This window comes from Pipistrellus kuhlii, unplaced genomic scaffold, assembly GCF_014108245.1.
Source record: "Pipistrellus kuhlii isolate mPipKuh1 unplaced genomic scaffold, mPipKuh1.p scaffold_m20_p_13, whole genome shotgun sequence".
Lineage (NCBI taxonomy): Eukaryota > Metazoa > Chordata > Mammalia > Chiroptera > Vespertilionidae > Pipistrellus > Pipistrellus kuhlii.
In genome coordinates this window covers 38,935,783-39,065,490 of record NW_023425438.1, presented here as the reverse complement: position 1 = coordinate 39,065,490, position 129,708 = coordinate 38,935,783, and the positions used below count along the sequence as shown (strand labels likewise).

The 129,708-nt window shown below is 53.0% G+C and overlaps 16 protein-coding genes and 2 pseudogenes across 46 annotated transcripts in view; 11 read left to right on the top strand and 7 right to left on the bottom strand.

The window, feature by feature from the left end:
* Window positions 1-16,340, top strand: part of LOXL3 (lysyl oxidase like 3) — a 19,319-nt gene extending 2,979 nt beyond the window's left edge. Inside the window, exons 3-16 of one of the 2 annotated variants that reach the window (XM_036435793.2) lie at window positions 750-913; window positions 1,503-1,717; window positions 9,548-9,604; window positions 10,211-10,270; window positions 12,971-13,190; window positions 13,396-13,576; window positions 13,709-13,863; window positions 14,092-14,259; window positions 14,392-14,554; window positions 14,745-14,988; window positions 15,084-15,199; window positions 15,284-15,420; window positions 15,509-15,620; window positions 15,802-16,340. In XM_036435793.2, the coding sequence (XP_036291686.1) occupies window positions 750-913; window positions 1,503-1,717; window positions 9,548-9,604; window positions 10,211-10,270; window positions 12,971-13,190; window positions 13,396-13,576; window positions 13,709-13,863; window positions 14,092-14,259; window positions 14,392-14,554; window positions 14,745-14,988; window positions 15,084-15,199; window positions 15,284-15,420; window positions 15,509-15,620; window positions 15,802-15,875 (2,066 nt within the window). In that variant the 3' untranslated portion in view covers window positions 15,876-16,340. The remainder of the gene's footprint in view (window positions 1-749; window positions 914-1,502; window positions 1,718-9,547; window positions 9,605-10,210; window positions 10,271-12,970; window positions 13,191-13,395; window positions 13,577-13,708; window positions 13,864-14,091; window positions 14,260-14,391; window positions 14,555-14,744; window positions 14,989-15,083; window positions 15,200-15,283; window positions 15,421-15,508; window positions 15,621-15,801) is intronic. The other variant, XM_036435795.2, reaches the window with a different exon arrangement.
* Window positions 16,288-19,661, bottom strand: HTRA2 (HtrA serine peptidase 2). Of its 3 annotated transcripts, XM_036435801.2 has the most exons (8): window positions 18,955-19,604; window positions 18,643-18,847; window positions 18,353-18,547; window positions 18,012-18,044; window positions 17,682-17,787; window positions 17,463-17,529; window positions 16,738-16,833; window positions 16,288-16,645 (listed from the first exon to the last, which is right to left on the bottom strand). In XM_036435801.2, exons 1-8 carry the CDS (start codon window positions 19,455-19,457, stop codon window positions 16,480-16,482), a joined length of 1,371 nt encoding a protein of 456 aa, XP_036291694.1. In that variant the 5' UTR covers window positions 19,458-19,604; the 3' UTR covers window positions 16,288-16,479. The 3 variants fall into 3 exon arrangements, 2 of the variants coding, with proteins under 2 accessions (XP_036291694.1, XP_036291695.1); XM_036435802.2 differs by lacking the exon at window positions 18,012-18,044 and having other exon boundaries at window positions 18,955-19,611; XR_006741454.1 differs by lacking the exon at window positions 17,682-17,787 and having other exon boundaries at window positions 16,605-16,645; window positions 18,955-19,661.
* A 71-nt stretch (window positions 19,662-19,732) lies between these two features.
* AUP1 (AUP1 lipid droplet regulating VLDL assembly factor) lies at window positions 19,733-22,739 on the top strand. Of its 7 annotated transcripts, XM_036435805.2 has the most exons (12): window positions 19,733-19,866; window positions 19,947-20,084; window positions 20,164-20,314; window positions 20,500-20,684; window positions 20,956-21,028; window positions 21,122-21,195; window positions 21,421-21,487; window positions 21,589-21,691; window positions 21,822-21,941; window positions 22,036-22,151; window positions 22,338-22,456; window positions 22,566-22,739. In XM_036435805.2, exons 1-12 carry the CDS (start codon window positions 19,817-19,819, stop codon window positions 22,600-22,602), a joined length of 1,233 nt encoding a protein of 410 aa, XP_036291698.1. In that variant the 5' UTR covers window positions 19,733-19,816; the 3' UTR covers window positions 22,603-22,739. The 7 variants fall into 7 exon arrangements, with proteins under 7 accessions (XP_036291698.1, XP_036291700.1, XP_045436893.1 ...); XM_036435807.2 differs by lacking the exon at window positions 21,822-21,941; XM_045580937.1 differs by lacking the exon at window positions 22,566-22,739 and having other exon boundaries at window positions 22,276-22,417.
* A 147-nt stretch (window positions 22,740-22,886) lies between these two features.
* DQX1 (DEAQ-box RNA dependent ATPase 1) lies at window positions 22,887-30,565 on the top strand. 4 transcript variants are annotated; one of them, XM_036435796.2, is made up of 12 exons: window positions 22,887-23,253; window positions 24,006-24,258; window positions 24,492-24,685; window positions 25,491-25,875; window positions 26,223-26,456; window positions 26,545-26,644; window positions 26,747-26,905; window positions 26,986-27,177; window positions 28,931-29,050; window positions 29,215-29,405; window positions 29,702-29,892; window positions 30,112-30,563. In XM_036435796.2, the coding sequence occupies exons 2-12, from the start codon at window positions 24,025-24,027 to the stop codon at window positions 30,266-30,268; spliced, it is 2,157 nt and encodes a 718-aa protein (XP_036291689.1). In that variant the 5' UTR covers window positions 22,887-23,253; window positions 24,006-24,024; the 3' UTR covers window positions 30,269-30,563. The 4 variants fall into 4 exon arrangements, with proteins under 4 accessions (XP_036291689.1, XP_036291691.1, XP_036291690.1 ...); XM_036435798.2 differs by lacking the exon at window positions 24,006-24,258 and having other exon boundaries at window positions 30,112-30,562; XM_036435797.2 differs by lacking the exon at window positions 29,215-29,405 and having other exon boundaries at window positions 30,112-30,284.
* A 2,033-nt stretch (window positions 30,566-32,598) lies between these two features.
* Window positions 32,599-35,225, bottom strand: TLX2 (T cell leukemia homeobox 2). The gene is made up of 3 exons (XM_036435788.2): window positions 34,456-35,225; window positions 33,538-33,775; window positions 32,599-33,424 (listed from the first exon to the last, which is right to left on the bottom strand). Exons 1-3 carry the CDS (start codon window positions 34,874-34,876, stop codon window positions 33,208-33,210), a joined length of 876 nt encoding a protein of 291 aa, XP_036291681.1. The 5' UTR covers window positions 34,877-35,225; the 3' UTR covers window positions 32,599-33,207.
* A 5,876-nt stretch (window positions 35,226-41,101) lies between these two features.
* Window positions 41,102-44,893, top strand: PCGF1 (polycomb group ring finger 1). Of its 4 annotated transcripts, none has more exons than XM_045580936.1 (9): window positions 41,102-41,322; window positions 43,054-43,159; window positions 43,286-43,438; window positions 43,593-43,664; window positions 43,791-43,896; window positions 44,050-44,083; window positions 44,177-44,263; window positions 44,397-44,477; window positions 44,784-44,891. In XM_045580936.1, exons 1-9 carry the CDS (start codon window positions 41,299-41,301, stop codon window positions 44,874-44,876), a joined length of 756 nt encoding a protein of 251 aa, XP_045436892.1. In that variant the 5' UTR covers window positions 41,102-41,298; the 3' UTR covers window positions 44,877-44,891. The 4 variants fall into 4 exon arrangements, with proteins under 4 accessions (XP_045436892.1, XP_036291676.2, XP_036291677.2 ...); XM_036435784.2 differs by lacking the exon at window positions 41,102-41,322 and adding an exon at window positions 42,403-42,624; XM_036435787.2 differs by lacking the exons at window positions 41,102-41,322; window positions 44,784-44,891 and adding exons at window positions 42,413-42,624; window positions 44,579-44,725.
* A 5,365-nt stretch (window positions 44,894-50,258) lies between these two features.
* On the top strand, window positions 50,259-52,014 carry LBX2 (ladybird homeobox 2). The gene is made up of 2 exons (XM_036435791.2): window positions 50,259-50,497; window positions 51,485-52,014. The coding sequence occupies exons 1-2, from the start codon at window positions 50,290-50,292 to the stop codon at window positions 51,850-51,852; spliced, it is 576 nt and encodes a 191-aa protein (XP_036291684.1). The 5' UTR covers window positions 50,259-50,289; the 3' UTR covers window positions 51,853-52,014.
* A 3,757-nt stretch (window positions 52,015-55,771) lies between these two features.
* On the bottom strand, window positions 55,772-63,010 carry TTC31 (tetratricopeptide repeat domain 31). 4 transcript variants are annotated; one of them, XM_045580934.1, is made up of 13 exons: window positions 62,872-63,010; window positions 62,632-62,720; window positions 59,123-59,225; window positions 58,776-59,005; window positions 58,531-58,614; window positions 58,037-58,096; window positions 57,865-57,942; window positions 57,558-57,752; window positions 57,197-57,248; window positions 57,014-57,104; window positions 56,785-56,926; window positions 56,462-56,563; window positions 55,772-56,291 (listed from the first exon to the last, which is right to left on the bottom strand). In XM_045580934.1, exons 1-13 carry the CDS (start codon window positions 63,008-63,010, stop codon window positions 55,995-55,997), a joined length of 1,662 nt encoding a protein of 553 aa, XP_045436890.1. In that variant the 3' UTR covers window positions 55,772-55,994. The 4 variants fall into 4 exon arrangements, with proteins under 4 accessions (XP_045436890.1, XP_036291670.1, XP_036291671.1 ...); XM_036435777.2 differs by having other exon boundaries at window positions 57,865-57,945; window positions 58,040-58,096; XM_036435778.2 differs by having other exon boundaries at window positions 55,772-56,288; window positions 57,865-57,945; window positions 58,040-58,096.
* A 173-nt stretch (window positions 63,011-63,183) lies between these two features.
* Window positions 63,184-70,863, top strand: CCDC142 (coiled-coil domain containing 142). 3 transcript variants are annotated; one of them, XM_036435776.2, is made up of 9 exons: window positions 63,184-64,229; window positions 64,767-64,876; window positions 64,956-65,102; window positions 65,239-65,369; window positions 65,441-65,554; window positions 69,373-69,487; window positions 69,657-69,834; window positions 69,973-70,172; window positions 70,300-70,863. In XM_036435776.2, exons 1-9 carry the CDS (start codon window positions 63,184-63,186, stop codon window positions 70,557-70,559), a joined length of 2,301 nt encoding a protein of 766 aa, XP_036291669.1. In that variant the 3' UTR covers window positions 70,560-70,863. The 3 variants fall into 3 exon arrangements, with proteins under 3 accessions (XP_036291669.1, XP_036291666.1, XP_036291668.1); XM_036435773.2 differs by having other exon boundaries at window positions 63,184-64,240; window positions 64,790-64,876; XM_036435775.2 differs by lacking the exon at window positions 69,657-69,834 and having other exon boundaries at window positions 63,184-64,240; window positions 64,790-64,876; window positions 70,300-70,554.
* A 548-nt stretch (window positions 70,864-71,411) lies between these two features.
* Window positions 71,412-72,456, top strand: MRPL53 (mitochondrial ribosomal protein L53). Its single transcript, XM_036435792.2, has 3 exons — window positions 71,412-71,618; window positions 71,719-71,831; window positions 71,933-72,456. Exons 1-3 carry the CDS (start codon window positions 71,524-71,526, stop codon window positions 72,064-72,066), a joined length of 342 nt encoding a protein of 113 aa, XP_036291685.1. The 5' UTR covers window positions 71,412-71,523; the 3' UTR covers window positions 72,067-72,456.
* Window positions 72,457-77,049: 4,593 nt separating this feature from the next.
* Window positions 77,050-77,237, top strand: LOC118717878 (annotated as a pseudogene).
* A 758-nt stretch (window positions 77,238-77,995) lies between these two features.
* MOGS (mannosyl-oligosaccharide glucosidase) lies at window positions 77,996-82,630 on the top strand. 2 transcript variants are annotated; one of them, XM_045580933.1, is made up of 4 exons: window positions 77,996-78,493; window positions 78,647-78,865; window positions 80,262-80,448; window positions 80,689-82,630. In XM_045580933.1, exons 1-4 carry the CDS (start codon window positions 78,142-78,144, stop codon window positions 82,430-82,432), a joined length of 2,502 nt encoding a protein of 833 aa, XP_045436889.1. In that variant the 5' UTR covers window positions 77,996-78,141; the 3' UTR covers window positions 82,433-82,630. The 2 variants fall into 2 exon arrangements, with proteins under 2 accessions (XP_045436889.1, XP_036291664.1); XM_036435771.2 differs by having other exon boundaries at window positions 77,997-78,493; window positions 78,647-78,864; window positions 80,252-80,448.
* Window positions 82,631-82,801: 171 nt separating this feature from the next.
* WBP1 (WW domain binding protein 1) lies at window positions 82,802-85,299 on the bottom strand. Its single transcript, XM_036435789.2, has 4 exons — window positions 84,942-85,299; window positions 83,919-84,021; window positions 83,615-83,791; window positions 82,802-83,464 (listed from the first exon to the last, which is right to left on the bottom strand). The coding sequence occupies exons 1-4, from the start codon at window positions 85,008-85,010 to the stop codon at window positions 83,004-83,006; spliced, it is 810 nt and encodes a 269-aa protein (XP_036291682.1). The 5' UTR covers window positions 85,011-85,299; the 3' UTR covers window positions 82,802-83,003.
* Window positions 85,300-85,668: 369 nt separating this feature from the next.
* Window positions 85,669-88,236, bottom strand: INO80B (INO80 complex subunit B). 2 transcript variants are annotated; one of them, XM_036435782.2, is made up of 5 exons: window positions 88,104-88,236; window positions 87,678-87,870; window positions 87,353-87,471; window positions 87,026-87,195; window positions 85,669-86,278 (listed from the first exon to the last, which is right to left on the bottom strand). In XM_036435782.2, exons 1-5 carry the CDS (start codon window positions 88,159-88,161, stop codon window positions 85,748-85,750), a joined length of 1,071 nt encoding a protein of 356 aa, XP_036291675.1. In that variant the 5' UTR covers window positions 88,162-88,236; the 3' UTR covers window positions 85,669-85,747. The 2 variants fall into 2 exon arrangements, with proteins under 2 accessions (XP_036291675.1, XP_036291673.1); XM_036435780.2 differs by having other exon boundaries at window positions 88,029-88,176.
* Window positions 88,237-98,700: 10,464 nt separating this feature from the next.
* RTKN (rhotekin) lies at window positions 98,701-116,614 on the top strand. Of its 8 annotated transcripts, XM_045580929.1 has the most exons (14): window positions 98,706-99,142; window positions 101,345-101,635; window positions 109,499-109,695; window positions 110,230-110,232; window positions 111,833-111,897; window positions 111,993-112,046; window positions 112,147-112,264; window positions 112,480-112,689; window positions 113,426-113,520; window positions 113,624-113,730; window positions 113,941-114,069; window positions 114,933-115,101; window positions 115,266-115,370; window positions 115,936-116,614. In XM_045580929.1, exons 1-14 carry the CDS (start codon window positions 99,032-99,034, stop codon window positions 116,262-116,264), a joined length of 1,983 nt encoding a protein of 660 aa, XP_045436885.1. In that variant the 5' UTR covers window positions 98,706-99,031; the 3' UTR covers window positions 116,265-116,614. The 8 variants fall into 8 exon arrangements, 4 of the variants coding, with proteins under 4 accessions (XP_036291656.1, XP_045436885.1, XP_045436886.1 ...); XR_006741447.1 differs by lacking the exon at window positions 110,230-110,232 and having other exon boundaries at window positions 98,701-99,142; window positions 109,499-109,696; window positions 111,831-111,897; window positions 115,178-115,370; window positions 115,936-116,074; XR_004987529.2 differs by lacking the exons at window positions 110,230-110,232; window positions 115,936-116,614 and adding an exon at window positions 115,756-115,889 and having other exon boundaries at window positions 98,701-99,142; window positions 109,499-109,696; window positions 111,831-111,897; window positions 115,178-115,370.
* Window positions 116,615-116,749: 135 nt separating this feature from the next.
* WDR54 (WD repeat domain 54) lies at window positions 116,750-121,148 on the bottom strand. 2 transcript variants are annotated; one of them, XM_045580932.1, is made up of 10 exons: window positions 121,052-121,148; window positions 120,416-120,638; window positions 120,190-120,252; window positions 119,236-119,302; window positions 119,095-119,154; window positions 118,371-118,498; window positions 117,470-117,570; window positions 117,209-117,371; window positions 117,002-117,076; window positions 116,750-116,935 (listed from the first exon to the last, which is right to left on the bottom strand). In XM_045580932.1, the coding sequence occupies exons 1-10, from the start codon at window positions 121,093-121,095 to the stop codon at window positions 116,804-116,806; spliced, it is 1,056 nt and encodes a 351-aa protein (XP_045436888.1). In that variant the 5' UTR covers window positions 121,096-121,148; the 3' UTR covers window positions 116,750-116,803. The 2 variants fall into 2 exon arrangements, with proteins under 2 accessions (XP_045436888.1, XP_036291661.1); XM_036435768.2 differs by having other exon boundaries at window positions 119,095-119,148.
* CUNH2orf81 (chromosome unknown C2orf81 homolog) lies at window positions 120,644-126,282 on the top strand. The gene is made up of 4 exons (XM_036435765.2): window positions 120,644-121,300; window positions 124,229-124,450; window positions 124,536-124,757; window positions 124,913-126,282. Exons 1-4 carry the CDS (start codon window positions 121,283-121,285, stop codon window positions 126,173-126,175), a joined length of 1,725 nt encoding a protein of 574 aa, XP_036291658.2. The 5' UTR covers window positions 120,644-121,282; the 3' UTR covers window positions 126,176-126,282.
* Window positions 126,283-127,182: 900 nt separating this feature from the next.
* On the bottom strand, window positions 127,183-128,466 carry LOC118717562 (annotated as a pseudogene).
* Window positions 128,467-129,708: the final 1,242 nt, after the last annotated feature.

Sequence of the window (129,708 nt, the reverse complement as noted above, 5' to 3'; positions counted from 1 at the left end):
GAACAGGGGCAATGTGTCACCACAGGCAGGGTGGGCACATGGGAAGCTCAGGTGAAAGATCTTAGAGGTTCAAGTCTCAGAAATGGCTCCAACTCCTTAGCCTCCGTTGGCTATGTGGTCTCAGGCAAGTTCCTTCACTTTTCTGAACCTCCGTTGATGTTTAATATAAAGTGGTGATAATACTTCTGGCAGGTCTGTTCTAAGAATGATCATGTATGGGCACACCATGGCAGCGTGCCTAACACAATAGGTACTTGGTTAACTGTATCTGTCATTGAGTGGATAAGAACTAAGCAGAATTTCAAGGTGGACTCTTGTTATTTTTATTCACCGCACCAAATTCCTGAGTAGCCCAAGACCACCAACAACAGCCTTCCATCAATCCTATACCTTTTTTTTTTATTCCCTCCAGGGTCCCTTCCCCACCCATTATCTTTTTTTAATATTTTTATTGACTTTTTACAGAGAGGAAAGGAAAGGGATAGAGTTATAAACACCAGTCAACTGCCTCCTGCACACCCCCTACTAGGGATGTGCCCACAACCAAGGTGCATGCCCTTGACCAGAATCGAACTTGGGACCCTTCAGTCTGCAGGCCAACGCTCTATCCACGGAGCAACACCGGTTAGGGCCCCACCCATTATCTTACCAGAAAAATGGAATCATTAGAGCCACGTGTGGGGCCTCTATGTTCGCTCCCCCTCCCCGGCCTCCCCACACTTCTCTGTCCCCTGTCTCTCCCTCCACAGGCCGCATCTGGCTGGACAACCTGAGCTGTACTGGGACTGAGAGGAGTGTGACTGAATGCACCTCCAGGGGCTGGGGGAACAGTGACTGCACCCACGATGAGGATGCCGGGGTCATCTGCAAGGACCAGCGCCTCCCTGGCTTCTCTGACTCCAACGTCATCGAGGTGTGCAGTGTGTATACACACACACACACACACACACACGCACACACCAGCCAGGCTGGCCTGACAAGGAGGCTGTGGGGTGTTGTATGTGGTTAGAGGAGCTACTAGAAGGTAGGGGATTCCATATGCCACATGGGGTCATTTGGGCCGTTAGGAAGCTGGGGGCTGGTGTGGGTGGGGCAAGTGGTAGAGCTCCTGGATGTAAGGTCCAGATTGGTTCCAGCATTAAACCTGGCAGGAACCTCTCCAGCCTCCTCCCTGGTCCCCAGGGAAACCTGCGCTCTCCTAGAACATGTCACTCCTTACTTCCCCCCTCCTTCAATGCCACTTCCTCATGAAGTGCTCCCTCTTGCTCCCGCAGGTGCCCCTTCCTCAGCTTCCTTGATCATTTCTGGGGGCACATCACAGCATGTCCCTCCAGCCCCCCCACACCCCTCAATACCCCACTGGGGGAGGCATAGCATCTCCCTCGGCTCCTGCTCCCCATCGGGTTGGCGGGAAGCACCCTCAGTCGGGGTTCCTTCGAGGTGGCAGGACCTGTGAAAGGTGCTACCGGAGCGCCTTCCCCTGCTTGTGGTCCCCTCCTCAGGTGGAGCATCACCAGCAAGTGGAGGAGGTGCGGCTCCAGCCAGCAGTGGGGCGGGGCCGGCGGCCGCTGCCGGTGACGGAGGGGCTGGTGGAGGTGCGGCTGCCGGGCGGCTGGTCCAAGGTGTGTGACCGAGGCTGGAGCGCCCACAACAGCCACGTGGTCTGCGGGATGCTGGGCTTCCCCGGCGAGAAGAGGGTCAACGCGGCTTTCTACAGGTGAGGGGCGGTGGGCGCCGGGGGTGGGGGGGGGGCGGACTTGGGTGGAGGGGTGCTCCTTCAAGAAAGAGGGGTGGGTCGAAATCGGTTTGGCCCAGTGGATAGAGTGACGGTCTGCGGACTGAAAGGTCCCTGGTTCGATTCCAGTCAAGGGCATGTACCTTGGTTGCGGGCACATTCGGGGAAGGGGGGGGGGGGGGGGTGCAGAAGGCTGCTGATGGATGTTTCTCCCTCATCAATGTTTCTAACTCTCTATCCCTCTCTCTTCCTCTCCGTAAAAAAAAAATCAATAAAATATATTTTTTAAAAGGGGGGGGCGGTGGGAGGCGGGGTCCTGGGGCACAGACGGGGGCGGGCGGGGGTGGAAGAGAGGCCGCCGGGAGGCTGGAGAGGTGCGGGCTCCCCCGGCTGGCGGGTCTGCCGTCGGAAGCGGGGCGGGGCGAGGGGTGGTGGCGGGCAGAGTCCCCGCCCCCGGAGCCCAGGCCACGCCCCCAGCGGCGGACCGGGCGGCACAGCCTCCGCGCCTGCGCGGACGGACTCCCGGCTCCGAGCTCCGAGAGGCGAGGGCGCGCCCTGCCGCGGTGGCGCCGGGCGGGTGCGGCGCGGGGCGGGCGCGGGAGCCGGAGGACTGGGGCTGCCGGCGCCGCCTCTGATCCACGTCTGTGTTGAGTTTACTCTGTCCGTTTGTCCCATCACTTTAAACTAAGGTGACCAGACGTCCCGCCCGATTTTTAACAATTTGTCACAGGACTCTGCGGGACAAATTGTTAAAAATCGGGACGTCTGGTCACCTTACTTTAAACCCTTGTCCCCGCCTGGGGCCGTGCCCGAGGCCGCGGGGCGTGTCTGTGAGCCGGGAGCCCGGGGCCTCCGAGGGAAGTTTGCCGGGAGGCCTTGCAGCGGAGGTGCCGCCGGCCGCTCCACCTGCTCCACCTGCCGGAGAGTCCGCTTCCAGGAAAAACTGGTGACCGACTCGGTGATCACAGCGTCTCAGTTCCCTGGACCAGCTCACTTGGTCATTTTGAGAAATTTGGAAATCTTTGCGCTCGCTTGGGCAGCACATATACTAAATTTGGGACTCTTTAGTCTCTCTATAATCTCCTCTTGCAGGCTGAAAATGCTTACGTTTTTTTCAGCCTTTCCTTAGGTCAGTGTTGCAGAAAGAACTCTTGACATCTATAGGTGACCTTCCGCTGGGCCCACTACTTCCGACATGGCCTGGTGGTCGGACATGGCCTGGTCAGAGCAGGGGAAGGGAGAAATGCTCGACTTGGACTCAAGCCTGCCTAGATTTTGCATTGCCTTTCTGTTGAGGCAGCAACCCTCTGCTCAGCCTGAACTTGTAACCACCTGAAACCAATTCAGATCTTCCCTATCTTTGCTCCTGTTTGAACCTACATCTATGTTGAGTTTACCCTTTATAAGTTTGTCACATCACTTTAAAACCATTTTAGCCCTAACCTGTTTGGCTCGGTGGATAGAGCATTGGCCTGCGGACTGAAGGGTCCCAGGTTTGATTCTGATCAAGGGCACATCCCCAGTAGGGGGTGTGCAGGAGGCAGCTGATAGATGTTGCTCTCCCATCAATGTTTCTGACTCCCAATCCCTCTCCCTTCCTCTCTGTAAAAGATAAATAAAATATATGTATATATTTTTTTTAAGTTTAAAAGTCATGATGACTGTTGAGATTATCTTGAATCTTGACATTATATTCCGTGTCATAGCTCCCAGCTTCCTCTGATAGACAAACATGATTAGCTATGCCTCTGGCTTCCTCAGAGTGACTGTGACAATTGTGGAAATGTCTAAAGCCAACTCCTGATTCTTCTTATGTAAGTTTCCTCCAGATTTACATCAACCCTTTAATCATTAGTTGTGAAATGTTTTTTCAAACGATTTGGAACAAACTGAGCACTACAATGATGTAACATTTCACCATCTTATCTATAATGAAATTGTGGGAAATTTTGTTCGTTTCTGCTAAAAAACAGACACCTTATGTTCACCATTCTCCAGCCTTCTGATTTAGTGATTGTTCAAAAAAAGAAAATCATGGTGGTTTGACTAAGCTGATGTTTCCTGAAGGCCCTTTAGGTCTCTAAGGATTGTCATAATTGTTCCTCGGTGTTCACAAACTTTCTATTTCATAACTTACTCTAGAATATTATTTATCTGTAGGTTGAGGAATCCTTTTCCTTTTGAAAGTCAATCAATGCATTATCCAGCCTCCACTCCTCTCCATCCTTTCTCAGATTTTCCTTGTCTTGGCTCTGAGACACATCTGAAAGTTCTTTCATTCCCAAGAAATATACTTTATCTGCTCTAGTGACACAGCTGTTGTAAACCATCTGTGTGCTGTGCTCCTCTACTATTATATTATGTCTATCTTTAGGCTATGCTTCTTTTTCTGTGTTTGTTCTTAGTCTTTCCTAATTCAAAGCCAGGCTCTGAAGGATGAGTCTGAGTTAAATAGCAGGCATTTCAAGTGAAAAGGATAGCATGAACACAAGTGTAGAGATTATCCATTCAGTATTTATTATTTATTTGTTGAGTGCCTACTGTGTGCCACAGGTTGTTGGGATTCAACAGTGAACAAAACAGACAGAAATCCCTGATCTCACAGACTACAGAAGATTTGGAAAATACGTAACATTACAAAATGTTAGAGTGGCAAGCAAAAGGCGTGATCATCAAAAACAAAGAGGGAAAGGGGTTATAAGGAGATAGTGGGACAGCACTTTTAAATAGAGTGGTCAATACAGGCCTCTTTGAAAAAGGCATCATTTGAGAAAAGATCTAAAGAGGTAAGAGCATAGCTATGCAGATATCCAGACCAGCATTTTCAGGAATCAGGGTCGTAAATGAAATAATCCTGGGAATGTGTATGGGGGAGGGGAGCATTCTTGGCATGCTCTAGGAGGCCCCCAGGGCTGGAGCGGAGTGAACCTGGAAGAAATTATAGGTGTGAGGTAGAGGAAGGTGGGGAAGGAATTTAGGAGGCTTTCATTTTTAATCCTTGTGAGATAAGGCTTTGCACAGAAGTGTAACATCTGACTTCCATGTTTTAAAAATATTTTTTATTGCCAAAACCGGTTTGGCTCAGTGGATAGAGCGCCCATCTGCAGACCGTGGGGTCCCGGGTTCGATTCCGGTCAAGGGCATGTACATTGGTTGCGGGTGCATGTACACCGGTTTCGACTTGACTTCCATTTTTAAAGATTATTTTCTGCTTAATTAAGAATAGATTGTAGCATACTGCAAGAATCACTGCTGAAAAACTGCGCCAGTTGGAATGGGAAGTTCTCCCTCAACCTGCATATTCTCCTGATATTGCCCCTTCCGATTACCATTTGTTTCGTTCTTTGCAAAACTTTCTTCTTGGAAAAAAATTTAATAATGAAGAATGCCTCAAAAATGCATTGACCGAATTTTTTGCATCAAAATCACAAGAATTTTACAACAGAGGGATTAAAATGCTTCCTGAGCGTTGGGCACAAGTAGTAGAAAACAACGGCAACTATATTGTTGATTAAATTTTGTTGTATTGTTTAAATAAATTCGATTTAAAAAAAGTAAAAAAAAAAAAAAAAAAAAAAAAAAAAAGAATAGATTGTAGCCCTAACCAGTTTGGCTCAGTGGATAGAGCGTTGGCCTGCGGACTGAAGGTGTCCCAGGTTCGATTCCGGTCAAGGGCATGTACCTTGGTTGGGGACACATCCCCAGTAGGGTGTGTGCAGGAGGCAGCTGACCGATGCTTCTCTCTCGTGGATGTTTCTAACACTCTCCCTCTCCTTTCCTCTCTTTAAAAAATCAATAAAATATATATATTTTTTTAAAGAATAGATTGTAGCCGAAACTGGTTTGGCTCAATGGATAGAGTGTCGGCCTGTGGACTGAAGGGTCCCTCGTTCGTTTCTGGTCAAGGGCATGTACCTTGGTTGCGGGCACATCCCCAGTGGGGGATGTGCAAGAGGCAGCTAATCAATGATTCTCTCTCATCGATGTTTCTAACTTTCTATTCCTCTCTCTTCCTCTCTGTAAATCAATAAAATATATATTTTTTTAATAAAAAGAATAGATTGTAAAAAAAAAAAAATAGATTGTGATGGATACAATAGAATAAAGAAGGCAGAGAGACTAGTTAGAAGGTTATGGTCTCCTCAAAGTGAAGTAAAGAATGTGAACCAGTGAACGTGATGAGAAAATGATCAGATTCTGTCTATAGTTGAAGGTAAAGCCAATACGATTTGATGAACTCAGTGTAATGTGAGAAAGAAAGTGGAATTAAGGATCATTCCTAGGTTTTTGGCGTAAGCTAAGTATGCAGTTGGCCTCACTTGATAGGGAAGACAGTGGGTGGAGCATGGGGGAAAGGGTTATATATAACTTCTTATTGGATCTGTTACATGTGAAGTTCCTTAAGGCACTGAAATGGTGAGGCTGCGTAGGCAATTGGGCATGTGACTCTAGAGTTCAGTTGAAAGTATTTTAAATCCTGAAACTGGCCAACATCACCAAGGGAGTGATTGTTTTTTTAAAAAAAGAGGTTCGAGGACTGAATCTTGGGAACTTATCAGGAAGATAAGGTGAAATGCAAGCAGTGAGGTGGAGAGAAAGAAAACCGGAGAAGCCCAGTGCTTCGAGGAAGGGAGAGTCAGTGCTGCAGATGGTTCTAAAAACATGAGGACTGAGAAGCAAACACTGGGCTTAGCATTGGGAAAGCCATTGTTAATCCCTCAATTGCTACAGTATCACAGTGCTTGTGTTCAATTCACCCTTTTTTTAATTTAATATTGTCCCCAAAGCCACTCACATAACTGTTATTACAGTATGTTGTTGTAATTGTTCTGTTTTATTATTAATTATTATTGTTAATATTTTACTGTATCTTATTTATAAACTAGTAGCCCTGTGCACAAATCCGTGCACCAGTAGCTCACCAGTAGCTTGCTGCTGCCCTCCAGTAGCTCTCTGCCCACTGCCCCGCCCTCCTGTAGCTCCCCTCGCCCCTCCTTCCCCCTCATAGCTTGCTACCCTACTTCCTTCTGTAGCTCTCCACCACCTGCTTGTAGCCAGTAGCTCACTGCCACCATCCTGTAACTCACTGCCCACCCTCCTGCTGACCCATGATTCACATGGTCAGTCGTTACGCTTCATGGTGTAATGACCATTTGCATATTACATCTTTATTATATAGGATTAAACTTGTTTAATATATATTTTTATTGATTTCAGAGAGGAAGGGAGAGGGAGAGAGAGATAGAAACATCAATGATGAGAGAGAATTATTGATTGGCTGCCTCCTGCATGTCCCCTCTTGGGAATCGAGCTCACAACCCAGGCAAGTGCCCTTGACTAAAAGCAAACTCAGGACCTCTCAGTACACAGGCCAATGCTCTATTCACTGAGCCAAACCAGCTAGGACTATAAACTAAAACTTTATTGTAGGTATGCATGTATAGGAAACATAGTATATATAGAGTACAGTACTATCCACAGTTTCAGGCATCCATTGGGGATTTTAGAATGTATCCCCTGTGGAGAAGGGGAAACTACTGTATTTCTAAATTTCTAGATAATACTATATCTTTCTGAGTAATACTCTAGAGTTCAAGATGCTCTCTCCGAGTTACTGGCCAAAGGAAGTGCCAAGTATATTTTATTTTAGACATGTTTGAGAGAGAAAAAAGACATTTGGAGAAAATGTTTCACCCTATACTTATGTGATGCAAGGTTCTAAACTCTTAGTAATGTCTCAAGAAAGAAACCTGAGAGCTACTGTACACTCTTGGCTAGCAACGTTGGACATATGAGATGCTTTGGCAAAAACACCAACTAAGTACATCCTCAGGGAGAAGCCATGGCAGGAAGTACCCACCAGCTTCAGCCTAGTTTAGGATATATATATTAAAATCTTAGTGCCTCTGCACGCTATATAGTATATCCAAATATGACTCATCAAGAGACATAGCAAAGCCCTACCTGGTTTGGCGCAATGGATAGAGCGTCAGCCTGCAGATTGAAGGGTCCAGTTTGATACTTGTCAAAGGCACATGCCTGGTTGCAGGCTTGATCTCCAGTGGGGAGTGTGCAGGAGGCAGCCAATTGGTGATTCTCTCTTATCACTGATTTTTAAAAATATATATTTTATTGATTTTTTTACAGAGAGGAAGAGAGAGGGATAAAGAGTTAGAAACATCAATGAGAGAGAATTGTTGATAAGCTGCCTCTAAAACACCCACTACTGGGGATGTGCCCGCAACCAAGGTACATGCCCTTGACAGGAATCAAACCCAGGACCTTTCAGTCCGCAAGCTGAGGCTCTATCCACCGAGCCAAACCGGTTTCAGCTTATCATTGATGTTTTTATCTCTCTCTCCCTCTCCCTTCCTCTCTGAAATCAATAAAAATATTTTTTTTTAAAGAGAGAGAGAGAGAGACAGCAGAGCAGAACATGTTGAAAGAAATTATAACTAATATAATGACAGGGAATGTCATACATTTAAAAGAACAGGACCTGCCTTTATTCATACATACACTGAGTGGCCAGATTATTATGATCTCTGAATGTATAATAATCTGGCCATTCAGTATATATATATATATTAGAGGCCCAGTGCATGAATTCTTGCATGGGTGGGGTCCGGCCAGGGGAAGGGGATATGGACAGTTGGCTGGTCTGCCTGCTGGTTGAACTCCTGGTCCAGGGACAATTTGCATATTAGCCTTTTATTATATAGGATATACACTGAGTGGCCAGATTATTATGCCTTTAGAGATTATAATAATCTGGCCACGCAGTGCAGTTGGACAGGACAAAAGGGGGTGGGGAATGAAAGTCTTTGAAATCAAAGGAAGAATGAGAGGAGAAACAGACCTAGTTTCCTGACATTAGACTTAGGTAACTTTTTGAAGAATAAAATAGGTCAATGTTTAGGCCAATTAAAAAGAAGTGAGGTTTTAGAATTCATTTTCCTGGAAGTAAGTTTGGGAGATGAGCTGAGTTTGTGAATGACTAAAGCTTGTGGGATTTAATGTGGGCAGGAAAGGGGCTGTCATCCTAAGCAGCCTGGCCTCATAGTCCCAGTGATCGGCAAACTGTGGCTCTCAAGCCACATGCAGCTCTTTGGCCCCTTAAGTGTGGCTCTTCCACAAAATACCACAGTCTGGGCTAGTCTATTTTGAAGAAGTGGCATTTGAAGAAGTTTAAAAAACTTGGCACTCAAAAGAAACTTCAGTCGTTGTACTGTTGATATTTGTCTCAGTTGACTAATGAGTTTGTCGACCACTGCCCTAGTCAAACCAACTTAATGTCCTCAGACATTAAGGTCCTTGATCCTGGTTCACTAGCCTCAGGCCTAGAAATGCCAGAAGCCAGAGAACATCCAAGAATAAAAAGACAGTTCCCTCCCTAGACATGACCAGGCCAGTTCTCTTTCCTCACCTGGTCAGTCTGGCAAGCCTAACAGTCCTAACACCTTTCTGCTTACACCTTTTCCCGTAGCCCTTCCTGGGGTTTAGATCAGCCTTACTATCTATCCGAGCGTTCTTATCCCTCATCTACCTTAACCTCATGTCTGCGGGTCCTGGTATAGGGCTCTGTTAGTCCTGAATCCATGCCCTGCACTGCGGCTCACCCAGCTTGTCATGTGTCTGTGCGGTCAAGCAGCTGTGAAGGGTGGAGCCTTGGAAATACCTGATGCTCTAACATCCTGCCACCAGGAACCCTTGATTCTTGGAAAAGAAACCCTGCCGCTGGTCCCAGCTGCACCAGCCTCTCCCACTTGGTTCTAGCCTGACCCTGACTCTGCTGTTGTCTTATCCTCACAGAAAGTTGAGGAAGCGAGCAGCCAAAGCCTCGGCCCGACGCCCCAAGCCCCCTGGCAGGTAATGGGCGAGAGCCCTGGGACCTCCTGCACGCCCCGGTGGCCCAGGAGGTGGATGGATGGAAGGCATCCTATCCATGTCCATCCCCAGACCCAAACGGATGAATTAAGGATATGACTGGGGGTGGGGGTCAGGAGGGAGGCAGACATGGGAACGGCCAAGCCTTGACCTCAGGAAGCACAGGGAGGAATGACGTGGGAATGAATGGCTGAGGGAAAGCCTCCTCATCCTTACATGTCCCCCAGAGAGCTGGGCCACCAGCCGGCTTTCTCACCTTCCCCCAATCTTTCCCTCCCTTAATTCACCCGCATTCCCGTTCTCTCTCCTGCCTTAACTCTCCTCTTCTCTCCTCCCCTCCCCCACCTGGGCTGACATCGTTCCATTTCTCCCCACTGTTGCTGAATCCAGAAAGCAACAAGAGATCCTGACATGCAGTTCCGGGGTCCACAGCAGTCAGTGTTTGTAGCACACCGGGCCACCTTCACGCCAACCCTTCCCACACTGCACAAAGGGTTCTTCCCAGAAACGGGAAAAAAACCACCCTCTGCCTTTCCCTGGCCGTGCACCTAACCTCTCCTTCTACTAACTGATTTCTCCTTTTTTCAGACCAATCACCAAGCGTAAAGTCAAACCCAAACCCCGAGTGGGCAGGGGGCCGGTCAAGAGGTAAATAAAGTTCAGGCTGGTGGACAGGAGAGGGACTGCCTAGGGATGGGCCCTGTGATTGGGCTTTGGTCAGGAAGGGGTCCGAGAGAGCCCCCCACCACGAGGGGGAGGAGCAGCAGCTAAGGCAGACCCCCTTCCAGATGATTCACTGAAACGAAAAGTAAGGCTGGTTCTAACGTTATGCTTGTCACGGGATTTTTGGAAATCTCTGTAGGGGTTCATCACTGACTACCTTGGTCCACACGCTCATTTATCCCCTCAGTGAATTCTAGTAGAAACTCTGGCACTTTAAAAAAAAAAAAAAAAAAAAAAGAAGAAGAAGAAAAAGAAACTCTGGCACTTTAAAAAAAAAAAAAGAAAGAAAAAGAAACTCTGGCACTTTTGTTCTTCAGATGCCAATGCTTGCCTCTCCTCTAAGAAGCTGTCTGAGGGATCAGGTTTCCATCCTACCTTTATTTGATTCATTTTTTTAAAATATATTTTTATTGATTTCAGAGAGGAAGGGAGAGAGAGATGGAAATACCAATGATGAGAGAGAATCATTGACCGGCTGCCTCCTACAACCGTGCACTGGGGATCAAGCCTCCAACCCGGGCACGTGCCCTGACTGGGAATCGAACCCGTGACCCCTTGGTTCATAGGTGGATGCTCAAACACTGAGCCACACTGGCTGGGCTTGGTTCACTTTTTTTCTTTTTTAAAATATATTTTATTGATTTTTTTACAGAGAGGAAGAGAGAGGGATAGAGAGTTAGAAATATCGTTGAGAGAGAATCATCAATCCTACTGGGGATGTGCCCGCAACCAACGTACATGCCCTTGACCAGAATCGAACCTGGGACCTTCCAGTCTGCAGGCCGACGCTCTATCCACTGAGCCAAACCGGTTTCAGCTTGGTTCGCTTTTTAAAATAAGTGCTTCTGGCCTGGACATAAGACTCAGTGTTCCCTCTGGAACCTTTCCCAAGGATGGGCTCCTCTGTGGCTCCCAGCTCCCTAATTTTCCTCCTGGGTTTCTTCAAAGAGAACACGAGGGCGTGGAAAAGTTCCAGGCCGTGATTACATCCCACTAGGCTTCCAAAGGCCATTTGCACACGCAAAGTCTCTCTGACAACTTCTGTGGCCGTGGCTGAGGTACAGAGAATCCATCCCTTCCTGCCGTGCCCTCCTCTCTCCGGTGCATCCTGAGACCACCCACTGGTCTCCCGGTCCCCTCCTTCTCCAGCTCCTTCTCCGGTGGCTTCGGAGGGTGTACTGTAGTGCTTCTTGGCTTTGGGCCCTCTTTGCCGGCATAGCCATACCTCGAGCCTCCCTGACCCCCCAGTGGAGTGCACATCGTCGCTTTTACTTGGTCAGTTGTGGGGGAAGGGGAGGAGGGGGTTCAGAAGAGAGGTGTCTTTCTCCTGTGATGGCCTCTCTGACGTTTATTTTCAGCCAAACAGGAAACTTGGGACAGTACCTGATCTCTTTGAGCTTCAGAATCCACTGATCCTGAGCTTCCAAAGGTATTCTGTCGAGTCTGCAGGCTTCCCTTGCTGTGTTTCTAACCGTTTCCTCCTCTGTGTCTTCCTCGCCAATGTCTTCAAGCCATCATGTTCCTTCCTTCCTCTGGCATCAGGTGATGAGGCCCCTTACCACAATAACTCACTGTCAAACCCGCCTCCCAGGCCCTCTCCACCAATACCAGGCCTCAGCCGGTCCGCTTCCCCTCTGGGCTCGAACCAGCTGTCCTGGGAAGAATGTACTTCTGTTGTCACGTGCCTAGCTGCACTCTCTTATTTCATTAGTGTCCACAAACAAATCCCTTCACTCTCTCAAGCATCTCTCTGCAGTAATTCCAAATGTTAACATCGCTAGTTTAGTCCCATTTTCCTGTCTGGTGGCTGTGGAACATTCTTTCTAACAGGTTTAAATTGCCAAAGCACGGGCTGTCTCATGAGAGACTCAGAGCCAGCTCAGGTCTGGGGGTGAGGATGTCTTTACCGTCGTCGTTCACGTTCACGCTCCCTCTCTGGCCATGTGGTCCCTCTAACTCCTGTTTGTCTTGCCTTTATACGCCATCCCTACCCATGCCAGCTCCAGTCTTTCGTGCGCCCACCAGCTGGTCTGTTTGTCCCATAACTGCCTGTCATACTCTGGCCTACAGAACCTCTGCCTGAAAGTCCCTCTGGCTTCTACGGAGCCATTTAGACCCGACTTAGGCACTTGTTTGCATTCTGACTCTTTTGGTTAGTCCAGTCTCAGCACAATAGAAGGATCTGCTCCCTCTGGCTGTTCAGGCTTCCCCGTTCACACCGACCGCCCCACCTGCCCATCTCTTCCCACTGGGAAGTCCCAGCTTCCCGTTCTCTTTGCACGGCGGCCTCGGCCTCAGCCTCCGTTAGGCTCAGCAGCCTGAAACCATTTGGAACAAGGTCTCTGTCAGGCAAGTCAAGACTAGCCGCCCTCCCATCGGGTTCTTCTGCGGCAGAAGGTCCCCCAAAGACCCTGTGTCTGGCTATCTTGGGCCCTTTCTCAGCCTGGAAATGGCCATTCCCTGTGTCCTTTGGAGGGCAGCATTGCAGAGCGGAGGGGAAGAGCGGAGGGATCGAGTGGTCATGTGAAAATATAGGGGATGGTGGCGACAGGGAACAGGAGGAGGGTTGTGAGCCAAGAGGCAGGAGCGTTGTTTTACCTACTGCTCCCCTCCCTGTCCCCACAGGCTGCTGGCCCAGCGGCAGCAACACTCCTTTGGCCTGCACGGGGTGGCCTGCGTGGGTACGGAGGCCCACCTCTCCCTCTGTTCCTTGGAGTTCTATCGCGCCAATGACACCGCCCGGTGCCCCGGAGGCGCCCCCGTGGTGGTGAGCTGTGTGCCAGGTCCTCTCTATGCAGCATCCAACGGCCAGAAGAAGCAACAGCAGTTGAAACTTCAGGAGGAGGTTTGTGAGACAGGGACAGGACCTTTCCCGCCCCTAGCCTGGCCACCCATGGCTAAGCACAGCCCTGACCCTGAAGGCAGAGAGGAACCTTCCGGCGGTGGGCCACCATCCCCCCTGCCCTCCCACCATTCATCTCCAGCTCGGCTCAGCCCTCTCTGTGCCGATGCTCCCATCACCGCCGCTGGCCTGTCTCTCTCCTCCGTAGGCCCGGGTGCGTCTGAAGGGCGGGGCCCGCCCCGGAGAGGGCCGGGTGGAAGTCCTGAAGGCTGGCACGTGGGGCACAGTCTGTGACCGCAAGTGGGACCTGCAGGCGGCCAGCGTGGTGTGCCGGGAGCTGGGCTTCGGGAGCGCCCGAGAGGCCCTCAGTGGTGCCCGCATGGGGCAGGGTGAGGGGGGTGAAGGTGGGAGGGAAGGGGAAGGGGGAGGTACACACTCTGGGAAGTATAATCCTTGGGAAGGAGACCCCTGGACAACGAAAGCCCAATCACAACCTCTTGGCGTTTGCTCTCTGACCCCAGGCATGGGTGCCATCCACTTGAGTGAAGTTCGATGCTCTGGACAGGAGCCCTCCCTCTGGAGGTGCCCTCACAAGAACATCACAGCCGAGGACTGCTCCCACGGCCAGGATGCTGCAGTCCGATGCAACCTGCCCTACACGGGGGTGGACACCAGGGTCAGTCACCCTCTCCCCCTTGGCTCGGGTGCCTCGTGTCCTATCCAGTTGCTGTCATGCTCTGAAGTGTGACCACTGCCCCAGGCCCCTGCAGTGCTGCAGTTCCCACTGACACCATCGCTGTTCACACTCTACGTGCCCCCGACTCACCCTTCGGCCAGGTGCCCGCTACAGACTCCCACTCCCCACCCCGAAAGCTTCCCCGGCTCTTCTGTTCTGTCTCTACAGATCCGACTCAGTGGGGGCCGCAGCCGATATGAAGGGCGAGTTGAGGTGCAAATAGGGGGGCCTGGGCCCCTCCGCTGGGGCCTCATCTGTGGGGATGACTGGGGAACGCTGGAGGCCATGGTGGTCTGTAGGCAACTCGGACTGGGCTATGCCAACCACGGCCTGCAGGTGAGGAGGACGGAGAGGAACCAAGGCGGTTGCCTCCAAAGCCTGTGTTTGGGGCAGAGGACGTGGAAGTGGGTCCTTTGGCCCAGGGGGCTGGCTGGTGGGGCCTCACAGAAGCCCCTCCTCTGTCCCCAGGAGACCTGGTACTGGGACTCGGGGAATGTGACAGAGGTGGTGATGAGTGGGGTGCGCTGCGCTGGGACTGAGCTGTCCCTGGACCAATGTGCTCATCACGGCGCCCCCGTCACCTGCAAGAGGACAGGAACCCGCTTCACTGCCGGCGTCATCTGCTCAGAGAGTGAGTGAGCCAGCCAGCGAAGGGAGGTTCTGGGCCACCCCTTTTGGAGAAAGAGGGCTTTACTCTGGAGGGATGCTCCTTCCCTGTGGAAAACCAGCCTCACACACATAGGGAGGTGGGGGAGGAAGCACCCCCATCGGGCCTCGCCCTTCAGCAGTGACATCTAACACTCCCTTCCTTCCTGGCGCAGCCGCATCAGACCTGCTGCTGCACTCGGCCCTGGTGCAGGAGACCGCCTACATCGAGGACCGGCCGCTGCACATGCTGTACTGCGCTGCCGAGGAGAACTGTCTGTCCCGCTCCGCCCGCTCGGCCAACTGGCCTTACGGCCACCGCCGGCTACTCCGCTTCTCCTCCCAGATCCACAACCTGGGGAGAGCGGACTTCAGGCCCAAGGCGGGGCGCCACTCCTGGGTGTGGCACGAGTGTCACGGGTGAGCGGGTCACGGAGAAGGGCAAAGCCACTGGGGACAGCGGACCCGCTGGGGCCGGGAAGGAAACGGGGCTCCCTGGTCTCTCCTCCCCACAGGCACTACCACAGCATGGACATCTTCACCCACTACGACATCCTGACCCCCAACGGCACCAAGGTGGCCGAAGGCCACAAAGCCAGCTTCTGTCTCGAAGACACCGAGTGTCAGGAGGGTGAGTTGGTGCCTTGGGTGAGCTACAATATCTCCATCCCATAAGCTTGCCTCACGCTGACATATGCCGTGTCCATCCCTTCAGATGTCTCCAAGAGGTATGAGTGTGCCAACTTTGGAGAGCAGGGCATCACTGTGGGCTGCTGGGATCTCTACCGACATGACATTGACTGTCAGTGGATCGACATCACAGATGTGAAGCCAGGAAACTACATTCTGCAGGTGCCTGGGGTCTGAGATTTCCAGCCGGTGAGGGGGAGCAGTTTATTCAGGACACCTTTGACTTGTGCTGCCTCTCTCCCATGCACAGGTGGTCATCAACCCCAATTACGAAGTAGCAGAGAGTGACTTTACCAACAACGCAATGAAATGTAACTGCAAGTATGACGGACATCGCATCTGGGTGCACAACTGCCACATTGGTATTTGGCGGGAACAGCGGCCCGGGAAGACAGGGGATGGGAGGGAAAGCCCTTCATTCTCTCCTCCCCAAGTTGTTTCTGTATTCCCACCCACCTCTGGGTCTTCCAGCCTCTTCATTTCCCCCCACCCTTTCCCACAAAGGGTCTGTCTTCCTGTCCAAACCACCCATTCACTTTACAGGTGATGCCTTCAGTGAAGAGGCCAATAAGAGGTTCGAGCGCTATCCTGGCCAGACCAGCAACCAAATCCTCTAAGGTGCCAATCCCCACCTCTTCAAACCACCACTGGCCCCTAGCGGCAGGGGTCTGAGGCTGCCATTACCTCAGGAGCTTACCAAGGAACCCCTGATGTCAGCAGGCCCGCTGCAATCATCCAGCGTGTACCAAGGATGTGGAACTGCCAAGCATAAGTTATCAACCTCCTCCAGGGCCAACAGTACGGATCTGTGGCCAAGCCTGGGGAATCCTGGTTCTCAGGCCCAGCAGGGAGCTGCACTCGAGACAAAGAGCAGCACCTGATGAACTGGCCAGAACAGCAGACAGCAGCAGCTCGTTTTCTCGAACAGCGCGGTCAGGATGGTCAGCTCCAGTATATCCTCAGTTCAGGGGAAATACAGCTTTACCTCTTGCCGTTTTATGGGGGGAAAGATCAGCGCCCCCTCCTTCATTTGCTAGGTATAATTTTATTTTATATAAAAAATGTCTTTGTGATTCTTCAGAGCCCAGGAATCGGTGCTGGTGGTTGGAGGGACCTGCCCCCCAAGGGTCCCTTTAATCCTCTGCCCAGGTGCCCTCAGAGCCGAGGCCAGGAAAGCAAGGTGGCAATCACAGCAGGAGCCTCCTTCTCTTGTTGATCCATTCATTCTGTGATTTCAGGGGTCACATATAAAGTCAGTGTTTCTCGTCCCCGCCGGATCCGCACTGCCAGCTGGGACTGGGTTCGAACAGCTTCATAAATATCTTCAGCATTTCGTACCACCTGCTCCCCGATGGCCAAGATCACATCCCCTGGCCGCAGACCAGCCCTAAGGCAGAGAGAAAGTAGGGAGCAGATAGCCCAGTTCAAGGGCACATGCACAGCCCACCCACCCCCACCGCACAGCGCAGTCTCTCTCACCGGTGTGCAGGGGAGTCCAGGATGACTTTATGGATGAGCACGCCATGCTGGACATCAGGAAAGCTTGGTTCTCGAAGCTGTAGTTCAGCAAGGATGCTGAAAGGACACAAACCATGCTGTCAAGCACCCCGAGGTACTCACTCCTCGTTTGAGGTTCACCTTAAATTACTCAATACACTGGCGACTGGGAATGCACTACGCACTCCAGATACAAAGGCCTTCTAGTAGCTAGGAAATGGGACGTGAATAGAAAAAATACCTAATTCCATGTAATACATAATGTTAAGTCAATAGCACTAATCTCATTCTAGAATCCTAAGAGAAGCTTTAAGGGAGAATTTAAGCTGAGCCTAGAGGGATAGATGGACCTGATATTTAAGTATATAAAACAAGAACAACATAAATAAAGACCTGGAGTAGGAAATCAGGTTGACTGGGACAGAATATATTCCTATAGGAATCCAGGTCTGAAAAATGGAAAATGGCCCCATTTACACTAAATTAACAGATTGTAAATCAAAGCAGTAATGAGATGAAATCAATCTGGTGGCAGTTGTGCAAAACAGAGTGGGGTGAAAAAGTCAAGAGGACAGCTCTTCTGATACCTCCAGGTGTGGGGTAATTCACTATGGATGAAGACAGAACTGAGAACAAAGCTCAGCAGAAATGCCATTTGCCCACCAACGCAGGTGGTCCTGCATATCGCACTTCCCTAAAGCGCATACCTGGGAGTCAGGGTCAGCATCATCACCCCAATGTAGCGGCGCTTGGACCCACTGGTTCCAAACCAGTCTGTGATAAAAAGACAAATGAGCCTCAGCTAGCTACATCCTCCCTTCCCTTCTCTCTAATCCCAGTACACCCTTCTCCACCAAGGCCCAATGGATGCCCCACCCACCACTTAAAGGACCCCCCCCCCCAACCCCACTCTAAGTCAGGCTCACTCTTCTTTTCCCCACGATGCAGAAACTCTCGAAGGCGATCAGAAGGGATGGCAAAGGAGATCCCAGCTGTGACCTTCATGGTATTCACGCCGATCACCTCCCCATCCTGCAGGGACAAATCCTCAGCCCAAACAAACAGTGGGAGATGGGGGCCCCTGAACGAGAATAGGGGAGTGTTGGGGGGTTGGGGAGATCTGGTTGGATTCCGGACGACAGCTAACAAGGGACTGTTCAGAAACTTGACCAAACCTCATGGAATGAGGGAAAAACCCACCCCTTCCCACACTGACCTGGGGCTGGGATTCTTGGAAAGAAGGATGTCCCACTCACCAGGTTAACCAGGGGACCTCCAGAATTTCCAAACTGCAGGACAAGGAGAAAATATGGAAGAGATTCCAGGGACTCTAGGCCTGGGGCATCCCAGGAAGTAGCCTTTTCTCCAAATTATCTCCTTTCCCAGCCCTTGAACAGGGGGCCACATTTTTGTAGCCCAACTTCCATATACAGGGAGGAGCAAAAATAGCTTTACATTTGTAATACACAATACTAAGTAATAATACAAGAATAAGCTGTGTTTCGAGTACTCTCAACTATAGATACTTTTGCCCGCCCCTTTATAGGCTCGCCCTTCTCCCAACCCAGACCGCCCTTCCTCCCACATCAGTACGCACATCAATAGCGGCATCGGTCTGGATGTATTCCACGTTGTTCTGGGGGAGGCCTAGCTCTTTGGCTGGACGCTGCACAGAGCTGACGATGCCAGACGTGATGGTGTTCTGGAGGGCAAAGGGACTTCCCATGGCAACAACAAACTCCCCTTGCCTGACATCGGCGGAGCGTCCCAGGGGCAGAGTGGGGAGAGGTTCCTGAAAGAGAACGGGTGAAAGGGGGGGGCCTGTCATCTGGGGACGCCGGCGAGTACACAGCCCCAAGCAGACCCCGGCCTGCCCGGACGCCCCACCTCGGTCTGGATCCTCAGCGTGGCGATGTCTGCCACCGGATCCACGGCCGTGACCGTGGCCTCATAGGTGGCGCCGCTAGGCAGCCTCACACGAACTCGGCGCCGGTCGGCCACCACGTGGGCGTTGGTTACAATGAGCCCGTCCGAGGCCACCACGAATCCCGAGCCATTGGAGATAGGGACCTCACGGCCAGAAAAGGGGTGTCTGGAATGGGAGGGGGGGGGGGGCACGGAGGTGAGGAGGGCGGCCTCCTCCGGCTCGCCCGCCCTCTAGCCCGCGGCCCCGGCGCCTCCGGTCTACCCCACCGTTACCGGCCCAGGATCTCGATATAAACGACCGCAGGTGCGGTCTTCTCCACCACGTCCGCGATGAAGTTGTACTGGCTCCGGGGAGAGGTGGGCGGCGGGCCCAGGCCCGAGGCAAAGACGGCCGGGGGACCCCGCCCCCCGCCCCACAACAGCAGCAGCACAGCCCCCCCAGCGCCCAGGGCCACAGCCAGCCACGCGCGCGGCGGGGGCCCTGGGGCCCCCGAGTCCTCCTCCCGGGTCTGAGGATCCGGGGCGCCCGCAGTCAGCCGCTCTCGGGACTCCGGAGCCCCCCTCGTTAGACACGTTCGTGGTCCAGGGACCCCCACGGAGAACCGGGCCCGGGGACTGGGGGTCCCATAAGTCACTCGGGCCCGAGGAGTTTCTGACGTCAACAGCGCCCGGAGGTCAGGAGTCAACAGGGGCGCCTTCCCCCAGCGAAATCCCCCCAAAGCCCGCCATCCCCGAAGGCTCCAGCATGCACCCCGCCCCGCCCTCAGCGCAGCCATCAGCTCCGCCTCGGCGGCCTCCTCGCCCGCCCTGCACAGAGGCGGCGCCCGGGACGTGAGCAGGTGACCGCGGGACGCGGGGCACGCCGGTACTTGAAGTCCTCGCAGAGGCGCACCCGGACCCGGATTCCGGGAGGCCGGCTTCGCCCCCGCCCGGAGGATGCCGGGAATTGTGGTCCCCGCGGCAAGCGAGCGCCGAGGCATGCTGGGGCGGCTAGCGCTTCCGGGGCGCAGGAGGGTTTCGGGTCCTGGCACCCAGGGCCTACGCCCGGAGACTCCGCCTTCCCAGGAGCCCCTGCGGCGGGTCGCGAAGATGGCGGCAGCGGCGGCGGCGGCCGGACACCCCTAAAGCAACCGCGATGGAGCCTCCCCAGGCGCCGGGGCCGGAGCGACTCTTTGACTCGCACCGGTAAGAACGCATGAGGGGAGACGCCGGCGCCCGCGCTCACCCGGCCCTCGGCGCCTGGTCATCCCGCCTCTCGCCCGCAGGCTCCCGAGTGACGGCTTCCTGCTCCTCGCGCTGCTGCTCTACGCGCCCGTCGGGTTCTGCCTCCTCGTCCTGCGCCTCTTCCTCGGGATCCACGTCTTCCTCGTCAGCTGCGCGCTGCCGGACAGCGTCCTCCGCAGGTTCCGACCCGGGCGCTCGGGGAGGGTCCGGGCCGGGTTCGACCCGAGCGGCGCAGTCACGGAGCGCCTGCGTCCGCAGGTTCGTGGTGCGGACCATGTGTGCGGTGCTGGGGCTCGTGGCCCGGGAGGAGGACTCGGGACTCCGGGATCAACGCGTCCGGGTCCTCATTTCCAACCACGTGACACCCTTCGATCACAACATAGTCAACCTGCTCACCAGCTGTAGCACCGTGAGTGGGGGCAGTTCCCCGGGGCCCGGCTCGTGGCTGCCCTCTGCCCGCCCGGTTTCGCCTTGGAGACCACGAGATACGGAGCCGTACCCCTAACCCCGTTTCTATTCCCCCCCCCCCCTCCCCGTTTGTCCGTTTTATCACTTGACAACATTCCTCTTGCTTTCTCTCTTCCCTGTTCCCAGCCTCTACTCAATAGCCCCCCCAGCTTTGTGTGCTGGTCCCGGGGCTTCATGGAGATGGATGGGCGGGGGGAGTTGGTGGAGTCACTCAAGAGATTCTGTGCTTCCACGAGGCTTCCCCCAACCCCTCTGCTGCTATTCCCGGAGGAAGAGGCCACCAATGGCCGGGAGGGGCTCCTGCGCTTCAGGTGGGTGAGCACAGGCATTGGCCTCCACATGCCCTGGTAGGCAAGCTAGAGGGCCCTTAGGTTTTCACAGCCTTCTTCAGCCCCAACCCCCTCCATTCTCAGTTCCTTTCTGTCCGCTTTTGGCTCTTTTCCCTGAGTCCCCTGTAGTCCCTGTTTATCTGTTTTGGCCGTTTGACAGTTTCCTGTTTTAAGTCAGGTATGAGCTGCTGACTGGACTAACCAGAATCCCCTTCTATTATTGGAATCCCCTTCTATTCTCTCTTCCTTCTAGTTCCTGGCCATTTTCTATCCAGGATGTGATTCAGCCTCTTACTCTCCGAGTCCAGAGACCCCTAGTCTCTGTGGTGAGTGCACGTTGGATAGGGGATCTTTGGGGCTTGGGGAAAGTCTCCCACGCCTGGCCCTGACTTCGATCTTACTTCATGCCTTCCTCTCAGACGGTGTCAGATGCCTCCTGGGTGTCAGAACTGTTGTGGTCACTTTTTGTCCCTTTCACGGTGTATCAAGTAAGGTATTGTCCTCATTTTTTGGTGGCTGGGAAAAGTTCACCTCAAGGTCCAGAGCGTAGTGGCCTCTGCCCTGTCCATTTGCAGATCTTTTAATAGTAAGGTTCCACCACAGAGGCAATACAAAGTATTTACTCTCTCCCCACCCTCACCGCCACTAACCTCCACTATCCCATGAAAGGAGGTATCAGCAGCTGCCCCCCAGCATGGCCCTGGGTTGTTTTTTGCAGGTGGCTCCGTCCTGTTCATCGCCAGCTGGGGGAGGGGAATGAGGAGTTTGCCCTCCGAGTACAACAGGTGGTAGGGTACACAGGCAGGGTGGAGGTGGGGTCTCTCCTTAGGCGGAGAGGGAGAAAGGCTTGAGACCTTGACACTCCCACCCTTCCAATTCTCCCTAGCTGGTGGCCCAAGAGCTGGGCCAGACAGGGACACGACTCACTCCCGCAGACAAAGCAGAGCACATGAAGCGACAGAGACACCGCAGATTGCACCCCCAGTCAGGTGTGTGGTCTCTGTGCACCCAGCTTTTTGTTTTCTCCAGCTTACTGTGATGGCCTCCCTGTTCCTGTGCTAGGCAGTCTTTCCTTCCTCCTCGTCTCCACTCACCATATTTTGGATTTCTTTTTTGCAGCCCAGTCTTCTTTTCCTCCCTCCCCTGGCCCTTCTCCTGACGTGCAGCTGGCAACTCTGGCTCAGAGAGTCAAGGAGGTTTTACCCCATGTGCCGCTGGGCGTCATCCAGAGAGACCTCGGTATGGGAGAGGGTAGCCCCGCACAGGAAGACACAGAGGAAAAGCGGGTGATGAGCAGGGAAACAGGCCCCTTCTCCTCTTCCCTTCTCCCCAGCCAGGACTGGATGTGTAGACTTGACCATCACCAATTTACTTGAGGGAGCTGTAGCTTTCATACCTGAAGACATCACTGAGGGGACCCAGGCCCTTCCCACAGCCTCTGCCTCCAAGGTGAGACGCAGGAAATGGTCAGCTCCAAGACCTGGGGTGGGATGGCGCAGTCTACATACTCCCTTTCCCTGATGTCTCCTTTTTGATCCTGAGACCCTAGCACAGTGCCTCTCTTGCAAAGTAGGCATTCGGTGCAGGTTTAATGATGATGACTTCGCAAGCCCTCTGACATTGTGATCACCTCAGTTCCCCAGCTCTGGCCCGGTGACCCCTCAGCCCACAGCCCTAACATTTGCCAAGTCCTCCTGGGCCCGGCAAGAAAGCCTACAGGAGCGCAAACAAGCACTATATGAATATGCAAGAAGGTGAGGGGCTTAGAGAATAAGGGGCAGGAAGGGGCAGGTTGAAGAAGGGAGCTGACTATGGAGTTACTATGGCAAAGCCCACACGATGTCTCCCCCCTATGTCCCACAGGAGATTCACAGAAAGACAGGCCCAGGAGGCTGACTGAGCACAGATGGCACCCAGAGCCGCAGGACGGAGACTGGGGGCAGCCCTCACCCAGCTCTACAGGCCGGATGGGTGGGTGGTAGGAAGGGAGAGATGGGGCTCCCCCAGTATCACATTAAATTCAGGGTTTTCACTCAAGGTCTCTGTTGCCTCTCTGGGTCAAAAAGCCCCCTGAACAGGTTCTTTTTTCCTCGTTTGGGTGGAAAGGGGATGAGGGCCTCTTTAGGTTTGTGGGGGGTGGTCAGAATGCAACTGTCTGAACTCGCCTCCTGACGCCAAGAAATGAATGATATTAAGGAAGTGTAACTGAAGACCCAACAGCAACTGAACTTAGCTGGGTGTTCAGCTCAGGTTTGTGAAGAAAGAGCTGCAAAACTACAAGTCCCAGGATGCCTTTCACAGAACGTGGTTTTTATAGAGTTCATACAAGCTCAGTGGATGGCTGGAGCCTGTTCTCCATAGGTTCCTGACTAGGTTAAATAAGGCGGAGCAAATGGCTCCACCCCAAAAGTGTCTAGAATTGTATTTGAGCCAAGCCCCAGGGTGGAGCCGGAACTGACCTTTATACTTCGTGCTGGTCAAGGTTGGTGGGAACTGGCTGTGTGGTTCTGGAACTGGCTGCCGTCCTGACACGTCTCAGAGCTGCAAGCAGGTTTGATTCCAGGATCCTTGTGGCCTTACTCCCCTCCTTTTATTCTTTATCCTTTTCCCTCAGGGTCCTTCCCACAGGTCTCATAATTCCTGCTGCCCCTGAGGACTCCTGTGTTGACAGTCACAGGATTTTTACTACCTGCAACAGGATAATCCACTTCTGAAAGTCCTTTATTTAGAGACGTAGTCTTCACTATTTCCTGGCAGCCAAGAAGTGCTGGGAAGGCCCTGGCTGGGAGGTTCAGTTGTTTGGCTTATTTCCCCGTATACCTCCATATTCGGGAAGGTGGAGGGTTCAATTCCTGGTCAGGGTACATATCTAGATTGCAGGTTTAACCTGCCCAGTTGTGGTGCATATGGGAGGCAACTGACGGATCTCCCTTTTCCAACCCCTTTCCCACCCCCAATCAATAAACATCCTCAGGTGAGGATTAAAAAAACAGCCCTGGCAGGTGTCTCATTGGTTAGAGCGAGGGCCCTGGGCACCAAAACCTCCAGTTTCATCCTGATCAAAGGCACCTGGGTTGCAGATTCAACAGCCAATCAATATGGCTCTCACATCAATGTTTCTCAAAAAATCTGGAAAAAATATCCTCAGGTGAGAATTACAAAAAAAAATCTTCAAGTGATTTTTTTTAAAAAGTGCTTGGAAGGATATACCTCAGTGCATTACCACCTGAGAGTAACAGGTTGGGGATCAGGGCTGAGGTGCAAAGGTGGTGTGAGGCTTAATGACTGCCCTGCCTTCTGTAGGTACTGCCGGTGAGCTGTCATGGCCGCTCAGCTTGGCCTGACAGAAGAGTCTGGCCTGAGCCCTGGGGAGCCTGAACTGGCTGTGAACCCCTTTGACGGGCTTCCTCTCTCTTCCCGCTACTATGAACTGCTTGAGCAGCGCCGAGCCTTGCCCATCTGGGCCGCTCGCTTTACTTTCTTGGAGCAATTGGAGAGTAGCCCCAGTGGAGTGGTGATTGTGTCCGGAGAGCCTGGCTCTGGCAAGAGCACCCAGGTGGGGGTAGATTCTGGGAGGGGGGAGGGAGGTAGAGAATTGGCCCTTACTGGGCAGAGGGGGATTGGACTGCCAGGGGTTATGGGGGAGGTAGGTAAACGGAGTGAGGTTAAGCTGGCCCCTGGGTGGTAAAGGACCAGTGTATGCCCCCAAATAAGGCCATAGCTCCCCTAGCCCCTCTCACTGAAGTCCTGTGTCTTGCTGACGGGTTGTCCTTCCCTACCCTGTCCCAGATCCCTCAGTGGTGTGCAGAGTTTGCACTGGCCAGGGGATTCCAGGAAAGCCGGGTAACTGTCACTCAGCCCTACCCGCTGGCAGCCCTGAGCCTGGCCCTGCAGGTTGCTGATGAGATGGACCTGACCCTGGGTCATGAGGTTGGATACAGCATCCCCCAGGAAGACTGCACTGGGCCCCAAACCCTACTCAGGTGAGGCTTCCTGCGGGCCTGATTCAAATCTAATTCCCCTCATAACAGGAACAAGCCCAGCCCTCTGACACCTCACCGTCACCTCTCAGCCCAGCTCACCCTAAAGCATGCATTATAGCCCTGGCTGTTTGGCTCAGCTGGGAGAGTACATGCCTGGGGACTGAAGGTCCCGGTTCAATTCCAGTCAAGAGTGCATGCCCAGGTGTGGGTTTGATCCCCAGTGGGGGGCATCAATCCATGATTCTCTCTCATAGATGTTTCTCTCTCCTCTGAAATCAATAAAAACATTTTTTTAAAGTAAAAAATAGCCGAAACCGGTTTGGCTCAATGGGTAGAGTGTCGGCTTGGGGACTGAAGGGTCCCGGGTTCGATTCTGGTCAAGGGCATGTACCTTGGTTGCTGGCATATCCCCAGTAGGGGGTTTGCAGGAGGCGGCTCATCGATGACTCTCTTTCATCGATGTTTCTGGCTCTCTATCTCTCTCCCTTCTCTGTAAAAAATCAATAAAATATATATTTTTTTAAAAAGTAAAAAATAATGCATGCATTGCTGAATTAGGCTCTTTAATCCTATACTGGACCTCACATTCATCCTCACCCTCATTACAAAAGTCTTACTTTCCCAGCTGGGGTACAGCTTCTGAACAAAGTGTCACCAGTCAGTAAGGTTGTGGGTCACTGTTAAGGAATTCAGTCACAGTCTTTTTCTGACCTTAACTATCAAAACCTAGGCTCCCTGGGTAGAAGCTCCCCTGAGGGGCTGGCCAATGTCCACACTGACTCCTGCCCACTGCCAATGTCAACAGGTTTTGCTGGGACAGGCTGCTGCTTCAGGAGGTGGCCTCGACCCGGGGCACTGGAGCCTGGGATGTGCTGGTCCTGGACGAGGCTCAAGAGCGGTCAGTGGCCTCAGACTTACTCCAGGGGCTGCTGCGAGATGCCAGGCTGGGAAACCTCCCAGAGGACCCCAAAGTGGTTGTGGTCACTGACCCAGGCCTTGAACCTAAGCTCCAAGCCTTCTGGGGCAATCCTCCCGTTGTACGTGTACCCAGCGGGCCTGGCAGGTGTCCCACACCCGTCTACAGGGACGCTGTCCCTACTGATCGAGTGGAAGCTGCCTGCCAAGCTGTGCTGGAGTTGTGTCGAAAGGAGGCTCCAGGAGACGTGCTAGTGTACCTGCCCAGTGAGGAGGTAAAAAAAAAAAATAACGGGCTGCAAAAGGGAGGTGCCCCTGTGCCACCTTCCTGTCGCTGGGAAGGGAGCCCTGCTTGTTGGGAACACTGGAGTTGTAGTATTCACTCTCTGCTGGGGTCCTGGGGAAACACTCAAGGATTTCAGAGTCAAGATGTCTACTGCCCTATTTTTTATTCCATCAGATTCATTGTGGTTCAATGAATTCCTGAAATTATAACACTCCCCAACTTTTATGAGTATGTGCATTTTTTCAGAGTAAAGGGCATAGCTTTCATCAGTTTTTCAAAGAGGTCTGTGACCCAAAAAAGGTGAGTAGTGCCCTAACACCCCAACCCTCTCCTCAGGAAATTTCCCTGTGCTGTGAATCCTTGTCCAGGGAGGTAGGGACCTTGACAATCCAAGGACCTCCACCACGGGTGCTGCCCCTTCACCCAGGCCATAGTCAAGCTGCTCAGGCTGTGTATGAAGACACAGACTCAGGTGCCCGAAAGATTGTGGTCACTCACTGGCTGGCTGACTTCTCCTTCTCCCTCCCTTCCATCCGACATGTCATTGACTCGGGACTGGAGCTTCGAAGTGTGAGTGACAAAGATGAGGGTTGTGGAGGCTAAAGATATAAATGGCCCGCTCTAATCTGTCTTGACCTTGGTTGGCGGGCGGTGACAGGTGTACAATCCTCAGATCCGAGCAGAATCCCAAGTGTTGAGACCCATCAGCAAGTGTCAGGCAGAGGCAAGACGACTACGGGCAAGAGGGGCCCCTCCAGGTAAGAGCCTCTGCCCTCCCTGACGTGGCCCATGAGAGTCACTGACACGCAAGCCCCGAGAAATCTACAGTGGTCTTCTTTCCCAGGTCTTTTTCCCCCCAGGATCCTGCCTCTGCCTGTATCCTAAGTCCTTCCAAGAACTAGAAGCTCCCCCATTGCCCCAACCCAGGGTGTGTGAGGAGAATCTGAGCCCCCTGGTATTACTGCTAAAGAGGAGACAGATTGCAGAGCCAGGGGAGTGTCACTTCCTGGACCGGCCTGGTGAGCACTCCTGCCCAAGTCCTGCTGTCTGACCACAAGGCCGGAGGTCCTCTGCACTCTCAGCCCTGTTTCCTCCCCAGCTCCAGAAGCACTGATGCAGGCCCTGGAAGACTTAGACTACCTGGCAGCCCTGGATGACAATGGACACCTGTCAGACTTAGGTGTCATCCTATCGGAGTTCCCCCTGCCCCCAGAGTTGGCCAAAGCCCTGCTGGCTTCATGCGAGTTTGAATGTGTGGATGAGATGCTCACCCTTGCTGCCATGCTCACTGGTATGATTCACCTCTCTCCCTGGCTCCGTTGGCTACGGCAGGCCTTCCCTGGGTGTTTTGGCGCTCCAAAGGCTAGCCCTTTCCCCCGAGCTCCAGTTTCCACCACATGATGCCTACAGAACCAGGTTTCGTCAGTATCCCTCTTCTGTCTCTTTAGCCTTTTTCTTCGGCTGGTTCTACCTCAACATGCTTAAATCTCTTCTATCTGTTATTACTAAAACTCTTCTCCCCTCTTCTTCAACCCTATACTCCTCTTCAGCTAGATGGTATAATCTCTACCCTATTCCATCTAGGGTAATCCTCCACACTCCAGATTCACCCAGGTCCACCACCACACTAAGACAGCTTTCAGCTCATCAGTGATCTCCTGAAGACCTAACCCAGTGAACACTTTTGAGCTCTCGTTCATGACCTTTTTAAAAAAATATATATATATTTTTTTTATTGATTTCAGAAAGGGAGAGGGAGAGAGAGAGAGAAACCTCAATGATGAGAATGAATCATGGGTTGGCTGCCTCCTTCATGCCCCCTATTGGGGATTGAGCCCACAATCCGGGCATGTGCCCTTGACCAGAATTGTACCTGGGACCCTTCTGTCCCTAGGCCAGACTCTGTCTACTGAGCCAAACCGGCTAGGGCTCATTCCTGACCTTTGACACTTCAGAATGTTGGCCACTCCCACCTTGAAACTGCCCCGCTAAACTTCTGTGACCACTCCTCCTGGTTCTCAGCCTGCTTCCCTGCCGTTCCCTTAATGTCTTACTTGGACGCTTCATCTTCTGCTCTTCCACTCTGAGCTGGACCTCAGGATTTTGTATTCTTTGCCCTTCGTGTCTTCTCATTCCCTGAACTCTAAGCGAGTTCATCCACACCCATACTCTGAAGGGATACCCTCCCTCTTAAAATATACAAACCTGTATCTCCCTGTCAGTGCCATTCTTCTGAATCTTAGATTTATATGTTTAACTCCCGATGGACATTTCTACCAGAACAGCCAGAACTAACCTTGAACACTTTTTTAAACGACCTCACCACCACCACCACAAAACGATACCATCATCTCCGCAGCTCCATTGCCATGATTTTAAACTAATCTTTCTCCGGTTTCTTTCATTTTTATCTCTTAAGTATTATTTTAATTAACCTGCTCTTCTCCATACTCACTGTCAGGTTCTGTCCCTGCTCAGCTAGACTCCTGAGTAGCCTCCTAATAAGTCATGTGAATTTCGAACTTCTTCAAACACAGGGACTCTCTTACTTAAAAACTCTTCAACAGATACTTTTTACCTTTTAGACAGGCTGTAAACTCATTTACCCAGCACATCCAGCCTCTCACAACCTGGCCCATACCTACCTCCCCAGCTTCATCCCCTGTAATTCTGCCGTCACGCCATTCCATCCACCCATACTAGGCGTTTGCCATTCTCCAAACATGCCGTGCTCCTAACTTGCTGTGCCCACAGTCCAGAATCCTCTCCACTCCTTGCCACTGAGCTAATTCCTACTCAAATGTCAAATCTTGGCCCACACAACTATCATGCTCATCAGGTTTGCTCACTTGTTTGTCTCTCCCACCAGACTCCTTGAGGACAGAGACTGTCTTTCATTTACCTTCAATGTCTAATAGCACTTAGAAGTTATCAGTGTCTTTTGAATTAAGTTCCCAAACTGACATTTCTGCCTTTTTACCATCCCACCTGTTCTGCTCTCCTTTCTCCTTCCCCCAAACATCCTTCCTCTCTCCTGCCTGCAGCTGCCCCCGGGTTTACCCGTCCTCCACTCTGTGCGGAGGAAGCTGCTTTACGCCGGGCCCTGGAGCACGCGGACGGTGACCACAGTTCTCTGATCCAGGTGTATGAAGCCTTTCTACAGAGTGAGTGGCCCACTGCACGGTCTTACAGATCCCCAGGTTTTCCATAAACGGCGTGCAGCCAGCTGCCAGATCTCTGTGCCCAGGAAGAGGAGGCCCTTTGGCCAGGGGTTTGGTTCTTTCGGGGTCTTAAGGCTTTAGTGTAGCAGGTCCCTTTCCTCCCCTAGGTGGAGCAGACAAGGCTTGGTGCCAGGCTCGGGGTCTAAACTGGGCAGCACTGTGTCAAGCCCAGAAACTTCGAGGAGAACTCCTAGAACTTATGCAACGAATTGAACTTCCCTTGTCCCAGCCAGCCTTTGGCTCTGAGAAGAATCGCAGAGACCTTCAGAAAGCACTGGTGTCTGGATACTTCCTTAAGGTTAGGGGAAAGAGTTGGGCTCCTAAAAGGATTGGAAGTCAGAGAGACCGAAGATTGGTATGCCATCTCTGAAAACGGGTCCAGATGGCCATTCAGAAGACTCTATAGAACCAGCACTAACTTCCGTTGGGGTACAAGGAGCTTGTGGTGTGGAGGAACTATAACATCTAGAGGAAATGTTTTACTTTTAATACTGTCACCACCCTTACTAATTCCTTCTCATCTCCCCTTACCTTTTTCCACTGTCTGCCTCTTCTCTGTAACTTATTCCTTCAATATCTCTGCCTTTCAATGAGGTGGCCCGAGACACAGATGGGAGTGGAAATTACCTGCTCCTAACCCACAAGCACGTGGCCCAGCTCTCCCCATTCTGCTGCTACCGAAGCCGCCGGGCTCCCGCCAGGCCCCCACCGTGGGTGCTTTACCACAGTTTCTCCGTTTCCAAAGACAACTGCCTTTCCATTGTTTCCGAGATTCAACCACAGATGTGAGTTCCATGACACCCCTCCTACACTGCCCATTCCTCTTCCTGGGGCCAGAAATATGGCTGAGGAATTAGAGAGTCTTAAGAAGAAGAGGGAATCATAGTGGTCTGTAGTAACATGATTTGAGAAGACAGGGTTTGTGGAAGGGATAGTACGAAGTTTAAAAATATGCTTTATGAGAGAGTATATGGAAATCATCTAATTATGACTCTCTGTGTCAGGCTGGTGGAGTTGGCTCCTCCATACTTCCTGAGTAACCTGCCGCCCAGTGAAAGCAGAGACTTCCTAAACCAGCTGAGAGAAGAAATGGCAGATTCTTCAACAGAGAGTGAATCTTCCTCCACCCAAGAGTTTAGAGATGCCTGTGTCCTGCAGTGACCTGCCTGAGGAATGGAGCAGAACTCATCTCATTGTATTGCGTCCTTCCTCACTCTGGCACCATGGCAGCCAGCCAGATTTAAAGGCGAAAGTTGCCCCGGGGGTGTGGCTCAGAGGTTGGGTATAGACCTATGAACCAGGAGGTCTAAGTTCGATTTCCAGTCAGAGTATGTGCCCGATTTCCAGGCACGGTATGTGCCCGGGGTGCAGACTTGGTCCCCAAGAGGGGACATGCAGGAGGGAACCAATCAGTGATTCTCATCATTGACATTCCCTCTCCCTTCCTCTCTGAAATCAATAAAATAAAAAAAATTAAAAATAAAATAAATTAATAAAATTTTTTTAAAAAGCCGAGCCCTGGCTGGTTTTGCTCAGTGGATAGTGCGTCAGCCTGCAAACTGAAAGGTCTTATGTTCAATTTCTGTCAAGGGCATATGCCTGGGTTATGGGCTTGGTCCTCAGTAGGGGGTGTGCAGGAGGCAGACAGTCCATGTTTCTCTATCATCGTTGATGTTTCTGTCTCTCCCTCTCCCTTCCTCTCTGAAATCAATTTAAAAAAAATATCTTTTTTTTTAAGCCAAAAGTTTAGGATCCAATATAAATCTTGGAATCTTGAGTCTCAAGAATTGGTAGGCTGGGTCCCTGGCCACATAGCTCAAGCAGTTAGAGTGGTTAGAGTATCATCCTGATATGCCAAGTTTGTGGTTTGATCCCTGGTCAGGGCACATACAAGAATCAACCAATGAATGCACGCACAAATAAGTGGAACAACAAATTGGTCTCTCTCTCTGTCTGTCTTAAATCAGTAATACATTTTCTAATAAAACATTTTTAAAGAAGTGTTGGGCTGGAGATAAAAGGAATCAGGTAAGCCACAAACTACATAGGGTAGGACCCTTTCCTTAGCCTTTTTCTATTTATTGGAGAGGGACTGATATGCCCCCATATCCTCAACTTAAGCCAAACCTATTCTTGTGCTTCCTTTTGAGCTACAAAAGTCCTTTTTTCTATAGTGCCAAATTTAAGCTTGGTTCTGCAGCAGCATATATAACATGAGGCACCCTGGCTAGTATGGCTAAGCCTTTGAGCATCGAGCCAGGAACGAAAAGGTTGTTGGTTCAATTCCCAATCAGGGTACTTGACCAGGTTGCAGGCTTGATCCTCCCCCAGTAGGGACCATGAAAAAGGCAGTTGATGTTCTTCTGTCAATGATGTTCTTCTGTCATTTATGTTTCTATCCCTCTCCCTTCCTCTCTCTCTAAAAATCCATAAAAACAAAGAGTTAATATCAAAGAATCAGGGCCAACTCCTCAAGCAATTTGCCAGGTTCCCACTTCTGGTCAAGACTGTGTGCTATGGCTGACCTGGCTGTCACTAATGCAGAACATGAGTAGTGTGACTACAGTTGGCCTCACCCTGCCTAAAACTTAGTTCCCTCTATTATCCTGCTCCTACCTCCAGGAAAGAATTGGAGTGCCATAGGAATCAAAGAAAATATTCCCTTTTGGCCTCATACAACTTAAATCCTCTCTCTCTCTCTCTCTATCTCTATCTCTCTCTCTCTCTCTTTCTCTCTATTTTATTTATTTAATTTTTTTATTCTGCTCCTTAAACCTCAAAGCTGTTGCAACTTTACATCTAAAAGCTTCCCAGCAGCCCCTGGCCCGCCTACAAGCTAAAGTCTTTAACAACTTCAGGGACATCATGCTTTCCTTTCTTTCCAGCTGGGTACTCCTTTCCCTTTCCCTCGGACTGCTAACTTTGAAGACCTCCATTACCTTGCACATTGTAAAAGTGTTTGTAGAATTCGGAGGGGAAAAAGAATCCTCAGAACTCTGCCTTCTCTTAATAGTGTCCGCTTTTGGAGTTTCTGTCATCACTCTGTCTCTACGTCTATGTGGATGTCAGCTGACTTCCCCCAAAGGCACTTTGCCAGAATTTATTCTTTCTAAGTCTAGCATTTAGTTTTTCCTGTAGAGTTCATCTTGGTCCTGTCTTCCCAATTTCTCCTTCATCGTCCACACCATTGATATCCTGATCCTCTACATTTCCAACCTTGGAGTTACCTGTGATTCTTCTTAGATCTAGCACTTCCTAATTTTTTTATTTTTATTTATTTTTTTGCCAACTTCTGCTCATCCCAACTCCATTGGGTCCATTAACTTTGTCCCCTTCTTCCTCCTCTATCCTCTCTATCCCAACGGGATTAGTGTTCCTAGATTTTCTCTTTCATCAAGTGGAAGATGAAAGAACTTATCTGTCTCCCCTGACACTCAAGCGTCGTGTGGGGGAATGCAGTCAGCAGTTTGAACGCACACGGACAACATGAGGCTCCACAAGAAGAATCCTTAGCGATTATTTTACAGTAGAAAGATGCGATGCCCAACATGGATAACTCTCTGGTTCCTGTCACAGTCAGACTCCTTCTCCAGCATCTCTTCCATTACAACGCTGTCCTTGGCATCATCCTTCCATCACACCTTTGGTACCCACCCAGCCAGTGCGGGCTGCCCCCATCGTAGCATCACCATTTACCTGCTCTGGCTCCGCAGAACCGCCAGTCCGACCCACCTGCAGAAGACCCCGGGGGGGTCTCTCGGGGAGTCAATTCCAATTGGACAGCCCGCCCCACTCTCCGCACCTCATTGGCTACTGTACTGAAGGTCCCGCCCAGTCCCTCAGGTTCCAGCAGCCGTGGGACCATCCAAGCAGCAGAAAACGGCGGGAAAGGCCGAGTCTCTGCTTGCGGGGCAAGCATGCCACGTTGGCCTGGGAGCCGGCAGTGGCCTAGGAGCCCTCAAGGAGAGCTCCAGGCCGGCTCCTCCTCGCGCGCTGCAAGGCGGGGGCAGCCGCACGACCCTCAGCCCTGGGCCCCACGCTCCACGCGGCGCTTCGGTCCGAAAAAGCTTTGGGCCAGCCAGCCAGGCAGGCGTCGTAGCTCACACCACCGAGGCGAGCCCGGACACGGAAGCCACCTTGTTGTCCTCGGCCCAGGGCTGCAAGTTCTGCAGCGCGAAGAGCGACGAATTGTGCAGGCAGAGCGGGTCCGGGGGCAGCGGCGGCCGCAGCGGCCGTGGCAGCGCGTCCTGCTGCAGGTGCAGGAGCAGCCGGCCCGCGCGGTGCCGCTCAGCCTCGCGCTCCTCCGCCGTCTGGCGCCTGGACGGGCGGGAGGAGATGCAGATGCGGGGTCAGTGAGGCCGGCCCTCGCCCAGCCCGAGCCTCACCGCCAGCGGGTCCGGCCCGCGGCCCCTCCCCGCCCCGCGCCTCACCGCCACTTGGTGCGCCGGTTCTGGAACCACGTCTTGACCTGAGCGTCCGTCATGCGCAGCGCCTTGGCCAGCGCCGCCCTCTCCGCCGACGCCAGGTACTTCTGGCGCAGGAAGCGCCGCTCCAGCTCCAGCACCTGCGAGCGCGAGAAGGACGTGCGCGGCTTCTTCCGCTTTGGCGGGGTCCGGTTCTGGTAAGGATGGCCGATGCGGCGCGTCCCGGAGAAGGGGGAGAGCGCGGCTGCGGGGAGGAAGGGGTAAAGAGCGGGGCAGGGCTTGCGGGGCGGCCCAGGGGGTCCCCGAGACGCAGGCCCAGGAGGTCCCTAAGACGCAGGCCCAGCCCCCCCCCCCCCGGAGACGCAGGCCCAGGAGGTCCCTAAGACGCAGGCCCAGGCCCCCCCCCCCCGGAGACGCAGGCCCAGGGGTCCCCGAGACGCAGGCCCAAGGGGTCCCCGAGACGCAGGCCCAGGAGGTCCCTAAGAGGCAGGCCCATGGGGTCCCTAAGACGCAGGCCCAGGGGGTCCCTGAGAAGAGAGCGCGGCTGTCGGGTCTGCAGAGCTCCACGCGTGCGGTCCTTACTGGAGCCCCCAGTTCGCCCCCACACCCCTGGAGGCCTCTGGACAGGAAAGGACTCGGAAGGAACGGGCCTGGGCGAGGGAGAACGGTCCCCATGACTTCACCCTGCTCTCCCCGCGCTCCGGCGTGGGCAGGGGCCTTCAGAGATGGGCGGGGGCATCGACGGTAGCTCACCTCCCACGCCCTCTCCGCATTGGAACCAAGACACCTACGTGGGGAGGGGGTCCCCTGACACGATCGGAGGGAGGAGTGTGAAAGGCCACCTGGACATGGAGCCTAAGGACCAACGATGAGCAAACCCAGTCACCGTGGGACAAAACGGTGGGAGGAGTTGGGCATCCTCACCCGTCAGCCGGTCCTTGGCAAAGCGGCGGCCGCTGTCCATCCAGGGGAAGGTGAGTCCCGCGAGGCCCCCGGTGCCAGCCAAGCCCGAGGGGCCGGGCACCGGCACGACAGGCGCGCTCCCCGCGGGCGGCGGCGGCGGCGGCACGGGCAGCGGGCGGTGCGCGGGGACTCGGATCACGCCGCCGCCTGGGCCCAGGCCGGAGCCGCCGGGGAGCGGGCCCAGCGAGCCGGAGGGGCCGTAGCTCGAGGCTCCGGGAAAGGCACCTGAGAACGCCGCGCCGTCCCCGTGGCCCTGGCCCCCCGCGCGCCCCGGGCCCAGGCCGCTCCCGGTGGACTCCGGGCAGCTCAGGATCTGGTCGATGCCGAAGCTGATGGGCTCGTGGTGCGGGAGGCTGTGCGAGGCCAGCACCGCCGGCTCCATGGGGGTCCGGGCTGGGGGGGACCGCAGGAGGTCCGGCGTTTTGGAGGGCGCCCCAGGCAGCTCGGGGAGCCCAGCAGCGGCGGAGCGCTCGGGGCGGCGGCCTCAGGGGCCCGCGGAGCCGGCCGCGCCTGGGCGCCGGGGCCCCCGGCACAGCTTCATCCCAGCGCACGGGCAGTAGCCGCGCCCATGCCGGCCTCTGCGGGGCGTCGGTGCGGGACCTCGCATCCCGGGGTCCCAGGAGCGCCCTTCCGTCTCAGGCGCAGATGGGCGCCGGGCTGCCGGGCTTCTGCCCGGGTCCGGGGCGGAGAGGGTGGCGGGCGCGGGCCGGGCAGAGACTGACAGCTCTGCCTCCGGGGGGCAGCGAGGGCTGGGGGTAGGGCAGGGGCGGGGCCCGGCCCGTTAAAGGGGAAGAGGCGCCGCTGTGCGCCCAGCGTGGGGAGACCGGTCGATGGGGATGGGGGGCGGGGTGGGGAGGCGGCCGGGGGTGAGGAGCCCGGCTCCGGCCGGGAGGGGCGGGCGCGGGGCGGCTGCGCGCTGAGTCAGCCGGGATGCGCGCGGCTGCCGCCTCCCCGCCGCCTCCGCCTCGGCGCTTCCTCGTGGGTGTCTCTCCCCATACCCCCCACTCTCCGCCTCCCGATGGGGCCTGCCTGCGGACCCCCGGATTCGTTGTGCCCGCCGCCTACGAGCCCTCGAAGACCAAATCTCGTTGTGGCCTCCAGGATGCGATGGGCAGCCGCGGGGGACCGGCGCGGCCGGGAAGGCCCGGGCGGAACAGGTGTGGGCAGCGGCGGCGGGCGCAGCTGGCGGGCCAGGGCGGGGCGCGGCCACTCTAGGCCAGGGTCCTGGGGCACCCCTTGGCCTCTTCCGTGGGACCCCCAGCTCCTTTCGGGAGCGCCTGCCATTGGCGGTGCCCTTGCGTTCCTTAGAATTTCGATTTTTCTGAAATCGGTGCAAAGCGGGCTCGGCTGAATGAGGACTCAGACCGGTGTGAGTTTGGGGTTGCCTGTTCTGCCCCCGACAGAGGACCACCCAAGAGGGGCTCTGCGCCTGGGAAGTCGATTCTCACACACTTTCCCCTACCCCCCACTTCACCCCACCCCGGGCGGGAGGACGAAATCTCCACCGGAGACACCAAAGCCTTCCGAGTGGGACCGGCTGCCTCGTTTCCTACAGACGCTCCACCCAGTCCCAGCGCAGGGAGCTGTGCCTGGAGCGTGTCAGGGAAGCGGGGTCTTTGGGGAAAGACCGAAGCGGTTTGGTGACCTCGTGACCTCTGGCTAAGGACCCAGGAGCTGGGAGTGTGTGAACCCCGCGTCCTTCCCCAGGATGGGACCCCCGGCCCGGCGGGCCCCTGCGCCTTAGACCCGCCCCTGCCGCCGCCCGGCCCGGTGCAGGCCGCCATAATCGGGTTAGCTGGGTCGGAATTACATTACCTTCCCCGGCCCGACCCGGCCCCGGGGGGGCCCTGGCGCCTCCAAGCCGGTGAGACTGGGCGCGGGGAGGGGGATGTTCTCAGCATCCCGCGGGCGGGTTGGCACCGAGGAGCAGCTCGGCCCGCCTCGGACACGTGGTGGCCAAAGGGCCCCACCCCATGTGCCAGCCCCAGCTCCTCGACCCCAGCCCACTCCGTGCACAGTCCCAGGCTGCCTGGTACCCCGGGGGAGCCAGCATGCCTTCTCCCTCTGAGTCTAGTGGATGGGTCGCCCTCGGAGCGCGGAATCTTCCCGCTGATTCTTCAGAATCTCCTGGGAAAGGCGCTGACCCTTTTCTCCCCAGCAGATGGGCTGGCAGGCTGGCGCCTGGGGCAGGGTGGTGGGTCTCTTCTCTCCAGGGAATGGAGGGATGATATTTGGGCATCTGGGCAGGAAAATAGAGAGGAGGAAAAGGGAGTGGGCTCCCTCCCCATCAAAGCCACCAGCCCCTGGTTTTCAGAAGCCTCAGTCTAAAGGCTGGGGGAGGAAGACAGTGGGCGTCAATCCGTAACATCCTTCCCCAACCTTGTTCACACGCATCATCCAATTCTTCCAGCCCTTACCGCACCTCTTCTCAAAGGAGGCTGGGGGGGGCGGGGTCTGCAAATTTGGCAGGTGTGTTCTTGTCTTGGTGGAAAAGACAGGCATTATCACCTCCCCCAGCCCTTCACAACGGCCCCAGCTCCCTTTCTCAACCATAGAGGGGTGGGGCTACTAGGACACAGAAAGCCGGTATTCAGGCAAAACCTTCTGAAATAGCATGGGTGGGGCCCCCCAGATGTGAACAGAGAGGCTAAGGAGACAGCAAACTAAAGCCTTTGGCTCTGGCTGGGTAGCTCAGTTGGTTATTCTCATTTCCTCCCTCTCTCCCTCCCTCTCTCCCTTTCTCCCTCATCTTCCTCTCTCCTTCCTTCCCACCTTCTCACCCTCTCTTCCTCTAAAATAAACAAATAAAAAAATTAAAGCCGAAACCGGTTTGGCTCAGTGGATAGAGCACGGCTTGCGTACTGAAGGGTCCCAGGTTCAATTCCGGTCAAGGGCATCTACCTTGGTTGGGGGCACATCCCCTGTGGGGGGGGGGGGTGCAGGAGGTGGCTGATGGGTGTTTCTCTCTCATCGATGTTTCTAGCTCTCTATGCCTCTCCCTTCCTCTCAAAAAAAATCAATAAAATATTTTTTTAAAGTTAAAAATACATAAATAAAGCCTCTGAAGTGACTGACCTGCAGGTCAGGAGTTTTTCAGTCCCTTTCCCACTCTAGGGGGTGGGCCTCTGAGAAGAGTGTGGCACTAGTGTACCTCCAAACGAGCTGAATAAATCCTGGAATGCATCAATGAGTGAATCAGTGAGGAAGAAAAGGTCAGCATAGTATAGACCTGTATACCTGCTTCCTCTGCCTCCTGCCTTTTAAGGTCAGCACAGATGGCTCTGCCACCCAGAGATTGCCTAACTGATCCTTTGAGCAGAATGGCCGCAAACGAGTACTACATACTCATCTTCTACCGAGTTAAAACTTTTTTTTTCAGTGCCCCATTTTAAGAACAAGAACTTTCAGTCTGTCAGCCACAGTCCTAGGAATTCCTCTGCTTGCCTTCACTTTGCTGATTCCTTGATTCTCTGGGTAGGGTGGTTCCTGCTAGTTTATGTTGAAGATGGAGACCCCACCTCCCCTACACACTGCTTTGGGTTCATCTCTCCATATTCTATATGCATGTGGCCCCCAACTCTCCAAGTTTTCAAGCCTGTACCTTCACAAGAAGAGGCCACATACCCAGCCTGAGCTTCTGTGCCTTCCCTTCCTTCCTGCTGTTAGTAGAGTATCCTTCCCTTGAGACGGTCCCCCCACTCCTGTATCATCATTTCTCTCATTAACTTAGTTCTTCCTACCCCGACTGTCTTAGATCACTGTTACCTCAGCAAAGTCTTTGCCCGGCTCTTCAGGAAAGATTGTTTTCTTTTTCCATTTCCTGCCGACACCCACTGCCTCCATTTCCTCATTATTTATTCTTTTAACCCACTGCAAGCTGGCCTCACTATACCAACCTTCTCAGGAAGCGTCAGTATCCAATGTCCATTATCCAGAAATCTCTGACATGTTTTACTTTGTTGATCACCAACTATTTCTTGAAATGTCCCTTTTTTTTTCTTCTTCCTTAAATAATAATATCTTATTCTACATCTTTGGACTTTCATAATGACTGCTTATTTTTTTTTCCTCCACTGACTTTTCTTTTTCTACTATAGACTGTGAGCATTCTTTAGAGTCCAGACTTCAGGTTCCCTCTCTCTCTCTCTCTCTCTCTCTCTCTCTCTCTCTCTCTCTCTCTCTCTCTCTCTCTCTCTCCATCTGCTCAGGTTTCATCCACTTCAATAGCTCCATCTACTACATCCACCCAGAAAACTCTGAGACCTTCTTCCCTGGTCTGACTGTGGTGCTTCAGCCTTCTGGCCAACTCCGCCTGCCCTTGCTGCAGCCACCTTAGTCCACCAAGCTGGGAGGCAGGCTCTCCTCCCAAGCTCCTTACTCCCTCCTATCGTGCTTTCCTTTGAAATACTTCATACACAGCCCTTCCTTCCCATCCCCACTGATAAAAGCCTAATATAGGCCATCATCACTACCACCTACATTCATTCATTGTTCATCCAGGAAAAAAAAATGTTTTTAATTTTCATCGGAGGATAATTTTCAACTGATTCTTAAAGAGTGGAAAAGAGAGGGAAAGTCAGAGAGAAACATTGATTGGTTGCCTCCTACACCAGCCCTAACCAGGACCCAGGCTGGGGAGGAGCCTTGACTGGAATCAAACCCAGGACCCTTTGGTCTACTGGCCAACACTCTATCCACTGAGCAAAACTGGCTAGAGCCATCCAGAAAATTTTGATTGAACATGGCACTCTTAGTCCTCTATACCTGGCAGTGGAGATATAGATGTATAAACACAACGGGAGGGGGGGGGAGAGTCTATGACACTGAGAAGCTTACATTTTAGTGGGGGAGGCAGATGTAAAACAAGAAAAATATACAATACATTAAATAATAATAATTGCTAGAAAGAAGAAATAAAGCAAGGAAGGGGGAGAAGAACTAAAAGGGTAGGGAGCTGTAGTTTACCTAGAATGATTAAAAAAAAAAAAAAAAAGGCTTTGCGGAGTGCCAGGCTGGGTGGCTCAGGGGTTGAGCATCAGCTTATGAACCAGGAGCTCAGGGCACATGCCCAGGATGTATTGGGGATGGGGAGAGGGGCTCTGCTCCCAGTAGGGAACCTGCAGGAGGCAGCTGATTCTCTCTCTCATTGATGTTTCTCTCCTTCTCCCTTCCTCTCTGAAATTAAAAAAAAAAAAAGGCCTTGTGGAGTAAAGACCTGAAGGAAGGTACCATTTGTGCATCTGAACATTTCAAGTTGGTGACACAGTGAGAGTACATTCTGGTGTGTCTGTGGAACAAATGGTGAGGGATCCAGTGTGGCTAGAGAGATTGAGTGACTGAGAGACCATGCAAAGCCTTGAAGACCACTGTAAGGACTTTGCCTTTTATCCGGATTAAAAAGGGAAGCTGACTCCAGCTGGTTTGGCTCAGTGGATAGAGTGTTGGCCTGCGGACTGAAAGGTCCCTGATTGGATTCTAGTCAAGGGCACATGCCCAGTTGAGGGCTCATCCCAAGTAGGGGCGTGCAAGAGGCAGCTGACCAATGATTCTCTCTCATCATTGATGTTTCTATCTCTCTATCTCTCCCTTTCTCTCTGAAATCAATAAAAATGTTTTTTAAAAAGAGGAGCTATTGGAAGATTATAAAAAAGTAAGGCGCCCATTTTTATTTTATTTTTTCCCCAGCAAGTTGGTTTAATTACAGGTGTTGCACAGAGGATCTTGAAGAACACGCTTTGACAGGATTCTGAGCTGGGTTTACTCTGACCACACAACTAAGGTTGAAATGGCAGAATGAGAAGAACTGAAGAGATAAGCTGATGCATGATTATCATCATCATTAATTTTTTTTTTTTTTTTACAAAAGTTTATTCTTACATATGCTACAGCCTCCAAGACAATACTTCATTTTAACTCTAGGTGGCAAGACATGTGACACCAGGGGATCCTGACGTTAGAACAGAAATGGAATTGAGGATCACCATTGCCCCAGGCACAAGGAACAGATCACTATTTGCCAGATTTCTTAATTCCACCCGTGGCCTTCCCCTTGGCCTTCTGCTCCTCCTTCTGCTGTTGCTTGAACGCCTTGTTTTCCTCCTCCGTCTGTCTGTCCCCTCAGCCTGCTTCTTGGGCTGCTTCAGGGACTTCCTTTTGCCACCTTCTCGGCCGGAGATGGTGCCTGCCGCCCCAGGCCCCCAGGCCCCCATTTTTAAATTTTATTTTTAACAACTTTCTTAAGGTAAACCTGACACAATAAACTGCACATATTTAAAGAGTACAATGGTTTTGGCTCAGTGGATAGAGCATTGGCCTGAGGGCTGAAGGGTCCCGGGTTTGATTCCGGTCAAGGGCATGTGCATTGGTTGCGGGCACATCCCCAGTAGGGGGTGTGCAGGAGGCAGCTGATCAATGTTTCTCTCTCATTGATGTTTCTGGCTCTCTATCCCTTGTCCTTCCTCTCTGTAAATATATATATATATATATATATATATATATATATATATATATATATATATGTGTGTGTGTGTGTGTGTGTGTGTGTGTGTGTGTGTAACTTAAAAGGTACAATGTGAAAAAAATAGAGTACAATGTGATAAGTTTTGACATATGCATACACCCATGAAACCACCAACACAAACAAGATAATAAACATATCCATCAACTCCAAATTTTTTCCTTATATTCTTTTTTATTCATATTTTACCAGAATTACTCTGAGCTGCTGTATAGGGAATAGCTTAAGGAGGGACAACGTGGAAACAAGAAAAGCAGGCAAAAACCCGCTACTCATCCAGAGGACAGATGATGGCATCTTGGACCAAAGAGGTAAGCAATGGCTATATAGTAAGTAGGTGATGAAAACATCACCGATCCAAAAACTTCTTGTCGCATGTCCACTTCAGTTCACTTTGAACATAAATGAACAAAAATGTTTCTCTCATAGGGTCATTCCCCTCTTCAAGAGTCAGCTAGCTCTCTGCGGCCCACGGGCTAAAGGTCCCAACTCCCTACAGTCCTGCTTCTTCCACCACTGCCCTCAGGTGCACCCCTGGGCCTCCATCCTGTCCCTCTCCAGCCCCTCCCCTCCGCCCAGCCTTCCTTTTCTGTGTCCGTCTTCCCCACCCCAGCTCTAAATTGTGCCCACAGAGTCCCCCTTCCTTCCGAAAGCCTTTCGAGGTCTCCATGGGGATCCCTGCCTTCTTTCCTCTCTGCCTGCACTTGGTGCTGGGACCTCGCAGTAAACTTGCACTTGGTGTTAGGGCTGCTGTGAGCGCCGGGGACCCCTGCGCCTCCCCGGGCACCGGGCTGAGCTCGTGCAGCCGCGGGGACTCGCCGCCCGCGCGCGCCGGTGTGTGGCCGCGTCCCAGCCGTCCTCCCCCCCCTCCTCCTGCGGCATCTGCTCTGCATTAGTCTGTCCCAGGCCTCCGCAGGCGCCGGTGATTGAATCATCATCATTAGCGAGGGCCTGCCCCCCGCATCCCGGCTGCGGGGGGAGGACAGGGCGGGGGGTGTAAGATCACTACCAAGTCTCTAGGGTCTCCTCCTCCTCGTCGCCCTCCCGAGCCTCCTCCGCAAAGCAAACCCCGAGAAACTCTCGCTCTGGAGCCGGGAAGAGGCCCGCGATCGGGATGTAGCTTCGCATTGTCTAGCGTCGGAGACATAACCGAGGGAGCACGGGAGGGGCTTTAGCGTGGCTGTCACCGGAGCGGAGACGCCCGGCCTTCGGGGGCAGGAGGAAGCGGTCTTCTGCAGGCTCCCAAAGTTCGTCCCGACGTCCCGCAGGGCCGGTTACGGCGATTACCACGGGAGGTCAGAGAGATAGGACCCCTCCCCACCCACACCCCCTACTCCATAATCGCGAACCGAGGAGGGGAGGGGCCACCGGGGCTCAGGTGAGCGCACGGGGGAGAGAGGACTTGGGCGGGGCCTCGCGGACAGTCAGCGAATCCGAAGAGAGCTAAGCCCTCGTTGCTCGGCGACAAGTCCCGCCCCGCAGGCGGCACCGGAAGTGGCAGGCCGGGATCAGCCTTTAAGATGGCGTCTCCTCAGGGGGGCCAGATTGCGATCGCGATGAGGCTTCGGAACCAGCTCCAGTCAGTGTACAAGATGGACCCGCTACGGAACGAGGTGCAGGGGCGGCAGGGTTACCGCTGTGGTCGGCCAGCGGGGCCGACTGGGGCCGACCAGAGGACAGGCCGGGACCGGCCAGGCGCCCAGTGCGCCTGCGCAGAGGCAGGGGGCACAGTGCGCCTGCGCGATCGCGGTCGAGTTGCCAAACTCTCGGCCGAGACGCCTGCGTGTCGTGCCTCCGTCGCCGTCTGGTCTCCCCTGGGGAAGGAAGGTCGGGCCCGTCCACGTGAAGGGAGCCCCCCGCTGTGCGCGGAGACCTCTGCTGGGCGAAGGGGTAGTGTCAGCCCCCGGGGAGCTAAGCCCTTGCTGACTTTGCAAGGTGCGGGGCCCGGCTGTGAGATGTGATGAAAGAGGGAACTCCCAGGCTGGGAAGGCACCAGGGTTGGGACTGGGAAGGGTGATCAGTGACCGAGGGTGTGTCCGCAGGAGGAGGTCCGAGTGAAAATCAAAGACTTGAATGAACACATCGTCTGCTGCCTCTGCGCTGGCTACTTCGTGGATGCCACCACCATCACAGAGTGTCTCCATACTTGTGAGTTCCCTGCACCCTGGCTGGTTCTTCCAGGCCCTAGTCCCCACCCAGCTGGCTGTTAGCCTCTGCACCCCATCTAGCCCTGATTCCCAGAGGGCCGGAGAGTCTGTTTTTCTTTTCCTGCAGTCTGCAAGAGTTGTATTGTGAAGTACCTCCAAACTAGCAAGTACTGCCCCATGTGCAACATCAAGATCCACGAGACACAGCCACTGCTCAACCTCAAACTGGACCGGGTCATGCAGGACATCGTGTACAAGCTGGTGCCTGGCTTGCAAGACAGTGAGTGACCAACCGGGCCCTAAGGGGATTCTAGAGGACTGATGCTGGGTAGCAGCTTGTGGTGACAAGGGCTTCGGTGGGCATCATGTAGGTAGAGAGGTTAACAGCCAGAGGGACAGTTAATACTTTACTCCCATACTCCACTCCCTTCTAGGTGAAGAGAAACGGATTAGAGAATTCTACCAGTCCCGAGGCTTGGACCGAGTTACCCAGCCCGGTGGGGAAGGTATGTCCCTTGGCAGCAGGAGGGTAAGGTAAAGCCCCCAGAGCATTCCTCCTGCCCAGTTTTGCTCTCTGGGGCAAGAGGGGTATGGAATCTGTGCTACTCGCCTCACTACCCTGTCTTGCTCAGAGCCAGCCCTGAGCAACCTCGGCCTGCCCTTCAGCAGCTTTGACCATTCGAAAGCCCACTACTATCGCTACGATGAGCAGCTGAGCCTGTGCCTGGAGCGGCTGAGGTGAGAGTGTCGGTGACCCAGAGCCAGGGAGGGGCTCAGGGAGAGGGCTCGCAGTAAGGGAGTGTCTGTTCCCTTGAAGAGATTGTATCACGGCTTTGGATGGGGTGGGAGAGGAATGATAGTACTCCCTAACCTGTGTCTGTTTCCCCCCAGTTCTGGCAAAGACAAGAATAAAACCGTCTTGCAGGTGAGAGGGGCTATGGGAGGGCCTCTCAGGAGACTCCCCTCCTGGGGCCCCTGCTCTCACACACCTCGCCTTCCTTTCCCTCCCCTCCCTCAGAACAAATACGTCCGATGCTCTGTTAGAGCTGAGGTCCGTCATCTCCGGAGGGTCCTCTGTCATCGCCTGATGCTAAATCCCCAGCATGTGAGTTTCCCACAGCGGGCTTCTCTGGGAGGAGAAGGGGCTGCAAAGGGAGGGAGAGTGTAGAGTAGACCCGGTGAGCTCTTGAGGGTGCGAAAGGAGAGTTCCTAAAACTGTGCTCCTGTCTCCCGGCTAGGTGCAGCTCCTTTTTGACAATGAAGTGCTCCCTGATCACATGACCATGAAGCAGATATGGCTTTCCCGATGGTTCGGCAAGGTGAGCCAGGTCCAAGGCAGTCCCCGGGCACCGGTGGGCTGAGGGGCCCTTTTTCGAGGAACTCTCCCACTGACTACTTCTTCCCCTTGCGCTCCCCTCAGCCCGCCCCTTTGCTTTTACAGTACAGTGTGAAAGAGAAGAGGAGGTAGGGGCCGAGCCCGGCCCCATCCTGCTCCCTGCCCCTCCCCAGATATTTATGTGAAATTAATTGTGGCTTTATTTTTTGAAATAAAAACTTTTAAAAAGCACCTCTCTTCTTCCTTCTTATCCCTACCACACACTCATACTTCGTCCTGTGTCCCTCAGAATTCCTCTGAGTGTCATCAAGAAGGATGCCCCTCAGCAAATGACCAAAGGAGAGGGGTAGAGGACCCTACTTATGTAAAACCCAGAAGGTGAGCTGAGTGAAGTCAGGCCCCCACACCAGCTGGTTTTGGAAGGGAAGTTTTTCTGGAGGGGAACTCTCTCTGTCCTTGAATGTTGTACCGTGTGACAAAGGCCTGAGCAGAGGTGTCCTCATTCAAAACTGGTGAGAGTAGGGCTTGGGTTGGACAGTGGTCCCTGCAGGACTGGACAAGAGTGATATTTTAAAGAAAAATCCAAGGATTTGCATAATCGGAGGAGGCTAAAAAAAGGGGGGGGGCACAGGGGACACTCACAGGGATAGAGTTGGAGACTTGGCTGTCTATACACGCTTCTGCAGGCCTTCAGGTACCTGGGCCAGCTTGTAGAGAGTCATTGAGAGGGACTGAGAGCTGATGCCCAGGAGGGCAAGGAACAAGAGGTAAGCAGCAAAGTATACTCAACGGCGTAAGTCGGCAAGCTTCCTGGTCTGTGCGAGCCTCGCCATGAGCGCTGGGCTCTGAAAATAAACCATGCTAATGTTCCTGTCCTATGGGTCTCTAACTGGGGTAGCCAGAAACTTGCAGTCGATGTGAAAGGGTGGTTCTGAGGAGTGACGAGGGAGGTGTGGGCTAGGGGGAAAGACACCTTAGGGACTTGGGTGGCTCAAGCAGCTGCAGGAATTGGGGAGTGTCTGGTTGGGGCTTGCTTTGGGTCAGGAATGCCCAGCTAGCCTTGGCTGGTGGTTCCGTGGTTAGAGCATACACTGGTGCACCAGAGGGTCGTGGGTTTGATTCCCTGCCAAGAGCATGTTCCTGCGTTGTAGTTTCATTCTTGTTCGGCCTCCCCTGTTGGCGTGGGGGAAGCAACCATCCTTGGGTGTCTCTCACTAGATGTTTCTCCCCCTCCCTCCCTTCCACTCTGAAGAAAAAGAAAAAAAAACGATAGAAAAAAATATCCTCAGGTGAAGATTAACAAAACCAAACAAAAATAAACGAAAAGAATGGCTGCCTAAAAGGAGCCTGCCTGAGGGCCCCCAGTTCTGGAGGCCAAACCCTGGGGTGTGGCCTTTGAGGACGCCTGGCTTGGGGCCACGGAGCAGCCCAGGGGCATTCAGGCGGGATCTGAGTGGAGCAGCTGCCCCGCCTCACCCCAGCTCCGGGAGCCTTATTTCTGTCTGCGGCTGGTGGTGGCGGCTGTTCAGCGGACAACTTCCCCAGGTTGCTGACGCAGGCCAGCTGCAGGCTCCGCATCTCTCTCTCTCCTCTATGGGCTCCTCCCCCTTCCCTGGCCTGCTCCACGCAGCAGACCCTGTGGGGCCGATGGATCACCCCTGGTTCTCTAGGGCTCGGGCACAGCCTGTGTGCACCAGCCTGCACCGGCCCTCTCCCCCAGCCCCCAGTGACCTGCAGCACTTCCAGGTGGATGTGTCGGCCCTCGCCCGCCAGTGCCTCTGCCGCCCTTTCTCACCTGGCTACTTCCACCTGGGACAAGGGACCCTGAGATTTGCCCCAGCCTTTGGCATTTGGCATAGAGGGGGACCCGTCCCTCTCAGCCTGGCCAGTCTCTCCCAAGACTTGGGGTGGGGAGGGGGCGGGGGGAGAGGGAAGGCTGGGAGAGGATATGGGGACGAGGGTCCCAGGGTGTAAGTTTGTGGAGGCGGAGGCCGCTGGGTATTCCGTGCTCCCCTTGGGGGCCGCACACCCCGGCCGGCGGTTCCGCAGAGCTCTGTGTGAACCAGTGCAAAGGGCCAGAAAGAACTTACAAACCGAGTCCTAGACATAACGAAACTGAAACTTGGGCGTCCACATCCGTTCACTCTGCAGTAATGTTTTCACAAGAGAAAATCCCAGAAGTGTGCGAGATGGATGGATGCCCCGCCAAGCTCTCTGCTTGGAGTTTCCTCATACACTCCCACTTACTCTCACCTGGCTGAGGAACTGGGGCTAGAGGGGGAGAGAGATGCGGGCTGCACATCTCCCAGACTGTCCTTCGCATCGCCCCGGGGGAGTTATTCTGAGGATTCCCCCAAAACCCAACACACACACACACACACACACACACACACACACACACACAGGATTGCCCAGGGTGCAAAATCTGAAGATTGAAAGTAGTTTATTGGGCAGATTTCTGTACCAAGAATAGGGGCCAATCTGGGCAGGCCTGGGTGGGATTGAAGGGACTCACCGGAGGCTGAGGATGGCTGGGTGAGTGAGAGGCAAGGTGTCTGGGAATGAGGGAAAAGGTGGGGATCCACCCCACAAGCCCGGCATGTGCCGGGGACCCTGCAGTCCGCAGGCTGACCCTCTATCCACTGAGCCAAACCAGCTAGGGCAACATTTTTTTTTTAATGTATTTTATTGGTTTTTTTACAGAGAGGAAGGGAGAGAGATAGAGAGTTAGAAACATCGATGAGAGAGAGTCATCGATCAGCTAATGCGTGCACGCCCTCCACTGGGGATGTGCCCGCAACCAAGGTACATGCCTTTGACCGGAATCGAACCCAGGACCCTTCAGTCCGCAGGCTGACGCTCTATCCACTGAGCCAAATTGGTTTCAGCTAGGGCAACATTTTTTTAAAAGAGGGAATTGAGGCACCTTCCTGAGGGAGTGAAAGTCGGCGTGTGGAGACCTTTATGGAGGGAGGGAGTGGAGGAACCAGAAGTTTCTGAAAAGGACAGTGAGGGGAATCTGAGGGAGATGTGAGGGATTGCTTGAGAATGCTGGGAGAGGAAACTGTCGTGGTGGGAGGGGTGGTGGTGGGCTGTGGTGAATGATTATGTCTGTGGATTGCTCTAGGAAGGACCCAAGGCAGGGAGGGTTGGACCATGGGAGTGGGGAGGAAGAGGTTCAGATCAGGGAGCACTAGGGCCTATCAGCCCCCCAAACTGGAGTGGGGGAAGTCTATGAGTCAACTGAGTGTCCCTCAAGCCTAGAACCTAGGTTTAATCTTTTAATCGTCCTCATTAATCACTCACGCTCCTCCTACCCCCTCCGGGGATCCGAAGATCCGGTTTCTCCCCAGCTCAGGTTCCAGAGGCATCGCTGGGAAAAGTCCCCTCCTATGGCCCCACAATAGGCTGGACAAGTCGCTGGCTGCTGCGGAGACCTTAGTTGGGCTCTGCTGTCAGCAGCCTCCTCCCATTACTAGTCTCTCCTTCCCTCTCCTCCCCCAGACGCACATCTGGGGATTGCCTAACCCTGTCATCCAGCCCCATTACCTGAGTGCAGTTGCATAGCAGGGAAGGCAGGCAGGAGAGAGCCCCCAGAGAGCCCCACACTCCCCACAGACACACACTGGCTATGGAGAGCAAAAGGCGACAAATGCAACACAGATGATGCATGAGTGAGAGCTGTAGTGTCTGGTGACTGGCCTGGTACAGGAGCTAGCCAGTTCCTGCATCCCCCTGGGATCCTCTTTAATTTCAGATTAAGTGAAACCACCAGGATGGCTCCGAGGGCTAAGGCCTCCAGCTAGGAGGATCTCTCCTGACCCTCCTCTGCCCCCCACCATTAATAACCCATTAACAGGGTCTCAGCTTTCTGCTGTGGCCTGCCCATGCTCTCTGACCCACTGGGCTGTGTTGCTCTGGCTGCCACTAGAGCACCGTGTGAGTATCTGTGGGTATTGGGGGGTGGGGGGAGGGTGCTCATTGAAGGGAGTCTTTACCAAGAAGACTCTGTGTTTCTCTACTTCTGTCGGATGGGATGGACGAGGTCAGTATGGCACCGTGAGGTTCCTTAACTCCATGATCAGAGTGTCTTTCTGTCTTTGAAAGGAGTCTTTGGCCCACATGCCTCAGATCTCCCAAGCTCTGATTGGGGCACCCCAACTACCGGCTCCACTTGCCCCAGGGAATAATAGACAGGTGGACCCAAAAGATCACTGCACAGAGATGGTGGGAGGTGCAGAGGTTTACAGAGAAGGTGACAGAATGGACAGTCCAGGAGGGACGACCCACTTCTTCATGGCACTGTTAGAAAAAAAAAAACCCAAAACTAGTAGAAACCCATAGGGGAGAGTTCCTCAGGTGTGGGGCTTCTGACACAGGACCATTGGGGTGTGATATTCGAACAAAAGCCTTGCCTTGCTGGGCTCCTCTGGTGGAGCAGCTGTCCCGGAAGTGCCTTATTCCTACACAGGAGGGCAGTGGAGGTGCTCACCCTGGTGTGAGCACAGGGTTCGGTGAGCTGTGGGAGGGAAGAGAAGAGTGAGTGACACCTGGATGCAGATAAAATAGGAATTACTATTCCTATCCTCAGCGTTTGTCCCTGGCTTGGCAGGGGTTTCTGTCCCAGAATCTGGTTGGATATATCCAGTCACTCCTCTCTAGGGACCCCTTTCACCACTGCTCCCAGGCTGGGGAACTCCAGCTAGGATGACAGGAGTTAAACGAGGAGACAAAGACATCAACTGATGTGGAGGCCAGTCTTTCCTGGCAAAGAACCCTCCTGAGCAATAATAACCCTAGCTCTGGGTTTGCTGTGTCTTCTTTCCTGAGGCCAGGTCTCTGCGCTTCTCCATGTTTTGTTTTTTTTCTCAATTGATTTCAGAGAGCAAGGGAGAGGGAAAGAGAGAGAGAAGCATCAGTGATGAGAGAGAATTCATTGATCGGCTGCCTCCTGCCCACAATCCGGGCATGTTCCCTTGACCAGAATGGAACGTGCAGGCCAAGGCTCTATCCACTGAGCAAACAGGCTAGGGTTTCCCTGTGTTTTGACTTCGTCAGAGCCTCTGAGCCCCGCTCGCTCGGACAGCCCCGGGTCCAGCCGCAGAGCAGAGCCGGCTGGAGTCCACTCACCTGGGCGGGCTTGCACATCGCATTCCCACCGTCCCCAGTTGCAGGCGCTCTGCCGGGCCGGGTCTTCCAAGGCTGGAGTCCCCCCAGGCCCAGTGCCACGCTAATGACTTCCAGCCGTCGGGACCTACTTTTAAGAGCTCTCAGCAGGAGTGGGGCGGGGAGGAGGGGGCCAGGTCTGGAGACGGAGGTCCTTCCTAGGTGGGATGGGGATCTTAGCACAGTCAACTCCGAGCTCTTCTTTGGCATTTTGCAAATCTCCCGGCGCTGCGACCAGGGAAAGCAATTTTATTGCCTACGAGAGAGTTTATGAGCCGGAGCGGCGGCTGGGCGGGAGGGGGCCGCCCAGGAAGGATCCAGCCAGAGTGAGCACAGCGCGGAGCAGCCGGGGGGGCCAGGTCTGGCGAGCATTCCGCCGGCTTCTTTGCGCCCCCATAGCCTGGAGAAGAAACTCCGCTGCCCAGATGGCTACGAGCTCCAAACCGACGGCGGCCCGGGGCTAGGAAGTGGGGGCGCAGGAGGAGGGGCACTCGGGGCTCGCAGCTCGGGCCCCGCGTGGGGGGCGGGTCCGAGACGGGGCCCAGATCTGGAGCCGCGCGCTGGGGCCCAGGCAGCTTTGGAGCCGAGCGCCGCGGGCGGCAGGACCGCCGCAGCCCGGCCGGCCGGCCATGAGCTCGGGACCCGAGCCCCGGGCAGCCCGGACACCCTTCAGCATCGCGGACATCCTCGGCCCCAGCGTGGTCCCTCGAGGAGCCTCTTCGTCGCTGCAGCTCCCAGAGCCGAGCCCAGGCCCCACGTCGCCGCTGTGCGCGCTGGAGGAGCTGGCGAGCAACGCTTTCCGCGGACGGGACGGGCTCGCTCAGCGGCCCCCTGAAGGTACAGGCAGGGGCGCGCAGGGCGACTTGGCCTTCTCCCCATCTCTCGCCTCCTCTGTGCATCCTGGCCGCCACCCCAGTCTGCCCCCTGCCCTCCGCCCACATGTCGGGTCTTGCAAATTCCCGCTGCTCCCCTCCCCTCGGTTAGTTCCCATGTCCCCGGCTGCAGACGCCCGGGAGGGGAAGGGCCGGGCTGTCTAGAACTGAGTGGGGACCCGTTAGTCCTTTCGCTGTAGGCGGGGCAGTCGCGACAGAAAGGCCGCAGAGAGGAGACAAAAGGCCGGAGCCGGAGGCTGTAAACTGGTGAGCTAGGGCCCGGCAGGCGTGGCAAGTGCTGGGGGTGAGGCTCGGGCTCTCCGGGCCATCCGCTCCGCTCCTAATCCCTCTCCTCCCGAGAGCGCGCACGGGGCTGAAGAAGAGCCTTGGGGCCGCCAGGGCCTCAGGATCCAACTCCGCCTTTCCTTGCCCTCTGCACGCCCACCACTCCCTCCCTTTTCTGCTGGTCTGCTGGGGGGAGAGTGTGTCCTTAACAGAGAGTGCCCGACACGACCCATAAGTCCAAAGAAGGGCCGGGTCGGGGTCCTGTTACACCCCCCAGGCCGGCCAGCTGCCCCTCCTCTGACCACGGGTGGTCCCCCCCCTCCGTTGCGGGCCCCAACCTGCAGCCGCTCGATCGGAGCCTCCGGGAGGCCTCCGAGGCGCGTGCCGCACGTCCTGGCCCTGCAGCTGGCCTCCCCTGGCCCGGCCCGCCCTCCTCCCCTCCTCTGGCCAGACGCCCCCAGCCCGCTGCCTCCCGCAGCCCAGCGGCTGGTTCCCCCTCGTGCCCCATCCCCTCTTCGGCCTGCCCCTCGCGCGTTTGGCTCAGGGACCGCGGTCCAGCTCCCGCACCTCCGCCCCCGCCCTGGAGCTCGGGCAGCTGCGGGGTTTTCCTCCGGGATGGGAGCCCGTGCCCGCAGCCCGGAGCCTGACCCCCACCCCATCTCCGCAGGCCGCGCGGCCCCGGGCGCCCCGGGCCAGGGCTCCGCGGGCCGCAGGCGGCGCAAGTCCCGCACGGCGTTCACGGCGCAGCAGGTGCTGGAGCTGGAGCGGCGCTTCGGGGCCCAGCGGTACCTGGCGCCCGCCGAGCGGGCCGGGCTGGCGGCGCGGCTCGGCCTGGCCAGCGCGCAGGTCGTCACGTGGTTCCAGAACCGGCGCGCCAAGCTCCGGCGGGACGCGGAGGAGATGCGCGCCGACCTGGCCTCCCTGCGCGCGCTGAGCCCCGAGGCCCGGGGCCGCCTCGCGCTGCCCGACCTGGGCCCGGCGCGGCCAGACTCCGGGCCCCACCTGGCGGACGAGGAGATCCGGGTGGACGATTGAAGGCAGAGCCGCCGCCCTCGCTCTTCCAGCCCTCTCGCCTCGGCGCTCCGCACCCTGTTCGGGGTTGCGCATGGAGGGTGGCTGAGGACCTCGGCTTCTTCCGGCTCCCAGTGCAGACGCCCACCTTTCCTAGTTGTTGAGAATAAAGTGGAGACTCCATTGCACCCCGCCTCAATCCCGCCCCGAGCAATGGGAGCAAAATCTGCTGGTCATTTCGGGTATCCCTTGCTCGGCATGTGCGGAGCGGTGTTCTTTAACCCTCACAGCAAGCAACCCTACAGGGTAGGTGATATGATTGTGGCCATTGTACAGAGGAAGAGCCCCTTGGCCAGGATTGGTCCCTGGCATCTAGCCAGCCTTCAGAGTCCCGGAGACTCGGGGCTGGGCGGAGGAGGACGAGGAACTCCAGTAGCTGTGGGAGGACCTCCCCTACGAGCTGCCTGGGCCGCAGTTCCCCGAGCCTTTGATCCCCCTGAAACCTCTGAGACCTTGCTCCTAACCTCAAGCCGGGCCCCAAATGAGGTCATTTTGTCTTTCTTTTCCCACTTGAGGCCATTTGTGAATGAGACCCGCCCCTTCTCCCCACCCCATCTGAAAGAACCCTAAGCTGAGTCACAAAGTGATGCAAGCTGGGAGAAGGGGGAACACCCCTACTTCCGGGACCTCCACTCCATTGTGGGGCGGGAAATGTTCCCAGTAGGATGGCAGAGGCTGTGGCGACAGGATGGGATGGCGCAGTCCACGAGGTGGAGGTTGGAGTAACTGCCAGCCTACCTCCTGGGGCAGACATTTCTGAGATTAATGTATCCCACTGGTGACTAATCACCCTGGTGCACTGTGGTGGGGAGGGAAGAGGAGCACTCAGTAGCTACAGACCTTTTATGCTCGTTCCTCCCAAATAATCAGCGGAAGACTATGCTTAGGCGTCTTTCCAGTTTCCCCTCTCCCCCCAGAAGGTCCCTCCTCAGATCTTCCATTCATCTGCCCGGGAACCACAGGCTCACTCGCAAGGGTTCAGGAGGCTCAGCTAGGGTCTCAGTTGCAGGGGGAGGTCCCAGGAGAGTGAACAGGAGGGCTGGAAGGCAGAGGGAACCTGGCCTTTTCAGACAATCGCTACCACTGACTGAGCAGTTCTAGGGGCCTTGCATGGATTAATCTTCACAATAACCCCAGGAGATAATGAGGCTTTAATTTCATTTTAAGGATAAGGAAACTGGATGGATCACAGAAGCCCAAGGGAACTTGGTCATGTCATGAGGCTTCTAAGTGGTGGGGCTGGGACTCACCTGTTGTCTGACTCATGCTTATGCTGTTGGCCATGGTAGGTTCTGTCCCTATAAGTGTGACTGGGCCTAACTGAAAGAGGAGATTACAGAGAGAGGAGAGGAGGAGGGCTAAGGGTAGAAATGTAGGCATTGTACTGTAGACGGAACCTGGTCCTTGGGGGTTTTGGAGGAGAGGCATGAGAGCAGTGTTTAGGGTGGACCAGAGACTGAGGAAGTAGTATGTTTCTGGCTACTGCAAAAGGTAAGAGCAGAGAGAATTCAGGGCCAGACTTGGAGCAGGGAAAGAGGGAGGCTGTCAGCAAAGATGAATCAGTGTTATTCCCCCAGTGATGAAAAATTGCATGAGTCAGTGACAACCTTGCAAACCTGGGCAACTGGAAAATGGCATCATGGACATAAACAGACAATGATAACTAGGATAGAGCTACCAATCTGTCAGCCATGATATACATATTCTTTGTAACTGTGTTGTCCCTTCAACTACACATACACACACATACCTCCCCTGGTTCATGTCGAAGACCCCCTGCATATTTCCTTTCTCCCCTTCTAACGGCCTCTCTGGAACCTTTAGAGTAGAGTGACCAACTTATTCCTGTGTATCCAGGACTTCCTTCCCAGCTTTAGCACGGAAAGTCCCACCCCTAGGGAATCCCTCAGTCCCAGGAAAATCAGGATGGGTTAGCACTCTGCTTTCCAGCCCTGGGGGCTCAGAACTCAGGCTGCTTTGTCACAACCCTACTGGTTAGCAGTGTGAGTATGGGGACAAAAATGTCAGCAGTCCTGGAGAAGATTCAAGTCTAGGACAAGAGGGAGTATGTCTTTGAGGCTGGAAGAGCAAGGAGCCAGCTCCGCCTGAAAGCGAAGATACCACATAGCCGTGGTAATCAGCTGTTCTTAGAGACAGCAGGAGCCTCGGTGGGGTCCCCAAAACAGAGTTCCCCTCAAAACAAGGTCAGGTGGGCAGGGCTCTGGTGGAGTCATCCCTAAAAACAATAAGCTCCTCTCCCCAGCATCACGCCCCAACCAGGCAGAAGCAAAGAACTTCCAGGGCAAATAAATCTACTTAGGAAGGCAGGGGCCAGTCAAGTTAGTTGGTTCTGAGCCATACACCTTCTCCACTTGAGGTTTCCTAAATTCTAGCCCAGCGCTGCCATCTCTTATCATCAAGGCTTGAACAAACAAAACTCAAGCCTGTCCTTTCAAAATGGCCTCTGGATGGGAACAGCAGGATCACCCGGAGGACTACTGAAACACAATCGCTGGGCTCCTGCCCTGCAGATTCTGATTTAGGTCTCCTGTGGGGCCTGAGAACTTGCATTTGTAACAAGTTCCCAGGTGACACTGATGCTGCTGGTCCAGGGACCACACTTTGAGAACCACCGTACCAGGAACTCTGTATTTTGTGAAATAAGCAGCAATTCCCTTTCTTTTCACCAAGGGAGTCATGAATGTGTAGGACAGTTGCAGATAAAAATTGGTTTATTTAACAGTCACTATGTACCAGGCACTTTGTAGGTATTTTCTCACTTTCTCTTTCAGTCCTCGCAACAGCTCGGTGAGGTAGGAATTGCACCCATTTTACAGATGAGGGAACTGAGGCACATATGTTGAGTGACCTGTCCAAGGTGACCCAACTAGTAATGGCTATACAGTTTTATCCAACTGTACAGTTTCAGCACCTCCTATCTCTATGTATGAATGGTATTGAGCAAGACCCATAAAAGGCAGCAGGAATCACTTATCCTGATGAGTGGTTCCTCTTGGGAGGGCATTCTGAGAGGCCTAAAAATCCCCTGAAGATCTGCATTTAAATGAGCTGAGAGTCCCAGGCAATGCTAGGTAGCAACCAGCCAAGGGCAGCTGCCAGAATCGGAGAAACCAAAAAGAACTCATGATTCTTACATAGGAAGGAGACTTATATCCATCTCTTGGAGCAGCGTCCCTTGGCGGGAAGACTGAGTAAATGCACAGAGGTGAAGACTAGTTACAATGCCCAGTGCTGAGAAAGACTAGTTACAATGCCCAGTGCTGAGAAAGACTAGTTACAATGCCCAGTGCTGAGAAAGAACAGGGCCAAGGCAGCCTGGGTGCCTGCCGAGGCCCACCAGCAGGAGAACCAGCAGGGGGAAGTGTGGAGATGGATGGGCTCTGCCAGCTCCAGGCAGGATCTGGGTAAGGGGATTCCCAAATGCAGACCCTTGGCGAATCTTCTAGCAGTCAGAGAAGTGAGCATCAGACCACCTGGCAAAGGATAGGTCACATGTGCACAAAAATATGGACAGGAAACAAGTCATGAGGAGCTGGGGCTGGAGAAAACGGGGCAAGCACTGGGATTAAGATGAGGTGAGCACCCACAGGGGAAGAGTGGGACTCAGCCTTACTCATCACTATGACTCCGTTCCCAGGCACAGCTCTGGCTAGTGAGTGAGCGCCCCGGGGCCAGGAGCAGAGCAAGCCTCAGTGCCCTGTAGAGTCCTAACGCCTGAACTTTTGTACTTGTAAGGTTCCCTTCTTGAGCCTTGGGGGATTTTGTTTTTCCTTATTGCCCAGAACAGTGGTCGGCAAACTCATTAGTCAACAGAGCAGTAAACCGGCTCGCGAGCCACAGTTTGCCGACCACTGGCCCAGAAGAAGCCATCTGCTTGAGAACAAAAGAAAGGCCGTTTTAACGGGCATGGGCCTCTTGCTCTCATCAGAAGGTCTCTGTGGCAAGAGGAATGACCATCAGGGGTGTCTCTATCTATGGTTTTGAAGTACAAGGTCTCAAAATATTCAGGGAACAGCCACCGCATAGTGTCCCTCATCCTTGTGGGATATACACATGGCCTTGTCCAATGAGGGACAGGACTTCCCTCATCTGGCCTGAGGTAGATGCGGGGGCCCAAGTCCCAGGGCGCCCCAGCCCTTTGAGGGGTTCTGGAGATGGAGAGGAGGTCTTCCACCCAGAGTCTGGGGGTGGGGCCGGCTGGAGAGGCTCGGGTGATGAGGTGGACGATGCCGGGGTGTAGACGGAAGGCCAGGGGCCCTCGGAGCAGCGCCTGGAGGGTGACTGAGGGAGAGAAGGCCCGCGGCCACGGGCTCAGGGTGGGGAAATGGCTGGGGGAACCCAGCTGGCGCAGGCGGTGCAGGGTATCCTCCTCGCTGGTCCTGCTGAGAAGGGAAAGGGAGGGCCACCTGACGTACTCCTTTCTAGCAGCGCAGCTCCTGCCCCTCATCCCACTCATTCTGCCCCGCCCCCTGCCCCACTGAGGCAGAAGGCGTTGCAATCACAGCCAATCCTCCCTGCTGCCCCTCAGCAAGAGCACGCCTGGTTCCCTTACCGTGGCGAGCTGCAGAAGACAAGCGTGGAGCTCCCGAGCGGCATCGGGCTGGGCCCCACCTCTCAGAGTCTCCTGGAACACAGCAGCGGCCTCCTCGAAACGCTTTGGCCCCAGATTAGAAAGAGGCAAGTTTAGGTACTGGGGGAAGGGGAGTGGTCAAGGAACTTAAAAGTGCCCTCTTTCCCAAGCTGGCCCCCAGCTCCTGATATCACTGACACTGTGACATTGCGGTACCTGGAGCTTACCTAGAAAATGTCGATATAAAACCAATACCCACCATCCCACCCAAATTCCTCCTCTGCCTCCAATGTTGGACCCAGTACCTGCAGTCCCATCAAGGCCTTGCCCAGGCGGAAGAGGCCCCGGGGCCAGCCAGGCCGCAGGGTAAGGGCCACCTGAGCATCGGCCAGGGCCCACGCCGGCTGACCCAGCCTCTCGTGGCAGAAAGAGCGATTTCCAAATAACCTGATGAAGACAAAGTGGCTGCAAGTCCGGTCCTCAACTCCTTGCCTTGCCCTGACCTCCCAGCACAACGGCCAAGCCGCCGCCTACCTGTGGTCCCGGGGGTTGAGCTTCAAGGCCTGGGTGAAGAGGACCACGGCCTCACGGTAGAAACCTTTTTGGGCAAAGCTGGTACCCAACTCTGGCAGGAGGGAGGGAGAAAGGTTCAGAGGGAGCTGCCTCAGATGGGGCTAGCCCAGGGAGGGCGGGGAGGAGGGAGAGAGAGGATCTTACTTGCCAGCTCCTGGCTCTGCTGTAAGGCAGCGGCCAGCAGTCCCGGAGATGCCTAGGGATGGCAGGGGGAGAAGAGTCAAGCAGGACTTGGGCCTCAACCTCCCCGAATTCTTCTCTTTTGTTCACACAATTAACATTACAATCGGCATCAACTAGCTCAAGCAAGACGCTGTCAGTCAGCCCTACTTTCCTGCTGAGGAAACTAGCCGGGGTCAGGGTGTCAGTGGTGGAGCTTGACCCCAAGTCTCTTAAACATGAGGCCAGAGAACTCCTTCCCTTGGTCACTGTCCTCGACCCTTAGATCATCGGACTCCCCAGAATTTCCCACTAGTTCCAGTGGAGGTTCTTCTGTTCCCCTCACCTCTGCCTTAGGGCTCTGCGTGGGGGCCTCTTCTCTCGGCCAGCTTCCTTCCTCCTGGCTCATCTTCTTCCGAGGGCCCGGGCTCTTGCCTTGGGGCTTCTGGCTCAGTTCCTTCTCTCTGAGAGGGCTGGGGGGCCAATCCCCAACCTTGCGCAGAGCCAAGGACACGAAGGTGCTGGACAGGTCCAGTACGTCCTGGGAGCGGAAAGGAAAGGGAGGGCGGGGTGGGGATGAGTATGTCCTGGAGTACAGTAGGCGGAAGCAGGAGGTAAGCAGAGGCCAAGAGGGGAATAAAGGGGGCTCTCACCTCTTCCTCACCACACTGTCCCGAAGCTGGGTTCCCAGGGCTGGATGGGGGGCTCCCATTCCCATCCGAGGTGGCCTCGAACTGGAGGGAAGGTGAACAGGCACAGAGTTGGGAATGCCGGGAGCCACATCCTCCTGGCACTTGGTACTCCTGGTGCCTGCCTGTGGACACTCACCTTGGGCACCCCGCTGTCCTGCCCCAGGCGCTCCTGTCGCTTTCGGTCCTTTTGGCGCTGTAATAATGATGAGGATGATGTATTCTGAGCACTATACTTAGGTTACACAGATAAAATTTGTATCCTGAGATCTTTGTGTGGCGAATATATACTCTATGCCATGTATGTACCGGTGAAGAGTTTTGCATACACTATCTCACTTAATCCTTGGAACTCTCTGAGGGAGGCATTGTTATCCTCATTTTACAAGTGAGAAAGCAGACAAGAGCTACCAGGCAGACATCTCCCAGCCAGCAGGAGGCAGAGCCCAGCCCAGGCAGTACGGTGGCCCCAGAATGGCTGCACCACGTGGTCTCAGGGAGGCCCTACTGTCCCTGGCCCCCAGGGCCCCTTGGGCCCCCTGGGCCCCCTGGCAAGAGGATCCTGCAGGCCGCCTCGAAGCTTTCCCTCCCCCCAACCCCTCTGAGCTCCCGCCCCGGCCCTCTAGCTACCTTCTTCTTGAGCCGCTTCTTCTCTGCTTTCCGCTTCACGCGCTCCTCCTCGGCCACCAGCTCCTCGGCCAGACGGTTGGCTTCCTGGAGGGGGAAGGGCGGGCAGCAGGAGAAGAGAGCGAAAGCAACAGAGAGGCAAGTATGGAAGGATCCTGGAAGGTCCAGATTAGGTGGGGCTATAGATACAGGAATATGGGGTTCAAAGGTCACTGGGAGAAGGTGAAGCCCCATGCAGACAGTCTCACCTCCTCAGTCAGCAGGAGCTTCTGGGGCATGGGCACCTGAAGCAGGCTGTCCGAGCTGCTGGGCAAGGATGCCGAGGCAGAGGGTCTTTGAGGGCAGGGCTTAGGCCCCTGGGGAGGGCACAGGAAGGACTTTTGGAGACCACAGTAGGTACCCGGTCCCGCAGCCCCCTTGACCCCATCACTCTGTCTAGTCGTTTCTCCCTCGTCGTGGAAATGGTCCAGGAGGTAATCTGTCAGGAGGGAGAGAGAGAAGGGAAAGAGAGGACATGAGGGAGAGGAGCATCTGAGGGCCAGCCCTCCCCAGGGTACCAGCCTTGATCCCTGGGCCCGGCCCCTTCACTCCCCACCATGGTGCCACAGCTGCAGCCGCCCGCTGCTCCTATCCACACGGATCCGGTGTAGGCCCTGGGTATCACTCTCCACCAGCCGTCGAAGAAAATCCACTATGTCCTGGGAGAGGAGGGGAGGTAGGCTGGTGTTGGGGGAAGCTCTGGGAGAGAGCAAGGGGCGTGGCTAGGTTGACCCCTCCACCATGGGGATAACAAAGCAGCCACCCGGCCTGGAGAACCTAACTGGCCCACCTCTCCCAGCTCAGCACCTCAAAACACACTGCTCTCAGCTTTCATGGCGCATCACCTCACTTCACTGTTGTCCCGCCTTCCCAAGGGCTGAGTGTGGCTTTCAGCCTGGCCTTCTCCACCATCCAGTATCTCCTCCCCTGATTTGCCACTCGGTCAGCCACTAAAATGAAGTCCTCTTACCTGCTCATCCAGTCACACCCCCTGTCATATCTTTGAATATGAACAGCCCCCTATACCCTGCCTGGAGCTACCTCACGCTTAACTGAATGCAGCAATTCCGGGCCGGCCTCTCCCCTGCACTTCACGTCTCTCCCCACATGCAAGCTCTCAACAATTACCCCCTTACTGAGACTTCCAGTAACCCCCCACTGCCAAGGCCACACATGGGCATCTAGCTGCTCAGCCTGGGATCTCGAACCTTCCAAAAAGCTCCTTGGCAACCTTTCCAATTCTCCTCTGCCACCCTCCCTCTGCCACCAGGCTCTTTCCAGCCGTAGGCTTTCCCCCCAGCGGTCCTCGAATTCCTCCCAGCTCTGGCCTGCTTTCTTACCACATCTTGTCTCAACTTCAAGGTCCAGTTCAAATTCTATCTCCCCTCAACGACATGCCACACCCTTTCATCTCCAATGGTCTCTGCTCTCTCTCATCCAAGCTGCGCTCACACAGACTGTGTTATACAATACAGAGCCTTACTATTCACTGCTTTTCTTAAAATATATTTTTATTAATTTCAGAGAGGAAGGGAGAGGGGGCGAGAGAGAAAAAACATCAATGATGAGAGAGAATCATTGATTGGCTGCCTCCTGTACACCCCCTACTGGAACCTGCAACCCAGGCATGTATGTGCCTTGACTGGAATCAAACCTTCCTCTCTGAAATCAATAAAATATATAAAAATTAAACTAAGAAGGACAGGAATCATCACGTCCCAATGCGGCTAATAGGGCCTAAACAGAGCAGACCCTGACTAGGTGGTAGCCTGCTGACTGAGAAACCTAGAAGCCACATGAAACTCAGAGTGTTAAAATAATGTGTAGGCAGGACTTCAGATCACTGAGGTATAGTCAACCTCTAAACAATGTTAGATGCAGGGCTCCCCTCAGTAGACAGTCTGGACTCAACGGCATCTTCATTTACATTGCTGGGCACTTTCATCAAGCTTTATTCTCAAATTTGAATTGTTGGTGGGTTTGTTTCAACTTCTGAAACTGAAACTTAGACACAAATAATGCATGCTCTGGACCCAACGGAGGAACCTCCTCAGGACGCACCTGCCGTTCAAATCCTAGTATATATCATTCCCTATGTCTTCAACCTCTCTTTCCTCCTCAGCCCAGTCCAGCCATCTTAAAACAAAACAAACAAAAGACTTCCTTGACCTTCCACCTCTTCTCCAAACACATTCTATGCTATTATCTTCATTTACAACCTGGCCACACATGACATGGCCCTCCAATACCTTCATGAATCACCTCCTACCATCTTATCACCCTCCCCCAGCCACAGTGACCTCCTCTGAAGTCCCTACAACACCAAGGGCACAGAGAAGCTTCACTTTTAACATCTCCAGGGCCTTTGTACGTAGGTCCTCTCCTGGAATGCTCTTTCCCCAGTGAATGGCTCAATCTTCTGCCCCCTTCAACTCTCTGCTTACACCTTTGTAGAGAAACTTTCTCTGGCCATTTCTTTTAAAACAAGTCTCTGAACTCCACTCAGTGGTCCCTAGCTTTCTCCTTGCTTTATTTCTCTTTGCACTTCTTGTATTTGACATACTATATTGTTTATTTTTTTATTATTTTTTTAATATGTATTTTATTGATTTTTTACAGAGAGAAAGGGAGAGAGATAGAGAGCTAGAACCATCAATGAGAGAGAAACATCGACCAGCTGCCTCTTGCACACCCCCTAACGGGGATGTGCCCGCAACCAATGTACATGCCCTTAACCGCAATCGAACCTGGGACCTTTCAGTCTGCAGACTGACGCTCTACCACTGAGCCAAACCGGTTTCGGCAATTGTTTATTTATTAATTGGCTGCTTCCACTGGATATTTCTAATCCATTTAATAAAGGGATTTTTTTTTATCTGTTTGATAAGACTTGTCTTCCCAGCAGAAACCAGTGCCTGTGTTAGGTGCACAGCTGGTGTACAGCGAGTGTGTGCTGAGAGGGTAATGGCAGACAGATTGGGGAGATTATTCTAATAGAGAGCTTCTGGGAGCTATATCTGAACTCCGTGTGACCCAGTGAGTTGGAACTATGTTCCCTCAGTGACGGGAGTGGACCTACCATGGGAAGTAAAACACTCAGATAAAATACTCTGGTGGAATGTTTAGTGACAAGGCCATTACCACTGTCCAGGCCAGAGAGAGTGAGCTCTTCAACTAAGGCAGTGGCAGCAGGAGTGGGAAAGGAAATGATGGGTTCGACTGTAGTGACTCACTAACTACATGTGTGATGTACAGGAAATGGAGAACAACATAGAACGACTTTCAGATTTCTGGGTGGAAGTTTGCGTCATCAACTGAAACTAAGATTAGAGGAAGAACAATCCGTTTGCAAAGATGATGAACTCCTGGACTTGTGAGTTTGAGGTTTTCACAGATAACCATGAAGCCGTTGGAAGTCTAGCTTCTCAGTGTTCCCAAATCAAATAACCTGTCCCTCCCTCAATAACCAGATAACCTACCTGAGAACATCCAAACCCTAGGTTGGGCAAGCCTTTCAAGTGCCTTCGTTCCCTCATCTCCTACAGTTTAAAACAAACCCTTCGCTCAGGTTGCATTTCAAGGAAGTTCTTTTAACTTTTCCTTGCTTTGGTGTCTTTGCTCCCACGGCTCCCTCTGATCATAACACCCTTTCTAAGGAGCTCCTACTCTAAGGTGACGGACGTCCCGCTTTTGGCGGGACAGTCCCGATTTTTAACAGTTTGTCCCCCGGAGTTTTAAAAAAGTCCGGAAAAATCGGGACTGTTCCGCCAAAAGTGCGACGTCTGGTTACCTTAGCCTACTCCCTTCCTTATCCTCAACCCACAGACTCCAAGCTGCCCCACCCCGCGCACCACGCACCTCTCGCACGGATCCCTGCGGTGTCCTCCCGGGGCGCCGCCTCCCCGCCCCGCGCCGCCCGCTCCAGGAGGTCAGGGCCCGAGGCCACGCCTCTCCAAGCCCGCAGCCCAGCGGGGCTCCCGGCTGGGGCGAGACTCAGCACCGCGGGGAGAAAAGAGGCGTGATCGACCGAAACTGGGCGCGAGGGGGAGCTAGGAGCCCCTTTACCTCTTCGCCGTAGTCCTCGGGACCAAATTCCTTGCAGAGCCTGGGGACAACAGCGCCCCCCGGCGGGCAGCCGGGCCGCAGAGGACAGTCTACAGGAAAAGAAAGCCGCCTGTCAGGGAGAGGGGTTGGCCGGAGACCTCAACCACCGCATGAGACTCAGACACCTACTGAAAACAGACAGACCCGGGACCGGCTGCCCCCACCCGCCTGGATGCCCCCTGCTCGGTCACACCCGCTCACCTAGCTTGATCCGCCCCGCTGCCTTCGGAACCAGCGGCATCTCGCGTCCACAATAACCCGAAAGTGAAAGACAGTCTTGTTTTTGATGCGGGCCGAAGGGATAGGGGCGGAGGGGTGAGAGGGCAACGCAAGCGGCCATCTTTGTTCGGGGCGGAAGCGTCCGGCTACGGGGCGCGAGAGGGGTCAGGACGATCCCGCGGCCGCGGCGCCAGAAAGGACGGCTCCGTGGGTGGGGCGGAGTCCGGGCTCCGGCGGACGTTGGGCTGTGCGGGCCAGTGGGAATCGTTAGGTTCGTTCCGGGCCCGCCGACCCATGGCCCGGGCGTCCCGCTCGGATGGCCTGCCTCCGCTCGCTCCGGGGCCGCAGCCGTGGGCGCTGGCGGGGGCCGCGGGGGAGGAGCCCTGTGAGCGAAGGCGAGCGGGCGCCACCGGCGGGGATGTCCGTGGCGAGCCGGGGCTGCCGGCGGCCGGGAGCATCCCCTACTTGGACCCGCGGCCCGGCGGAGCTGCAAGAGGGCAGCCGTGGTGGGCGGCGCCGACGGACAAGGCAGGGCCCCATGAGGCTGGCGCCGCAGACCCGAGGCGAGAGGCTGCCGCCGCCGGGCCGGTACCTCCCGCGCTGCAGCGGCTCCAGGCTGCGCTGCTGCGGCTGCACCGCGAGCGGGAGCGGCTCCTGCAAGTGCGGGACTGCGTCCGCCACCTCCAGGCGGCCGTGCGCCTCCTGAGGATGCTGCACCCCGGCGCGCCGTGCCCGGGCCCGCACCCCTGGCCTCAGCTCTGCCACGACCTGCTGCTGCCGCCGCTTCCCCGAAAAGCAGTCCTGCGAGCCGGCCTCAGAGAGACTCCCGAGCCGCTGCTTCTGGCGCGCCCCGTCGGACTGGCTGCCCAGCGCCTGGATGCTGTCATCGAGGCGCAGCTTCGCGCTCTGGGCCGGGCGCCCGCCAGCCCCGTCCTGTCGTCAAAACTGGCTGACCTGCTGCAGGCGCTGCCCACCTACCATCAGCTGCAGGGAAAAGCCTCAGCCCATGTCCCAGGGGCGGCGCGCCCTTTCCCCCCGGGCCGAGTGCTTGGCCTCCTGGCGGAAGAGCGGGGTTACCTGGTGGCCCGTCGGCTGCATGAGGCGCTCAGGGGATCGGGCTTGTGGGACCAGCTCAGCACGTGGTGGAGTGAGGAGCGGGAGCTGCTGCTGGGTCTCCTGGGCCCGATTGGGGGCGTGGCAGGTTCAGCCAGCGGCGGCCTGGGGCCAGGTGGGGCTGGAGCCCTGTGGAGCCAGTACTGGGCCCTGCTATGGGCAGCCTGTGCTCAGAGTCTGGACCTAAGGCTAGGACCCTGGAGGGACCCCAGAGCAGCGGCACCACAGCCGAGTCAGGGTGAGTGGTGGGCTTGGGTGGGCGTTTGGGAAGGCTGGAGAGTCCCTTCTCCGTCGGTGACCTCACTCACCTGCCAGCCTGACTTACAAAAGCAGGCCCTTTAAAATGAACACCCGCTTGCTCTCCTCTGCAACCCAGGATTTAGGCAATCTGAGCTTTCTAGGCAGTCTTGCTTTTCACCCTAGTGTGTGTGTGTGTGTGTGTGTGTGTGTGTGTCCGTGTTTTTGTTTTACAGAGAGGAAGGGAGAGGGATAGAGAATTAGAAATATCGATGAGAGAGAAACACCGACCAGCTGCCTCCTGCACACCCCTACTGGGGATGTGCCTGCAACCAATGAACATGCCCTTGACCGGAATTGAACCTGGGACCTTTCAGTCCGTAGACCGCCGCTCTGTACACTAAGCCAAACCGGTTTTGGCTTCACCCTAGTCTTGAGTTTGGGGGTTGGGGGGTGGGGGAATGCCTCCTCTCTCCCCCCATCATTGAGTGGGCAGTGATTGTAGAAAATTGAGGCCTTGTTTGCAGGCTCGAGTCATTTCTCCCATTAGCATCCCTGCCTCAGGAGTGTGAGAAGGAGCTGGCTTCATTGTGTCACGGCCTGTTTCATCAGTCTCTGATCCGGAGCTGGGACCAAGGTGAGAAGGAAGGGCCACTGGGAGTAACACAAACCCCAGTTGACCTTTCCATGTTAAACTGTACCCCCCTCATCTTCAGTCTTCTGCCAAGCCTTGGGGTCTGCTGGTGACCAGAGCAGCCTTTCCTCATCCTCTCACACCACTGAACTTCTGCAACGGCTCTTCCCTCCTCTCTTGGATGCCCTTCGAGAGCCCAAGTCAGGGCTGCTGCTCTGTCAGCCTCCAGGTGAGACAAGCAGCTGGGGCTGGGGGAACAGGAGCACCTTGAGGATATCTCCTTTATTCTTTCCCTCTGTTCTAAAGGCTGGCTCCTCCCAAAGGTGCTCCATGACCCCTCAGATACTTGTCCCTCCCCTCCCCAGGCCCTGCACCCCTTGCCCTGGGGCTCTGCACCTTGCAGACCATCTTGCTCTGGTTTGGGGGCAGAGCTCAGCAGCATCTGGCAGCATGGGCCCCGGGTTCCTTCCTGCTCCTGATCCAGAAGGACTTGCCGGTAAGTAGCTAGGGATGCGGAGGGGAGCAGCCCAGGCTGGGCTCAGACCTCACTCCCTGTTTCTGCCGAAGCCTCTGTTACATCAGGCAGAAGTTCTCTCCAGCCTGGTCTCGGAGGAAAGCCTGGCCCTGGAGGTGGAGCAGCAGCTGGGCCTGGAAATCCGGAAGCTGGCGATACAGATCCAGGTGAGAAGAGCAGGGACCCCAAGAATGGCTAGCTTTTGTGTTGGAGGTGGGAGTGGGCCACAGCACACCTCAGAGACTTGGAATCTTCTTGGAGACTCTGCTAAATTTTATCTTTTTTGCTTTGTTCATTTTCTACTTAACTTTGTATTATGGAAAATTACAAACATGCACAAGTAGAGAGAAGGGTATAATGGAGTCCCATATTCCTACCCCAGAGGCTTTAACAATGGTCAGCTCCTGGTCAGTTTTGTTTTATCTATTTTTCCCTTCTCCAATGTCAGGCTCTCATTTGGTCATGTGAATGGCCACTGATGATGATTGCCTAGATCCATGATTTCTTTCTTTTGTGTGTGTGTTAATCCACACCCAAGGATATTTTTTCCATTTTTTATTTTTTTTCTTTAAATATATTTTTATTGATTTTTTACAGAAAGGAAGAGAGAAGGATAGAGAGTTAGAAACATCCCCCTACTGGTGATGTGTCCGCAACCAAGGTACATGCCCTTGACCGGAATCGAACCTGGGACCTTTCAGTCTACAGGCCAATGCTCTATCCACTGAGCCAAACCGCTTTCGGCTCCATTGATTTTTAGAGAGTGGGAGGGGGGTGGGGGAGGAACACTGATTGGTTGCCTCCTCCTTGTGCTCCCATACATTCAATACCCCAGCCTTCAGTCTGAGGGCCAATGATCTAACCTCTGAAAAAACTAGCTATGGCTAGATCCATGATTTCATTAGGGGGTGCAAAGTGGTGATGTTCCAATTCTATCATTTCTTTTTCTTTCATTATTTGGATTACCACCATAAAGTGAAACTTTCCCTCATTAATTATTCTATTACTCTGAGGTCTATTTTGTAGAGAAAAAGCAAGATAAATGGTTGAGTCTTTTTATTTACTAGTTTTTAATACAATGTTTCTCCTCTTTTAAAAACATATAATTTGTACTTTTATTAAAGTAATCCATGTCCAGCCATCTGGTGTGGCTCAGTTGTTGAGTGTCAGCCCATGAACCATGAGGTCATTGGTTCCGTTCCCGGTCAGGACACATCCTCAGATTGTGGGCTCAGTCCCCAGTGGGGGCGTATAGGAGGCAGCTCGTCCGTAACTCTCTCATTGATGTTTCTATCTCTATCCTTCCCCCTCTCTCTCAAATCAATAAAAACATATTTTTAAAAAAGTAATACATGTCCATAGTTTAAAATTGAAATAGAATACAATTTTAGAAGGTTCCTAATGTCCACTCCCACCTCTGATTCCTGTTCCACAGTGGTAACTTTCATCCACTCTTGGCTGGTTCTTCTTCTTTTTATATTTTTATTGGTTTCAGAGAGGAAGGGAGAGGGAGAGATAGATAGAAACATCAATGATGAGAGAGAATCATTAAACAGCAGCCTCCTGCTTGCCCCCTACTAGAGATGAGCCCACAATCCAGGCATGTGCCCCAACCGGGAATCGAACCATGACTTGCTGGTTCATAGGTCGAAACTCAACCACTGAACCTCGCAGGTTGGGCGTGGCTATTTCTTCTAACATTTCTTATTTTCTTCTAAATTTATGAATAAAACTATTATGCTTCCATTTTTCCACTTTTCACATTATCTATTCCTATATGGAAGATGTCTATCTTTTGTTCTCTCTTCCTACCCAAATTTCTCCTCTTTGCCCTGAATAAGGGCAAAGCTGAGAGTCCAGTCCTTGTCTCCCTGCTCTTTTCTCTCTGCCTTCCTGCTCCTCAGTGCTTTGGTGCTGTGAGTCCCCACTCCAACCCCATACAGCTCTGATCCAGCATCCGCATCTGCCTAGTGGACATTTCCACCTTCACTTACTGCTGCCTTCTTCAACTCAGCATGCCCCAAAGCAGGCTCCTTATGATTAGGGTGGATAGTGATGGTTATGGGAGCTCTGAGGACAGAAGACAGTGGCGGGCATGTGGTGACAGGAGGTCCATACGAGGCCTATGGCTCACGGGTGGCTTGGCAGCTTTAGAGGAGTGGCAGGAAGCGGACAGTTCATAGTTCCTTGGGAGAGTAGTGGAGAGACGGCCTGACCAAAGCAGAAACTCCCTTTGTATGCAGTGGGTTTGTGTGTTTTTGGGGTGGGGTGGGGGCCTGTGGAGGAGTAAGCAGATGGAGGGCATTGAACACTAGTGCACAGAATCAAGACTTTATCTAATGAGTGTAGGGAGCCATTTTAAGAGTGGGAGGGGAACAGTGAAGGCAGTGATGGTGTTTGATCCAGCTACAGTGGTCGGGAGGAAGGGAGGTGAAGAGACATACCGTCCAGCTCTTGGTGGTGGTGGCGAGAACAGAGCAAAAGGAACAGAAATAGTGTGCTCACTGTATGAACCAAACACTGTACAAAGCACTCTGATGCCTTGTTCCTCTATCTGGCATTCCACCACACACAGTACTGGGATGAAAAAGAATTGATGTTGTGAGTTTTCTCCCCAACTGGACTGTAATGCCCCAGAGAGACTGTCTCATCGTGTGATCTTGCATTTACTGAGTATTGAGTGCAGAGGTTCCCAACCAATATCAGTTGACAGAGGGGTCATTTCCTTGGCATAAATAAGGGAGGGGAGAAGAGGTTTGGTTTAGAGAGGCTGTTGTCAGGATATGTACCAGGAACCCAATGGGTTCCAGCCTCACCCCCATGTCCAGCCCCCCAGACTCCTTCCTCTCTCCAGGCTTGCTGGCATTTAGTCACCTTTTCTTTACAGACCTGCTACTAAAAAACCCTATATCTTGGGGTGCTTATCCTCCAAGATGGGCTATAGAGACCCTCTCTTTTTTGCCATTTCCCCCTTCAAAAACAAAACCTAGCCCTAGCTGGTTTGACCCAGTGGATAGAACGTTGGCCTGTGGACTGAAGGTCCCAGGTTCGATTCTGGTCAAGGCACATGCCTGGGTTGCAAGCTCGATCTCCAGTAGGGTTCGTGCAAAAGGCAGCCATCAATGATTCTCTCTCATCATTGATGATTATCTCCCTCCCTTCTTCCCTCCCTCCCTCTCCTTTCCTCTCTGAAATCAATAAAAAACAAAATCTATCAAACCGAGGAAACCAAACCAGGGCCTTTTCTTACTTTATGGGTTTGCACTGCTCTGGAGAAATGCAAGTAGGCTGTCAGAATACTCAGTGTAAGGACATCCCAAAGGTTCTTGAATCTCAGAAAGTTACAGTCATTGCTTCCGATCTTCACCCAGTTCCTGCCTTCCTTTCATAAATGATAGCCAGATATTGTACAACTCCCTTTTCTTCAGCCTCTCCCTAGCATTTGCTTTTGAACATTGGTTGTGGTGAGGGTCTTTCTCTCTCTTTCCTATTAATGTTCCTCTAGGAAAAAATTAATCTGGAGGATTTCTATCCCCTGAACCAAGCAGGAAAGAGCAGGATATCTTAGGGCAATTATCCATAATCTTTTCTGGGTTTAGACCTTTTGGAAAATGCAGTAAAAGCGATGGTATCTGTCCTCAGAAAATGCCTGAGCCACACAATTATGTATACAATTCTGTTCTTGGGTTTTATGGATGCCAGGTTAAACAGCTCAGATTTAGAAAAGCATCAGAACTTGACAAGCCCCTAATAGTGTTCTGCAAACTGCGGCTCTTTGGCCCCTTGAGTGTGGCTCTTCCACAAAATACCACGTGTGGGCACGCACGTACAGTGCGATTGAAACTTTGTGGCCCATGCGCAGAAGTCGGTTTTTGGCTCTCAGAAGAAATTTCATTGGACAGTTGATATTTGGCTGTTGACTAATTAGTTTGCCGACCATTGCCCTAACAGACAAACCCCTTTTACTTTGTCACCGTGCCCACAGCTCCTGCCTGAAGAGTCACTGAGTCTCTTTTTTCAAGAATGCTATAAACAAGCTACACAGGGCTTCGAACTTCACATGCCACGGGGTCGATACTGGCGGCGGCGCCTTTGTTCTGGTAACTCCTCGTTCCAGCATCCTCAGGGTTCCCAGGGGGTAAGAGTATCCAGACCCCTTCAAATCCTACCCCCACACTGGAAATCCTACTGTCTTCCCCCAATCACTTCATAGGGTGTTCATGGATCTCAGTAACCTTATATCCTGTCCTTCCTTTTCTCTTACCCCAGAACTTCCCAGCATTCCTAGTGAGTATGCTAGGTTGGTGGTCCGCACTGTACTGGAGCCTGTATTGCAAGGATTGCAGGGTTTGCTACCTCCAGCCCAGGCCCCTGCTCTTGTCCAGGCATTGACAGCCATCCTGAGTGCCTGGCTGGACCACATCCTCACCCATGGGATCCGGTTCAGGTGGGGAGAAAGGAAGTAGTGGCGGGGGGAGAGATGGGGGGGGGGTGAATGGAATTGGAATAAGGGAGGGGATAAGTGGGGCAGAGCAGTTTAGGGAGACCAGAGGGTCAGGTGGTCACCTTGTACCTCGGCCTTCAGCCTGCAGGGGACACTGCAGCTTAGACAAGATTTTGGAGTGGTCCGAGAGCTGTTGGAAGAAGAGCAGTGGGGCCTGTCCCCTGAACTTCGCCAGAATCTGTTCACGCTCAGCATCTTCCAGCAGCTGGATGGGGCCCTGCTGTGTCTACTGCAGCAGCCCCTGCCCAAGACTCAAGTCCACAGAAGGCCTCCCTGTTGCTGTGAGTCACTCCCCCTTCTCAACTCCAGGCTCTTTGGGCCTCACTTACTACTTTAAAGACCCATCCCCTAAGCTCATCATTCAGCAACTCCCCAGCAGCCACTTCCTTTCCACTCCTGCCTTACCAGGTGCGTGTAAGGAGGTCCAAACCTTGGAATTGCCCAGCAGCAGCCTCAACAGCCTGGAGAGCTTGGAGCCCCCTCTTCGGCCTGGAGCACCCCCAGCACAGACAGCTCAGCTGCTGAGCATGCTGTGGGGTGGGGGACCTAGCCCTGAGGCTTACCTGGTGGGAAATCAGCAAGCCTGGCTTGCCCTAAGGCAGCACCAGCGCCGCCCCTGGTGGCAACTGCCTTTTCTCTCCTGCCTGGAGACCAGTCCTGAACCCTAAGGACTCTAATCGGCAGCAAGAAAGTCAATGCTCTGCATTTCTGGCTGGAAAAGCATAGACATTGGAACTGCCTGGTAAGCCTACATCCGAAGCTTGGAAGAAAACATACGTGAGAACAAACTACACAGCCTGGGCTTACAAGCTAAGAATCCAGGGACACTCCAGTATCTGGAATCCAGAGTAAATGGCAATACCACAGCCTGGAGCCAGGAGGCTCAGGTCTAATTCCCGTCAGTGAAGACATCTCAGGGCTAGACACTGGAAGGAGGACCCCAGGGTTGTATCCCAGAGGAAAGGGAATGAGGGGGCGAGTCTAGATGCCACTTCTTAAATCTCCAGAGTCAGATCAAACATAAAGTGAGTACATCAGGAACCACAGAGATGAAACAGTCTATAGCTGGGGCTGTCCCAAGGGTTGTATTACCTTGTCCTCCCCATTACTACTTTCAGCAGTTGCACCATATTGGGCTGTATGACCTTCCCGTTTAAGTTTTGGTCACTGAGAGTTCAACATGTTTAATTTTCAATGACCTGGGTGGGGTCACTCCCTGGTAAGTGATAATCCCTGCCGTGGTGATGGTGTCCTCCTTGTGAGGGACAGCGCCTAAGCTGGTGTTAACCTAGAAGGGGAAATGCAGAAGACAGACCTGTTTTCAAAGCCAGGAGCAGACGGCTCTTACACAGTCGTTATGGGGTCACCACAGGGCTATGAATGGTAGGTAGTATTCGCTGACCAATTGCTTTGGGCCCCTCCATAATCTGTGCCGAAACCAACTCTTCGTCTGTGGCGTGGTCAGCCGTCCCACGCGACCCAAGGCGCAGGGAGCCCGTGCTCTGCGGAGGCCGAGGGGCGGGGCCTGTGCTCTGCGGAGGCCGAGGGGCGGGGCCTGCGGCTGCGCAGCCACTCACAACCTCCCCTGATGACACGTCTGACCGAACGAGTGCTTCCGGGGCGGAGGTTACCATGGCGGCGGCCGCCGTGGCTCGGCTAGGACTGCGGGCCGTCAAGGAGGTTCGGGTTCAGTTCTGCCCCTTCGAGAACAACGTGGAGTCTACGAGGTACTGGGGGAAGGGAGAGGGAACGGGAAAGGACGCCCTTCTCTCCCGCCGGGGGCCTCGCGCTCTTCGGCCCGGCGCTCACGCGGCTCTCCCGCCGCAGGACCTTCCTCCAGGCGGTGAGCCGCGACAAGGTCCGCGCCACCAACTTGAAATGCTCGGTGACTGTGGACGTGCGGCACGACGGCTCCGAACCCCGCGTGGATGTGCTCTTCGGTGGGCTCGCCGGGAGAGTCGGGCGGGAAGGGCGGCAGGCAGCCCGCGCCCCCTGGGCCCTGTGGTCCTCCTCGTACCTGACTCATTCGCTTCTCCCCCAGGAGACGGGCATCGCCTGGTCATGCGCGGCGCCCACCTCACCGCCCAGGAGATGCTCATGGCCTTCGCCTCCCACATCCGGGCCCGGAGCGCAGCGGGGAGCGGGGACACCCCCGGCGCCGATGGGGGCCGCTGACAGCGCGTAAGACACCAACAAGCAGATGTTAGCCTGGGACTTAGAACACTTATCCACGAAAAGCTTGACTTAATCATTCAACTCACCATCTGGAGGGCCACAGACACCACCCCCACCCCTGAAAAGAGCCCTATGACTACAAATCCAACCAGTGCTTCTGGGATGAGAGGATTCGGGAGGGGTCTAGACAAACTTGAATTTACTTTGTTTTCTAACCATCACTCACTGCTTAACCGTTTTGAATTTGGTACCACTCACTCAAGTATGATACCTCTTACTCTTATTAGCTAAATCCAGTGCTGTTTTCTTAGTCCTGATCCCTCCATCTAAGTAGCATTTGCCACTTTTAATTCATTCATTCCCTATGGAACTTCTCTTCCTTTTTTTCTTTTTTTCTTTTTTTTTCTTCTCTCAAACATAAAGGTCCCCCCCACCCCCTTACTTTTGGGCTATCTCATCTTCTGTTATAACTTGAACTACTCTTTGGGTTAAACCCTGCATTTCCGTTTGGGTCTAATCTTAATTTCTGTGCTATAGTCAGGTTACTACTGATTTTCTCCAAATCTTACAAACATTCTTTGTTCAAAATAAAATTGATAATCCTACATACACATATACTTGCCTCTCACTGACTTCCCCATTCCTTTTAAAGGCACTTCATGTGCTCAGCCACCTGGGCTGGAAATCTGGCTCTGCTATCTCTGTTTCCTTGCATATCCAGTCAGTAAGTTCATATTATTTCTGTGTTAGAAGCCCCTGAAATTTTAGTTCTATGTTAAACAAAAGTTCTCTTCATTCCCATTAACTCTCCTGTGTTATTGTTACAGTCTCCTTTTTTTCTCATAATTTTTTCTGCTGCTTAATTTTATCTTTCCAAAGCACATCACTGGTTATTTCTCAATACTACTTGTTTGGGAGAACAGCACCTAACGTACTTTTCATACAGTTACCACCCATTACTGTGGATCATGAATTAAGTTAGGAGGTTAAATCAGCTTTTAATAAATTAAAAAAAAGTAAAATATGTTCCCTGAATCCGCTGGTGAATTAAACAGAGTCCCTCCTTCTTCCTCAGGGAAAAAAAAAAGTAAAATAGAATAAAAAGTATCAGCACATGTATGGCACATGGAATAAGAAATATTCTTTTAAGAAAGTTAAATTTTGCCAAAACCGGTTTGGCTCAGTGGTACAGCGTCAGTCTGCGGACTGAAGGGTCCCAGATTCGATTCCAGTCAAGGGCATGTACATTGGTTGCGGGCACATCCCCAGTTGGGGATGTGCAAGAGGCAGCTGATGTTTCTCTCTCATGGATGTTCTCTATCTAGCTCTCTATCCCTCTCCCTTCCTCTCTGTGAAAAATCAATAAAATATATTTTTTAAAAAAAGTTAAGTTTTAAGTATATAATTATCTATATATAAGGTATCCCCCCAAAATGTACACACACTTTAATAGCTGATAGCACAGTTTTAAAAATGAAATGTATTTTAATAAACATGGCCTTTATGATTATTCAAAATGTGTTATACATTTTTGGGGAGACACTATATATGTGTGTATAGATATATAAAATACATGTACGTGTATATCTGAATGTAGTTGGTTACAATGCAGTATATATATATATTTTAAAATATATTTTATTGATTTTATACAGAGAGGAAGGGAGAGAGATAGTTAGAAACATCGATGAGAGATTCTACCGGGGATATGCCCGCAACCAAGATACATGCCCTTGACCGGAATTGAACCCGGGACCCTTCAGTCCCCAAGCCGACGCTCTATCCATTGAGCAAACCGGTCCCGGCACAATGTAGTATATTCTTTTTACTATGGCTTATAGGAAAAGATGGTTGCTAGCCACCAGAATTTCAAAATGCTCAGCTAGGCAATCAAGGATCTCTAGACACTGCTTGCTGGGTGCTTTGCCAAATACGTTTTCCATGAGTCTCCTACAGCAATTCTGTTCTGCTTCTCTGCTTAAAAGAAGGCTATCTCGCTCTAGCTGGTGTAGCTTAGTGGGTAGAGGTAAGCCTGCAGACTAAAGGGTCCCTCCCAGGTTCAATTCCAGCACATGCCCAGGCTTGACCCGCAGTAAGGGGCAGCCAGTCAATGATTCTTGTCATTGATGTTTCTATTTCTCCTTTTCTCTCTGAAATTAATATATATTTATTTTTAAAAGAGTGCTATCTACAAAGGGCTGAATTCCCCCTCTCTCTTTAAAAAAAGAAAACTACCACAAGACATTATAGTGTAGTAAATATCCTGAATGCCTGACTTAAACTACCAGCTTTGCCCTTAAAAATCTGTGTAACTTTGGACAAATTACTTACAGTGCCTCTTTCCTCTTTTGTAAAATGGGGACAGTAGTGCCTATCTCCTAAGACTGTTGAGAGGATTAAATGAATTGACATCTGTTAACACCTAGAACATTTTTGGGAATGAATTAAGTGTTATGTAAGAGGCCTTATCGTCCTACTTTATGTATACCATGAGAAGGCAGGGTTCTTTGGAAAAGACATTAATGCCGGAGAAAATAGAAAGGAAAAGAGGAAGACCAAAAATAAGGTGAATTGACTCCATGAAAGAAGCCATAGGCATGAGTTTACAGGAGCTGAGCAGGGCTGTTGAGGATAGGACATTGGGGACAAAACTCATTATGGCTTGCCAGGAGTCTGAGCAGACTCAATGATGTATAACACACAAGAAGCTTTACACTACAAAGTTACAGCTTGGGTTAGAATTTCCCAGCTCTGGTTAAATGGCTGTTATCTTTGGCCAGATTTAAGCATTCCTTATTTTTTTAGATGGGGTGGTTCAAACATTGCTGTAAACATGTGAACTTGAGGTTAGGGTTGTTTTCTCTGTCCCCAGCATAATGCCTGATACAGTGTGCACAATAAACATTTGTTGAATTTACAAATATTATAAAAATACCTTGTGCCTATAACTCCCATTGGTACTAAGATACAAAGATGAATAATAAAACTCGGGTATGTAATAAATGCTACAATATGGACCAGGTGCATTGGTAGTAAAATAGGACTGACCATTGGGTTTGGTTTGAAGGTGATTTTTTGTTAATCCTCACTTAAAGATATTTTTTTTCCATTGATACTGAGAGAGTGGAAGGGAGTGGGAGAGATGGAAAGAGAAACATCAATATGAGAAAGACAAATCATTTGGTTGATTCTTGCACACGTGCCCTGTCTGGGCTTGGGAATTGAGCCTGCAACCGAAGTACATGCCCTTGATGGAAATGAACCCGAAACCCTTCAGTCTGAGGGCCAACCCCCTAACTAAGCAGTTGCCAACTGGTGGTCCACAGACCACACTGGTGGTTCATGAGGTCCAAAAGATTGGTGACGGCTGCTCTAACTACTGAGCTGAAGTGACTAGGGCAGAAGGTGATTTTTGAATGAGCAAGTCTACCAATGTAGGGTGGGGCCAGAAGTCAAATTATACTGAAATTGGAGTAGACATGCAACAAAGTATTTTATATAATGAAGTTGTTTTTTTTTTAATCAATCTTTATTGTTCATATTATTACAAAGGTTCCTCATTTCTTCCCCCCTCCACCAGGTTCCCATCCCACCCTCCTCCCCCTCCCATCCCCCATTGTCCTCATCCATAGGTGCACAGTTTATGTTCAGTCTCTTCCTCCCTCCCTTTCCCTGATAGTAAATCCCTTTTCAGATAGTAAATCAGTTACTTAGCATTTTCTCATATCAATAATACCTCCACATGCCCAATGATACACTTCACACAAAAGACGTTTCCAAATAGGTCAACCAGCCTCATCCAGGCCCCACCCAAGGCACTCACAGATCAACACCCCAGCCCTATACTAACTCAACACATCAGATCTAAGCCTTCATCACTTGATTCAGCAGACCCTCAAGTTCCCACAAAAGTTTCCAGCCATGTCTGAGAGGCAGCCGTGAGGCAAGGGCAGGCGAGGAGCGAGCTGTTCCGGGCCTGGCTGCTTCGGGCCTGGCCTCTGTTGCTCTGGTTCGTTCCACAACCAGCTGCTCCGGGTCTGGTCACTGCCACTCCCGACCTAGTTGCTCTGGACTTGGCTGCTGCTGCTCCGGGCCTGGCCACACCCGACCCTGCTGCTTTGGGCCTGGCCGCTCCCAGCCTGGCAGCTGCTGCTCCGGGCCTGGCCGCACCAGACCCGGCTGCTCTGGGCCCTTATATAATGAAGTTTTGATGAGGTGTGATAATAGAGTAGCATAAGGGTGTGGAATAGGTTTTTATTTATTTATTTATTTTTTTATTTCTGTGGGGTTTTTTAATAGAAAATAATGACACTTTATTGATCTTGTTAAAATAATTTTTTATGTTCATACACAGAAACTTGCATAAGAAATTAAATTTGAATACATTATATATATTCTTCCTGTCATTTGCTGCAAACACTTAAGAGTACCAAGAGAATAAAAATAAAAAAATTTTCTAATTTTTTTCATTTCTAGAATATATTAATATGGTCATGCAAAAAAAGTTTTAGTATTTATTAGTATTTCAATAATTGAGTTTAGTTAGTAAAATACTTTTCCTTTTTTTTTTTAATCTTTATTGTTTAAAGTACTATATATAGTATTATATATGTCTTTTTCCTCATTGACTTCTCCCCAACTGGAGTAGGTTTTTAAATGGCAGGGATTTGTATTTTATGAAAATAACTTTTGTGGAGGAGAAACTATTCCAAGAGTGAGTACTGCCCCAAATGGCTAGCTAGATCTTGGTCAAAACATTACTTCCTGAAAATCCTCCAGACTATGATCTACCTGTCCTCTATGTCCCACACATGCTGGTTCCAAGAAAGCACTGTTGTCCTGCTCCAAGCAAGTATGCAAGGCATTTACCCCTTATTTGGGGTGGGTTACACCCCTTGTCGCCTGCCAAATGGCATGGAGTATGTTCCATGTTGTCCACAAGGCACACCTCATATGTAAATTCCCTTGATAAATTCTTAATGTATACTTAACCTGGCAGGGGAGATACCGTGATCACAAAGGTGGTGAAGGTGGTTTTCCCAGGGCAAGGTTTATCCATTGCATTCCAGATGTGCTGACCCCTGAGATTTCCTCAAATGTGAGAAATTCAACTGCAAAAGTTGGTATTGGGAGCCTAAAAATTAACTCAATGAAATGATGGTGTTTCCCATCTATCATCCCCAGGAAATTTTAACACCTTTTATGCTAAGCTGTTGGTTACAAATAAGTAACTGAATTTAAGTTGCATTTCTGAACTACCATCAAATATAATATTGACTCTTCTAGGTCAAACTGAAGTGCTCCTACCTACAGCTTTCCCTAATCTGGACATAGGTAATCCTTTCCTTAAGGTCCTTTGCTTCTTGGGTTGTAGGAAAGGAAGAGGGGAAAAAAATAAGTGCATGCATCACCATTATGATCCTTTTAAGGGTTCCTCTAGTTTACAGTGGTTCTCGACTTTTCTAATGCCATGGTTCTTTAATACAGTTCCTCATGTTGTGGTGACCCCCAACCATAAAGTTATTTTTGTTGCTACTTCATAACGGTAATTTTGCTACTGTTATGAATCGTAATGTAAATATCTGTGTTTTCCGATGGTCTTAGGCGACCCTGCTAGCAGTCGCGACCCACAGGTTGGGAATCGCTGCTGTAGAGCCTTGACTGGAATCTAACCCGGGGCCCACGCTCTATTCACTGAACCAAACCAGCTGGGGCAGTTCCTAGTTTTGAACAATAACTTCCCAGTTCTCTCCAGCAGTGTGGGACTTTCCATGCGCCAGCAAGTCAGCAGTTGGATTCCTGGTCAGAGCACATGCTAACCCTTACCCATTAGACACGGTCCCGGGGACTCGATGCAGATAACAGCCTATGCCACACCAACACGCCAGTTCTGGGCTAGGGGCCTTAACCTGACGTAGCGGGGCGGGACTTCCGTCGAGAGGCGGGAGCGGAACCGGAGGTGCAGCGTGCAGATTAGTGGCCGCCCTAGCGCTACGCTGGAGCCCGGGCGGAGAGGCCGGACGCAGGTTCTCGGCCGCCCCTCGAAGCTCTCGCGACGCCAGCCTCGGTGCCCGAATGGCTCGGGGCGAGCGGCGGCGCCGCGGCGCGCCCGTGGATGGAGCGCGGGCGGCCGAGGGGGCGGCCCGGGGCGGCCCCGCGCGGCGGGAAAGCCGGGGCGGCGTGGCCCGCGGCACGGTCGCGGCGGCGGTCTTGGTCATCGTGGTCCTGCCGCTGGCCCTGACCCTGTCGGGGAGCTGGCTGCTGGCCTGGCACCGCGCGCGGCGGGCGGTCACGCTGCACTCCGCGCCCCCGGCGCTGCCTCCCAACTCCTCCAGCCCCGCCATGGCCCCCGACCTCTTCTGGGGCACCTACCGCCCCCACGTCTACTTCGGCATGAAGACCCGCAGCGCGCAGCCCCTCCTCACCGGTAACCGGGCCCCGGCGGGCAGGCAGCTTTCCTAGAGCGAGGGTGGGGAGGAGCGGGTCAGGAGAGTTAGGAGGAGGGATGGCCCTGAGCTTCTCGCAGACACAGAGGGGCAGGGTTGCCGCTCTCTGACTTACGTGGCCGTTCTACCCCCAGGACTGATGTGGGCACAGCATGGCACCGCCCCTAAGCTCAGGCACACGTGTGAGCAGGGGGACGGCGTGGGCCCCTATGGCTGGGAGTTCCACGACGGCCTCTCCTTCGGGCGGCAGCACATCCTGGATGGGGCTTTAAGGCTCACCACTGAATTCGTCAAGAGACCCGGGGGTCAGCACGGAGGGGACTGGAGCTGGAGAGTGACTGTAGAGTCTCAGGTCAGGGCCTCAGGACACCCCTCCCCTAGCCCAGACGCCCTCCGTTCTTCCTTTGCTGCCAGCAAGTGCAGTGTGAAGTGGGGGGTAACAGCTGGAGCTGCAGTCTGGCCATCTGGTTTGAATCTGGTTGCCTGCCCGAAAACACTTGCCTATGAGACCACCTGCATTTACAATTCCTACGTCTTGGTTTCCTTTCTGTAAAGTGGGGATGAAAATAGCACCTAACACAGGATTGTAAGAATTAAAGGAAATAATATGTAGAGTTCTTAGCATAATACACAGCACAGAAATACTCATTATTTCCCAGAGAACTCTGTGCAGGGATCTTTAACTCATCCCACTGGGTGTTTACCCACAGTGACCCTCAACACCGCCAGATAACTCAAACCTCATTTCTCCAACAGCTTCCATCTGGAACAATTCGGTTCTCAACCAGTTTGTTCACAGAAAAAAAAATGTCTTGGTTGTCAGTGTCTTTGGTTTTGGACCTGACAACCCTTTCATGCTGATACCTCAGCCTGACAAAAAGCGTCTCTCGGGCAACAGAGAGAATGCTTTTGTTGTTGGCGAAATTCATGATTAGCACAATTTTAAAACATAGAGACCATGCCGAAACCGGTTTGGCTCAGTGGTAGAGCGTCGGTCTGTGGACTGAAGGGACCCGGGTTCGATTCCGGTGAGGGGCATGTACGCTGGTTGCAGGCACATCCCCAGTAGGGGGTGTGCAAGAGGCGGCTGGTCGATGTTTCTCTCTCATCGACGTTTCTAGCTCTCTGTCTCTCTCCCTTCCTCTCTGTAAAAATCAATAATATATATATATTTAAATTAAAACAACAACATAGAGACCATCAAGAGTGCTAATGTTGCTAAGGGTGTGAAAGAAACAATAATTATATGCGGTTGAAGAGGTAGGAAACCTGCTGATTTAGATAAAGGAAAAGCAGTTAGCCAGTGACAGCCATTTGCGGAGATGGTGATGTATGAAGGTGCTGCATGCTGACCTGAAAGACATCCCTGGACCGAATGCTAAAAGTGATTCATTTAAGGCTGGTAGGGGTAAAATTAAGAAAAGAAGTGTTTGTTTATATATTAAACAGTACATTAGACATGTACTATATATAAAAGGAAGGTTAAAACGGGATCATTTGGGAGTCTAGAATGGATTAATTCAATTTACATGACTTCTAGTGGGTAAAATGATTTGGTTTTCCAACAAATCGCTTTTCGAACAGCCTTCCAGACCGAATTAAATTCGAGAACCAACATTCCACTGTATTTGTTGTTTCATTTTGCTCTGTCCTGGTGCCCCTTTCCCTCACTAAGTGTGATTCTCAAGAGCGAATATAAATCTAATGCAATGTTTTTTCTGTCCTCCTTGTTCATCTAGGCCTCGGGTACCTCTGCCCTCCCTTTGGTGTCCCTGTTCTTCTACGTGGTGACAGATGGCAAGGAAGTCCTAGTGCCAGAGGGTGGGGCTGAGGGGCAGTTGAAGTTCATCAGTGGTCACTCCAGTGAACTTGGTGACTTCCGTTTTACACTTCTGGCACCAACCAGTCCAGGGGGTACTACTCCCAAGTATGGCAGGTAACTGGGGTGGGGGAGAGTGTGAGGTGGTGGTAGGGGTGGTACGGATGCTGATTTAGCTTGGCTCCCATCTCCTCTACTCTACCCTCTTTCCACGTTATTTCCCTTCACACCAGCCTCCATGCCCTCTACATTGTCAAGACCTTTCCATCCTAACTCACGATCACCTATTTCTCTTTATAACCCTTCTACTTCCTACCCTCCTGAATAATATTTCCTATTTGTCTTCTTCCCTTCAAGCTACAATGTCTTCTGGTCCTCCAACCCAGGACTTCCCTTGCTGACAGACATGGTGAAGAGTCGCCTAAATAGCTGGTTTCAGCATCGGCCCCCAGGGGCTTCTCCTGAACGCTACCTTGGCTTGCCAAGATCTCTGAAGTGGGAGGACAGAGACCCAAGCGGGCAAGGAGAGGCCCAAGGGCAGTTCTTGATACAACAGGTGACAGTGAAAGCCCCCTTTTCTGTGGAGTTCGTGTTTGAATCTGGCAGTGCCCAGGCGGGAGGAGACCAAGCCCGGGGGCAGCTGGCAGGCAGCCTGCTGACGCAGGCCCTGGAGAGCCATGCGGAAGCCTTCAGAGAGCGCTTTGAGAAGACCTTCCAGCTGCAGAAGAAGGGTCTGGGCCCACAGGAGCAAGCTCTGGGTCAGGCTGCCCTCAGCGGTCTCCTTGGTGGGATCGGCTACTTCTACGGACAGGGGCTTGTGCTGCCAGACATGAAGGCGGAGGAGTCTGAGCAGAAGGTGGCCCCGGCCCTCTTCCCACCGGTCCCTCTCTTCACAGCAGTGCCCTCCCGGTCGTTCTTCCCACGGGGCTTTCTTTGGGATGAGGGCTTTCACCAGCTCCTGGTCCAGCGATGGGATCCCCGCCTCAGCCGGGAGGCCCTAGGCCACTGGCTGGGGCTACTCAATGCCGATGGCTGGATTGGGCGGGAGCAGGTACTGGGGGATGAGGCCCGAGTCCGGGTACCCCCAGAATTCCTGGTGCAACGGGCAGCCCATGCCAACCCCCCAACCCTGCTTCTGCCTGTAGCCCACATGCTGGAGGGTCACGATCCTGCCGACTTAGCCTTCCTCCGCAGGGCCTTCCCCCGCCTGCATGCCTGGTTCTCCTGGCTTCATCAGAGCCAGGCAGGGCCAGTGCCCCTGTCTTACCGCTGGCGGGGTCGGGACTCGGCCTTGCCAACCCTGCTGAATCCCAAGACCCTGCCTTCAGGGCTGGATGATTACCCCCGTGCTTCGCACCCTTCAGCCACCGAACGGCACCTGGACCTGCGGTGCTGGGTGGCACTGGGTGCCCGTGTGCTGGTGCAGCTAGCAGAGCAGCTGGGCGAGGCTGAGGCGGTTGCAGAGCTGGGCCCGCTGGCTGCCTCGCTGGGGGCAGAGAAGAGCCTGGATGAGCTACACTGGGCCCCAGAGCTAGGAGTCTTTGCAGACTTTGGGAACCACACAAAAGCAGTGCAGCTGAAGCCTCGACCCCCTCACGGGCTGGTTCGGGTGGTGGGCCGGCCCCACCCTCGCTTGCAGTATGTGGATGCCTTGGGCTATGTCAGTCTCTTCCCCTTGTTGCTGCGGCTGCTGGACCCCCACTCTCCCCGCCTTGGGCCACTGCTGGATGTTCTAGCCGACCGTCGCCATCTCTGGAGCCCCTTCGGTTTACGCTCCCTTGCAGCCTCCAGCCCCTTTTACGGCCAGCGCAATTCAGAGCATGATCCTCCCTACTGGCGGGGAGCTGTGTGGCTCAATGTCAACTACCTGGCCTTAGGGGCACTCCACCACTACGGGCACCTCAAGGGTCCTCACCAAGCCCGTGCTGCCAAGCTCCACAGTGAGCTCCGTGCCAATGTGGTGGGCAATGTGCTGAGGCAGTACCAGGCCACAGGCTTCCTGTGGGAGCAGTACAGCGACCGGGACGGACGGGGCATGGGCTGCCGCCCCTTCCAGGGTTGGACCAGCCTTGTCCTACTGGCCATGGCTGAAGACTACTGAAGGGAGAGTGTGGGAGGCGAGTGAGGTCCCTGTAACACTCCGGACTACAGGGTCCAGGTCTCCAAATTCTGCCCCAACCCTCAGATACCAGTGCTTTGAATCCTCATGTTAGGTGTCTCATTATCATCCCACACAACCCTGGGGTGAATGTGAATTCAGAGCCTTATTTTTCTAAATAAATTGGAAAACCATGCCAAATTACTGTTTTTGCCAGCTTTGCCTCACCAAGAGGTCTTGGCTCAGTCCAGGCCTGTGGGCTGCCTCCTATCCTCCAGAGAATCTGGGGAAGGTGGCCATTGCCCGTCCCCTCCAAGTCCATCCAGGTAGTGAAGTGAGATGAGCACTAGACCACCCAAGTCCACAAGCAGCTGGTTCATATCTCTTTAATGAGATCAAAGGCTCCTGTGTATGTCACCGGGGGTAGAGCTAGCACAGTCCCCCAAACATGGCCCCTGTCCTCGGGACTCCAGCCCTTTCAGGCAGATTCTAGGAAGGCAGGGAGAGGCCGAGGAGAACTCAAGGAGCTGGAACCAGGGCTGTTTCTAGTGGGCACCCACCCTCCTAAAACTGCTCATGGGATGCCCCCTTCACTGGTAGCCGGCCCCATGGAAGGAACTTGGGGTATGGGTTCTAGGGACAGTGTGCAGGGGGAGCAGTCCCCCAGGTCTGGCTGGATAGCACTAGCCTTAGCTTCCTTGACTGGCTCACGCTCGCTGGAGTCAGGGCAAGGGCAGAGCTCGATGCCCGAGTCACCAGTCAGGCGGCGATAGCGGCAGGAGGGGGGTGTGGGGGCAGGGCTCACCCCTGCCCCAGGCTCACCCGCCTGATGAGGGGGGGCACTCTGGTGGGAGGAAACACCTTCCACATTTGTTCCCTCGGAGTGGACAGGGCAGCTAGAAGTGGAGGAGCAGCAGGTACATTCCCTGGAAGCAGTCAAGGGGCAGCCTGGGACCGCAGTGTAAGGAGGTGGTGGTGTGCCCGGGCGGTGAACCACATCCTCATAGGCGGGGGGTTTGAAGGCGCTGAGGAGGCCTGCAGGAGAGAATGGCATGGTTGGTTGAAGACAACCAGGGGTGAGGTGGTGGTCTCTTTACTGTTAGGGAAAAGTGTGCTTTGGAATGTCTGAAAACAAAATGTGGGGAGGAGCCACCGGTAGTGAGCCCAGAGCCTCGAGTCACTCACGAAGGTCAAGCAGTGAACTGGCAGGAACAGGGCCAGCCCCGTGGCATGCCCCGTGGTAGGCCAACAAGTTGATCTCACGCTGCCGCTGCTGTTGCTGTAGCCGGAGTTTAGCTCGTCGGTGACGGAAGGCGCAACAGCAGCTAAAGAGGATGAGGACAGTCCAGAGCAGCCAGAACCCTGCAGGGGGGTGGAAGGAAGAGTCTCAGATTCCTCCCGTGCAAAGAAGGGTCCCTGAAGGCTAGAATTCCGAGGTCCAAGGGAGGGTGGGCAGAAGGACCCGAGAACGGCCCCCACAGAGACTCACACCAGAGCTCATAGTAGTAGGTGCAGCAGCCAGTCTCCCCGCAGCAGTGACCACTCTCACAGAGGTAGGGCTGGTTGTTCACTCCTGGGCAAACCTCTCGAAGCTGGGAGCAAGGAGGCACTTAGCACCAAGGGAGAATCCAGCCCAAGGCACTGTTCACCCCCACATCCAGCCCCTGCATGCACACCACACGCCCACCCTGTGAACCAGTGTAGCTCAGGTCTATGAGGAGGCAAAGGAGGGATGCTGAGAGGAGTGTTCAAATGTCTGAAGGGCTGTCAGCATGGAAGAGGATTTGGAATAGCAAAAATCAGCCTGGAGAACAGGACGAAGATGTGAACAGAGGCAGATTTCAGCTCTGCATATTGACTGGCCCCAGGGCATTTTCTGTTAACGGGGTTTGGCAGAAGCCAGAAGATAAAGCAATCTCAAAATCTCAGACAATGGGTAATGGGTTTAAAGTCATTTCCAAAGCTAAGATGCTTTCATTGTCCCTCATGGCCTGCCATTCCCCATCCCCAAGGTGGACCTTTCCACCCCTGAGTCTCAGACTTCCTAGGATAAAGGCGGGGCAGTGTGAGACCCAGAGCAGTGCTCCCAACCAGATGGGATTGCTGTGGATGATAAAGGATGGCAGGGCGCGCGAGTCTGGGTTCCAGCTCTTCTCCAAATTGCTCCCTCAAGAGAAGACGCTATTGGCCTCTGTTGTGACAATAGGCACACAGAAACGCATCACAAATAACTGTTGCAAGACAGGAAGCCTCCCAGGGCCTCACTATGCCTCTGGTCCCTGGAGAGTCACTGCAAGCTCCCACTGCATCCATGGGATGGTGTATAAGACCGCAGGCAAAGTCAACTGCATCTACGTTACAAAGTTTAAACAAAGAATGCAAGGGACATTTAGGAACTTCACAATACCTTTGGCTCCGTGAGTCCCTACCCAACCCCCAAAAAGACAGGGACAGAAAAGGGGAAAGGGAAGTAGATGGCTATAGGGATATGCTTTTGGAGCAGATGGGATACCTGCTGTTGCGGCACTCGAAGTGCCCCCCAGGCCTCCTCGCTGCCGTTCCCGCTGCTGGCCCGAGCCATGCCTCCACCTACAGCCCCCTGGAGACCACAGCCTCCTCTACTGCCAGCCACCCCGCCCCTGCCGCCTCTGCCGCCACCGCCATGGTCCCTGCCCGGCCCATCTCCGCTGCCGCCACCATCACTCCGCGGCCGGCCGGAGCTCCCATCCGGGGAGAGCTCTGCCAACTAGGAGCCAGGTTGCTCCGTCCCGCCAATCAGCATCGCCCTCCGGCGAACGGGCCAATAGGACGGGATCGGAGGCTTTTGTTGGGGACCAATCCGCAGCGGCGCCCCGGCCGCGCTCCCAGACAACAAGCGCTCTCCCAGACAAAGAGTGCAGTGAGGCTCCGCCCACCGCCCTGACTGACAGCGACAGTAGCCAACGTGGACAACACCACGGGCTTCGAGCTGTCAACCAATGAGCGGCCGCCCAGAAGAGCAAACTCCCCTCTGATTGGCTGGAATCCCGTCCCTTGGAAGGACGCCAAAGGCCGGATCACGCCAGGTGATCCCGCCAGAAGAGATGGGAGTCCCCCAAGTCGGCCGGAGCCCAGCGCGCCAGCCCGGGCTCGGTGGACGTTTCCGAGGCGTCAGCGCAAGCTCCGATGGGGGCAACATGTGTGGACAGGGAATCGGCTTCCCATGCCCCATACACTCAATTCTGTAAATTCGGTACCAGTCGAGGCACGGGATACAATTTAATAAGGAAGACACTGGATCCGGGCAGGGGAGAGGGTTCAGAGTCCTGGGAAAGGGCCTTACGTAGCCAGAAGGGGGGACCCGGGCCCTTCGGGTCTCCCCAGCCGCAGCTGCAAGTTGATGCGGTAGCACTGGAGGCTGCAGAGGGCCTGGCCTGTGCGGGAGCAGGCGTAGCGGCGCGGGTGCGGACAGCCAGGGACCGAGCACCGCGGAGGAGGGCCGGGCGGAGGCGGCCGCTGAGACACCGGTGCGGGTGTGGGGACGCCGGGCGGGAAGGAAAGGGTGGAACCCTGGGCCCCGCTGCTGTAGCGCACCATGGGGGCCGGGGCCGCGGCCCGCCCTCCCCGCCGCTCCCCCCTCGCGGCCCCGCGGCCCCCGCGCCCGCTGGGCGCTGCCGTCTTCGTGAGGCGCTCGATGGTCTGGTTCTTGTGCTCCTCCGCCCGCCGCGCCGCCTGCAGCCGCCTCTTACGAGCCCGCTCCTCGCGCTTCAGCAGCATCTCCTCGGTGAGGGCGGGGGCCGGGCAGCCCGCAGCCACAGGCAGCGGCAGCAGCGGGGAAGGCTGGCTCTGCGCCTTCTGGAGCAGAGCTCGCTGGGGAGAGACAGAGGTGGTGTCAGAGAATGGAGAAGCGAGGTCTGCAGGAAGGGTCCAGAGGGCACCCTGGTCTCCAGACTTTCAGCTTTAGATCCTGACTCTCAAGAGGAAAAGTGTTAGAAATATTACCTGCTTGCCTTGTGTACCAAATTCTCTGCATCATATTTCTGAGGATTTTTAAAAAAATTGATTTTCCACAGAGAGGAAGGGAGAGGGATAGAGAGCTAGAAATGTCGATGGGAGAGAAACATCAACCAGCTGCCTTCCGCACACCCCCTACCGGGGACGTGCCTGCAACCAATGTACATGCCCTTGACTGAAGTTGAACCTGGGACCTTTCAGTCCGCAGGCCCACGCTCTATCCACTAAGCCAAACCGGTTTCGGCTCTGAGGATTTTTTATTTATTATTTTAAATCTTTATCTCATTGAAGCATTAATTAGATAAGTGCTCAATGCCTGAAAAGCTCCTCTGGTACTGGAAATGTTAGCTCTTCAAAGAGGTCTTCCCTCCCTATCTAGTGTCTCTTTCCTACCGCTTTCTGTTTCATCACTATACATATATATAAACTTAACTGCTTTTCAAAATTATTTCCTTCTTTACCTACCCACCCCAACACACACATGAATACCAGCTCCTTGAGAAAAGTATCTTTTCTCTAATGCCCAATGCCTAGCAAAGTTCTTAGGACATGGAAGGTTATCTCTAAATATCTGGTAACTGAATAAAGAATGAACCAATTTACCTGTCGAGCAGTGAGCAGCCGTTCGTTGATCTCCTTCTTGAGATCTCCATTGTCATCTAGCTCCCCCTTCTCCAGGGCATCCAGCCACCTCTGTTCCTCCTCTTCCTCCTGACCCCCTAAGTCCCCCGACAGATCTCGAAGTGGGGAGGGGGACAAATTACTATCTTCATCTGGAAAGAGAAAAGTAGAATTGTTCAGGTGGGGCACCCAAATTTGGCCAAGTTAATACTGGCACACTCAAAATTCTCTCCCTCCTCAGAAGTAACCTTCTCCCTTTAATCAGGAATCATGAGAAACCCTGTTTCCCCACCTCCAGATCCTTCTCACCCAGCCAGGCACGGTACTGCTCAAGGGGGACGCCTTCCATTGGTTCCTCTTCATTGTCCACGACCATAAGGGGAGAGGGGGACCGAGGGCCCTCGGGGATCACAGTGAAGGTAGGAACACTGCAGAGAAGCAACACCACTCTAAGCCGAGCAAGTATCTTCTTTCTGCTCAGTAGCTACCTCCAGCTTCCCTCACACCCTCTAGATCCTTCCTGGGCCCTGAAGTCACCGTGTCCATTCTATCTTCTGGCAAGCCCAGCCAGCGTCTCTTTCCTTTGCCTCCTCCTGAAGTTCCCCAAGTAAAACCTTGGTTCTCTTGGCCTCACCTCTTGGTGCCCAGGACCTGCCCACCCAGCTTGATCTTGAGTTTGAGCTGGGGCTTTGCAGGAGACGGCTGCGTGGGCCCAGCTTCCTCTTCCTGATGGTGTTTCTTCTTGTGTTTCTTTTTGTGCTTCTTGTGCTTCTTCTTGTGCACTCCGTGGCCGTGGGCACCCGCCAGGCTCAACTCCAGCGCTTCCCCTGCGGGAGGAGAGCCGGTCAGCGGTGTGAGGCGGGAGTGGGGCAGCGAGAGCCCCGAAGAAGCACCCAATTTCCCTAGGGGCTCCCACTCTTCCCGCGGTACCCGCCGTTACCATAGCAACAGCCCCGCCTCTCTCCTCCCACCTGTGGCGAGGTACCTTGAAGGCCCCGAGAAGCGAGAAAGGAACTCCTTTCCTGCAAAGGCCTAAGTGGCTTTATGGACCCGCGCTTACCTGGCTCAGGGGCCTCCATAGCCCCGGAGGTGCTCCCGCGCCGCCACAGCTTACTCATGGGTTCCTGCTAGGAAAGGGGGCTGGAAATGATCAGGGAACGGGCAGACATGCCACTTCCGCCCCGCGGAAGAACTCATTCCAGCAAAACAACAGGAACTTCCGGCGCGTAGCAAACACGTTTGTGCGGGGCACATACTGAAGCTCAAAGCGTCCCTGGGAAACAACGATTCTCCCCAACCAAAGTTCCGGGCCCTCCGTCTGGGACAATTCAAAAGGCGCGGCTTTCCTTTCGCTCTGTCTCTCCATCAAATCCGGAGTGGGCGATTTGATTATTTCATTCCGGCGTCGTGGACGTACACTCCCGGCCACATTCGGGGCTGAGCAGTGAGGACACTGGGATGAATGCGAACCCTCTCCTCTGGCTTCGAGGAGCGAGGGGAGGGGTACACAAGCCAGATTGCTGGCAAGACAGCCGAAGTGTTTAACAGCACAAGTGTCCTACGAGCAGGGCGAATAGCATTTAAGCCTAAATTCTCATCAGTAGAGAAATGGATAAATGAATTATGGTGCATCTGTGCAATGTGGAGCTACCGTGTTCCTAAAAAAAAAAAAAAATTAAGAGTGATAAGTAATTGATAAGACTGATATGGAATGCAGATTCTAGTAGGTAATAGCATTAGGAACAATCTAAATGTTCTCCAATGAAACACCAAAATGAGTTGGTCTACGGGTTTAGAGCATCCATACAATGGGAGCCTATGTTGCTATTAAAAGAAATGAGGCCCCAGAAGGCTACCCAAGAAACGGATGGGTGGCTGAAGGGAGGCTTGGTTTTTTGTTTTGTTTTTCATAAAATACCCTTTTGTGCCTATTGAATTGTGTGTAAAAATGTGTGTGTTTAAACTAATTTTAAATATATATTTTATTGATTTTATACAGAGAGGAAGGGAGAGAGAGAGTGAGAAACATCGATGAGAGAGAGTCATCGATCAGCTGCCTCTTGCACATCCCCTACCAGGGATATGCCTGCAACCAAGGTACATGCCCTTGACCGGAATCGAACCCGGGACCCGTCAGTCCCCAAGCCGACGCTCTATCCATTGAGCCAAACCGGTCCCGGCTAAACTAATTTTAAAGCACACAGTAGCTCTGTGTGTGTTGATATAGGAAATAAGCAAGTTTCAAGATGATGTGATTCCATTTAAAAGACATTATAACTCTGGCTAGTGTGGTTTAGTTGGTTGGGACTCATCCGGTGTAATATTAGAAGGTGGTGGGTTAGTTTTCTGATCAGATTCCGAGATCAGGAAGCAGCCAATTCACATCAATGTCTCTCTCTCTCTCTCTCTCTCTCTCTCTCTCTCTCTCTCTCTCTCTCTCTCTCTCTCTTTCTCTCTCTCTCTCTCTCTCTCTCTCTCTCTCTCTCTCTCTCTCCTCCCATTCCCCTCCCTCACCCCTCTCTCGTCCTCTCTAAAAATCAATTAAAATTTTTTTTTAGCCCTGGCTGCTTTGGCTCGGTGGATAGAGCATTAGCCTTTGGACTGAAGGGTCCCAGGTTCGATTCCAGTCAAGGGCACATGCCCAGGTCGTGGGCCTGATCCTTGGTAGGGGGCATGCAGGAGGCAGCCAATTGATGATTCTCATCATTGATGTTTCTTTCTCTTCTTCTCCTTCCTTTATGAAAAAATAAAAAATAATAAAGACTAATATATACATAGAAAAAAAATCAAGGAGTGTATGCTATACAGTGAATGGTGCTTATCTTTAGAAGTGGGATTAGAGAACTTTCACTAGCCAGATCTGTAACGAATTTTCTTACAGCCAGTGTATATCATAATTAAATTACAAAAAATTACCATCTATATACATATATTTAAATATGTCTGAGATGTGCCGAAACCGGTTTGGCTCAGTGGTGGAGCATCGGTCTGCGGACTGAAAAGTCCCAGGTTCGATTCCGGTCAAGGGCATGTGCCTTAGTTGTGGGCACATCCCTGGTGGGGAGTGTGCAAGAGGCAGCTGGTCGATGATTCTCTCTCATCGACGTTTCTAGCTCTCTATCCCTCTCTCCTCCTCTCTGTAAAAAATCAATAAAACATATTAAAAAAATAAAATATAAAAAAATAAATATGTCTGAGGTGTGTATCTTAACAAGGTAGCAGCAGTGAACAAAGAAAGAACTGATTCAAGAGATATTTCCTTGATAAAAATGAAAAGGAATCAATGAGCAATTATATATGGGAATTCAGTCAGGACGAAGTTAATGTGATAGAGTGATTGATTTTTAAAAATATATATTTTATTGATTTTTCACAGAGAGGAAGAGAGAGGGATAGAGAGTTAGAAACATCAACGAGAGAGAATCATCGACCAACTGCCTGTTGCACACCCCCTACTGGGGATGTGCCCACAAGCAAGGGACATGCCCTTGACCGAAATCGAACTCGAGACCTTTCAGTCCACAGGCTGACACTCTATCCACTGAGCCAAACTGGTGCCGGCAAGTGATTGATATTTTTAAATGTCTTTTTATTGATTTTTAGAGAGAGGGGAAGGGAGAGGGAAAGAGAGAGAAACATTGATGTGCTGCTTCCTATATATCCCCTGTGGGGGATCAAGGCTGAAACCCCTTTATGTGTCCTGCTGGGAATAGAACCAGTGCTCATCTATGCTGAACCACTGAGCCACACCAGCTGGGCTATAGTGATTAATATTAAGAGTAAGACAAGCCTAGTACAAATTCTATCACTTGTTACTTATGTAACCTTGGACTCAAAGTTATTTAAGCTTTCTGAACCTCAGATTCCAGATTTGTAAGATGGAATAAAGTAGGATCTACTTCATAGGGCTTTTTCAAGGAGTAAAGCAAATCAAGAAAGCAAAGTACCTAGGGTCATAACTGGCATATAGATGTTCAATAAACAAACAACAACAACAACAATAGTAGTAGTAAACAACTACATTTCTAGCCCAAATATGTTAAGGGAACAAAGTGTTTTAAATAAAGATAATATGCTGAAACTGGTTTGGCTCAGTGGATAGAGCGTCGGCCTGCAGACTGAAGGGTCCCAGGTTCAATTCCAGTCAAGGGCATGTGCCTTGGTTGTGGGCACATCCCCAGTAGGGGGTGTGCAGGAGGCAGCTTGTCAATGTTTCTCTCTCATTGGTGTTTCTAACTCTCTATCCCTCTCTCTTCCTCTCTGTAAAAAAAAATCAATAAAATGTATTTTAAAATAAATAAATAAAGATAATTTAGGGATAGAAGCAAGAAAGAAGGGAAACATTTAGTGTTGCCTAAGGTAAATCTTTAATGAAGTTATTTATTTGTATTTTATTTTATTTTTTAAAAATATATTTTATTGATTTCTTACAGAGAGGAAGGGAGAGAGATAGAGAGCTAGAAACGTCGATGAGAGAGAAACATCGACCAGCTGCCTCCTGCACACCCCCCACCGGGGATGTGCCCGCAACCAACGTTCATGCCCTTGGCCGGAATCGAACCTGGGACCTTTCAGTCCGCAGGCTGACGCTCTACCGCTGAGCCAAACCGGTTTCGGCTATTTATTTGTTTTATATTTTTATTGATTTCAGGAGGAAGGGAGCGGGAGAGAGAGTTAGAAACCAGCTGCCTCCTGCACGCCCCCTACTGGGGATAGAGCCACAGCCGGGCATGTGTCCTTGACCAGAATGGAACCTGGGACGCTTTGGTCTGCAGGCCAACGCTTTACCCAGTAAGCCAAACCGGCTAGGGCCCCTAAGGTACATTTGAAGTGCCTGTGGGGATGCCCAAATACGATGGACCCCTGAGAGAAGAGGCCAGTGCAGAAGGTTGAGTGGTGGATGTCATCAGCATCATAATGACGTCCCTAAAAGTCTGGGGACATAGGAGACATTCCAAAATGAGCAGGTAGATGGAGAGAAAAGGACTGGGGACAGACCTGAGTGGGCACCTGTCCTGGATGGGCAGGCAGAAGCAGCAGGCTATATTGAGATGAGGAGGTCAAGAGAGGCAAGAAAGGCACTCAAGGGCAAAGGGTATCGCCAGGGAAAGGCTATGAGCAGCCGCATACAGTTCTGCAAAGGGCAGGCTGAACTTTAAGAACAGGATACATTCCAGCAGGAGGTGAGGACAATAGTCCTGTATCACGAGAAGTTAAAATGAGGGGTCACCTGTAGTTAGAATTGGAGTTGATAACCTGCTCTTCAGTGTGTCCCCTCTCCCCCGTCACCCCCAGGGCCTCTCCCTAAGGACGACGCTATTGTTCCCTCAGGAGGAAACTGAGGCTCAGAGAAGCGGAATGATTTGGCCAGAGTCACGTAGTTCAGGAGTGGCAGTGCCAGCCTCAAACAGAGGCTTCCTGACACTGGGTCCAGCGGTGTTTCCTCAACATCCTGACGTCCTGCAGGGAGGAAATGGCGGCAGCTGGCAGCCACCGGCTTCGTGGCTTTGTTTTTAGTCTTGCTTTGTTTAGATCGAGTGATAGAGGTTTGAGCATGTTGTAGGTTGAAAGGAGAAACTTCCTCTGAAAGAACTCTTGGGCTTATTTTTAAAATAGAATTTATTTTGAAATAATCTCAAACTTACAGAAAAGTTTCAAGAAGAGCACAGAGAACTTTGTCTCCTTATGCAGTTTATTCCGTTGTTAACATTTACCACTTTCTCCCTTACCCCACTATCATCCCTTTTCTAATTAACCTGAGAACAAATTGTAGACAAATATTTCAACCTTAAATATTTCAGTGTTTTTCTCAAAACAAGTTCACTGTTCTATAACCTTCATGCCACCCTTCCAGTCAGGAAATTAACGTTGATAGGGCACTGCTGTCTAATCCACAGAGCCCACTCAGATTTCACCCACTGCCCAATGTCACCTTTTCCTTTCTAACCCAGAATCCAAATTCAGGGTCATGCATTCCTTTTACTTATCATGTCTCTGATTTTCTCCCTCATGTTTTTATTTATTTTATTTTATAAAAATGCGTTTTTATTGTGTTCAGAGAGAAAGGGAGAGATAGAAACTTTTTTTTTTTTTAATTTCAGAGAGGAAGGGAGAGGGAGAGAGAGAGAGAGAGAAACATCAATGATGAGAGAGAATCAGTGATCTGCTGCCTCCTGCATGCCTCCTATTTGGGGATTGAGCCTGCAACCCGGGCTTGTGCCCTGACTCAGAGTTGACCCACGACATCCTGGTTCATGGGTCAGCACTCAACCACTGAGCTACGCTGACCAAGCTCTTTGATAAGCTTTAATCTGGGACATTTTTTGGGGTCCTTGACAGTTTTAAAGAGTACAGGCCTGTGATTCTGTGGGATGTCCCTCAACCTGGATCCACTTGTTGTTTCTTCCTCATATCTGGACCCATAACTTCTCGGTAGAGGTACCACACACAAAAAAAGATTATGGTGTGTTTTTTTCAGAGTATCGCATCAGGAGGTCCATGATGTCAGCCTACCCCACTATTGATGATACTAAACTTGATCACCTAGTCAAGGAGGTATCTGTCAGCTTTCTTCACTGTAAAGTCACCATTTTCACCTTTGTAATTAATGCCTATTTTCTGGGGAAATACTCTGAAACTAATACGCTGTTCTTCATCAAACCTCCACCTACCAGGCTTAGTATCCATTGATAAATACAGCTTGAATCAACACCACTTTAACCATTGCCAAAGGGTGTAAAAATCTGTTTACTTCCATTATTCCATCTACATGTATCAGTTGGCATTCTACTTTCTTGTCTTACATTCACTTATATGTCTATTTATTTATATCAGTAAGGGTTCCTGTTTCACTCAGCAGGTTGTAATACATTACCATCATTATTTATTTTATGCTCAGATTTGTCTCAGATTTTGTCAGTGGGCATTTCTTTAAGATGGCTTCTTTGTCCTTCTGACATGTCCCCATCATTTTTGAGCACCTTTTTTTTTTTTTTTTTTTTTTTTTTTTTACTTCCTTGCACTACAAAATGATTTGGGCTCATGTTATACTTTCCCTAGATAAGGACTGGGAACCAGGGAGGCCAGGCAGTAAGAACACACTGCTGAGGTTACACTGAGTTCACACCAAATTCACACCACAGGAATCTACGGATGAGGAGTTCCCACTCCTCATGGGCTGCAGGTGCAGTAATGACAACTGAATTCTTCTGAAACTTGCTTTCACTCATTCAAGATTCAAAGTCCAGTTGGGAGCATTCCAGTTGGTTGGCTTAAGGGCTAAGTGCCTAACCCTGGCTATGAAATGTGGGAGGGAGGATGAATGTCCTACAGCTGCCAGAAAGAGGGCAGAGCCTTAACTGGCTAATATTATCCACAGTAGAGGACTGTGCAGACATAGGAAGATTATTTGAACACTGGGTGACATACAACCCTTCCCCCCAACATCTACTTCATAGTTGGAGATCCGAATGCCTCCTACTGGAGACTGAGTCACAAGCAAAAGAAAAGGTTGGGAAGATTATGCACCAAACCATGCCAGTAAAATTTTTTTTAATTTTATTTATTATTTTAATTTTATTATTTTTAAATATATATATATTTTATTGATTTTTTTTGCCCCCTCCCTCCCTCCCATAGATACCCTCCCTCCCCAGAGTTTTATGTCCATTGGTTGTACTTATATGCATGTAAATAAGTCCTTCGGTTGATCTATTATCTCCCCCAGATCTTCCTCCCCTCCCCACTGTAATTTGACAGTCTGCCTGTTGCTTTACTGTCTCTATATCTGTCTCTTGGTTCATCAGTTTATAATGTTCTTTATCATCCACAAATGAGTGAGGTCATGTGGTGTTTCTCTTTCATTGATTGGCTTATTTCACTCAGCATGATGTTCTCCAATTCCATCCAGGTTGCTGCAAATGATGAGAATTCCTTCTTTTTTATGGCAGCATAGTATTCCATTGTGTAGATGTACCATAGTTTTTGGATCCAATCATCTGCTGATGGGCACCTGCGCTGTTTTCAAATTCTGGCTATTGTAGATTGTGCTGCTATGAACATAGGGGTGCATATATCCTTTCTGATTGGTGTTTCTAGTTTCTTGGGATGTATTCCTAGAAGTGGGATTACTGGGTATGCTGGTAAATGTTTAACAGAAGCTCGGGGGTGTGCGTTGGGGCTCTTATTTATACTGTTCACCTATTTCTGTTGTGTAAATAGCACTGTCACCATGGCCAATTGCAAATGCAACTCAAGACAGAGTTGGGAAGAGATGTGCTGTAGGTCACCATTACATAGCAGTTGCACCAAACAGATTTGTCTCTATAGATGTAAACAACCTCAAGAGGTAATAGGAAAATGTAGTAAAATAATTAGGAGGTGATGAGTTTTGCTTTAATTAATTAATTAATTAATTACTTTTGTTAATCCTCACCCAAGAATATTTTTTCCATTGATCTCCAAAAGTGAGGGAAGAAGGGAGGGAAGGAGAGAGAGAATGAGCTCACGAGCTCGCCCCACCCTGTAGGGATTGAACCTATAACCCAAGTACATGCCCAGGAATCTGAGATCCTTCAGTTCTTGGATTGATACTCTCTAAACACAGAGCCACACTGGCCAGAGCTCACTTTGCTTTAATGAAATCTATTTAGCCCTGGCTGTTGTGGCTCAGTTGGTTAAAATGTCGTTTCATATACCGAAAGGTGGTGGGTTCAATTCCAGGTAAGGGCAAACTATGGACATTTCTTCCCCCACTTCCATTCTGCTCTTTAAAATCAATTTTAAAAATTAAGTTTATTTAGTTGTGAATTTTTAATTTAAAAAATATTTTATTGATTTTTTTTTTTTCAGAGAGGAAGGGAGAGGGACAGAGAGTTAGAAACATCGATCAGCTGTCCCCCCCACACACCCTACTGGGGATGTGCCCACAACCAAGGTCATGCCCTTGACCAGAATTGAACCCAGGACCCCTCAGTCCCCAGGCCAACATTCTATCCACTGAGCCAAACTGGCTAGGGCTAATTTAAATTTTAATTAAACTTATATCTGAAATGCATAATTCTGGAAAATTCAGCGGTTGTCTCTCATGAGCCAGTGTGAGGTACCATACTATCTCAGTGTTTTTCTGTGATGGTGGCAGGGAAGGCATTTTTACTCATTTATTTTTTTAACTTTATATTATTTATATTTATTTATTCATCTATTATTTTGTATTGATTTCTGAGAGGAAGGGAGAGTGGGAGAAAAAGAGAGACACATCAATGATGAGAGAGGATCATTGATGGGTTGCCTCCTGCACACCCCGTACTGGGGATTGAACCCATAACCAGGGCATGTGCCCTGACCAGAAATCAAACCATCAAACTGTGACCTCCTGGTTCTTAGGTTGATGTTTAACCACTGAGCCATGCTGACTGGGCTATTATTATTATTTTATTATTATTATTATTATTATTATTATTATTATGCAGGCATCCTGGTATAGTTAACAACAGAGTTGGTAGGAACCAGGCCCAGGATGCCAACCAGCTTCCAGCTGCTGTTCTCCCAGCAGTGTAACACTTACCTAGGTGAGCTATGTTATTTTTAAGAGGTAGGGTTAGGAGTGTTTAAAAAACTCTTACGTGTGTTTTTATGTTTGTGTGTGTGTGTGTTTTTAATTTGATAAAAGGGATAGAAACATCTGTGAGAATCATTTATCAGCTGCCTCTTGCATGCCTCCTACTGGGGATCGAGCCTGCAGCCCCTGGCATGTGCCCTGACTGGGAATCCAACCATGACTTCCCTAGTATAGGTTGATGGTCAGCCACTGAGACACACCAACTAAGCTCTGTGTTTTTTATTTTTTTGTATTTTATTGATTTTTACAGAGAGGAATAGAGAGTTAGAAACATCAATGATAGAGAAACATTGATCAGCTGCCTCCTGCACACTCCCACTGGGGATGTGCCCACAACCAAGGTACATGCCCTTGACCAGAATCGAACCTGGGACCTTTCAGTCCGCAGGCTGACGCTCTATCCACTGAGCCAAACTGGTTAGGGCAAGGCTCTGTGTGTTTTTAAATAAGAATTTTATTTTATTGTGTATTTACCACCCAAAGTCAAGCCTCCTTCTGTCACCATATATCTCCCCTTTACTCCAAAAAGATATGGACCCAGAATTTTCTTTCACAATCTTGCTACACTGTAGAGAGTGAAGTCGACTTGGAGGAAAGAAGATCAAGATGATAGGAAGAGATGGGATCTCTTGATACCAGATGAATGCCTGGGTCAAGCCACATCCACCTCTTACACCATTTTAGTTCCTTAAGTAATAAATTTCCCCTTTTGCTGAAGTAATTTTTAGTCAGGTTTTCTAAAAGAATCTATACAAAAGGCTAACATGCAAAGTGTCCCCACAGGAGTTCCACTGGGAGACTGGGAGCTGTATTGCTCTCTATGACTTGCGCTGACTACCAGGAGGCAGTCGCAGCTACTAGGGACCCTACACATGCACGGATTTCATGCACTGGGCCTCTAGTATTGAGTAATGTGCCATAGCAGAGTTAACGCTAACCTGAGCTCCCTAAAACTGAAGGCAGGCGTTTCTCTGGCTCCAGCTCATGTGCTATGAAGGAGCCCCACTCTCTCAAGTTCTCCCAGTAAGTTCTCAAGTCCCCATGACACTCCTCAAGTGTGGCTAGCAAGTCCATTCTCTGCCATTTCCTTCTCTCTGACCAGGCTCTCTGGGGGTGAGGAGGGGCCCCTTTTTTCCCCTGCAGAAACAGAGTGGTAATCCTGCCTTAGCTGACCCAGCAAAATAGTTGGGAGATAGTCACTATGGACGCTGCTCTATCCTCACCTTCTTAAGGTGCGCTTTCTCTCTCTCTCTCCCTCTCTCTCTCTCTCTCTCTCTCTCTCTCTCTCTCTCTTAAAAAAAAATATGTTATTGATTTTTTACAGAGAGGAAGGGAGAGGGATAGAGAGTTAGAAACATCAATGAGAGAGAAACATTGACCAGCTGCCTCCTGCACACCTTCCACTGGGGATGTGCCTGCGACCAAGGTACATGCCCCTGACTGGGAATCGAACCTGGTACCCTTCAGACCACAGGTCGACACTCTATCCACTGAGCCAAACCGGCTTTAGCCTTGGCTTTGGCCTTCTTAAGGCTCTTAAGGTCTGGGTCCAGGGAGCTGAGGTCGCCGATGGCCCATCCAAGGGCACGAGGGTGCTGCTCCTGCTCCTTTCTCTTCTCAGCTCCACTTAAGAGGCACTTGTGTTAGGCCAGGCACCATGCCTGGCATTTTACCCTCCTGGTCATCCGTAATTTTCCTGTGGAGATAATGACTGTATCTCCACTGAACAGATAAGAAAACACAAGCCCGTCTGCGTCAAGGCATCGGTGATGAAGTGACGGAACAGGTTTCCAAGGCGCGCCCCTGGCCTTGCGGCTGTTAGGGACGGGAGGCCAGGTGGGAGGAAGGCGACAAAGAAAGAACCTTTGGGATTGTAGGAAGCTGCTCACAGGTGAGATCAGGCTGGAGATGCAGTGTGCCCCGGGCGGCCCATGTGGGCCGGGGTTTTCCGTGAGCAACTAGCCGGGCGGGCGGGCCATGTGGGGGCGGCGGGCGGGGCGCCCCGGGCCCTCCCCTCGCCCAGGTGCGGCGCCGGACCCGGGTCGGAAGGCACTGTGCAGGGCTCCGGGGTGCAGGGCGCTCGGGCGGACAGGCTGTGGGGCCAGGCCGGCTCGGGAGGGCTGAACCAGGGCTGCGGGGGCGCCCCGGAACCGGCCCCTCCGCACGGGCCACCGGCGGGGGCGGGAGAGGAGGGGGGCCGCGCCCTGCCGGGCCAGGTAGCGTCTCCGGGGCGGAGTTTGGGAACCGGCCGCGGAGCTTCCCGGCGGGACCGGCGGGCGGGCGGGCGTGGAGGGACAGAGGCCGCGGAGACCGGGTGGAGAGGGGGCGCGGGGGGCGCACCGGACGGGCCAGCGCGCCGGGCCGCCAGCATGTTCTCCCGCAACCACCGGAGCCGGGTCACCGTGGCCCGGGGCTCGGCCTTGGAGATGGAGTTCAAACGCGGCCGCTTCCGACTCAGCGTCTTCAGCGACCCGCCCGAGGTGAGACCCCCGCCCCGACGCCCTGGCCTCCCGAGCTCCTGGCACAGCCCCGGGGCCCCGTCCGCGCGCACGCCGGAGGGCGGGGCCGCCGCCGCCGCGGCCAAACCCGTGCTTGTTGACTTTTAAAAAGTGTGTGTTTATTAATTTCAGAGAGGAAGGGGGGAGAGAGAGAGAGAAACATCAGCGATGACAGAGAATCGTTGATCTGCTGCCTCCTGCACCCTCGCGGGGAGCAGCCCGCAGCCCCAGCCTGCGCCCCTCACCGCAATGGAGCCGGGGAACTTCGGTCCAGGCCGGCGCTGGTCCGCGGAGCCCCGCCGGCAGGGGTTGTTGGCTTTAGAATATGTGCTGCCGAAGCGAGCACGGGTTGTTGACTTTAAAAGTCAGGCGCGGCCGTGTCGCAGGTCATCGGGCCTGAGCCCCCGCAGCCCCCCTGACCCGGGTGGGGCGATTTGTCTCTGTCGGAACGAACGAGCTGCAGTTGATCTCAATTTAGGGGGCCCCAGGCTTGATTCCCGACGTGCGTCTGGCATCTCCCGGGCAAAGGGTGGGGGCAGCCAGGTCCCCACGGCTTGGACCTTCAGCTTGGGCGTCCCCCCTCACCCCTCCTCCACCCCCTCACCCTCCCCTCCACTCTCAGCGGGGCGCCGCTTCACCCGAGCCTCCCCAGGCGGTCCTTTCTCTGCTCCGCGAGGGGCTGGGAGTGTGGGAGTGTGAGTGAGAGTGTGTGTGTGTGAGAATGTGTGTGAGTGTGCATATGTGTGTGAGTGTGTGTGTGCGAGTGTGAGTGTGTGAGAGTGGGTGAATGTGTGTGTGCGCGCGCGTGTGTGTGTGAGTGTGTGTGAGAGTGTGAGAGTGTGTGTGAGTGTGTGCGTGTGAGTGTGTGAGTGAGTGTGAGAGTGTGTGTGTGTGAGTGTGTGAGAGAGTGTGCGAGTATGTGTGTGTGTGTGTGTGTGTGTGTGTGTGTGTGTGTGTTCCCTTTGTAACCATCGGGGAGTATTTCCCACACCCGGGCTCTCAGCCTCCTGTCCGGGGCCTGAGAGGAGGTCAGTCCCGGTCTGACAGTTTCCTCCCGGGCGCAGGGCTCTCCGCGGAGCCGAGGTCCGAACCCCACTTGTGACCCCTAACGGTGTGTGAGGGGGACGGCTGGAGGCTGCCCAAGGCCAGCGCCTCCCCGCTGGGCCCGGAGGGGTTAAGTGCGGGGGGGGGGCTGCTCCCCCCCCTCCCTCCGTCCCTCTCTCCCTCCCTCCCGGCGGGATTCCAGGCCCGGCTCCTGCCCCCCCACTCCTCCACCCCCCGCGGTCAGCCCGGAACAAAGGCCCTTTCACACGTGCTCCGTGTCCCGGGCTTCTCTGGCTCAGAAGCTAGGGAACTTGGAGGAGAGGGCCCTCTTGTCGGTCTCCCCCAAAAGTAACCCCGTCCCGGGCCGGCGTGGGAGAGTGAGGGGCGAGGCCCGGGGAGGAGGGCGGGGCCTGCGAGCCGGGGCGCCCGAGGAGCCCGGCCTTGGGGAGGGGGGGCAGCGCCCAGGAGCGGGCGGAGCTGCGGGCCGCCGGGTGTGTGACTCCGTGGGTCTGGGTGGAGGGGTGGGGGTTGGGGGTGCGGAGCTGCAGCTGGCTGGGAATGGGGCTGGTTTCCTGTCTGGAAGGGAAGGGGCCCGCCGAGGGGAGCTGGGCAGCAGCAGCTCCCAGGCACACACCCCTGCCACTCTCCCTCCCTCCTCTCCCTTCTGCTGGAAAAGCGAGGTAACTGTGAGCCCAGGGTGGGTACGGATGGACAGGGTGGCCCCCAAGTTGGAAGCAGCGGCCCTGGTGGATGGGCCGCGTTCACCCCTTTGTCCCACGGCCTGGGCTCCCTCTCGCAAGTCCTCACCTCCATTCCTCTTCTTCGGAGAGCTCCAAGCCCCTGACAGACTTCGGGGCTCGGCAGAAGCTGCGTGAGGCGGCCCCTCCCTGCCCCCTTCCAGCTGTGCCTGCCCCTCAGGCCCTCCTGGCACGCAGACTCCCTGTCCACCCGCCAGGGATGTGGGCGGGGGCCGGGGAGGGACCAGCGTCCGAATGAAAGGGCCTTTTTCTTCCACAGCTGGGAGAACAGCTGCCGCCAGAGCCAGGCTGGACACTCCGTGCCCAGAGTCCCCTGGGCAGCTGGCCTCCCCGCTGGGACCCCACGCACCCTCATCTTACTTTCTCTTCCTCCTGTGCCTGGCTCCCGCCAGGGCCCCGGGGCAGCGGTAGGCAAGAGAGGTTTGTCCCAGCAGCAGAGGGGTCTGACAGGAGTGCAGAGGGACACGGAGTGCCCTCCACCCTCTGTCCCAAGAGCTGCCCAGGGGAGCAGTGGGAGGAGGAGTTGCGGGGCAACGTGGTGCCTGCCGGCCCCTTCCACCTGGAGGGGTTGACACGGGAAGGGGCGCTAGGGGGCACAGAGATGCAGGACAGATTGCACATCCTGGAGGACCTGAATATGCTCTACATTCGGCAGATGGCGCTCAGCCTGGAGGTAATGACCCCCACCCCCGCCCCAGCGCACCTCTTTGGCAAGGGTCCCAGCCCCCTCCCGTGTCTGCCCTGCCCAACCCTCCTGGGGCCGAGTGGGGAGGGCAGGCGGTTCTGTATGCCCCGCCTTGGGTGCTGTGGGGGTCAGGCTCAGTATGGCCAATCAGCGCGTCCTGTGGACAGCAGGGTCTGGTCTTCACACCTACGATGGCAGCTCTGTGGGTGGGTGTGGATGTGTGTTTTGGGGCTTGGGGAGACAAGAGTTCAGTGTGAGAGAGGTTTGCAGGAAGGATATGGCCTTCCGGGAGAAGGGGAAGGAGCCCTGGGGCAGGATGTAAAGATTTTGCTAATCCTGGAGATGGCAGGGAGCTATTTACTCAGATAGCTATTCTTTTAAAAATATATATATTTTATTGGTTTTTAAAAAAATGTATATTTTATTGATTTTTCACAGAGAGGAAGGGAGAGGAATAGAGAGCTAGAAACATCAATGAGAGAATCATTGATCAGCTGCCTCATGCACACCCCCGACCGGGGATGTGCCGGCAACCTATGTTCATGCCCTTGACCGGAATCGAACCTGGGACCTTTCAGACGCTCTATCCACTGAGCCAAACCGGTTTTGGCTGGCATATAGCTATTCTTCAACACATTTACTGACCACCTACTATATGTCACATTCCTCTCTAGATCATGGCATATACTTCAGTGAATCAGACAGGAAAGGTCCATTCCACTGGGGAACAGACAATGAACATGCAAACACATGATCTCACAGTGAAATGGGGATGAACATAGAGATACATACATAACAGGAGGCAGAGCGAGGGCAGCATTAGATGCAGAGGGCAGGGCAGGCCTCTGAGCGGAGCCCGGGAGGATGTGAAGGTATGTGAAGACCGAAGGGAGGGCTTTCTGGACAGAGGGCTAAGCAGGCACAAAGGCCCTTACATGGGGATGAGTTCCAGTTCGAGTGTGGCTGGAGCACAGTGGTTGGGGTTGGGGTTGAGTTCGTGGGCAGGGGCCAGATTATGCAGGGCCTTGAAGGCCATGCCAAGGCTCTTGGATCTTACTCTCTCTGTGATCTCGGCCCATGGAAGGGTTTTAAGCAGAGGGATGACTCATCTGATGTTTTAGGATGATGGCTGCTGAGAACAGGCCAGGCGGGGGTGGGGGTAGGAGAGGAAGGTTGGAGGTGGGGTAGCAGAAGACCACCAGGAGGAAAGGTGTTGACAGCCTCAGGGCGGTGAACCTGGGGGAGCGGACGAAAGTGCTCGGGGTGGAGACAGGGAGGGGGTGGACTTGGAACGATGGCGGTAGGTCTGGCAGGGCTTGCTGATGGATTGGACATGAGGGGTGAGACAAAGAGAGGACTCGAGGATGATTCCTAGGCCGTGGCTGAGCGAGCGGGCAGTGTGGCCATTGACTGAAGTGGGAAGAGGGAGGAATCTGTGGACATGACCACCTGGACCAGGCAGGGCTAGTCAGCTGAGGAAGGTCGTAGGCAGGCCATGATGGGAAATGGCAATTTATTTCATGTCACCTCTCTTGGCCCCATCCCCACTCCCTGAATCAGAGTAGACATTATCTGTCAATCATAGCACTCAGTGTTTTTTTTTCTTCTTTTTTTTTCTTTTCTTTTTCTAGTATATTTTTACTGATTTCAGAGAAATGGAGAGAGACAGACACATCAATGGTGAGAAAGAATCACTGATTGGCTGCCTCCTGCACAACCTCTCCTGGTGATTGGGCCCATAACCTGGGCACATGCCCTGATGGGAATCGAACCGTGACCTCCTGGTTCATAGGTCAGTGCTCAGCCATTGAGCCACACCAGCCACGTAATCATGGCCTCAGAACCTTTCTCAGCACGACCTCGGCATAAATTGTGCAGGTTGTTTCCTTCATAAGGGCACAGGCAGAGTCCAGAGTCCTGACCTGGTTTGGGGCTGCGTCAGGAGGGGACACCTTTACCTAACGGGTTTGCCTGGAGAAGCTTACCTCCTCCTCATATGCAGAAAGGCGCCCAGTGAGCCCACTGAGATTCTGACACTATGTGGTGTCCTGTCTTGGCACAGGAAATAAACCTGTTTGCCACCCATGCTCCTCTGCAATGCCCATGTTTCTAGTTACATGTGGCTATTTAAAATTATCACTTAATTAAAATGAAATAAAAGATTTAGTTCCTTAGTTGCTCTAGCCACATTTCAAGTGCTAGATGACTATTGAATATTACCGTCATTGCAGGAGATTTTATTGCTCAGAGCTGGTCCAGATGTTAAAATGTTTCAATTCTGACCCCCCCTACCCCCGCCTTGTAATTTTTCTTTATGGGAGGCCTGCCCCCGGTTCTGGAACAGAGGAGGCGGCTTAGATTTCACTTTGCCACCTCTCTTCAGCCTGTGCTGGGCTCCTCCATGAAACTCAGCAGTATCGCCACAAAGAAAGACCCGTTGTATTTTTTATTTGTTTATTTTTGCTGTATTTTCTCTTATGATTTCTTTTTTTTTTCTTTTTTCTTTTTTAAATATATTTTTATTGATTTTGTACAGAGAGGAAGGGAGAGAGATAGAGAGCCAGAAACATCGATGAGAGAGTCATCAATCAGCCGCCTCTTGCACACCCCCCACCGGGGATATGCCCGCAACCAAGGTACATGCCCTTGACGGGAATCGAACCCGGGACCTCTCAGTCCCCAAGCCGACGCTCTATCCATTGAGCCAAACTGGTTACAGCTCTTATGATTTCTTTTAAAAATATATTTTTTTATTGATTTCAGAGAGGGAGAGAGAGAGAAAAATACTAATAATGAGAGCGAATCACTGGCTGCCTCCTGGACATGTTCCCTGACCGAGAATCAAACCATGACTGTGACCTCCTAGTTCATAGGTTGACTCTCAACTACTTAGCTACACCAGCCAGGCCCATTGATGTTTAAGGGGTAGGCAAGAGAGGTAGTCATGGCAGAATAAAGCCCAGACAACTTTCTGGAAGAGGTAACGCAAGTAAAGGGGAGGTGGGAATGAGAGAAAGGTGGTCTTCGTGTCTTCAAACCTGTGCTGAGCCCACCCTGGTTGGTGTGGCTCAGTGGATGGAGCGTCCTCCAGAGCACCAGGCGGCTGCTGGTTCCGTTCCCAGAGGGGGCACTGCCCCCTCAGCTGGATCCCTGTAGGATGTGCAGGAGGAAGCCTGGTGAAGCACACCCAGGTTTCTCTCTCCCTTCCTCTCTCTCTAAAAATCAATTAAAAAATATGCTTAAGCCCTGACTGGTTTGGCTCAGTGGATAGAGCGTTGACGAAGGGTCCCAGGTTCGATTCTGGTCAAGGGCATGTACCTTGGTTGTGGGCACATCCCCAGTAGGGGGAGTGCAGGAGGCAGCTGAATCGATGTTTCTAACTATCCCTCTCCTTTCCTCTCTGTAAAAAAAAAAAAATAATTAAATGAAAAAAAAAATATGTGTGTGTGTGTGTGTGTGTGTGTGTGTGTGTGTTGGGCTAGAGCAGTGTTTCCCAAAGGTTGGTACACGTACCCCCAGGGGTATGGGAAGAATTTGGTGGGGGTACGCGTTGCACCGGGTTTGGTGGGGATATGCACTGCACCGTGCTTAGCTGCGCCTAATTCTATGTTCTCATGACTACGAGGGGTACTCAGCCTTACGAAAATTATAGAAGGGGTACACATATGTCAAAAGTTTGGGAAACACTGGGCTAGAGGTTAAACTTTTCCACTTAATCCTCAAACAATGCGAAGAAGGAGGTGGAATGACCCCTGTTTACAAACAGCGGTTCTGTTCTCACAGCTCCTGAGTGATGACCCTGGTGGGGCTTCCGAAGGGAACAGAAGGTGAAGCAGAGCAGGAAGTCAGGGACAGAGGCGGGTGGAGGCGGGGGAGGGGACAGGAAAGGCTGTCCCTGGAGGGCCTCATGTGTGTTGGGGCTTCTGCTTATTACTCATCCTCCTCCATCCCTTGGGGCCTGACCCAGGCCCAGTTGACATCCATCTCTGAGCTCTTTCTCTGGAGAGTCTGGTGAAAACGCTGCCTCCCTGGGAGAGGGAGGGGGGATGTGGGTGGGGAGGGGGCGACAAAAAGCCATTCCTGGGGCCGGTGGGGCGGTGGGCGCCAGCACAGGACTGTAAAAACTGCGCCAGGATTCCTGAGATGCCCTGTCCAGCCAGAGGTGGGAGCTGGGATATCTCGGCCGTGGGAAACGACTGGAGGGCGGCGGGCAGACCGCAGCAGGGGCGTCTGGGTCCTTAGGATCCTCTGGGCTGGCCCAGGGACTTCTGCGGCCTGTTATTCCGATTTATTACCCCCCCCCCCCCCCCCCGCCAGGCAAGGGGTCACCTTGGAGGGCAACTGCGCTGCCTGGGTGGGGGTGGGGGCCTCCTGCAGCTCCAGCGAGTGCTATGGCCCCAAGCCCTTCCCAGGACAGGGGGCGCTCTGGGGTGTAGAGGCTCCGCAGCACCGGACTGGCTCTCCAGGGTTCGCCACCGGGAGCCCGGAGTGGAGCCCGGAGCGGAGCCCGGAGCCCTCAGCCGCTCTCCTCTCGCGGAGGTTGGGAGCTGATGTCACCGGGGCCCTGGGCGGGCGGGCGGGGCTCGGAGTGGCACCCAGACGCCAGGCGGTGCAGCGGCTCCAGACCAGCTGCTGCCTGTGGCTGCGTGGCAGGCGCAATGGCCAGGGCTAGGGAAGGATCCGTGAGTGCTGGGGCTGGGATGCGGAGGCCAGAGGAGGGGCCTTGAGGATGCCTGTCTATCTCCTCCCCCCCCCCCCCCCCATTTGGGGTGTTTGTGGAAGAAGCTGGATGTAGAATGGGATGGGGCTTGGCACGCAGGGAAGCTTAGCAGAGGTGGACCGTGGTGCAGACAGACCTAGCGGGGCTTGGGGGAGCTGTGCAGTCTCGGAGAGCTTCCTGGTGGGAGAGGCTTTGGGACCGGGCTGGCTTGTTTCTGATGGGTCAGAAGGGAAGCATGGACAGTGCTGAGGGAAGGGGTGATGAGAGTCTGGCCTCACACAGCGGCCCAGGGTATAGGGGAGGCCAGACAAGGCTTTTGGAAGCAGGGATTTAGGGTGTTCAGGTCTTGGAGACTTGAAGGCTGGAGCCACCAGGGACATCCACGAGCACAGGGTGTGGAAGAGAGCTGGTGGGAGGGAGAAGGCAGGTTTGGGCTGGTCACGTTTCACCCCTCTTCCAACCCAACGCCCCACCAGCTTGCCTCCCGAATGGACTGACCTATACTTACTTGTACGGGGGTTGGTCCTCCACCTTCTCCGGAAACCTTCCCGTCACAGCCAGAAGCAACCAGGGTCTATTTAGTGTGAGCATGCTGATGCCATGACATAGCGTTTATGGAGCAGCCATTAATGTCTGCATCTCTCACCTCCCAGCGGGATTTAAAAAATATATATATATATATATATTATTGATTTTTTACAGAGAGGAAGGGAGAGGGAGAGAAAGCTAGAAACATCAATGAGAGAGAAACATTGATCAGCTGCCTCCTGCACACCCCCTACTGGGGATGTGCCTGCAACCAAGGTACATGCCTTTGACCGGAATATAACCTGGGACCTTTCAGTCTGCAGGCCCACGCTCTATCCACTGAGCCAAACTGGTTAGGGCTCCCAGTGGGATTTTATATGGAGCCTTGGACAGCACAAGGATGGGTAAATGCTGCTGCGGAAGTAGCATCATTAAAACCTGCATCCCCCTCCCCCCCTTCACTGCGCCTGTGCCAGTGCTTTACCTTCCTGTCTCACTGGATCCCCACAGCCCCAGGGTGTGGGAGCGGTTTCCATCCTCACTTTACAGATGGGGAAACTGAGTCTCGGGGAGGTTAATTAAATCGCCCAATGCTTTTTCAATAAGTTTCTTCCCAGCTTCTTGAGACTGGCAGTGCTGTGACTCAGACTCAGGGTTGTCTTGTGTCAAACTGATGCTCCCTCCTCTGCTGCGTGCCGAGCCCTCCCGGGCTCCTTTCTGAGGGAAGAAGCTTTCCTGAGAATCTGGTGCCTCGCCTTGTACCTCCACTCTGGCCCTATGCACAGCCTGCTCAGTCCCTCACTCCCGACCTCCTGCTTTACCTGCCTTCCCAATCCTATTCCTTGCCTCTGTCTTCACCCTCTAAGCTCAGAGTGCCAGCAGGTGGCAGAACCCTACTATGGGGTGTTGTATGGAGTGAACTCCGTAGGTGGTATACTCCTTCTCCACTGACCCCTTGTCAAGTAGATGGTCCCCTCCCCCAGAACGTGCACCTTTGGGGTAACCCAGGATGGCCTTTACTGTCTGTGTCTGTTCCCTTTAGTTGGTGGTTTTCAGCCCTAGTTATACCTTAAAATCACTTGGGGGAATTGTCAAAAAAATGTGCGTGCCCCACTCTTAAAGATCCTTATTCTGCAAGTCTGGTACTTTCTTCTTTTTTTAAGATTTAATTTTTTTAAATTTATTTTAAAATATATTTTATTGATTTACCACAGAGAGGAAGGGAGAGGGATAGAGAGCTAGAAATGTCGATGAGAGAGAAACATCGACCAGCTGCCTCCTGCACACCCCCACTGGGGATGTGCCCACAACCAAGGTACATGCCCTTGACCGGAATCGAACCCGGGACCCTTCAGTCTGCAGACTGACACTCTGTCCACTGAGCCAAACCGGTTTGGGCAAGATTTAGTTTTTTTTTTAAAGGCAACAATTTCCAATAGTATAGTAGTAAAGAAGGGTATATATGAGTAAAGTATCATAAACCTGTGTTCCATTCCTGGCTCCCAGCCCTGCTGCCACTACTATGTTATGCATCTCTATATCTGTGTGTGTATGTTTAGTACATAAATGGTAGCATGCTATAATACTGTTCTACTTTCTCACTTCATATACAGTGTATCCCCCCAAAAATGTATACACATTTTAACAGCTGATAGCTCAGTTTTGAAAATGAAATGTATTGTAAGAAACACTGCCTTTATTATTATTCAAAGTGTGTGCACACACTTTTGGGGGACAATCCTGTATTTTGAAGATTGTTACACTTATTTACACACTCTTAAGAAATATATTTTTATTGACTTTTTACAGAGAGGAAGGGAGAGGGAGAGAGTTAGAAACATCAATGGGAGAGGAACATCAGTCAGCTGCCACCTACAATGTGCCCGCAACCAGTGTACATGCCCTTGACCGGAATCGAACCTGGGACTCCTCAGTCCACAGGCCGATGCTCTATCCACTGAGCCAAACCGACCAGGGCTATCTGCACACTCTTAATGTCTGCAATATTCCACGGTAGGGATGTGCTGTAACTTATTTATTTTTACCCATCCCATTTTTTAATTTGTCAATTACTGTTGACATTCAGTATTATTTTATATTAGTTTTATATGTACAGCATAGTGATTAGACATATAATTATGAAGTACCCCTCTCCCTCCACTCCCCCTCCCACCTCCATAAGTCTAGTGTGCTATAACTTATTTAGCCAGTGCCCATCGAAGGACTTTTAATCTTCATGCTTTAAAACAATGCTGCAATGGATATGACTTGGCCACATGTATAATGATAATATGCTCCTAGATATTGGATAGCTGGACCAAAGGATGTAAATTTGTAGTTTTCATAGATTTTTCCAACCATGCTCAAAAGATGCTGAAGACATGAACACTGCCCCCTTCAAAGGCATGAGGGCATCTGTATTTTTACAAAGCTGCGCTGGTTATTCTTGGACAGCTGAGGTGGAGATTCAACCCTTGCCCGTGAGGAACCTGAAACGTAACTCTTGTCAGTTTCTCCTGGGCCCAAGCTCCGCTTGGGGATAGAGGGTGCTTCTGCCTGTTCCCTGACTGACGTGTCCTCATCCCTCTCCCCACTCTGGCTAGGACACCGAGTTGCAGAGAAAGCTGGACCACGAGATCCGCATGAGGGAAGGGGCCTGCAAGCTGCTGGCAGCCTGCTCCCAGCGGGAGCAGACCCTGGAGGCCACCAAGAGCCTGCTGGTGTGCAACAGCCGCATCCTCAGCTACATGGGCGAGCTGCAGCGGCGCAAGGAGGCGCAGGTGCTGGGGAAGAGCGGCCGGTGAGCAAGGGGAGCGCGGCCTCCGGAGGGTAGCGGTGCAGCGTGTGTGTGTGTGTGTGTGTGTGTGTGTGTGTGTGCGCGCGCGCGCATGGATGTGGACTCCCCTGGAGCTGACCTCTCCATGCCAGGCCTGACAGAGTCCTTGGTGTTTCACCACTGCCATGTGCTGCCCAGAGGTGTGCTTAGGGAGAAGCTGGGGCTGGACTCAGGAGAGCCAGGGTGTTTGGTGAGAGGATGGCAGTCTGAAGGGTAGTAATGAAAAAACACCAATCTGATGAGCTGGCTGGCTGGCTGGCTTCTGGAAAGCCAATTTTCTCAGTTCACCAAATGGCCAATTTGCCACAACCTGATGATAGTTTATTGTACCTGAGGTTTACCATCAGAGGCAGAAATTGGGAAAGGAAATAATAAAAAAATCATTTAAGCTGAAACCTGTTTGGCTAAGTGGATAGAGTGTCGGCCTGCAGACTGAAAGGTCCCAGGTTCGATTCCCGTCAAAGGCATGTACCTTGGTTGCTGGCACATCCCCACTAGGGGGTGTGCGGGAGGCAGCTGGTCAAAGTTTCTAACTCATCGACGTTTCTAGCTCTCTATCTCTCTCCCTTTCTGTCTGTTAAAAATCAATAAAATTAAAAAAATTAAAAAAATCATTTAAGGGAAAGCCTGTCCCTTCACATAAATAAGATTGTGCATTCCAGAAGGGCTCAGCTTCTTTCTGGATGTGAGATCCAACCTAGACTAACATTGGACTCTGCTGATCTGAGAAAACTGTAGAGAAATGGTTGAAGGTGATGCTCTAGTAAAACTAAAATGCTTGAGAAAATATTTGGCAAGTTGATCATTCTAAGAATTGGCCATTTTTTGGTAAAGTGGTCATTTGTAAAATTGGCTTCTGGCGAAGTAATTTGCTGGCCCCCACAAGGGTGAGTGGGAGAAGGCCCCGGCTCAGCTATGAAGGCTGACACAGGAGAGGTTGCCGGGAGCTCACCCAGGGAGCCCCAGGGAGGGCAGAAAACCCGCTCTACGACTGCCCCATAAAGCTAACGGAAGGGCAAGCAGGCGGGGGGACCGCTTCCTCTAGGAGTTTGCTGTCTCCTTAGAGGCAGCCGTCTCTAGTCTCTGCCCTGCTCATGGGCCTAGTGTGACTTGAGGTACACCCCGAGTCCCTGACAGCTAACCACATCAACATCAGTGCCACGTACTTCAGCTTAAGGCCCGACTATGTCACCGATGAGTTACATCACCGGCATGATGAATGCGTGTGGGTAATACTGATTGCCTTCGTCACCTCAGGGGGACGTCCTCAGTGAGTCCTGACGATGGCTGGGGCGAGGAGAAAGGCTGGGCGTCTAGGACCCTGCAGTGGGGCACTGGGAAGGCACAGCCAGGAGGGTAGAGGAGAACTCCAAACCGAGGGGAAGGAGAGAGGTTTGTGGTAAACAGAACACAAACGTTCCCTACTCGGGTTTTTTCCTTACATAAAACACTGGTGAGCTTGATTTTCCAACTGATCCAGTGCCCTCCTATATCTAAAAAAGTTGAGATGAGGTGGTGGAGATGACTAGCCTCCCTCACTGTTAAAAGGAAAGCCCGGGGTTTAGTGGACAAGAGCCCTTAAAAAGGAGTCTCTCGCCGAAGCCGGTACGGCTCAGTGGTAGAGCGTCGGTCTGCAGACTGAAAGGTCCCGGGTTCGATTCCGGTCAAGGGCATGTATTGCAATACATTGGTTGCAGGCACATCCTCGGTGGGGGGTGTGCAGGAGGCAGCTGGTCGATGTTTCTCTCTCATCGACATTTCTAGCTCTCTCTCTCTCTCTCCATTTTTCTCTGTAAAAAAAATCAATAAAAATATATTAAAAAAAGGAGTCTCTCTGTGGACCCGTCCCCTCAGGCCCCACTGGTCCCTGGCAGGGTCTGCGGAGGTAATCAGGGAGGTGCTTGGAGCGGGGAGCCCAGAGCTTGTACTGTGTGTGAGCTAGTGTGCCTCTAGTGTCCCCAGCACCCCGTCCCTCAGCCCTGCAGAGTCAGCCTGGCTGGGGCTGCGGGCTGGGCGTGGTGGGTGTTCCTGGAGCCCTTGGGAACCAGAGCCGGGGAGTAGCGTGGGAAGGCCGGACTGGGACATTGTGATGTGCCCACAGGCCTTCTGACGGCGGCCGGCTGCTGGCTGAGCGCTCCCCCTGCCGAGGCCGCGTCTGCATCTCTGGTAAGAAGCACAGCTCCCCCAGCCCTGGCACTCCCTGCCCAGCCACGAGAGCTCCTGCCCCATGCGACACCTGTTCTCACCCCTCCGCCCCTCAGACCTCCGGATCCCGCTCATGTGGAAGGACACAGAGTATTTCAAGAACAAAGGCGGTGAGTGTCGCTCACACTGGGGCACGTTTAGGGGAGTGGCCCTGAGGGTGGAAGCTCCTGGGCGGCACTTTTTTCCCAACGGGTTTTCCTCCGCCCCCAGACCTGCACCGCTGGGCCGTGTTCCTGCTGCTGCAGCTGGGGGAGGACATTCAGGACACAGAGATGATCCTGGTGGACAGGACCCTCACGGACATCACCTTTCAGAACCATCTGATCTTGTGAGTCCCTCGTCAGAGCGGCTCTCCTCTCTCCCCGCTGCCCAGGGCTCTGGTGAGGTGGCTGCAGGGCGGGGAGAAGAGGGAGGAGGGGAGACGGGCCTTCCCAGTGGAGCTGTCCTGGACTCATACCACGTCCACCCTCCCCCCACCCCTCCCTCATGCCTCCCTGGACTTCGCCAGGACCATCCTCCTCTCTTCTCCCCACATTCCCGTAGCACCGAGGCAGGGCCGGACTTCAGGCTGCGGCTGGAGCTGTACGGGGCCTGCCTGGAGGAGGACGGGGCCCTGGCCGGGGCCCCCAGGAGGCTCGCCACCAAACTCAGCAGCTCCCTGGGCCGCTCCTCTGGGAGGCGCGTCAGGGCGTCGCTGGAGAGCGCGGGGGGCTCGGCGAGCAGCCCGGTCCTGCTCCCCACCCCAGCTGTGGGGTAAGGCCATCCGTCCCCCCGCTGCCCTCCCATGCCTGTCCTGGCACAGGTGACCTCTGGGCGGGGGGAGCTTGCAGAACCCACTCTGCACCGCAGCCGGGACGTACAGACAGACACAGATGAGCAGTGGCCACGTGGAGGCACTCGGAGCTAGACCCAGCCAACTGAGAACCAATGGGAGGGCAGGGAGAGGGAGGCCCTGGGTCTTCCCTTTTTTTTTTTTTTTTTTTTTTTTTTGCAGAGGCATTCATGTGGATAGAACAGAGTGCCCTGGTTGGAGGAGGATAGCTGGCTCTGTGGCGGTGCCTCCAGCAGTCTGGAAGCACCGTGTGGAATCCCGGGCCCCTGAGGAGCCATGTGGGAACATCTAGAGTAATGCATGCACAGAATGCTGATTTTGGAGACATACCTGGGTTCAAATTCCAGCTCCGCCACCTACCTATGGGCTATAGATTATGGGCACATTTTTTTAGCCTCTATGCCTCAAGCTGCCTCGTCTATTAACTAAAGAATGCCACCCACCTCGTGGGCTGTGGTGGGAATACAGTAGGATAACATACATAAAAAGCACGGGCCTGGCGCTTGGCAGGAGGTTTCCCCGCTCCCGTGGGGAAGGCAGGCTGGTTTTCTGTGTGGCCCTCTGAACCACAGGGCAGACCTGCTCAGCCCTACAGCGCCTGCCCTCTAACGCGTGCTCCTCACCTGGCTGAGGCCCACTTCGCTGCCTGTCCTGCAGGGGTCCCCGCTACCACCTCCTGGCTCACACCACGCTCACCCTGGCCGCAGTGCAAGATGGGTTCCGCACACATGACCTCACTCTCGCCAGCCACGGTGAGTCTGTGGGTGGGGGGAGCACGCTGGAGGGTGAGAAGAGGGGCCTTTGGCTGGTCCCCTTCTTATTCCCCACCCGCCCCCTGCACTTCCTCTCTCCCAGAGGAGCACCCTGCCTGGCTGCCCCTCTATGGCAGTGTGTGTTGCCGCCTGGTGGCTCAGCCGCTCTGCATGACGCAGCCTACTGCCAGTGGCTCCCTCAGGGTGCAGGTGAGGGCCCCTGGGAGTGGAAGGGAGCCGGAGAAGGCAGCGGAGAGCCGGGTCACCTGGGAATTAGCACTACTGAAAGACCAAGGTCTGGGTGGGAGGAGGGGCATGGCCAGACAGGGGGCGGGCAGAAAGGGGCAGATTCCAGTGGAGGGCTGGGCAGAAGGGTGCTGGGAGGGGTGATTCCCCAGGAAACCTCGGGTGTCTGTGCAGCAAGCTGGGGAGCGGCAGGACTGGGCGCGAGTGCACGGAGTCCTGAAAGGCACGAACCTCCTCTGTTACCGGCAGCCTGAGGATGCAGATGCGGGGAAAGAGCCGCTGTTTACTATCGCCATCAACAAGGTGACGGGTCCCCTGATGGTCAAGCCACCAGTGTGAGACCTGGAACCTCCCCTCCAGGTCCCACCAGGGTGGGCGCAGAGCTTAGAAAGACCAGTCTTCTGGGCCTCACAGCGTCACCCGGCTCCAGGGCCAGGGATGATGAGGGGCCATCTCCCCGACCAGCATCCCTGGCAAAGGGCTGTCCCTTCTAGCTACCGGCCTCAGCCAGTGCTCAGAGAGGGTTCTGTAACCAGTTTAAGATTTCTCACCCACCTTCCATCTTCCCCCTCAGATTCTAATTTGCAGCTACTCCATCCTTTCCTGGTTTCCTCTCCCAGATCCAGGGCCCCCCTGTTCCCCAGCCCTTTTGTTAGCTTTCCTGCTGACGTTTATGGAGGAAACAGAGGGACATCAGGCCTCAGCATTCCTGCCAGCCTCTGTGCCTTCCCCTGCCCACCCTTTTCCCGTCTCTGTGTGCCTCTACCCCTGACTGAAGGCCATCTGTCTCATCCCCAGGCCTTTCCTGCCATTCCTTCCCATTCAGCTCAGCAGGAGGCAAATGAGAGGGCTTGGTGAATGTCCAACAAGCTTCTCTTTTTCTTTTTAACATATATTTACTGATTTCAGAGAGGAAGGGAGAAACATCAATGATGAGAATCATTGATCAGCTGCCTCCGTCATACCCCCTACTGGGGATCAAGCCCACATGTACCCTTGACCGGAATTGAACCCGGGACCCTTCAAATCTGCAGGCCTAGCTAGGCTCTATCCACTGAGCCAAACCCGTTAGGGCAAGCTCCTCTCTCTAAGGCAGGACGATCAGGCCCGCCTGAAGTCACTGCTGACCTCTGGAGGTGGAAGCGGATGCCTTTTCTCTCCTGCAGGACACTCGAGTCCAGGCAGGGGAACTGGACCAGACCACAGGCCGGCCCTTCACTCTGAGCATCAGTAACCGATATGGGGAGGACAAGGTGACACACACCCTTCAGGCAGAGAGCCGGGGAGCCCTGCAGAGCTGGATGGAAGCTCTGTGGCAGCTGTTCTTCGACATGAGTAAGAGCAGAGGGCTGGACTGACCTTGGGGAGGGACTGGCGTTTGTTATTCCTTACCGTGGGCCTCTGTTTCAGGAATATGTGGAAGGAAAGGTAGCAGGGGAGAGGGCAGCCTGGCCCTCAGTCCTGTCCCTCTCCACCCCCAACCAGTGTTCTCCCTTCAGGCCAGTGGAAGCAGTGCTGTGATGAAATCATGAAAATTGAAACCCCGGCTCCCCGGAAACCCCCCCAGGCACTGGCCAAGCAGCGGTCCCTGTACCATGAGATGGGTGAGTGAGAGTGTGTACTCTGGGACTGATGGGAAGTGGGCTGGAGGCTGCGAGGGAACACAGGTCATGGAAACAGACAGAAGGCACTTTGGGCTGAGGCAGAGCTGTGGGACTCGAGTCCCAGTGAGTCCTGTTGTCCCTTTCTTTCCTCCGACCTTCTTAGAACCACTCCCACCAAAGTTCAAAACAAAACCCCAAAGGACCAGATTCATTTCATGGATTTCCTTCCTAATTTCTTCTTCTTTTGTTTCCCTTTCTGCATGCGGATTCCTGTCTCTTCCTCTGGCTTTTACTCGCCTGGCACTGCTTTCATTTTCCTTCTCTCTCGATATCTTCACCCACGTCCCCCCTCCCAATCTGTGTCCACCTGCACGCTGTATCCCAGTCTTATCAGAGCCTGGAGCGCCAGGGGGCCCAGGTGAGGGGCTGCTCCTGCAGGACAATGCCATCTCGGCTGAGATCCGGGCTTTGCTCTCCTCCTATTACAGTGAGAGGTGACGGTCAGGGCTGGGTAGACCTAAGCTCTGACTAGCCCCCTCCCCTCAACCCCTTCCTGGTGCCGCAGCTATTGAGCCTCTGGATGACATCGCCGCAGTGACAGACATCCTGGCCCAGCGGGAGGGCGTGAGGCTGGAGACGACCCCACCCTGGCTAGCCATGTTTGCAGACCAGCCTGCCCTGCCTCGCCCCTGCTCGCCTGCCTCAGTGGCCCCAGCTCGGACCCACCCCCCGTCCTGGGGACGCCCCAGAACATTCTCCCTGGACGCTGTGCCCCCAGACCACTCCGCTGAGGCCCCCCGCTTGGTTGCCCCTCTCCCCCCGCACCGATCCCCACGTTCTAGAGGCCTCGGCCGCAAAGGCTCCCCCCGCACGTGGCTCCAGTCCCCGGTGTGAGAACGGTGCTGGCAACGGGATCTGGCCAGGAGAGGAGAGGACCCGTGCGCACTGGGCCCTGGAGGCGGTGCCGTCTGCAGCAGGCTGGCCGGCGTGGCCTCCCTTCCTCAGCTGGACTGGGGGTAGGTTGGGATGGGGAGCAGAGGCCCCTCTTAAGCTATGGTTGTCATGGTGCTGAGGGACTCATTCCCGGGGCTGGCTGGGACCCCCTGAATCCTTCCTGGGAGAAAACTGGAACCAACCCTGCCCTACCTCCTGCACTAACCAGCTTTGAGGATGGCACTGGAGAGCGCTGGGAAGGAACACGCCTTCCTTGTGACTCCATCAAGCATTAAAATTATTTAACAGCAGCCTTCAGCCTTCACCTGGCTCTTGACACCAGGCTGCCTCTCTGCTTGGTCTGGGCCTGCCCCGTCCCCTCTTCCCTGGAGCCTAGCTCCCCGGCTGTGAAAGATGGCTTTGGTACTGAGTAACAGACACGGGCCAGGTGGAGGAGGCACTTTATAAACACCACAGGAGGAAAGGAGGGCTTCTCGTTCTCACTCACTGCTGAATCTCAGGATTTCGGTGAGGTCGTAGCCAGTCACAGCAAAGGAGCTGCCGGACGGGTCACAGAACCGGGCACCACACAGCTGGGTGTCAGGCACACACTCCCCATGACAGTGCTCCACCTGCGGAGGAGAGGGCTGCTCAGGGCCCGCTGCCCCACGCTGGCCCGCCCCCCTCTCCACACCCACCTCGGTGCAGCCACTCTCCCTGCTTTTGCTCAGCTTCCAGATGTGTACAAAGGTGTCCTCGGCTGCAGAAAGGAGCTATTTAAAAAGGCAGGAGGATGAGTGGGAGTCAGAGGTGCTGACAAACTGGTCCAGGTTGGAGTGCTTCAAGTGACAAAGACAAGCCTGGGGGGTTCCTCTCAACATCCCGGTCCCGGGAACCAGACTGACCTTGCCCACCCCCGGAGCCAGGTCCAGGGCACAGACGGCCCGGGCGTGGGCGTTGATCTGGACGTGCAGCGCTCCCGTACTGGCCTCGTACAGCCGCACCTGCCCGTTCCCGTAGCCCGCGGCCACGATCCCCTTCCACAGCTGCACGGAGTTACACGGGACCCTGCAAGGGCAACGCCCCACTTCGATCTCCCCACACCCGAGCCCACTCCCCGCCCTGCAGCTGCTTCGGGAGGCCCTCAGCCCCTCTGCCTCACCTACCCGAATCCGGGAATCCGGGTCAGTAATTTGAATTCAGGACCTGACCACCAGACACAAAGCAAGCCTGAGTCATCTGCTGTCACCACGTCAGCCATGCAGTCCTGAGGGGAAAGGCAGGGTCAGCCCTTCCCTCTCCCCTGCTGGGTCCTGTGTCCAGGGAAGGGAGGCAGTAGATGCATGGAGCCCTCACTCACTGGAAACAAGGTTCCCTCAGGAAGCACAGAATGCTTTCCTTGCATTCCTCACAGTCCCCCCACCCCTTCCCTGCCACACACACACGTGTTAGGAGGGATTATATAATTGTACTTGGTAGATGGATGATGCAACTGAGGCCACAGTGTTCTGCCTTCTGGAGGTCTTATGGTAAGCCAGTCAATTATAACTAGGCTCGGCCTTGGCTCCAGCACTAGGCAGCCAACACAGCCCATGGGCCCAGCTCTGGGCCAGATTCAGCAGAGTATGAATTAGAAATACAAACCCCGTTCTCAAAAGGTTTGCAACCCAAGAAGACAGCACCAATTCAGGGGTCAGCTAAGGGAGATGAGTGAGAGCTGGAATAGGGGGAAGACTTCCTGGAGGGGGTGGTGCTGGGAGTGTAGGACTTGCCCAAGTCCAGAGAAGGAAGCTGCACATGTCAGAGCGGGAAAGCATCTTGGAAGCCATCTGTCCAACTCCTCAATCATATGAGTACTGAGAAGTGTTAGTGAACTACTTAAATGCCACGTAAAACATCTCTAGCTTCGTCACGGGGCCTGAGGTTGCTGAAGCCTAGGAAAATGTAGCAGTTTGCCTGAAGTCACCCAGCTGCTTAGCGGCAGAGCCAAGACGTCACTCAGGCCTCCTGCCTCCCAAGGTGGGGAGGGACCCCAGGCTCACTGAATTAGAAGCGGTTTGCACTCACAGGTTCCTGGGCAGGCTCGCTGGCGATGTCTGTGACTGACGCGGGATGCGCCGCCAGCTCTTCACTCAGTACAATGTTGGGACCTTTGAGTGGGATGTCAAACACCAGTACCCGGCCAGACCACATTCCTACAAAAGCAGTGTGTCCTAGTCCTTCTGCGCCTCCAGCCACCACACTCAGAGCTCCCTCCATCCCAGAAAACTTAGTAACAAACCCATCTCTTGCCGAAACCGGTTTGGCTCAGTGGATAGAGCATCGGACTGCGGACTGAAAGGTCCCGGGTTCAATTCCGGTCAAGGGCATGTACCTTGGTTGTGGGCACATCCCCAGTGGGGGTGTACAAGAGGCAGCTGGTCGATGTTTCTCTCTCATCGATGTTTCTAACTCTCTATCCCTCTCAATTCCTCTCTGTGTAAAATTAATAAAAATATATTTAAAAAAAAACAAAACAAAAAAATCTCTCACTGCCCCAACAGTCCTGCCCCCCCCTCCCCACCCTATGACTACCCTTATTCTACCTCACCCCGCCCCTCTGAACCCATCCATGGCTCTTTGGAGTCTCTGCCCGCCCTCACTTCCACCTTCCCTTGAACCCTCCACAATTTCTTCAGACCTTCCAGACTGAAGCCCACCCCTTTATACCCCTGTACCCCACCCTCTCTCCCGCCACACACACACACACACACACACACACACACCAATGCCCTGTCCTTGGGCCTCTCACCTACACAGATGAAATGGCCACAGGAAGCAATCCCTCGGGCAAACACAGCCTGTGTTGAGTCTAAAAGGGGGAAATTATTAGAAATAGTGCTTTTTCCAGGCCCAGCGAACACTCCCTACCCACACCCAGTCCTGCAGGTACCTGGAGAGGCATCTCGGGAGTCCAGCGCGTGCCAATAGACCATGACGGAGCCGTCAGACTCATACATCTGGAAGGCAAGGGCAGTGATGTCATATATTCATGTTAGCCTTAGCCCAGTGGTCGGCAAACCGCGGCTCGTGAATCACATGCGGCTCTTTGGCCCCTTGAGTGTGGCTCTTCCACAAAATACCACGGTCTGGGCGAGTCTATTTTGAAGAAGTGGCATTAGAAGAAGTTTGAGTTTAAAAAATTTGGCTCTCAAAAGAAATCCCCCTACTGAGGATGTGCCTGCAACCAAGGTACATGCCCTTGACCGGAATCGAAACTGGGACCTTTCAGTCCGCGGGCCGACGCTCTGTCCACTGAGCCAAACCAGTTTCCGCATAGGCCACTTATTCCTACTTTACAGAGGAGGATAGAGGCTCTGATCAGTTCAACTGCCCAAGGTCACATTGCTCACAAAGGGGCAGATATTAGAGAAGGTACTTGGGATTTTTTTATTTTTTATTCTTTTCAGAGAGAAGGGAGAGAGAGAGAAACATCAATGATGAGAAAGAATCATTGATTGCCTCCTCCACACCCTCTACCGGGGATCGAGCCACATGTGCCCTTGACCGGAATCGAACCTGGGACCCTTCAGTCCACAGGCCAATGCTCTATCCACTGAGCCAACCCAGCTAGGGCGGTACTTGGGAATTTAAAAAGATGGAAGGAAGGAGAACATTTGAGATCTTGCTCCCTGGCTTATGCTGCAAGTTTGGTTCAAACTCTTATAAAAGTTTTAAAAAATATATTAAAAAAGATGGAAGGAACGAAGATGAGAAATAAGGAAGAGTGGGCTACGTAAGCATGTGTAAAACTTGGGAGGGCTTAGAGGCCAGTGCGGAGGAGCCTTGGGTCCGTGGAGGGCTGAGAAGGCTCTAGCCTGAGAGGGCAGGAAGGTCCTCCTCTTACCTGTATTCCTCGATGGGAGGTGAGCACCAGCAATACTCGAAAGGGGAGGGCACACCAGTGGACCTGGAGGGAGGGGGATTAGAGTAGGGACAAGCGGTCAGCGGGAGGCATGACTCGGAAGAGCAGAAATTCAGAGGGTTAGGGAAGGCTATTCTTTGAGGTTTGGAGAGGGAAGGGCGGGGTTAGGACTGGATTCAGCAACACTACTTCCAACCTCCTTCCTCACCTGGGTGATAAGTGGGGAGCTCAGTCCAGGCCCCTCCTTAGCGTGGAGCTGGCGCTGGGCCAAGGGCACACCCTCAGGAGCAACGCTGAGAAGCTGGGCGCTGGGCCCGTGGACGACCCCGAAATGTGTGAGGTTGCAGACCGGCAGGTGCAGCACGCAGAGGTTGTTGCCCAGGGCGGCAGCCGAGCCTCTGAGAGGGATGGAACGCTCCCGGCGGAACATCCTGGGGGAGAGCCGCTCGAGTCACCAAAAGCTGAGGGGTAAACAGAAGACGGCAATGATTCCCACCGGAGGGTGGCAGGTGCTCTCCTAAGACACTGGGGGAGACCCCTGAAACGGAGTCATGATGTCATGGGGAGACCCCTGAGCCTAGGTCAGGGACGGTGCTGGGGGGTCTGGCTTGGAGCTGGGTCTCATGGAGCGAGAGAGTGGAGGGAGCCCCAGGGCTGAGTCACGGACGCTGGGGGGACCCTGGAGGAGGGAGGAATGGTGATGGCACAGGACCCAGCGGCCCCAAGTGCCCGAGCCAAGGCGGGGCACGGCAGGGTAGTCTCTAGGCCCTTCCACCCTCGGGTCGGCTCCCCAAAGCCCCAGCCTGGGTGAGGGGTCACATCAGCAGCCCCAGGGGCGGCTTGCCTGACTCCAGGATCCCTAGGTCCCTCCGAATCCGCCGCCACCATAGAGACGACGCACTGACGCAGGCCGGTGGGCGGGGCGAACCACCGGAACCAGCAGCGCGGGGCGCGGTTGTCGGGGCAACAGCGGAGAGGACGAGCCAATCAGCGCACAGCGTGGTTGCCGGGGCGACCGTTAGGCGGCGCGGCGCCCGGAGCTGTAGAAACCTCGGGGCTGAAGACCGCGGCAGCGATGGCACACGAAAGCTCGGTAAGCTTGGTGAGCTCAGCTGGGGTGCGCCAGAGCCGGGATCGGCCTTCCAGGTCGGTGTCGGGAACCTTGGACCGGCCCCACGGTACCGGGTGCCAGCCCAGCACGCCGGCGTTCAAGATGGCCCAGGCATCCACGTCGGTACTTGGGGGCAAACAACAACAACAACAAAACAACAACAACAACAACAAAACCCTATGCCCACTCCCATGCTTTGTCACAATCAGAAGCTGAGGGGAAAAATCGAATGAGGTGCAGAGTCCAAGAGCAAAAATTTACTTTAGAAACAGCTAATGGGTGTATTACGTCTCTCTCACCGAGGCCCCCATTTCAATGGATTAACGGGAATGTGGCCAGGGATTGGGGGGAGGAGTTGCTAGAATCAAATTGTTTTAAAAGAAGGTAATTTAAAATAAAACATCTGAAGAACTTTTGTGTAACGTTTATCCCTGGCCCCTCTGGTCAGGCCACGTCTAGGCACAAGAGACGCTTGGAGTCCTAGCCGGTTTGGCCTGTGGACTGAAGAAGGGTCCCAGGTTCGGTTCCGGTCCAGGGCACATGGTCATGTTGTGGGCTGATTACCCGGTAGGGGGCGTGCAAGAGAAGGCCGGTTTCTCTCCCTCTCTCTTCCTCTTTGAAATCAATAAAAATATATTTAAAAAGAAGAGAGAGAGAGAGAGAGAGAGAGAGAGAGAGGGAGAGAGAGAGAGAGAGAGAGAGAGAGAGAGAGAGAGAGAGAGAGAGAGAGAGAGAGAGAGAGAGAGAGAGAGAGAGAGAGAGAGAGAAGCTTGGAGGGGAAGTCTAAAGAACTGACTTGCCCAGCACTACTGCCCTGCGCTGGTTTGAGCTGGTCTTTGGGCTCTTCTCTAGATTTACCACCAGGGCTGGTCTCCGTGGCAGAAATGAGGCTCAAGGGATTTTGAGTCCAGTGTGAAGTTTAGAAAACATCAGATTTGAGGGAGAATTTTAGGGAACATCAGGTAATATTAGTGAGGTTGCGGGATGAGGAAGCAAAGATTTGAGGTGAATTTTGGAGGGAATCAGGTTCAAGTAGACTCTTATGGGGAAGTGAGGAGGCTTCCAGGAATCTAGTAGTAAATGCCTAGGTCCTGAAATAAACTTGGGACCTAGATTTTATCTTAAAAAATATACTATATATATATATTTAATTGATTTCAGAGAGGAAGGAAGGGGGAGAGGGTAGAAACATCAATGATGAGAGAGAATCATTGATTGGCTGCCTCCTGCACAACCCACACTGGGGATCGAGCCCGCAACCTGGGCATGTGCCCTGATAGGAAATCAAATCTGTACCTCTGGCTCATAGGTCGATGCTCAACCACTGAGCCACACCGGCCAGACATTCTTATTTTATATGAGTTTTAATATATTTAGGAATATATATATATATATATATATATATATATATATATATATATGTTTAAAATATATATATTTTATTGATTTTTTACAGAGAGTTAAGAAACATCAATGAGAGAGAAACATCAATCAGCTGCCTCCTGCACACCTCCTACTGGGGATGAGCCCGCAACCAAGGTACATGCCCTTGACCAGAATTGAACCTGGGACCTTTTAGTCCACAGACTGACACACTATCCACTGAACCAAAATGGTCAGGGCAGGAATATATATTTTTAATATTTGCTATTAAATACAGGAAGGGGCAAAAGTAGGTTTACAGTTCGTATGGAAAATAATATGATAATAAATAAATAATACATGAATAAGTCCTGTTCTGCGTACTCATAACTGTAAACCTACTTTTGCCCCTCCCTGTATTTCTTGTTTGAGAAGCAGTATACAGTCAGGCTCTGAAGTCAAACTTGCATGTAAATGATCACTACTTCCTTGTTATGTGATCTGGGCAAATTCTGTAAAATGCAAATAAAAATGTGAAGTCTAAAAAAATGTAGGAATTGAGTCAAGACAATGTATGCAACTATTATAAGTGCCAGAAAATGATTACTAATATCAGCTTGTAAATTAGAAAAAAGAAAGTTTATAAAAGTAAGTACAGGAAAATTTGACAATTGTACCACAGGGAAGCAATTGAAGAATATACTGGTTTTTTTCTTACCCAGAGATTATATGGCAAGTTATCCTATTTTTCCTACATTTTATTTTTTGTTTATATTTTTGTTTGTGTATGTGTGCGTGTGTGTGTGTCCTTTAATTCATCTAGAAGTTATTTAGATGTATTATATATTGTAAAATAAGGATTTAAGTTGACTTGCGGAGGAGGAGACTGTAAACAGCACCAATTATTCCAGCACCCATATATTGACTCATCTGTCAAGTCCTTTTCCTCTCAAGAACTTTGAACACTTTGGACTAGTGCAAATAGCAAGGCCTGTGGAGTTGGAGCCATATACAGCCTGGGTTTATTGCAGAATCCTAAGCAAGTGCTGGTTAACTTGTGTCAAGCTTCAGTTTCTTTGTCTGTGAAATGGGCTCAGTGAGCTGTTGTGAAAATTAAATTAGCTGAGAAGTACCTGTCACATAGTAGGCTTTCTTAGTAAATTGTCCCTTTCAGCTGAAACTGGTTTGGCTCAGTGGATAGAGCGTCAGCCTGCGGACTGAAGGGTCCCAGGTTCGATTCCGGTCAAGGGCATGTACCTTGGTTGCGGGCACATCCCCGGTAGGGGGCGTGCAAGAGGTAGCTAATTGATGATTCTCTCTCATCGATGTTTCTAACTCTCCGTCTCTCTCCCTTCCTCTCTGTAAAAAATCAATTATATATATATATTTTAATTTTTATTTATTTATTTATTTATTTTTTTAATTGTCCCTTTCAGAAGGCTTTTCCTTCCTACTAGACAAATTGAGAAAGCTTCCTCTGGGCCTGTAGCTGCTTCTCTTGTCCACTCCTCCGTTTCCTGCCCTGATTGCCCTGCTCCTTTCCCACAGAGGCAGGTCCGAGATCGTGGGGCGACCAGATCCAAGACAGAAAAGACACGGCCGCCTACTGTGCCAGTGCCGCAGGTGGACATCGTTCCCGGGCGGCTTACTGAGGCTGAGTGGATGCTGCTCACCATGGTGGAGGAGGGCGAGGACGTGGTAGGGGACGTCTTGGCAGATTTGCTGGGGCGTGTCATGGACTCCGCCTTCAAAGTCTACTTGACCCAGCAGGTGAGCCTGGATTGGGCCCTGCAAACCCATCTACCCCCTCTCCCACGCCTTCCTGCCTGGCTGAGACCTTCCCTCGCTTCTGCAGTGCATCCCATTCACCATCAACCAGGCTCGGGAGGCCATGCTGCAGATCATCGAGTGGCGTTTCCTGGCTCGAGATGAGGGAGAGTCTGCAGTGGCTGAGGACCCCACCTGGGGAGAGGACGAGGAGCCCTTGGCATGCAGAACGGATGCCTGGGCTCAGGGATCTGTGCCCCTGCTGCACGAACCAGCTTCGGTGAAGTTGGAGGACTCCTTCCAAAGCGAAGTAAGCCCCCAGCTGCATCTGACCCCCACCCCTGCCCCTAGTGCATCCTCCTTTTCCCTACGGCCTCTCCAAGATTTCTCCACCCTCAGTTCCCCTCTCCCCTTTCTGACCTCTCACTGTCTACCTCCACCCCCACCTCTGGTGCATTTCCCCAGGACCAAGAGAGCGTAGACCAGATTTCTGTAGGAAGATCGTTGATAGATGGAGGCTCTGAGGAGCAGGTGGAATCCTCCAAGCCAAGAGACACCCTCAGCCCTCCACCCACCCCAGAGCTGTTTCAGAAGGCAGGCCCCACGGAGACTTTAGAGGAATTGGAAAACCAGGAAGGAGGCTGCCCATCTTCGGCAGAGTCCAGGAACCCAAGCCTCCAACAGCTGTCAGAATCTGTGGAGCAAGTGATAGAGAGAGCTCCCTCTGGGAGTCCCCACCCTTCTCTGGAGTTGTCCCTGGCAGGCAGCTCCCAGGAATCGGCAGAGAGCACCCGGCCCCTCAGCTCCCAATTCTCAGTGGAGGGCCTCTATTTACCGCCTGACACCGGGGACATAAGCGAGCAGGTGCTCAAGAAGGACGAGATGTCCCACACAGCCTTGGACTCCATCATACCCAGCCCCTCCGAATCCTGCCTGCAGCCTTGGTGCTTGGACTCACAGCTGAGTACGCATCCGCGTAAGGTCGGCCGCAAGGCCTCAGTGCTGCCGAGCCAATGGGTATGCCCAGTAGTTGAGGTTGTGGATCCAGACTCCGAGGTACAACCCCTGGAAATCTACCGCAGGCTCCCCCGGGTCAAGAAGACAGAGGCCCCGGCCAAACAAGCTACTGGTTCCAGTTTCCAAGTACCCCGGGCAGCTTTCTACCCACGTCCTCCCTGCGGTCTTTTCCCTGCCTTGCACCCTGGGCCCCAACTTCCCCCTTTAAGCTTTGACCCATCACCACCAGCCTCCCAGTCAAACCGGCTCTTACCTGGCCCAGGAAGCCACTTTTTTGAAAGGCACCTGGAGTTCTCCCAGATGGCCCGCAGCCCCAGCCCCTGCACTTGGCCAGGTGCAAAGTGGCCTAGGGGCTGGGAAGGGGAGGCGGAGTTGCTGGAAGAGCTGTGGGCCGCCCGCACCCATGTACCTCCGCAGGGCCCCCCGGACCAGGAGGGCCAGGATCCTCGCAGGTGGTCTTATCTTGAACCCCAAGTCCTCAAGGCCACATCCCAGGTGATGTGGCAGCCAGTGTTGCTGCCGGAAGCCTTGAAGCTGGCTCCTGGTGTGAGCATGTGGAACCCAACCACACAGGTGCTGCTCAGGTCTGGCACACCCCAGAAGGAGGACAAAAAAGACTGTACCTCTCCTTCCGTTGAGATGCGCCCCATCCAGACAGAAGCCCAGGTGACCAGGGCACAGCTAATGAAGAACTCAAGCCCCAAAGTATAGTCGCTCCCCTCCAGGGTCCTGCCCCATTCTGAGCCCTGAACCTCAGCCAGTGGGAATCCTATCCGCCTTCTTTCTGCTTGCCAACAATAAACACCTGAGTTGCCTTAGGAATTGGCCTGGTATCTCTGTCAGCTCCTTCCCAAGATCCGTGTTCTCACTGAGCTGGAGAGGAGCAGTGGTCCTGGCAGGCCTAGAAGAACATAGAACACTGGGTCCAGGGAGTAAACCCACTGCATCCATAGGAGACCCTGCTTCAGGGCCAAGGCCACTCTCCAGCAGAATTCTGGAGAACCATCTCTCCTCATAGAAGAGCAGATAGGGATGTAACAGCTACAAGTGGGGTCTACCTCAGTTGGGAGAACGTAGTTTCCTATCAGTTGGGGAGCAAGGGGGTGGCCCTGCTTGGGCACAGAGTGATTCAAGACATGAGGAATTTGGTTTCTTGCTTTCCTACTCCTTGGAGCTCTGTCAGTTCACTTTTTAAAAAATTTTAATCTTTATTGTTCAGATTATTATGTTTCTCCTTTTCCCCTCCATAGCTCCCCTCCACCCTGTTCCCACTCCAAACTCTACCCTTACCTCCCCCACTGTCCTCATCCAAAGGTGTACGATTTTTCCCCCCCAAAGTCTTCAGCATTCTATTACGAAAAGCACAGCCATGCTAAACTTCAGTATACAAACCATAATCCCACACCTACAGAACAAAAATAGAATTAATGGCAGTTTATTGCCTTATACAAATTTAACCAATATGGCAACCATGCCAAAGAAATTAAAACACTTTCAGGACATATGTACAGACTGTACATCTCAAAAAACTAAACAGTAATTAGGCAAGAACAATCTGTGCATCATGTATCAAACTCAACAATTGGGTGAAAACATCAATGCAATAAATAGAATTACAAAGGCAATTCCCTACATAACAGAGGAAATGAAAATGTAGTCTAAGGGAGCTTGAAGAGTACATACTACTGCAACAATCTCAACTCGGGAGGGAGAAAAAGCAGATTTAATCAAAGATTTACAGGTTCAATGTGATCCACTTTCACAAAGCATGTTCACACAGTCTCGTCTTTGCTTTTTTGTTTTTCTTGGCTCTCTGGTTCTGCGCTTTGGCTCCTTCGCTCATCCTGTTTGGCACACTGGTCCTTGCCTTCACTGGGATCCCGTTTGTGGGCACGTTCTTTGCTGCTGCTCCGCTTTCTAGATTTATCTTTGCTGGGGCTCCGCTCCCATTTTCTCTTTTCCGCACTGTCAGTTCTTCCTTGGCTGCCACTCCGACTTCGCTTATTGGGCTTCTCCTTGCTTTCGCTCTTGTGCTTACTGGATTTCTCTTTGCTCCTGCTTCTGCTCCGTTTCCCTTGCATTCCTACTTCTACTCCTACGCTTCCTTTCTCTGCTTCTGCTTCTACTGTGTTTTTTCTCTTTTTTGGAATCTTTTTTTGTCATCCCTGTGCCGCCTATCATCTTTGTCTTCTTTATGTTTTTTTTTCCTTCCACCTCGCCCCTACTTCTCCGCTCCTTGGACCGCTCTCTTGATCACTCTCGCTCCTTTTCTCTGTCATTACCTCTTTCCTTGTCATAGTCACGATCTCGCCTTCTACCCCTCTCATTTTCTTTTTCTCTTTCCCGATCTCCTTTCCTTTCACGACTCCGACTCCGAGTTCTATGCCTTTCCCTACTGTTATGCCTTCGATCTAAGCCCCGACCAATACTCCGGGATCGTCGCCTTTCTCTCTGTCTTTGGCTTCGCGATCTAGGCGCTGGAGTTCTTTCTCTCTAATTCTGGGTCGAAACTAGAACACCCATGGCCCTCCCGATGATGGCTTCGACTTCTTGATCTTCTTGGGGACCTCCGCGGGCTCAGTGATCTCCTTGGAGATCTTGAACGCCTGCGTTCGACATGTCTGTCTATTTCTTGAACGCCCTCTTTCCCATCTTTCTTGATTTTCCGAGGCCGGGTTTTAATCTGTTGATCAATATTCTTCTGAACTGGAACTGGGATTCTTGGAAACAAGGCAGAAAACCACTCCAGTTTTGTGAGAAAAGACCGCAGCATTTCTCCAATGGTCATTACACAGCCTCCGCCAGCCTTCACCTCTAGGTCCTCTTCGTCATCGAGGAAGGATCCAAACCAATCCCACAGATCTGTAGGGGGCTGAGTGTACCTTATGTACATAAATCCGAGGGCTCTAATATATGGAGAGTCTGTGTGTGTTATGAGACCCATCACTTGCTTTCGAGTTAACTTCAGAGTAAATAATTCGTAAGGCGACGACAGGATGTTGGTTAAGATCATGGGGTTGAGGTTCACGGTCTTCTCGTTGCCCTGCTTGCCCGAGAGCGCCGGCTGCGAGCCGCCTGTCCGCGCGGGGCTGTGGTCAGCCGTGTTGCAGCGGAAGGAAGGAGGGAGGGGAAAGGAAGGGAGGGGGGCCAAGCTCGATCGCTCTTTGGGACAACGGTCCCGACCCTACTCCAGGGAACGCCGTCGGAGAGGGGGCCGCGTCGCTGTGCCCCGGCCGGGTGACAGGAGGGCGACGAGGACGCCAACACACGGACTCCGGGCCGAGAGCAGAGCGGACGCCGAGAAACTGGCCGCGAGAAATCCCGGCTGAAGGCGAGCCGGCGGCCGGAGGGGGGCGCGATCTCTCCCGCCAACTGCCCCTGGGAGCAAGATGGCAGGCCAGCCGGCGTACGATTTTTGTCCAGTGTCTTCCTGTACCTCCCACGCCCCTTTCCCCCTGAGAACTATAAATCCCCTCCCATTATGTGCGCCTGATTCTATTATATTCACCAGTTTATTCTATTCCTTAGATTTTTAAAATATATTTTTTATTGATTTTTTTTTTTTTTTTAGAGAGGAAGAGAGACGGATAGAGAGTTAGAAACATTGATGAGAAAAATCGATCAGCTGCCTCTTGCACACCCCCCTACTGGGGATGTGCCCGCAACCAAGGTACATGCCCTTGACTTGAATGGAACCTGGGACCTTTCAGTCCGCAGGTTAGCGCTCTAATCACTGAGCCAAACCCGTTTCAGCTGTTCCTCAGATTTTTAATTCACTTGATTTTTAGATTCATTTTGATGGTAGATATGTATTTGTTGTTCATAATTTCTATCTTTACTTTTTTCTTCCTCCTCCTCTTCTTAAAGAATACCTTTCAGCATTTCATATAATACTGGCTTGGTGGTGATGAACTCCTTTAGCTTTTTTAATCTGTGAAGCTCTTTATCTGACTTTCAATTCTGAATGATAACTTTGCTGGGTAGAGTAATCTTGGTTGTAGGTTCTTGCTATTCATCATTTTGCATATTTCTTGCCACTCTCATCTGGCCTGCATGGTTTCTGTTGAGAAATCAGCTGACTATTATATGGGTGCTCCCTTGTAGGTAACTAATTGTTTTTCTCTTGCTGCTTTTAATATTCTTTCTTTGTCTTTTGCTCTTGGCATTTTATTTTTTTATTTTATTTTGTTTTATTTTATTATTTTTAAAAAAATATATTTTATTGATTTTTTTTGCCCCCCTCC

What these genes read in the sequence shown, in the direction of transcription:
- HTRA2 (XM_036435801.2), bottom strand. Translation starts at nt 19,457, where the DNA reads ATGGCTGCGCTGAGGGCGGGGCGGGGTGCATGCTGGAGCCTTCGGGGA. An exon ending in TATATCGAGATCCTGGGCCG is followed by an intron (nt 18,848 to 18,954) that starts GTAACGGTGGGG and finishes CTCCCATTCCAG; the next exon opens with ACACCCCTTTTCTGGCCGTG. An exon ending in GAGGTCCCCTGGTTAACCTG is followed by an intron (nt 17,788 to 18,011) that starts GTGAGTGGGACA and finishes TTGTCCCTGCAG; the next exon opens with GATGGGGAGGTGATCGGCGT.
- AUP1 (XM_036435805.2), top strand. Translation starts at nt 19,817, where the DNA reads ATGGAGCCTCCCCAGGCGCCGGGGCCGGAGCGACTCTTTGACTCGCAC. An exon ending in CGACTCTTTGACTCGCACCG is followed by an intron (nt 19,867 to 19,946) that starts GTAAGAACGCAT and finishes TCTCGCCCGCAG; the next exon opens with GCTCCCGAGTGACGGCTTCC. An exon ending in CGTCATCCAGAGAGACCTCG is followed by an intron (nt 21,942 to 22,035) that starts GTATGGGAGAGG and finishes CCTTCTCCCCAG; the next exon opens with CCAGGACTGGATGTGTAGAC.
- DQX1 (XM_036435796.2), top strand. Translation starts at nt 24,025, where the DNA reads ATGGCCGCTCAGCTTGGCCTGACAGAAGAGTCTGGCCTGAGCCCTGGG. An exon ending in CGGGACTGGAGCTTCGAAGT is followed by an intron (nt 26,457 to 26,544) that starts GTGAGTGACAAA and finishes GGGCGGTGACAG; the next exon opens with GTGTACAATCCTCAGATCCG. An exon ending in TGTCTGGATACTTCCTTAAG is followed by an intron (nt 29,406 to 29,701) that starts GTTAGGGGAAAG and finishes CCTTTCAATGAG; the next exon opens with GTGGCCCGAGACACAGATGG.
- TLX2 (XM_036435788.2), bottom strand. Translation starts at nt 34,876, where the DNA reads ATGGAGCCGGCGGTGCTGGCCTCGCACAGCCTCCCGCACCACGAGCCC. An exon ending in TGCCAAGGACCGGCTGACGG is followed by an intron (nt 33,776 to 34,455) that starts GTGAGGATGCCC and finishes TCCTCCCCGCAG; the next exon opens with CCGCGCTCTCCCCCTTCTCC. An exon ending in AACCGGCGCACCAAGTGGCG is followed by an intron (nt 33,425 to 33,537) that starts GTGAGGCGCGGG and finishes CCGCCCGTCCAG; the next exon opens with GCGCCAGACGGCGGAGGAGC.
- PCGF1 (XM_036435783.2), top strand. Translation starts at nt 42,532, where the DNA reads ATGGCGTCTCCTCAGGGGGGCCAGATTGCGATCGCGATGAGGCTTCGG. An exon ending in CACAGAGTGTCTCCATACTT is followed by an intron (nt 43,160 to 43,285) that starts GTGAGTTCCCTG and finishes CTTTTCCTGCAG; the next exon opens with TCTGCAAGAGTTGTATTGTG. An exon ending in GGTGCCTGGCTTGCAAGACA is followed by an intron (nt 43,439 to 43,592) that starts GTGAGTGACCAA and finishes ACTCCCTTCTAG; the next exon opens with GTGAAGAGAAACGGATTAGA.
- LBX2 (XM_036435791.2), top strand. Translation starts at nt 50,290, where the DNA reads ATGAGCTCGGGACCCGAGCCCCGGGCAGCCCGGACACCCTTCAGCATC. An exon ending in CGCTCAGCGGCCCCCTGAAG is followed by an intron (nt 50,498 to 51,484) that starts GTACAGGCAGGG and finishes CCATCTCCGCAG; the next exon opens with GCCGCGCGGCCCCGGGCGCC.
- TTC31 (XM_045580934.1), bottom strand. Translation starts at nt 63,010, where the DNA reads ATGGCCGCTTGCGTTGCCCTCTCACCCCTCCGCCCCTATCCCTTCGGC. An exon ending in CGCAGAGCCCTAAGGCAGAG is followed by an intron (nt 57,249 to 57,557) that starts GTGAGGGGAACA and finishes TGCCATCCCTAG; the next exon opens with GCATCTCCGGGACTGCTGGC. An exon ending in AGGCCTTGATGGGACTGCAG is followed by an intron (nt 56,564 to 56,784) that starts GTACTGGGTCCA and finishes CTGGGGCCAAAG; the next exon opens with CGTTTCGAGGAGGCCGCTGC.
- CCDC142 (XM_036435776.2), top strand. Translation starts at nt 63,184, where the DNA reads ATGGCCCGGGCGTCCCGCTCGGATGGCCTGCCTCCGCTCGCTCCGGGG. An exon ending in CCCAGAGCAGCGGCACCACA is followed by an intron (nt 64,230 to 64,766) that starts GCCGAGTCAGGG and finishes CCTTGTTTGCAG; the next exon opens with GCTCGAGTCATTTCTCCCAT. An exon ending in GCGGCGGCGCCTTTGTTCTG is followed by an intron (nt 69,488 to 69,656) that starts GTAACTCCTCGT and finishes CTCTTACCCCAG; the next exon opens with AACTTCCCAGCATTCCTAGT.
- MRPL53 (XM_036435792.2), top strand. Translation starts at nt 71,524, where the DNA reads ATGGCGGCGGCCGCCGTGGCTCGGCTAGGACTGCGGGCCGTCAAGGAG. An exon ending in AACAACGTGGAGTCTACGAG is followed by an intron (nt 71,619 to 71,718) that starts GTACTGGGGGAA and finishes CTCCCGCCGCAG; the next exon opens with GACCTTCCTCCAGGCGGTGA. An exon ending in CCGCGTGGATGTGCTCTTCG is followed by an intron (nt 71,832 to 71,932) that starts GTGGGCTCGCCG and finishes CTTCTCCCCCAG; the next exon opens with GAGACGGGCATCGCCTGGTC.
- MOGS (XM_036435771.2), top strand. Translation starts at nt 78,142, where the DNA reads ATGGCTCGGGGCGAGCGGCGGCGCCGCGGCGCGCCCGTGGATGGAGCG. An exon ending in CGCGCAGCCCCTCCTCACCG is followed by an intron (nt 78,494 to 78,646) that starts GTAACCGGGCCC and finishes TTCTACCCCCAG; the next exon opens with GACTGATGTGGGCACAGCAT. An exon ending in GAGTGACTGTAGAGTCTCAG is followed by an intron (nt 78,865 to 80,251) that starts GTCAGGGCCTCA and finishes TTGTTCATCTAG; the next exon opens with GCCTCGGGTACCTCTGCCCT.
- WBP1 (XM_036435789.2), bottom strand. Translation starts at nt 85,010, where the DNA reads ATGGCTCGGGCCAGCAGCGGGAACGGCAGCGAGGAGGCCTGGGGGGCA. An exon ending in TTCGAGTGCCGCAACAGCAG is followed by an intron (nt 84,022 to 84,941) that starts GTATCCCATCTG and finishes CCTTGCTCCCAG; the next exon opens with CTTCGAGAGGTTTGCCCAGG. An exon ending in CTACTACTATGAGCTCTGGT is followed by an intron (nt 83,792 to 83,918) that starts GTGAGTCTCTGT and finishes ACCCCCCTGCAG; the next exon opens with GGTTCTGGCTGCTCTGGACT.
- INO80B (XM_036435780.2), bottom strand. Translation starts at nt 88,161, where the DNA reads ATGAGTAAGCTGTGGCGGCGCGGGAGCACCTCCGGGGCTATGGAGGCC. An exon ending in CGCTTCTCGGGGCCTTCAAG is followed by an intron (nt 87,871 to 88,028) that starts GTACCTCGCCAC and finishes CTCCTCCCGCAG; the next exon opens with GGGAAGCGCTGGAGTTGAGC. An exon ending in GGCTGCTCACTGCTCGACAG is followed by an intron (nt 86,279 to 87,025) that starts GTAAATTGGTTC and finishes GTCTCTCCCCAG; the next exon opens with CGAGCTCTGCTCCAGAAGGC.
- RTKN (XM_045580929.1), top strand. Translation starts at nt 99,032, where the DNA reads ATGTTCTCCCGCAACCACCGGAGCCGGGTCACCGTGGCCCGGGGCTCG. An exon ending in AGGCCGCGTCTGCATCTCTG is followed by an intron (nt 111,898 to 111,992) that starts GTAAGAAGCACA and finishes TCCGCCCCTCAG; the next exon opens with ACCTCCGGATCCCGCTCATG. An exon ending in GTGGCTCCCTCAGGGTGCAG is followed by an intron (nt 113,731 to 113,940) that starts GTGAGGGCCCCT and finishes GTGTCTGTGCAG; the next exon opens with CAAGCTGGGGAGCGGCAGGA.
- WDR54 (XM_045580932.1), bottom strand. Translation starts at nt 121,095, where the DNA reads ATGGTGGCGGCGGATTCGGAGGGACCTAGGGATCCTGGAGTCAG. An exon ending in CCTAGGGATCCTGGAGTCAG is followed by an intron (nt 120,639 to 121,051) that starts GCAAGCCGCCCC and finishes GCTCTCCCCCAG; the next exon opens with GATGTTCCGCCGGGAGCGTT. An exon ending in GGGAGAGTGGCTGCACCGAG is followed by an intron (nt 116,936 to 117,001) that starts GTGGGTGTGGAG and finishes TCTCCTCCGCAG; the next exon opens with GTGGAGCACTGTCATGGGGA.
- CUNH2orf81 (XM_036435765.2), top strand. An exon ending in AAGTCTACTTGACCCAGCAG is followed by an intron (nt 124,451 to 124,535) that starts GTGAGCCTGGAT and finishes TCGCTTCTGCAG; the next exon opens with TGCATCCCATTCACCATCAA. An exon ending in AGGACTCCTTCCAAAGCGAA is followed by an intron (nt 124,758 to 124,912) that starts GTAAGCCCCCAG and finishes GCATTTCCCCAG; the next exon opens with GACCAAGAGAGCGTAGACCA.